Source organism: Phoenix dactylifera, chromosome 9, assembly GCF_009389715.1.
Source record: "Phoenix dactylifera cultivar Barhee BC4 chromosome 9, palm_55x_up_171113_PBpolish2nd_filt_p, whole genome shotgun sequence".
Taxonomy (NCBI): Eukaryota; Viridiplantae; Streptophyta; class Magnoliopsida; order Arecales; family Arecaceae; genus Phoenix; species Phoenix dactylifera.
In genome coordinates, this window is record NC_052400.1 from 20,126,057 (window position 1) to 20,269,020 (window position 142,964).

The 142,964-nt window shown below is 40.9% G+C and overlaps 7 protein-coding genes, 1 long non-coding RNA gene and 1 pseudogene across 22 annotated transcripts; 7 read left to right on the forward strand and 2 right to left on the reverse strand.

The window, feature by feature from the left end:
* The first annotated feature begins 3,290 nt into the window (after positions 1-3,290).
* On the forward strand, positions 3,291-10,589 carry LOC103710219 (ATP-dependent 6-phosphofructokinase 3-like). Of its 3 annotated transcripts, none has more exons than XM_008795864.4 (15): positions 3,291-3,502; positions 3,600-3,827; positions 4,476-4,522; positions 4,642-4,681; positions 4,864-4,926; positions 5,014-5,151; positions 6,098-6,256; positions 6,389-6,442; positions 6,670-6,738; positions 6,848-6,977; positions 8,165-8,205; positions 8,357-8,581; positions 9,054-9,105; positions 9,202-9,356; positions 10,163-10,589. In XM_008795864.4, the coding sequence occupies exons 2-15, from the start codon at positions 3,726-3,728 to the stop codon at positions 10,403-10,405; spliced, it is 1,518 nt and encodes a 505-aa protein (XP_008794086.1). In that variant the 5' UTR covers positions 3,291-3,502; positions 3,600-3,725; the 3' UTR covers positions 10,406-10,589. The 3 variants fall into 3 exon arrangements, with proteins under 3 accessions (XP_008794086.1, XP_008794087.1, XP_008794084.1); XM_008795865.4 differs by having other exon boundaries at positions 3,291-3,479; XM_008795862.3 differs by having other exon boundaries at positions 3,291-3,827.
* Positions 10,590-19,013: 8,424 nt separating this feature from the next.
* On the forward strand, positions 19,014-27,922 carry LOC103710217 (senescence-induced receptor-like serine/threonine-protein kinase). Of its 2 annotated transcripts, XM_039130377.1 has the most exons (13): positions 19,014-19,253; positions 19,695-20,244; positions 20,671-21,149; positions 22,343-22,481; positions 22,561-22,632; positions 23,103-23,174; positions 23,259-23,339; positions 24,827-24,984; positions 25,094-25,350; positions 25,545-25,671; positions 26,454-26,522; positions 26,609-26,798; positions 26,963-27,922. In XM_039130377.1, exons 1-13 carry the CDS (start codon positions 19,184-19,186, stop codon positions 27,390-27,392), a joined length of 2,694 nt encoding a protein of 897 aa, XP_038986305.1. In that variant the 5' UTR covers positions 19,014-19,183; the 3' UTR covers positions 27,393-27,922. The 2 variants fall into 2 exon arrangements, with proteins under 2 accessions (XP_038986305.1, XP_038986306.1); XM_039130378.1 differs by lacking the exon at positions 19,695-20,244 and having other exon boundaries at positions 19,176-19,253.
* A 6,397-nt stretch (positions 27,923-34,319) lies between these two features.
* On the reverse strand, positions 34,320-36,212 carry LOC103710215 (transcription factor RAX2-like). The gene is made up of 3 exons (XM_008795859.4): positions 35,797-36,212; positions 35,278-35,407; positions 34,320-35,176 (listed from the first exon to the last, which is right to left on the reverse strand). Exons 1-3 carry the CDS (start codon positions 35,930-35,932, stop codon positions 34,561-34,563), a joined length of 882 nt encoding a protein of 293 aa, XP_008794081.2. The 5' UTR covers positions 35,933-36,212; the 3' UTR covers positions 34,320-34,560.
* A 5,006-nt stretch (positions 36,213-41,218) lies between these two features.
* LOC103710214 lies at positions 41,219-44,069 on the forward strand. The gene is made up of 3 exons (XR_003386277.2): positions 41,219-42,209; positions 42,326-42,443; positions 42,566-44,069. It is a non-coding gene; the product is annotated as an uncharacterized LOC103710214 (long non-coding RNA).
* A 7,174-nt stretch (positions 44,070-51,243) lies between these two features.
* Positions 51,244-53,245, reverse strand: LOC103710213 (zinc finger CCCH domain-containing protein 2-like). Its single transcript, XM_008795858.4, has one exon. It carries the CDS (start codon positions 52,960-52,962, stop codon positions 51,748-51,750), a length of 1,215 nt encoding a protein of 404 aa, XP_008794080.1. The 5' UTR covers positions 52,963-53,245; the 3' UTR covers positions 51,244-51,747.
* A 6,037-nt stretch (positions 53,246-59,282) lies between these two features.
* LOC103710276 lies at positions 59,283-64,816 on the forward strand (annotated as a pseudogene).
* Positions 64,817-67,906: 3,090 nt separating this feature from the next.
* Positions 67,907-79,590, forward strand: LOC103710212 (U2 small nuclear ribonucleoprotein B''). The gene is made up of 10 exons (XM_008795857.4): positions 67,907-68,314; positions 68,772-68,834; positions 69,777-69,855; positions 70,026-70,100; positions 70,371-70,449; positions 70,609-70,654; positions 71,451-71,557; positions 71,725-71,794; positions 78,885-78,967; positions 79,305-79,590. The coding sequence occupies exons 1-10, from the start codon at positions 67,949-67,951 to the stop codon at positions 79,333-79,335; spliced, it is 999 nt and encodes a 332-aa protein (XP_008794079.1). The 5' UTR covers positions 67,907-67,948; the 3' UTR covers positions 79,336-79,590.
* A 5,856-nt stretch (positions 79,591-85,446) lies between these two features.
* LOC103710274 (K(+) efflux antiporter 6-like) lies at positions 85,447-119,711 on the forward strand. 12 transcript variants are annotated; one of them, XM_039130389.1, is made up of 22 exons: positions 85,450-86,035; positions 86,923-86,966; positions 88,164-88,222; positions 88,363-88,441; positions 88,602-88,663; positions 88,742-88,817; positions 89,003-89,077; positions 89,635-89,706; positions 89,804-89,887; positions 104,038-104,106; positions 105,803-105,880; positions 106,065-106,153; positions 108,744-108,846; positions 108,977-109,030; positions 110,484-110,579; positions 116,352-116,557; positions 116,644-116,721; positions 117,309-117,353; positions 117,618-117,710; positions 117,800-117,812; positions 117,899-119,191; positions 119,318-119,711. In XM_039130389.1, the coding sequence occupies exons 1-16, from the start codon at positions 85,819-85,821 to the stop codon at positions 116,475-116,477; spliced, it is 1,383 nt and encodes a 460-aa protein (XP_038986317.1). In that variant the 5' UTR covers positions 85,450-85,818; the 3' UTR covers positions 116,478-116,557; positions 116,644-116,721; positions 117,309-117,353; positions 117,618-117,710; positions 117,800-117,812; positions 117,899-119,191; positions 119,318-119,711. The 12 variants fall into 12 exon arrangements, with proteins under 12 accessions (XP_038986315.1, XP_038986314.1, XP_038986310.1 ...); XM_039130383.1 differs by having other exon boundaries at positions 116,369-116,557; positions 116,644-116,755; positions 117,307-117,353; XM_039130384.1 differs by having other exon boundaries at positions 85,452-86,035; positions 116,369-116,557.
* An 8,861-nt stretch (positions 119,712-128,572) lies between these two features.
* LOC103709543 (RGG repeats nuclear RNA binding protein A-like) lies at positions 128,573-138,655 on the forward strand. The gene is made up of 6 exons (XM_008794950.4): positions 128,573-128,985; positions 129,188-129,590; positions 129,698-129,845; positions 137,752-137,907; positions 138,031-138,093; positions 138,186-138,655. The coding sequence occupies exons 1-6, from the start codon at positions 128,817-128,819 to the stop codon at positions 138,381-138,383; spliced, it is 1,137 nt and encodes a 378-aa protein (XP_008793172.1). The 5' UTR covers positions 128,573-128,816; the 3' UTR covers positions 138,384-138,655.
* Positions 138,656-142,964: the final 4,309 nt, after the last annotated feature.

The window sequence follows — 142,964 nt, forward strand, 5'->3', positions numbered from 1 at the left end:
CTATTATATATATTTCATGCAACATTGCTTACTATTGTTATATTTATGTTCTAATTTCAAGTCCAGCTTGGCTCAAAGAAAGATAAATCTATAATTATCAAAGACTATAGCCCCGTTCAAGAGAAAACACTTTTGGATGAAAAAAGATATACGGTAAAAATTTCGAAAAACTATTTTAGCTTTTCCTAGAAAGCTAAAAATAGTTTTTTGGAAGAAGCTCCATTTTGAAGCTTTTCGAAAAAGTTGTTTTGAGCTTTGTCGGAAAACTATTTTTTTGACCAAAATATCCATACTAAAATATAACAATTACATACTTTGTTCCTTTTATAAACCTAAAAATCTCCTGAAGCCCTAACAAAGAACTCTAGTCGTGGATCAGACTCCCTTCCGTGCAAGAAAAGGTATTCTTGTTTCCTATTTTTGTATGTACTTGAATCACATTATATCATAATATATTAATATGTTATGTTAAATAATTTAATATCATGTTATATTATGAAAAATTAATTTATGCTAATAATTATAATATTTTATACCTTTATTATTATATTATACATAAACATAATATTATATTACATTATATTATAATACATTAATATGTTATGTTAAATAATTTAATATTATGTTATATAATGAAAAATTAACGTACACTAATAATTATAATATTTTGTACCTTTATTATTGTATTATATTATAAATATAATATTATATTACGTTATATCATAATATATTGATATGTTATGTTAAATAATTTAATATTATATTAAATTATTATGCTATATTATATAATGTTATATTACTATATTATAATAATATTATATTATATTATAGTAATATTATACTATTTCATATATTTATTTATTAATATATGTTATATTTTACTATGCTTTATTATATAATACTATGCAATGTCCTTATGATAATTTTATCATACAAAAGTATTTTCTTATTTTATTTACCAAATACATATTAAAATATCATAATACTTTAGAAATACAGTTATCAAACAGAAAATACTTTTTATACAAGTTTTATTTTTAGCGGTTTTATTTTCAAAAGCTCTACCGCTATCATACTTTTTAAAAGGGAGCACGGCACATGACCAAACGCTACCTCTACATCAATTCTCACGCTTTCATGATGTTGAAAAACAATGCCATATTCTGTAAGTTTGCATCCATGTATTGGCACCATGATTCTTTCCTAAAACGTGCCACTTGTTTGTACACGGCATTGTACGTAAGAAAAAGGTTGGCCGCATATAACGTTGCGACGCGTGTACATGCGTGGTGATGGCTGCATATTGTATTTGAGCAGTGGCGTCGCCAAATAGACGTAACATATGGACAATATTAACCTCATCACCATGGAATCAGCAAAGAAAACAATTATAATTCTATACATTCACTTATTGTACATGCTGCGTAAGTTATTCGAGCAAGTCAACAATATACTACTTTTTATGGAAAATTAGTTTATTTTTTTTTGCAAGCTAACACAATAAGAGTTCTCAATGGCATTGATATTATGTGTAGTTAGTAGAGCGCACATGGCAACTTTAATATGTGTCCAAGCAAAATTTTCTTAAATTACACATAGAGTTTACGTCTATATTATATTTTTTAATTTTATTGAACATATGCATAGTAAATTTATATGTGCCATCTATTTTATTAAAATAAAAAAAAATCATGCATGGATGCCTCTTGTTTTGGCTCATATCTTGCGCACGTTAGTGCTAGTGTCACATTGCGCCTTCTAGGTTGAAAAAGGCTGCAAATAGGTCAATTTGGGGTCATCTCATGCTTCTAATCTATAGCACACGATATTATTTGTTCCCTTGATTCATATCAATTGGATACTAGAGTTTATATCTAATCTAACCCATGGGCTGGTCCTTGATTCCAGACATGAACCTGACCCTTGGTTTTGTTGTTTGACAAATTGACCGGGCGTTCGTTCTAGACGCAGACTAAGTGTCGGTGAATTATTTTGACCCCACCAGCCTCTTGCAAGACGGTCCATTCCATCATCCCACGTGTCGCCGGATTTAGGAACATGCTTCATGCTTTCCTCAAACCACTTCGCCGTCGGCGACTCGGTTTGAACCCCCGGGAGCTCGTGAATCGCACCGCGCGGACCCACAACTCAGACGCGTATGGTGGGGCCTTGAACTCCCATTCCCCAACGAAACCTCCCGGCAATCTAAAAAGCCTTAGCAAATCCCAAAACTGGACGGAATTTATTGGATGGATCCATATCAGGATACACTATCAGATAAGACGAGCCTCGTTTGCACTATCAGATAAGATAAGATTACCTGTTTTTCCACCATTATGGGGCATTTTGGCTTTTGATTCTGTAGATAATTATCATCCAAAACTAGTGCAAATTGCTAATGTACCAACTAATAAATAAATAAATAGGAGAGAGACCTTTCCAAATGGGCGTTCTCGTCTCCGATGAGAAAATATTATGTGTATCAACTCGTAACATTTTACCGCTCTTTCGACTTCCTCTCAACTGCTGTCAAAGCCGAGGGACAGCGCGCACATGGGATGATGACGATGGAAGGCACAATGTGTGCTTATTAAAAATTAGAGGACGATTTCAACTTATCAATTATTCAAGGCAGAAGAATCTGATACCGCTAGTTTCGCAGATCGGGTTATCATTTCCCTCTAGAACATTGTAGAAAAGAGGTTCGCGGTTCACCCTACCGGCCCAACCCTGGGTGCCACACTGCCGCCTCATGCAAGATACCAAAATGCCTTGCCAGTCCGCTAAAATTACCAAAATACCTTGCCAGTCCGTGATCTCCTTTCAAAATTCCAAGCTGGCGGCTTCGTCCTATTTTTACTTGACTTTTGTCTGCGTCCAGACCGTGCGATCGTTGTCTCGCACGTGACATTGAAACACTTTGTTAGTTGGGCGGAAGTTTCACGCGCCCACCGAAGAGCTCCGCCAAAAGAGACGGAACGATGGGAAAAATCCCAGCAAGGAGTTAAGTTTTCTTCTGTTCCTTTAACGGTGCCTGACGCCAGCCATAACTGCCGTTTAAGCGCATCGGCACGATGGCGTCTCCGTAGATTCTTCGAATGATAAGGCCCATTTAGAACATGTCCAATGGCATTAAATGAAAGTCTTTATTTAGGGTACGTGGCTCAATTAAATAGTGACGCGTGGCAAAAGGCGTCCGTGGAGAATATTCCGTTATAACAGCAATACGGTAATTTACTGGAAAGCATAGGATATTTTAGAATGGAAACCTTTTACTCCTACGCTATCGGAGAAAGCCCGTCCCCTCCCTTCGCTGCGTCGAACCATTCCTTTTTCTCGAACTCCCATTTTCTTCCTTCCTTCTCCTCCTACCCCTCCCGGTCGCCATCAAACGAACGTCAAAAACCGGAGTTTCGTGGAGAAGAGAGAAAGAAAGGCGCCGCCGGTTTGGTTCTCTGACTTCTTCTCCTATTAATAAGGTCTCTCCAAGAACCTCTCCAAAGTAACTCCTCTCTTCCCTTGTTCAACGACGAAATCCTTCGCTCTCTTTGCTCTTGTTTTTGATGGAATCCGTGCCTAATCCCACGCCGGTACCTCAGAAGCTCCAAGTGGAATCCAACGGGACCATACCCAAGTCGAACCACCTCTTTGATCTAAGGAATTCTCTTTCTTCCGTCAAGGTCCCGAGCCTGAACGGCGATCTGAAGCTCCAATTTCGGAGGAAGATGGGGTCGGAGAGCAAAACCAATCCGAAAATCGTCCATGGAGAAGCCGGATACGTTCTTGAAGATGTTCCGCACCTCACGGATTATATTCCGGATCTCCCTGTAAGTTTTTTTTAAAATTTTCCCTCTCTCTCTCGTTCTCTTCGTGTTTTTTTTTAAACTTTTGAAATCGAAGAGATCGGTCGGTTTTTTGTTTCGTTGCATGGCTTCTTGATGAAGTTGTTCTTTTTTTTTTTTTGGTATCTGGGGGATTTCTTTAAGATGATGGCTTGGGATTTTTAGCGGGAAGAAAAGGTTTCGGAGTGATTGTTCTTGATATTATCATGGTTCTTCTTCTTTTTTTGGTAAAAAATGGAATTCTTGTTTTCGAACTTTATGGGAAAATACTCGGCTTTCGGAATGGTATTTGAGCTCTGTAGCGTTATTCTTGTGCTTTGATATGTTTCTTACCGTTATATGTGTGGGCCTCTTTGTATCATGGACTGGTTATGAAGTAAAATAGAACTAAATTGGTGATTAGTTGAGCTAAAAGAAATTAAAATTACTCACTGAAATCTTGACTTAAATTGGTTACGGGAGAGATTGTTTTTCTCCTTAATTTAATACTGTCACTCCTGTTTAGAGGATTGAATTGCCTATAGTTGAGCATAATAATTTTCATGGCTTCTCTATAACTCATTTACTGATTCAAGTTTATTTGAAGAAACATTGGCTCATTTTTGTCTTTTATTTCTGTTTAAATTTCTGCAGAGCTATCCCAATCCGCTGCAAGATAATCCAGCATACTCAGTTGTGAAGTATGTCTTTCAATTCGTTTTTGATTCTAGAATTTTCTTAGATATTTATAAATTATAGGTACTATATTTAGTTTTGTCAATAGTATCAGTCACTAAAATATTATATTTTGTCTTGCCAGGCAGTTTTTTGTGAATCGGGATGACACTGTTAAACAGAAGGTAAGTTATTTATGGTTGTTATATAGGTTAAAATTTGATTGTATAGTTATAAATTATGACCTAAAACTGTGGTTCTGGTTCTATGAATTGTAAGGACGCACATGGTGTTTCAAAAATCGAAACTCAAATCAGTGACTTTGCTAATTGAGAATTTACTTATTTACTCATCTTCTGTTCTGTAGATTGTGGTTCATAAGACAAGCCCCAGAGGAACCCATTTTCGACGTTCTGGGCCCCGTCAAAGGGTAGGTTGTGTGCTCCATGTATGCATGAAGTGATGATGAATTCCATCTATATATAAATTGATGGGCAGAATTGTTTTTTTTCCTCAGGTGTATTTCGAGTCAGATGAGGTGCACGCATGCATCGTGACATGTGGAGGCCTGTGCCCTGGGCTTAACACAGTGATAAGAGAAATAGTATGCGGCTTGTCGCACATGTATGGTGTCACCAAAATCCTTGGCATAGAGGTGAGGACTGCACTATTGAAGCTTTTAACCAAAAAATTTTCGATTAGATATAACAATCTGTGCATGAAGGATACATATTTTTCGGCTTTTGGTCTTTACTTATTTATTGGTTCTGTTGACGAAGGTACTCATTATGTTAGGATAGGGACTAACCTGTTTTTAGTTCCTGTCAGCCTCACATGTCATTTGTTTTGGTTTTTATGATGTTATGTGAGAACATCAATAATTGTGTATCATGGTGACATAGGGAAATATATTCAGGTAGTGACATTGTAACATATTATTATATGTCTATGATATCAGGGGTGATAAAAACATGTAGATAAGTTTAAATTGCGCCAGTATTCATGTAAAAAGATCCAACTCCCCCAGACTGTGATAGGGGAATAACTAGTTGGCTTATCAATTTTGAAATGCATATTATGGCTTGTCACATTTATTTATTCTTTTTATGTAGTTTCTCAGTACACTTCTACTTGCTTGATGTTTTAAAATTATATTTTCCCCTATGCATATGTCTATTTTAGGCTACCAAATCCAGTTTCGAGATCATGTAATTGGAAAAATGTGCAGTGCCCAATGTCGCCATGTAATTTACCTGATGAGATTTTTAATTATGTAGGTAGTATGAGCTAAAGGCTCAGAATTGGAGCCTATGAATGGATTAAATGCTATCCCAACACACATTTCATCAATTGGATGTCGCTACTAAAAGTTTGTTGAAAATAAAAACTGATATAGAAATAATAAGGAAACAAGAAGCATTCTCGATGTTCTCATGCTCTTTGAGGCAAGTATCTTAGACTGTTTGGTTCTTTTCAAAGGAACAAAAGCCATCATCTCTCCTATAATTTACATGGGAATTGCAGCTTTCTTTACACTCTCGGTGAATTATATTATAAATTGCTGTTGGATCATCAACTAATTTGGAGAGTGGTATCAATAGGGTGGATACAGAGGTTTCTATGCACGCAATACAATTACCTTGACACCCAAGACTGTCAATGATATTCACAAAAGGGGGGGCACCATCCTTGGCACATCACGAGGGGGTCATGATACTTCAAAGATAGTTGATAGCATTCAGGATCGTGGGATTAATCAGGTAAACATGATAATGTTGTTATGTTTCTTATTCTTGTGTTCTGTGTCATCATGATAAAGGAACCAGCGCTCTTAATAAGACTATAACTAGAATTTCATATGTTGATTCTCTCATCCATAATTTGTTTTTCAGGTCTATATAATTGGAGGAGATGGAACTCAAAAGGGGGCTTCTGTGATTTTTGAGGTAAATTTTAAATTAGAAAGCAGAGAGTACTGCAATTATGTTGCCACACTTAAGATTTTGTCCGTTCAACTTTTTGTGTATAGAAAGAATTACTAGGTTTATGCTTCCCAGACTTTAGTTTCACTTTCTTCAGTTCTTGTTAGAAAGAAATTTTTTGGAAGTTAATTATATTATAATAGTGATGGCTTTGTTAAATTTATCTAATTCTGTAAGATCTCAATTTGCAGGAAATTCAACGAAGAGGCCTTAAAGTTGCTGTTGCTGGCATTCCAAAGACAATAGACAATGACATTGCGGTACTTGGTTTTCCTATTCTTATGCATATCATCTACTGTGTCTGATCTTTGGTTGCAGTCTACTTCTTCAATATTTCATATTTTATATCGTGATTATTCATTGAATCAGGTTATAGATAAGTCGTTTGGTTTTGATACTGCTGTAGAAGAGGCCCAACGGGCAATCAATGCAGCACATGTGGAAGCTGAAAGTGTTGAGAATGGAATAGGTGTTGTGAAGTTAATGGGTCGCTATAGTGGTTAGTCTCTGTTCTTAATAATACGAACCTCGTGTTTTTAGTTTATACAATGGTGGATCATATTTCACAGTCTATTTTAAAGAGCACTTGTTCCAAATGTTGTTGACGTACATCTATATTACGAGTTTAATGTTTGTAGATTTTTGAGAAATGTTTAGCATCTTATATAGATAAGTTTTCTTGGAAAAAACCTGAAAGTTTAGAAGGAAAATGATCAAAACTGACTTGCTTAGGTCCAATATGTTAACTTTTTATCAGCATTGCTGTGGTATAAACAAGTTTCGTGAGATGCCAGATCAATATTGTTCATGTATTACAGGCACATGGATCTATCGTAAGCAGTCACAAGTGTTCTTTGAACAAATGTTGTATATTGTAGAAGTACTTTAGTGGAACTTTATAAATATTTGTCTTTCTGTTATGTTATATCTCTGAAACTTTTCATGAGCTCAGAGTACAATCAACTGCCAACTTTTCTTTCATAAGATGCCTATATGAAATACTTTTGCGGCCATATGTTTTTACCACAAGTTTAAATCCTTTATGCAGTGTCTTTTAAAACCTTCCTTGTGACTTCCATTAAATCTTCCTTAAGTCCCTTCTATTTTAGGTCTTTTCATGAAATTTTCCCCATAGTGAAGTATAATCTAGATTTAATTGTACATATGACTATACTATAGTTTGTGTGGCTGAAACTTTCATTGTTGCAAATCCTATGCTTCATGCATTCAAGTAACTTAGAGTATTAGGATATGAAGCCCATAGTTTTTCAGCACCAGTTTTTGCTAAAGTAATTAAAATATGATTTATGAGCATCTAGCAACTAAAAATGAATGCAGTGAAAATGCTATAACTATGAAAATGGTGAACAAATACTGAAATTTTCATATGTATAATACAGGATCATGTTCATCAAGATATTCTCCATATGTACATGTCCACTTAAAATTTTCATTGTCATATCGAGTATCTTCTCATTCTCAAGTTACATCATTGCCCAACATCTGGCAGTCACTTGTTCTTCATGGAGCCCTAAATTTATAATATCTCTGAGCCTATTTATTTGGAGTTGCTAGAAATAATACCTTGCGGGATTATTTATGTTTGTCTAATGTGATTTAATGTGATTTAACATCTTAAAATGTTCTTCCCTAAAAAAAAAAATCTAACAAGGTTCATTGATGCAGGGTTTATTGCAATGTATGCTACTCTTGCAAGCCGAGATGTGGTAAGTTTGATGTCTCATTCGTTTTGCTTGCTCAAGAGAAGCCAAGTCTTGTTTACTTTGCCAATACTTGAATTAGATGTTTTATCATCATTTTTTCTTCCCAAACAAGAAACTCCGTACTGATGAAGCTACTTCTGCTTCTTTTCCTCAGGACTGTTGCTTGATTCCAGAATCACCCTTCTATTTGGAAGGGAAGGGCGGACTTTTTGAATATATAGAGAAGCGTCTTAAAGAGAATGGTCACATGGTTCTTGTTGTTGCTGAGGGTGCAGGACAAGAGTTTATTGCTGAAAATATGCGGTCCATGGACCATGCAGATGCTTCTGGAAATAAGCAACTCCTTGATGTTGGCTTTTGGTTGTCTCAGAAAATAAAGGTAAATTCTTTGCCTGAATTTTCTCATGAATGGCCAAAATGACATTTTTTGTTTTAACTTTTTAATTCTATCAGGTGAGCTATTCTAGTAATTTAGGACGTGGAACTAGATACCTCGGTGCATTGATATATTAAATAGCTTTTCCCGATAATTAAGTGTATGCTTAGTGTTTCACCATCATCCTTCTGGAAGCACGGGAGTGAAACACTCAGCAGACACTTAAATATCCCAAAAGTTATATTTTTTTGCCCAAGCCATTTTACTATGCACTGACTTTGTCAAAATTCTTTACATCATGAGTAACAATACTTGGTGAATTATCAGCTTACTGCCTGCATGAGATTGGTAATACATATCTTTGTCAGGACATGATAGTCTTTATTTGGAGATCTATGCATTTGTACCTTTCCTTCTGGATTGAAGGGTATATTTTTTTTTTCAAATAATTACCAAATTTTTCTGGATCATGCAGGATCACTTTGCAAGCAGAAAGAAGAAGATGGTGATAAATCTTAAATATATAGGTATTTTGGCAGATGTAATCTTATGTTCATTCTGTGGTGCTGAGCTGGTTCTATATAGATGATAAAATCTGACCTTGTGAGGTGTCCTGATTGCAGATCCGACATACATGATTCGTGCAATTCCAAGCAATGCCTCTGACAATGTTTACTGCACATTGTTGGCACATAGTGCCATCCACGGTGCCATGGCAGGATACACTGGTTTTACCATTGGCCCTGTTAATGGCAGACATGCTTACATACCATTCCATGTAAGTATCACCTTCTGCTCATCCAACCTCATGTGTGCACAGGAAGATTTATCATTCATGCAAGCCATGAAAGTTCAACAATTGACATGCAGTATCCTGTAATGAGGGCTCATTTTCTCACTAAATCTGTGTACTAAAGGTTTTCTGGTGACTACACTGGCATTCATTGAAGATATGCACTCATCTATAGAGATTGATAGTAGATAGGTCCTCACCTTTAATTCCATCAACAAAATTCATGTTAATTGGACATTCTTCGCCATTTCACGGAATTGAAATAAACTTCAACAATTTTCATTATTCACGAAGGATAAAGCTCTTCATATGTGTTTATAGTCATCACACTAGTCTTTGCTCAAGTAAAATATACTAGAAAGCATGCTAGCATCATTGCTGTATGTATCACCCCTTGCCTTTTCATCACTTTTTAGTTAAAGTTTTTTAAACTTTGAACAAAAGTGCAACCAACTTTTTCAATTATTCTGAGCAGCAGGATTAATGCGTTAAAACCCAAAGAAGCCCAAACTTTTCAAATAGGTATCGTAGATCCCCTAGGATCCCCCCCTAGCAATCTCACTTTCTGCAAGAGGGGAGAGACTCAGTGGATAACTATAGCATTCCTCCATCCAGAAAGGCTTCTTATCTCACAAATTGTGGCTCTGTAATTTCCATTACATATGTAAAAGTCATCATAGGTAGGTGGAGCTTGTTAGGCACTAATTTCTTCAGTCACAATAATGCATCAAGTTTTCTGGTGATTAAGATTTACCAAACTGACTATGTCATCTATGTCTTCTATGTTGCAGAGGATCACAGAAACACAGAACAAGGTTGTAATAACTGATAGGATGTGGGCAAGGCTACTCTCTTCAACTAATCAACCAAGTTTTCTGAGCCATAAAGATGTTGAGGATTCCAAAAAGGAAGAAGAAGAACAAACACAATTGTTGGATGGGGAGAATTGCAAAGATGGTCATCATGTTTTTCTGATGAAAAAGGATGGTCATCATGTTAAGGGTGTTGTTGACAATGGCTTGACATATAGTTAATGGTGCTACCTAGATGAAGTTTAAGTTAAAAAATAGGTCTTTTCAATTTTGCTCCCGACTCAGAGTGGATGAGTTGGGCTGTATTTGATCGCCGAGGTCAAACATGTATGGGTTTGCCCCCCTGAATAAGATAAATTCGTTTATTTAATACTATAACAAGTCATGTTCCATGTTGCCACCTCTAGAACATCACTCCATCCATCTATTTTATGCCAATTAGAACCGAGATGATAGTTATTTGGATGATGATATGCTGAGGACAACTAAGAAATATGGTGATGATTATTGTATGCCAATTGGACTAACAGGGATGAACTTGTGATCAGGCTATACTCAACTTTAGAAATATTATGTTTGGCTGGCAGGGGAAGAAATCCCTCACGTCCTCCATTATTTGCCAATCAAAATGGCCACAAATGTATAGGAAGCCAGAAATTCTTATTGGACACATAAGCATCCAGCATTGATGTCCAGAAAAATAGATGATAAATTTGCCACTCTGTTTGCTTTTGAAGCCATCGTTTCTGTTGAAAATGCACTCCCTGAAATTTCATCAGATGTGACAAAGAATGTTGTGATGGCTGCAATGTTAATCGTACTTTGTACAAAATCACACCATTGTGGTTCAGTCGACACATACCTTCACTGAGAATTCCTATTACAAATAAAATATAAAGGACTTCATCAGCATAACTTTCACAATATTACTTTGATGTTAGAAGATCAAAGGATTTAAGACTATTTCTTTGCTTGAAATATTGTTTTGATCCCCTCCTTCAAATTCCTGCAACCTAAATTTGCAATGTGCAGATTAAGTGCAGCAAGAATTACTTCTTCACGGTCTTGGGTATGACGCACGTCTTGTAACCCAATCCAGCAACAGCTATTATTACCCTCTTATCCATTCTTGGTACCTTCAGAAAGAGACACGGAGAAGAGAAAACTTAGGGCAAATGCTCAATAAATCGCATCAGTTGGATGTCTGAAAACAAACAACAGAACAAATCTTTTTTTCTATACATACCCAATAATGAAACACATTTCTGGGATAAGCTACAGTATATGTTAATGAAGTCAAGATTTGGTAGCATGATTTCATAAGTATACCCCTGAAATGATGGAATTACCTACCAGTTAGTTCTTGCCATTTTTTATATGTTCTATGAAATTTGTAATGATTTTTGAGAGTTGTTTTCGTTGGCTAGAGTAGTTGCTCGTGGTAACTCTCTTTTTAGGCTGCTTCATGCTCTTAGGACTCGGAAAGAGGAAGAAAAAACTGTGGGTCAATAAGAAAATGGAGAAATATCTCATATTTTGTTGGAGTTTTTAAAGAAGAGAGATGGAAAAGTATTTTTTTTCATAAGAATAAATTCCTGTATTTCATGAAAAAAGAAACTATGCGGGATATGAGAAAGTCTAATTCTCACTAGATGGGAATCGAAGTTTTTTTCTCCAAAAGTACCTTTAAATTTTTAGAAAGAATGAGGCAAGATCTTTTTTTTTCTTTATATATCACTTTTTTATAGTCAACCAAACATGCAAAAACTATTTTTTCAGATATCATATACCATGACATTAGCTTTCTAGAAAAAATATTTCAATAAAAAAAAATCTTTCTACAAACCAAACGGGCCCGCGTCCAAAGTTTTCGTTCATCTTTTTTGCTTTTCTCTGCAAACACAGTCAGAAACCTAACAAAATTTTATATTGGGTAATCACTTATTCCTCACATAGATTGCTGGATATTCTAGGTTTAGCCAATCAATCACGTAATTAGTTAGCCTCCCTGAGTACATGGTCGAACTTGACGGCCGGCCTCCACGCATGTTGACGATCCTTCATGTCTTTAAGAAGAATAGTGTGAATGCAACTAACCATGTTATAAAGACAGCAAAATAATTACTCATTTCAAATACCAGAGGAAACATCTTCCCAAGTTCCAATGTTTCCCAAGGTTCCAACATGAAGCTTCGGGGTCATAACCCACCTTGTATTTGAGCATCGCTACTTATTATTATACACGTCTTATTATTGAAGCAAGCGATTTTAGAATGGGCCAGTTGACCATTGCTAATCAACTACTGGAGTGACAGGGACAGATAAATTGCATCTGAAGTTGAATTACTTAATTTATAAAACTAAAATAAGGTGGAGTTCTTCAGATTAAATAGTTTATGATAGCAGAGTTTATGATAGCAGAGTTGATTAAATACTTTCTTTCATCTCTTCTCTCTTAGTTGCATCCCTTCTCCTCTCTCTCATCATCCCTTCTCTTCTCCCTTCTCTTGTCTCTTTGGTATCAGAGCCAAGTTGGCGTTCTCAGTTAAATAGCCCCGAACCCAAGAGGGAGGCTACTGGTAGTACCTCGGGTCGGTAATCTGTAGGCAACTATCATTAGTAAGGGTATTAGGCCGAGACATAAGCGCAGGGGAAAAGTCTCGGTAAGCCAACCTTACTAAGGTAGGGAACTGAGCATAGCCAGAATGGCTGGCTAAGCTACTGGTGATAGGAGCATATGAAGGTATAATATTCAGACCTTAAAACTTTTTATTTTATTCTCTTTTCTGTACTTATTAGACTTTAATTTTTAATGTCTTGTAATCTAATCTCATGCTAATTAATATCATAACTGAGCAATGGTCCGTAGGAAGGCCATTTGTACCCGCTAAAAGCCGGGATGGCGAGATAGGGTGTTCAGGCCGCATCCGTGAGGGACTTATAGACCAAAACTCAGATATGGTATGAATCTAGCAAGATTGATAAGATTTAAAAGACAGAGTCCTGTGATAGGATAAATAATTAAAAGTCTAATAATTATAGAAACTAGCATAAGATAAATTCTTTTAAGATCAATAATATTATATATTCATATCTCCTATTCACCATTCTGCTACAATTATGGAACATCCTTCCATACATCAACAAGATAATCATCTTGTAAAAAATGCTCAACTCATTGAATATCCAAAATCAATGGATGAAATTAATAATTGGACAATTCCAAAAGTATTACCCAATGAAATCTATCATATAGGTAGATGGGATTTAATAAAAACAATTGAACAAACGTTCCAAATAGATGGAATACCACAAACCCTTAAATTATTAAGGAAAGAAGATATTGAAAAATATAGAAAAAAGTATCAGTTCCTACATATAGGAATGATTCAAGTAGCTTTTAAACCATTAACTTTACTAGGAAATAATACTAGTTTAATGTCAACCATCAGAGATGGGAGATGTAATCTATTTAAAGACTCCTTAGCAGCGGTGGTAGAAACTAGCCTCTGTCATGGACCAGTGTATTTCAACTGTGTTCCAAACCTTAGTCTATCTTTGACAGACACAAATTTATATGAAGCCTTAAAACTAAATATAATAACATCTGGTTATGACTTTATACCAGGTTCAGAAGTAATAGCAATAAGCTATAGACTTCATTTTAAAGTACTAAACACTCTAGTACCTAAAAACATAGTAGATACCCAAAAGGGTCAAACAACTCTAGTATATACAAATCTAGAAACAACGAGAATAGCCACAAATAGATTAATTTCATGGAATGAAATAAATTTTTCAGAATTATGGTCTATAGAAGAAGAAATTTCAACACCACCAATAGTAAAACAAACCAGAAACCAGATTTACAAAACCAGGGGTGCACACAGTTTACAAAACCAGGGGTGCACACAGATTTACAAAACCAGGGGTGCACACAGATTTACAAAACCACTCATAGCTGGAAAGTAAAAGGTGATATAAAGCTGTCAGTGAACCACTCATTTGTTCACTGTATACATAAAGATGTCGGTGAAGCTATTTCTTCACGGGATGGTTTTATCCTGAGCTTGATGTGACCACAGTCTTTCCTTTATCTGTTTTTGGGACAGATTTGACTGCTCCCTTTTGTCCAGGTCTTCGGGTGAGAATAGTTTGCCATACTTCCTCCATTGGAGTAGGAGTATTCTGAACTTCAAGATCTTCATTTGGATCTTGTGCTTCTCCTGCTAAGCAATCATAAGTATTACTTGTGTTTTCGGGAGTATTTGATGAAGATTGTTGGGAAGAGGCAGACTTCATAGATTTATCATCAAATGCTTCGAAGAATTCCTTCTTGATTTTCTCTAGGCATTTTGCCTTTACTTCTTCTTCAGATATATTAGGATATCTCCTACTTAATTTATGTTTCATGGACATAAATAAGTTATCATCATCAGTACTGGATTGTTGAGTAGATCCAAATACTTTTTTCTCCTTATAAAGATGAATATTTCTTTTGATGGTAGTTATTATGCCATCTAATTTGTCTTTGGGCATTCCTACCCACCATTTGTAAAAAGCATTTCTTTTTAGTACTGGAATATTATTGGAGTCAAATCCAGTAGATAGGGTCCACTTCCAGATCCAGGGGATCCTGTTCTCTATGAAATAGATCATAGGACAAGTAGTAGTGCATATTTGATCATCAGTCATTTTGTTGATGACGGGATGATTGTCCACCCATTCTTCAAAAAGATCTAATAATTCTTTAGGTAGTATTTTTAGATCAGGGCCGAAGAAAGTCCACCATTTGCTGAACCAACCCGGAATGGGTTTGGCTAGAACATCAGGATGTACCTGTAAAAACCAAGAGTGCTTTCTCTTGAAATTTTCATAAAAAAATAAGTTAGTGAAAGCCTCGACGTAGTCCCAGTAGGTCGCCATAATTTCATAACCATACTTGGTTATCATTATTGGCCTGTTGGGATCTAATCCCCATTCTTGTGGCTGCATGATCCTGCAAATAGTACATTTACTATAATTGATATAATTATTTATATTATTATTATGGAAATTGTGATTAATTTCCACAGATTCAGTAAGGAGCAACAATTTCTCCATTATCTGTCTGTCTTTGTCTTGCATCGAAGGATATCCTTGCTCATCAAAATATTTTTGACGAATGCACCATGGGTCTTCCATTTGTTCGATATCACTTGGACTCAGGTACATTATAATAGTCTCGCAATTATTTTGCAAGAATGAGGTGTCAATAGTACTTTCTTGAAGCACCTCTTTCATTGTTGGTTTAGATGATGATGAAGAAGAGAGATTTTCTCTTGCAGCATTTTGCTGTTCAACCTGCTTTTGTTTTTGTTGTCCCAAGTAGGTTGCTAGGTCCACCATCTGTGGTACCTTTTCTGGCTGTTTATGAAACAGAAAATTTGCTGTATTCATGGGAAGTGCATTGGCACTGCGTCCCCTGATTCCTCGAGAAGAATTTCTTCCTCGAGCATATGCTCCTCTAAGAGGAATCATCCCTGTAAAAATTCACGTGTTAAGAAATCTGGAAGAGAATTTTCTTCGGATTTAATGTATTCAATATTAAAATCAAAAACAGACAACTGTGCCTGCCATCCAGCAAAGATTTGCTTAGATACTAAATTTTTAACATCTTTTTCTATGATCTGTTTTGCTGCTGTGCAGTCTATCCTCAACAGGAACTGTTGATTTAACAGATCACTTTGAAATTTTAAAATACATTTAACTATTGAAAGCATTTCTTTCTTAATAGTAGAATACTTCTTTTGAGTTGGATTCCATTTTCCAGAAACAAATCTGACAAGAATTTCTTTGTTATTACCAGGGTCTAATTGCTTTAAAATTCCTCCGAATCCGATATCTGATGCATCGGTTTCGACGATTTTAAACCAATTAGGATTAGCTAATGTTAAGCAGGGTAAACTTTTTACCTTTGACTTAATTTTCTTTACCTGCTTGGTGTGCGAATCACTCCACGGAATCGGACTTTTATTGAGCCTTCCATATAGAATAGCAGTATCTTCTGCTAGATTCTTATAATAATCAGATATATAGTTTAAACTTCCTAGGAATCTTTGAAGTTGCTTATTATCAATTATTTCATCAGGAAATTTTGATGCAAATTCAATACTTCTTTCTATTGGAATTATTTTTCCTTGGGAAATATAATGTCCTAAAAACCTTACTTTGGTTTGGAACAAGTTCATTTTTCTTTGTGATATTACTAAACCATTTTTATGGGCTACCATTTTGAAGTGTTTAAGATGTTTAATATGACTGGCAAAGTTTTGCGAAAATATCAAAACGTCATCTATATATACAATTATATATGGTATGTCATTAAAAATTTCATTCATAATTTTCTGAAATTCAGAAGAGGCATTTTTTAATCCAAAGGGCATTACATTCCATTCATAATGACCAAATGGTACTGTGAAAGCAGTTTTATATCTATCAGATTCTTTGATCTGAATTTGCCAGTATTCTGATTTTAAATCAAATTTTGAAAAGATAATTGCTTCATTCAGTCTTTCTAACAAATCTCTTTTATTTGGTAATGGATATCTTATCCATTTTAACACTTTATTTAAGGGCTTATAATTGATTACTAATCTTGGATTTCCTCTTTCTTTCTCTGCATTTTTATTAACATAAAAAGCAGTACAACTCCAAGGAGAAGAAGATTTTCTTATTAGTCCTCTTTTTAGAAGCATTTCTATCTCAGTTTTACATAATTTTAAATATTCTTGGTTCATCTGAGTTGGCCTAGCCTTAGTAGGAATATTTTGTTCCTTAAATGATTCCTCATAAGGTAAACTGACTTGATGTTTTTTTCTATCCCAAAAGGCATTGGGTAGTTCATTACAGATTTCATTTTTAAACTGATTCTCTATTTCATTAATCTTAATTTGATTATATGGTTTCTTTAAATCTTCTTCTATATTGTATATTGTCATTTCCTTTTTTAAGAAGTTTAGCTGATTTTCCTTTTTTATAAGGATGTCTTTGATTTCATTTATCATTTTGGTATGTGGATCCGTTATAAACAGAAATACTAACGGCTTTCCTTCCTTCTGGGCATAGATTCCAGAATTATCTATTTTTGTTATTGGCATAATATCATTTAGAAAAGGAGTTCCCAAAATTATATCTTGTGTTAAATTTTTAACTAACATAAAAGATGTTTCAATACAAACATCTTAATTACAGATATGTGCTTTAGGTATTTTATACCTGATTGGTAACTTATTTCCTCCAGCTGCAGTTAATGACTGTACTGTCTTTTGAAAATAAGTTGTTGGAATTAATCCTTCCTGGATGCAGTTCAGATCTGCGCCGCTATCTATTAATGCTTTGGCATTTTCTAGTACAAAACTCTTGTTGATTACTAGATTTATTTTTATATACCATTTTTGGTATGTTATCTGGTTTAATATATTTAAATAATCAGGAAGATCATTTGTTTCCTATTTTATATCCTTATCTTTTATAAAGGATGTCTGAGACTCTTCTCTTGCATTTTCTAGGCTAGATATTCTAGTATTAAACCGTTCATTTTCATTTTTTAACATAGATATTTCTATTGGAGTGACAGGGACAGATAAATTGCATCTGAAGTTGAATTACTTAATTTATAAAACTAAAATAAGGTGGAGTTCTTCAGATTAAATAGTTTATGATAGCAGAGTTGGTTTTCTCGAGAAAAAGAAAGAATGAAAACTATTGATCTATGGCAAGCGCACACAAAAACCGACTGCATGCTGTTTGATGCTTGAATTCGCAATTATATGAGCAGATGTCCCCTAGGTAATTTTTAGGTGGTTGTGCTCGAACTTGCTTGATCATTAGAAAGAGATTACTATTGAAGCTCTCGAGTTGCTGGATGTCCGGTAGATAATTATATGAGTGGATGTCCCGTAGATTAGTATTTATTGATGCCTTGCTTATCCGATATAAGACTAAATATATGTTACATGGGCGTTCATATATTTACACTATTTAAGTTCTGATATTCTTGCTAAGCTAAAGATTTCAATCCAATCATAGACATTATGATTTACTTATGATTAATTCAGATGGGTCAATGCTACATTATCCCTAGTCCATATAGAATAGGGATTGAATATGCTTTAATATATACCAGTTATCATAATCTAGAATCTCACCAAAATAAATTAGCTAGAAGTAGTTATTCAGCTTTTTTGGCTTTATGTAGATGTGGGACTAAGGGCTCGTTTGGTTCGCGAGAAGTATTTTTTCTTCTATGAATATGATTCCTACGAAATAGATTTTTACGAAGAGAATGCCTGTAAAAGTACTTTTGACATGTTTGGTTGACCATGGAAAAGTGACAATTTACAGAGTGCTTATGTTTGGTTGACTATTTACTTTTCTGAAAAAGTTATGTGTAATTCCTATTATATTCTTAATAAAAATTAGGTCTTTAATGCTTATAAATATGTAGTGATTCTCGGCTCATGGAGAAGTTGTTTCTCATGAAAAAAAAACTTTCTCATGAAATGTGGAATCATATTCTCATGGAAATATAAGTTTTTCGTCTCTCTCATTTGAAAACTCCAACCAAACGAGAGGCATCTTATTACTTTTTTGTTGACCATACTTTTCTCCGTTCTTTTACTGCGAACCAAACGAGCCCCAAATGTATGCAAATACGGTCCTTACCATTTACTTCTGATGTCAATGTCTTTTTCGAGGGGGAAGCTTCTAGCCTCAAAATCAAAGAAGTAAATCTTCTCCCCGTCCGATAAATGGTTACAGAACGGAAGGCAACTGAATAATTTGTTCACTTTGGGTAAGCAAGATGGAGATGGGACCTGTTCAAATGGAGACTTTCATCTAACGCGGCTTCTCTCGAGAAGCCATAGTCTCCGAAGGACAACTTATCCGTCTAAAACCCGTCGGCACCACAATTATTTAATAGTCTCTCCTTGGGAGCTTGGAACGGAAAAGAAAGCAATGGCCATGATAGGATTCTTCCTCGCGTTGGGTTTGTCGGCAGCAGTCCCGGTTCGCGGCCAGCAACCAGGTACGAATTATAATTGCATGCAGTAGAACTCGTTGTCTCAGGGTGGAAGCTCTTCTTATGATGTTTTAAACGAGTGATTGATTTCAATTGTTAGTGCAGAAATAGACATGGCTCTGCCTAATTTTCGAGTAAAAGGATATGTTTTTCCAGGAATATGTCAATGCTATTGAAAATATTTATAATATCTAGAATCTTTTTTGATAAAATAATCTCTAGCAAAATTAGGGAAAAGTTCATGGTCTTATTTGTTTCATGATAATACCCCTTTCCTCAGAGGTAGGCAGAATCAGAATGTCTTTAGGCATGCTTCTTGCAATCAATCCTGCAGTTTACTCTCATCTCGGTCAACGCTACTGTTTTAAAAGTAGTTGTTTCGTGTAAATGTTATGCAAATATGAACTCCTGAATGCATCATTCACAAAATTGCTTACTTATCTGCAGGTTTTATAAGCATAGACTGTGGGATTGCTGAAAATTTCAGCTACAACAATAGCCTCACGGGGCTTCTATATGTTTCTGACGCCCAATTCGTTGAAACTGGGGAAAATCATAATATTTCTAATGATTTCCAAACAAGTTCGCTTCCAGTGCAGAACTGGAACCTTAGAAGCTTTCCCAATGGGACTCGAAATTGCTACACCTTGAAGAATATTCAGAAGGGTAACAAGTATATGATTAGAGCCGGCTTTATGTATGGAAATTATGATGGCCAAAATCGAGAACCACAATTTGACATATATGCAGGAGTCAATCACTGGGCTACTATGAATATAAACAATGCATCTTCTATCTACGGGACAGAGATTACGGTTGTTGCTTCTGTTAATTTTATATTCGTATGTCTCGTGGATACGGGTTTCGGCCCACCATTCATATCTACTTTGGAATTGAGGCCTCTCGGGAACGATCTCTATAAATCTTTAAACGAGTCAAGTTATTTTCACAATATTCTACGATATGACATGGGATCAACTGCTAATCGGTCTACAAGGTGAGTGGAGCACTTTTCAAGAGAAAATTTGGTTTCCTTTATAAACTCGCATAGCTTTCTTTTTTTGAAAAACAAAAAGAATTACATTTCTCAAGCTTGGAAAAAAGTATGCATCGACAACCAGGTATAAAGAATTTAATCTAGTGCAGTAGTTATTAATTCATTCCTGAGGTAGAATCATTTTAATGAAGATTCTCAATCTATGTTTCTTCTTCCTCTATGAAAGTCTTTTTAGCTCAATTCCTTTTAATTAAACATACACATGCATCGATCAAGGAAGATGCTGAACAAAGGCAACAAATCTAGTGACTAAAACTTTTGCACCTATATATTCTCTTAGATTTTGCTGCAACATATTAGCATGATAAGTTTGAATTGCAGCGTTTTTTACATCATTCATGGTTGGCTATACAAATGTATAATTAGGTATCCAGATGATGTTTATGATCGTATGTGGTTTGCGACGGCTTTCAATCCCGCATGGACTTCGTTAAATTCCTCTGCAAACATCAACCACCAGCCAAATGATGGCTTCGAGGTGCCGTCAATGGTTATGAGGACTGCGGCCGCACCAAAAGACGACGGCTCCAGTCTTCAAATCCTTGGGGCTGCGCAAGATGAAAATTCTCCATCGAAATACCACATTTTTTTGTATTTCGCGGAGATCGAGTTACTGAGAAATCAATCAAGAATATTTGACATCTATTTGAATGGAAATTTGTGGGTTGATGCCTTCTCCCCTCGTTACTTGGAGACAGATAACATATTCACTGAAGAGCCTTTGAGCTTCGAACGTTACAACATTACCATCTCGGAGGCAGCCGAGTCCACCCTTCCTCCGATTCTCAATGCTATAGAAATTTATGAAGTCAAACAATCGGGAATGGAGACAGATGGCGGAGATGGTATGTTGTCACTTTTATTTTTATTTTTTTATTTTATTTATTGACTGATTTTTAATGTCACGCTCCAAATATAACATGAAGCCAATCATAGCAACCTGCATAAAAATTCAACTCACATAAAATATTATAATAAGGGATCCGAAATCTTACATCAACTAAATAAGAATCAAATTGCTGGTACATGGCTTCTAAATGCAAAACTCTCGTATATTCATCAACCAGTATTTCAAAAATCCATAAAAGGAAAGAAAGAACAAGAAAATAAAGAAAATAAAGGAAAAAGAGCTGAAAAAGGGACTTTCTTCTTGGCTTTGGTTTGGTACTAGGTCGCTCACCGACGGCCATGCCTCTGCCATAGGGATTTTTAGAGAGGTCAAGCCGCTCAGTCGTGGGGCTGGTATCAAGAGGTAGCGATGTTGGTGGCTGGAAAAAGAAAGAAAAAAAGATCGAAAAATAGGCACGACACAGGGCATCATAAACAACCGATTTCCAATAAGTTTTTCAGCCGGCGGCAGTGGTTCAAGGCCATGGAAAGAAGAGGAACCAAAAAGGAGGAAGGCTGGGGCTTTACCTCGGCTTCGGCAACATTCCTCGACCTCGATTTCCGACGGCCATAGCGAAAGAGAACCGGCGAAAATAGGGAGAAAGATAGTGGAGGAGGAGAGGTGCTCGTGGTATTTCCTTTTGTTATCTTGATGTTTGATCAATATCAAAGGAGACTTTATATCCTTAATCTTTACTTTGCTGATGACTGGATCATTTTTGGTGCGAGGTTGTCAACCAACTTCACTGCTATTACGGCACTGCAACTTTTTCTAAATAATGTCTTTTTTTTTGGGATACGTGGAGGGGAAACCTTTAAAAGCAAGCCTTATATGCACTATATGAATCTTACAGACTATGTATCATCTTGTAAATGAATCTTCTTTATTTTAATAAACAAATTTGTTATGGTACAAATATAAGAGATTGGTGCCCATTTGGGTTGGAAGCATCAAATTGGATGTGGGAGTGCAAATGAAGCAAGTGAAGCACCATTGATAGAAGATTTCAGCTATAGATGTTAGCCTCAGAGTGGTTTTCTATATGCTTTATTCTTCTCTTATAAATATTGTGGGCTTTAATTCCCCCATTTACTTGAAATAGTATATTATGCTAACACTGGTGTTTTGTCTGCCTTGTTGAAATGCAAGTTGATGCCATCATGGAAGTTAAGGCGTCATATCAAGTGAAGAAAAATTGGATGGGTGATCCCTGTGTTCCAACAAATTTTACTTGGCATGGATTGAATTGCAGCTCCAGTGGTTCTGAACCCCCAAGAATCATCTCTCTGTGAGTGCTCTGATCAATAACTATTATATGAACCAGGTTTTGTCAAATCAACATGGATTTGTATAACAATGTGCTGCAGAAACCTGGCTCATAGTGGATTGACTGGAGAAATAGCTGCTGCTCTTGGAAACCTAGAATCACTCAGAAACTTGTAAGTGCTGCAAACATTAAACAGCAATGCTGTTTTGACCTTGTAGTAATAGATGGTATATATATATGGAGTGGGACAAATGACGGAATGATTAGCCTATGGTTGAACGGCCGCACATTTTTTTTATCCTCCCGAATTTGCTTACTGGATGTGAGTTGGGTTCTGGATAGCAGACCAAGCTCATATTCCACAGGGTTTTATCTGAAAATCCTTCACTGCCCTGCTTTTTTCGTTCTGGTACCTGTTAGTACTTAGGCCATGAAACAGCTTGATAAGCTTGGTTTATCTTTGATGAATGTCTTTGCTATCCACTGCTATCAAGAGCTAAGTTCTTACTCCACTTAGGTTATTATATGATATTTGCAACCTCAGTCCTTTTTTTTTTTCTTCAAAAAGACCTCCCCTCTCAACAGGTTATAGTTTACAAAGTTCTTATGTCTTAATGACACATCAATGACTTTTGATTTCAGGGATTTATCAGGTAATAATTTGTCCGGACCAGTACCTGATGCTCTAGGAGAACTACCTTATTTAGAATTCTTGTGAGTGTGAAATACTAACCTTTCTATGCTGACACTCTACAGAGGAGTCATCTTGAGGTCCAATTTTATTTTGCTTTCTTGCAGAAATTTGTCAAGCAACCAGCTTACAGGATCAATTCCTCGTAGTCTTCAAGAAAGATCTAAAAATGGATCTCTTAAATTAAGGTTCGTTCATTCTCTGATAATACTATCTCTTCCTTATATCAATCTCTTGCTTATATATTCATTCTATGAAGCATACATGAGGATACATGATACAGATATGATTTGATATGGATAAGCCTATACGGAAAATCTTAGAAAAGTAGGATACAATGCCCGTCACCTTTTTGGCCTTCGAGCTCAGGCTTCGATCCAGGTCTCTGGCTTCCTAGATTTTTTGTTTTCAGTTTGAAAAACACAAAAAAATACTTCTCGTCGATGATCACAAGCGGGCAAACCTGCCCTCCGCAACCGCCTGCCTTGCCATGGCCACATACTCCCGGCCGGCCTGCTGCCTCGCTTTCTGCACGTCGCCTCGCCCTCTGCAAGGCTGCCCTGGTTCGTCCCTCCCATCAATGTCGATGGTGGGCAAGAGGTATGGAAGTGGAACGGCCAGCCAAGGCTGAATTCATCGGAGGGGATGTCGTGGATCGCTCGTTTGAGGCTGATTGAGGCGATCTCGAGGAAATGGCGGAAGTTGAAGCCGATGAAAAGAAGGTTCCCGTCCTGCACCTCAACCTCGCTCCAAGGGGTTCGACCTCGTCATTGTCTCCAGTTCCCGTCCTCCACCCCTATCCCCCTGCCGCCCTCTCTGTGGCACCCTCCCCTGTTATAGAGGAGGAAACGAGAGGAAGAGCCTCGCTCTCCTCTTCAGCTATTCCCAGAACCAGCTTCCCCCTTGAAACAAAAAAGAAAAAAGAAAAAAAGAAAAAAAAGGAAGTTCAAGTGAACCGGAGGATGAACCAGCTGGGCTATGGATCTATGGCCTGCATGGTGTATACAATCAAGGTTGGGCCGGGCTCGGGCCGGGCTTCAAAACTACATCCAAGTCCAGCCCGTTTATCAGGCGGGCTTATATGCATTGGCATCATTAAGCTATATATTTCTATCCATGGTGAGAGGATGACTTGATGGTTGTCATCTGGTCTAATAAATGCATTCCCATTCTATTGCTTCTCTATCTTAAGCAAGAGATGAACCGGTTAGGTCGTAATTTTATTGTAAAAAGGTGTATGTAGAGTGCCTCACTGATGGACAGTGGCAGCATCTCTCTCAACTAATGAAAGCTTAGGACCATGGATGAGGGTCAATTTTGTTTGTGTTTTAATAGTAAAAACAATATCCCATATCATGCATATTTGGTCTATGAATCCCACACAATGGACATATATGACCACTAAATGTACACTAACAGTAACTTTTGTAACTTTTTTCTAAAAATTTAGACCATCTTTAGTAAATTCTTAATTGATGAAGGCATCTCTTCAACATAAAAGTTTGTTTGGAATACATAACAAAATCAACACATCCTGCATAATCTCAAACATACCCAATTCAACTTAACTAAGGGTTAATTCCAAACTAGTTGGTGTTGGCTCCATGAATCGTTTCCCAAACATACTTGCAAAATTTGGTTATTGCTAAAATTTCTGACATTCTCCTAATTCTAGTATTGAGAACAACCCAGACCTGTGTTATGCAAGTGATTCATGTGAAAGGCATCGCAAGATTTCAGTTCCAATCATCATAGTTTTATCAGCAGTTCCTGTAGTGCTGCTAGTGGTGGCAATCTCAGCATGGATGATAAGAAGGAAACAGCAAGAGCTCGGTAAGTTTTTCATCTGTGACATTAAACCATGGGTCATTCAGCCATGTTTACATGTATTTAAGCTGTAGCATGTATGCAGTAGGACTAAGTATAATTGTCGTCATTATAGCCACAGTTTCCACTGGAAAACCAGAGAGAGAACTTTGCTCCTCAGGACTTGTCAAAGACAACAATGGACCATTTCAATTGGAGAGTCAGCAATTCATATACAAAGATTTGGTCAGAATAACTAAAAATTTTGAGCGTGCCATCGGCAAGGGAGGGTTTGGGACAGTTTACTATGGCGAGTTAGGAGATGGCACTCAAGTGGCTGTCAAGCTGCGCTCTCAATCATCGATGCAGGGTACAAAGGAGTTCCTGGCTGAGGTAAGAAATTTCATTCTAATTGTTCCTTTGACAAAGGAAATTCCTTTTTAGTTAGATGTCATAGTACGCACAAGTTTTTACAGGAGTGCTTTGGCTATTTTGAAACTCAGATATAGGATGAAGATATAGTATAGAAACAATCAATCTTCTTCAACAAAGTCATATTTGACAAAATCCATGATCTTGGTCTGCAGGCCCAGCTCTTGACAAGGGTTCATCACAGAAATCTAGTATCTTTGGTTGGATACTGTAAGGACGAAAACTCTCTGGCGCTTGTATATGAATACATGGCACAAGGAAGTCTTCAAGAACACCTAGCAGGTTTGGTGACCTCAAAGCTTAATTTTCTGCATCAGGCTCATAAAGGGTTATATTAGATAGAGATAATTATTTCATTATTTCTTTTTTAATACTTCTCCATTGCTTGTTCAACTGCTGAGAACCAGAGCCTTATTGAAGGAAATCTAGGAACTCGATAACGGTTTAATTTTTAGAATGATAAATCTACAAACACTGAAGTTTCTGAACAAGGGAAAGTCAAGATCTAGATGTACTGCCGGAACCTGGCTCTGTTAAACCACATTTCAGTTTTGGCTCGGGTTCGTTCTGATCACAAGAATCTAGAACCTACCAAGACCAGATCAAGTTATCCCATCTTATTTCTTGAACAGAAAATGGTGCAGAGCTACCTGAGCTGAAGTGATAAAAATATGAGGCACTATTGCCACCATGTTAGTGTAACTAGTATCATTCATTCTACACTCATTGATGCTATCATGATGACTTCTTGATCCTTGATTTGTACAGTTATTAAGGTTTTTAACTCTTGCTCATTTTTAAAATTTTCCTTGAGTTGTTGCATTCCACCTCAGCACATGCATCTTTGTTTCAGTAATCTTTTATACTACTTGTCTGATATACCATAAAATTTTCATCTTGGGACATCTCAGTCTTCTAATTGTCTGCTGAAAGGTTTTTGCTCCCACTTGAATGTGGTGCTCACTTAACTTGCCTGCTCTAGTTCATTTAGAGACTCATCATTTATCTTTCCTGAATTATCTGATATAAAATTAATGAACTCTCTCTCTCTCTCCCACACACAGGTAAAACTAGCAAACCTGGGGCCTTGCACTGGATTGAAAGGCTGCGCATTGCACTTGAAGCTGCTCAAGGTTTGCAGAAAGGCAACATCATCTGATATCTTCTTGATTTTACACATTTCTGCATCTTATCGTTAGGTAATAAATCCGAATTGCAGGCTTGGAGTATCTTCATAAAGGATGCAGACCGCCCATAATCCACCGAGATGTGAAGACAACCAACATCCTTCTCAGTCATGGGCGAGAAGCCAAAATAGCAGATTTTGGGTTGTCAAAGGTTTTCCAGAGTGACACCCTCACTCATGTATCTACTGCTATTGTTGGCACTCCAGGATACGTTGATCCAGAGTATGCTTTTGCTTCAATTACATTGGATATATATACATATATATAATATATATGTCCATATTATTGTCAGATCATAATGAGACATTCTACTGCTCTCTTCAATACTTGCATTTTTCTGATGTCGCATCATGGGAGCTAATGTGCATGCATTTTATTTTGTGCAGGTATTATTATACTTACCAGCTGAATGAGAAAAGTGATGTTTTCAGTTTTGGGGTTGTTCTCTTGGAGCTGATCACTGGCCAGGCTGCCTTACCAAAAATCCCAGATAGGGGTCACATAATCCAGTGGGTGCGGCCATGGCTTGCCAGGGGTGACATAGGTAATGTGGTCGACAAAAGGATGGAAGGGCAGTATGACACTAACTCAGTCTGGAAAGCAGCAGAAATAGCAATGCAGTGCACGCTGCCCACCGCGATTCAGAGGCCTACCATGAGCGATGTGGTGATGCAGTTGAAGGACTGCTTATCGCTGGAGCTTGCTTGTGAAAGGACCGAGATCCTATGCATGGATGGCCTAAACATCAGCTATGGTGATTCAGCTGAAGGAGATGCCGAGGTGATGAAAGCAACCCTCGGTCCATCAGCGAGATAGATCTCTTGTTCGGTTTCTCGCATCAAATGAGTTTCTGGCACAAGTCCGCTAATTAGTCTGAGTTCAGCCCACAATTCCTCATTTCTACCTTTCCATGTTTGAACAGAACATATTCACTAGGTTTCGATGATACCACGTTAAAATCACTAATTATTCTAAAAGCTTAAGTTGATAGGATGAGATAAATTTATTTATATATTTTATATGAGGTAGATTTATTTATATATTTTATATTTTCTTATAATAGGCACCATGATGAAATCTTTTTAGGGTTTGATTTAAGAGATCAAGATTTGTAATTTCCTAACCCTTTGCATAGCACACTTGGCGTGCTGCGGAAATTGTTTTTGAGAAAAGAAAATATATTCAGCACCGACCAGAAATTTGGTCAAACCTAAATCTTAGTGGTCACTCCTCACTTGGAAAGGGATTTTTTGAGCAAAAAGCCTAAGTTTGTTGCTTTGTACCGTGACACTTGCCTCCTCTTCTCCTGATGGTTTAATTACTGAGTCTAAATATTGAGATGATGCATACTGAATCTAGCTCTCATACTACATGTCATGAAATGATAGCCTAAAAGTTTAAGCTATTGGATGTGAGGACCAACATAGAGTTGTAAACTCATGCGGCACCCTTTTCATTGACCGACGTGGGATTATGGTAAGTAGCCATCACTTGGCATTTTAACTATTTCATTAAATAAAAAAATATTTCTATATTTAATCTCCATGTCCCAAAAAAATGTGAAACACATGCTAAATAATTTGCTTTGTGCCATAACAATTGCCTCCTCTTCTCCATATGATTTGATTACTAAATTTAGCTCTGATACCACTTGTCATAAAATGATAGCCCGAAAGTTTAAGCTATCGGATGCGAGGACTAATATAGAGTTGTAAACTTATACGGCACCCTTTTCATCAGCCAATGTAGAATTATGGTAAGTAGCCATAGCTTTTTTACTATTTCATTGAATAAAATAATATTTCTATATTTAATCTTCACGTCATCCAGAAAAATGTGAAGCGCATGCTAAATAATTTAGATAAGCATGCAGTCATGCAGTCAAATAAGAGTATAACTTATTTCCCGTCATAATGAGAATAATGCTTTTATTTTATTCTCAGGTAAACTTGTCCAGCGTTTAAGCGGAAAACTTGGGAAGGTTGTCCTTAAATTTCAAGAAAATATAATAACAGAAGGCACTATATTCCTCTGATGAGACGGTCATGCAACAGCTCAAGCCATGAGAAGAATATGAGGTTCCATTGTTGCTGATTTGAGCGTTTTGAAGCATAGCCTATAATTGTATGCAAAAGCCAAAATAATTGTTTTTCAGAAAAATGAAAGAATTTTATGGCAAAATCGGTAGACTATAGACCGTGGATGAAGGGAAGGAGTTTAATTGGCCAACTGAAAGATTAGAGCTCTCTATTTTCCTTTCTTTACTACTTTTTTTTCTCAATTCTTGGCTTAATATAGGAGCGATGTAAAGGTATTCGGGTACCCAACTTGCATAAAAAATCAACTCAGAATGCTAAGTTTGAAATATTTAACGAGCCCCTTGTTCTCCTCCGTATGATATTAAATAACGGTTGTGTCACCGGCTCCTTTGAACTTGCATGCATTTTAATCAAAAGTCCATAGTCGTGACTACCTTGGTATTCTAGTCAAACCCATGACTTAATTTAACCCATGACTACCTCATGACATTTATTTTTATTCAACAATTTAACCCATAACTCAACAGAATTCTAGTCAAACTGTTAATTTTAAATAAAATCTAAATACCCCATCAAAAAAATAAAAAATAGTCAAAATAATCTTAAGTGACATAACAACAAACCAACGATATAAGAAAATATATATATCCTTTTCTTTGTTCAGAAATAGTTTCGACTTTTTACATGAGGTATATGATTTTATTAATGCTATTAATTTAACTGGATGTAAATGTAAGTTTCACAAACTATTAAGTATAGATACTTGGATGTCCTCTAATCCACTGACATCTGTACTTTTCCCATTCATTCAAATCAGGCGCTTTTACTCTCTATTAAGAAATCTATCCTGTGGGCATAGAGGGTTCAAATCAGCCCCCACGAGGCCTGAATTCGTAATCACGCTAGAAAACTTACATATGAATGCAGTCCATAGTTCTTTATTCCGGACAGATTGGCGCTGATCTGTATAAGCTGGGCCCAGTCATTTGGAAGCTAAAGAAATTTATTAACAAATCCATTGACTTTAGAACTGGCTGCGGATTGATAAGATCGATTGAAGTGGATGCCATATTCAAGTAGTCGGCATAGGATGTGGTGGATGATGGTAGAATAAGCTGAGTCTTCTTTGACTCTTGACATATCAAGTGGACTAGAGATTTCATCAAGTAATTATTTTAATTGGATCCTGATTTATTTATTGCATTTTGAGAAGGATTGCACTTGGCAATTCTGCTAAGTCCTTAATGCCCAAGCTAATGAGGCCAGGTCTAACCTTTTGGTGCAAGGACAGATGAATAAATCTAATATCCCTCACCGCCCATCGTGAGGTCATTGATAATGGCTTTAAGGTATAAGGATCTTTTCCAATGTTCAGCCCATGAACTTGTTGGTGTTTTCATTAAAGAAAAGAAGTTTGTTAGTTGTTCAGACATGACTAGTAGCCGTTTGATGATCACTCTTTGTATTGAATAAGTTTCTCCAAGGATAGAAAGGAGGGAATTTATCATCTCCCCAGAAGCGTATAGAGAGTTCATCATATCTAAATGCTCAATTAGGAAACCACATAACTTATATAGAAGTTTAATTAGAGACAACGACATTAATTTTGAATTTAAAGTTGATTTAATACTAGTGAACAGTATCACTGACCTAACAAGCATGCCATTAGAGAAATATTTGCCTATGTCTGAGGTTAATTATTAAGATGCATAACTAAACAAATAGCTTTTGATGTTAGTTTTTCTTGAGTTGTAGACTTGGAGATAAGGACACGCTATTTTTTTCTTTAAATCTTGTGATATCGCCACATTTATTTTGAAAGATTATTATAGCTTCAGACCCTACAGGGAACAACTTGCAAGGCAACTTCTCAAATCCTTTTCTTTTTGGATGATAAACTTCTTAAAACCATTTCAAAGTTGCACTTTCATTTAAAATCCATAGTCCAAGCTTCCAGTTTCTAAAACAACCTGAATAAGGACGGAGAGTAACAAAGGTGACAAGGAATCAGGATGTTCGGCCACTGATATTTGTTCAGTCACCTTTAATTAACGAAAACCGATAAGGATTGACCTATTAAATGCATGCCAAAGCTTATGATCGAGCTTAGTCATGGCCTCCTCGTAGATTACTTCAATGTTATTGGACCCGATATGATGGTGAAATCTTCCAAAGATTGGAAACTTCAAGGAAGCAGGAGATGGAAAACAGGTTTATTCGAAGTATATTATGTATTGGTTCTAGAACAAGGCCCTCTTTAGTCTTGCATGTAGTACTTGTTTCAACAGATCAGATACATGGGCCCCACTAAACTCATTCAAAGGTTCAATGAGATTCGCCCATCAGTTGGTCGTTCGAGCCCTTATGAGAATCTCTCCTTCCATGTACCTTGAATTTCCACGCCAGACACCCAATTGTAAGTATGCATGCATGTTATTGACCTTGAATGGAAATGTGAGGCTCGCATTCCATTGAGGTTTTTCCTCTTTTTTTTTCCTTTTTCTTTTAAGGATCATGATGTTATTATTCAATTGTAAGTATGCATGCATGTTATTGACCTTGAATGGAACTGTGAGACTCGCATTCCATTGTGGTTTTTCTTTCTTTTTTCTTTTTTCTTTTGAGGATCACGATGTTATTATTTATATTATTATTCAACTGTAAGTATGCATGCATGTTATTGATCTTGAATGGAACTGTGAGATTCGATCGCATTCCATTGAGGTTTTTCTTTCTTGTTTCCTTTTTCTTTTTAAGGATCACGATGCTATTATTTATGTTTATTAAATAGATTCACTTTGCCTAATGACAAAAAATAGTATTAAGATGTTTGATCTGCAATTGTTCATCAGCCAATAAATCTGCTTGCCAGCTAACCTGAATTATTGGATCGATTTCATTTTAGAACATGTGGGGGCCTTGAAGATTTTTCTTAATCAGGACCAGTCCTTGCGTGAATGTGCAGGCCTTCTCATCATATATCTTCACCAGTTTCAACCTGTTGAGCACGAGCATGACTTTTCAAGTTTTAGAACATCCAGGGTATCTATTTCGGTCCAATGCTAACTATTTAATACTACATAAATTAGATTGCAATCTTACAAAATAATGTTTCAGGCCTTTGGAAGAGCTAAAGTAAATTATCAGCTCCTTTCAGATGACATCACGCAAATTGTTTATGATGTCCCAATAAAATAGAGTTTGACTTGAGAGTTTTTGGCTTGCGCTTTCAAATAAGATAATTGGAATGGTCCACTTTTCTGCCCTTCAAGAAGTTCTTGAGGTGAATTGAATGTCAGTAAAATAGTTGGAGTATTTGGTTTGGATTCTTGCAAGTGAAGTCCTTGCATCAAAATCATTATAATTTCGTATTTGGTTTGGACTTTGGTAAATTTCATATTTGGTTTGGAATTTTTACCCCATTTTTAGGAAAAGAGAGTAACAAATCAAGCAGTGGAATTACCCAAACCCCAATACTTGCAAAAACACATCCCAAGTTTTAAATTTGGCACTTCCACCTAAGGTTCGCCATTTTGGTATCGGTGCTCATAACGGTGCCACATTAGTATAGTATCGGTATGGTATGGTACGGTACAAAATTTTTTTGGCGTACCGAGTACTGGTACGTACCAAACTGGTATGGTATAATATGCCTATTACCGTCTGGTTCGGATCGATATAGCATACCTTGCCTCCGTCATTTGAAGCTTATATCGTTTTTCTACGATGAGAAACATGCCGACATTGGATTGTGTTAATTCTATAACAATTGATCCCAATACCTTTCCGGGTCCATGAACTTCTATAAATGCTTGAATAGTCCTTAACAATCAAAATCTGGATTCCAGTATTATCGTTACAATACTGTTCCATATTTTACAAGTTTAAACTTTTTTATCTGCAGACCTCATCCGGCATTATGGTGGACTAATCAAGGTGCGACAAAATATGCCTAAGGCCAATTCCAACTTCTGTTAACAGACTGACTCTGTATTAAATTTTCCATTTATTCAATGATGTCGTGGTTACTTGAGGGTTCACAAAAGCCATGACTATTCCTGCCTTGGAATAAGGGATCTTGAACAGGGTGCATGAGAACAAACATGTCAAAATAAGACTTAGGTATCATATGCCCCCCCAGCCTTTGCTTAATGGGTAGCAAAACCTGGTCCCCTTCCTTTCTAAATGCCATAGTCCGGCCACAATAACTTTCAAGTGTAACGTGGCTGCAACCTCCACCACTACTATGTGGTTGATGAGTTGGAGATAAAAATAGAGGAGAAATCATACCCTACACCGTGTGCGCCACGCCAATCACCTCATCTTTCTCCTATGGGCTCCATTCATCGTGCACTTATCTCAGTACTAGAGTATAATTTGCCAAAATGGAGGGCCGGGACGGCTTTGAGTACTGCATCCCGGGGGGTTGGACCACCAAAACAAAGAAGCCTAGCACCTCACATGTGTCCTCGCTTTGGTGATCCCATGCAACTGTGCTCATTGATGGTGTCATGAGTTCTACATGAATTGCTGATCTACTAATTCGACTGTTTTGTGGGTCAGCCCAATCGTTTAAAGATTTCTTTTTTAAAAGAAAGAAAAGAGAAAAGAAAACAGGACATTTTTCACTGTGTCATGGCATTAACTTTCTTACCAAGCTATAATTGAGTTGTCCAAATATGTGATTCACATGCTTAATAGCGCCAATGCAGCAGTGGCCCCAAATCATTTTACTTTGGCTTCAGGCACTAATAAAGATGGTTCACTTTTTTTTTTATATATTAGAACATGCCTTTTCTTGCGTGGATTTGATATGTGATGTTGAAATAAACATTAGCAATCCATTGTGATAGTAATCACTTTGGATACCGTTCCTGAACGTCTGCCAATGAGACACCACCTTGGACTAGTATCATGTACCATTCTGGTAGTTGCATCGTGGCACAAGTTTAAGCACATAGTTTAACTCTGCTTTGAAGTGATTAAACACTTAATTATTACTCAATTACAACCTCAGTATCTCCACTGTTGTGGATATGCTAAGAATATCCTCTGCGTCCCGTATTAAGGATTAGAAACTGGCAAAGAGGAAAAAAAGACTATCAATGATCATAATCTCACTTGTTTATGTGTTTTCTTTCTTTCTTTCTTTTGTTTTTTTTTTTGGAGGGGAAGAGTCAAAGACTGCGAAAGACTGGTGCAGAGAGAAACGGCTCAGAGGCATGACTGAAACTTCTTCAAATTGATTCTCTGACACGTACGAACTTCATGTGACTCGTGCATGAAAAAGAAGGAACACTCCAATATATATCCTTCCCTGAAAAATAAGAGACTTGATAGAATTATAAAGGAAAAACTCTTCTTTATATTTTTTATTATAGATGCCTTCATATCGTGTCTGCTCTAATAAATGCAGAAAAATTTTTACGCCAAGGGAATCTCGTAATATTGCCTTTTTCTTTTTTTTTTTGGCTTCTTAAAGCCTTTGATGCGTACGTTCTTTTCACCTTCCTTTGCTCAGCTTTGAATGGGTCATTCCATCACCCATGCAAGTTTCGTGACCTCTGAGCAGGCTGAACCAAAACAGTTGCTGGGGCACACATCCAGGATTCGTGGCTTTACCTCTCCAAACCAGTCTCATGAACATATATATTACCCCAGTCATCCCTCGTAAAGTAGCAGTTAATTGAAACAAACTATGAAATAGCGTTAGTAACTGCATAAAAAACATTAAGATCCAGCATCCCCTGTTCATCATGTACATCAAGATATGAACGTACTGTCCATATCAGTAGCCAGGTGAAGATTAAAGAAAAAGGAGAGATGGTCCAATCTAGAAACAAAAGCTTCTATTGTTGCTGATGATGTTAATCTCCTGTCTGTTCTCTAATTAATGACTTCTTCTAAGGGTTTGCTACGAGTATGCGACCTGTAGTGGCTTGGTGTCAGAAAGTGATCCACTTGTCGGCCAGTGCAGCTTGATTGGGAGCGCCCTCCCCAGTCTTCTCCTGATAACCGTAATAGTCATTGAAGAATTCGGCGAAGAAGGCATCATCCCCGCCGGGCCCGTCAGCCGAGCAGTACTTGGCATAGTTGTTGCTGCTGTTCTCCATGGTAACCGAGGAGGAAGCCGTGGAGGCATCATCATGCGGTGAAACGGCATGGAGGTTGGCACTCCCTTTGAGACCGGGAGGTCCGACGAGCCCCGCAAGTGGAAAAAATGGTGTCTTGTGGCCAAACATGAAGCTGGGGTTTACCGGAACTGATGCGGGGGAGCCTTCGTTTGAAGGAGCCAAGAAGTCATCACAGGTGTAGGTCTCGGTTTTGATGGTTGGGATGATAAGAGAAGCAGGCGCTGGTGCTGGTGAAGCTGTCTGATGAATGAGATTGGTATTGGTGGTGGTGGTGGTGGTGGTGGCGGAGGAGGAGGAGGAGGAGGAGGTGATGTTGCTGTAGAGGGATGCTTGTGCTGCCATCATCTTCTTCTTTAACTTGGTGTTCCAGTAGTTTTTGACATCATTATCGGTTCTTCCAGGCAATTGGGTTGCTATGACGGACCACCTAATCCAATTGAAGAAAGGGAGTGTTACAGTGCTACTGTGCTACAAGATAAACAACCGTTAAAATTATATATATATACATATAAAAGCTTGACAGTTTACCTGCTTCCTATTTTATTGTAGAGAGTGCAAATGATGTTATCTTCTTCCTCGGTAAAGCCTCCATGTTTGATGTCTGGCCTGAGGTAATTGAGCCATCTCAAGCGACAGCTTTTTCCGCAACGTTTCAACCCTGAAGTGAGATTAAGAAATTAGAAGGCGAGGTCTTTACGATCTATTTGGAAACATATAAGATGAAGATTGTGTGCGCGCCCACCAAGCAATTTGTAGAAACAAGAAGAGAAAGTGTGTCAAAATATCTGAAGGGAAATTAAAACATTCTTATTGGAGTGAAAAATGTGGAAAACGAGAAATGGAATATATTAGAAAAATATCCATGAAAAAACATCAAAATAAAGAAGAAAAAAAAAGTGCTCCTGCAATAGTATGAAAAGGGTACCCTGAAATTTCAATTGCTTTGTACAAGGAAATTTTTTTAACATAAGGGCACTTTAAAATATAAAAATAATAAAAAGGCTTAAAAGCTTGGAGGATTAACAAAAAGAAAAGAAAAGAACGGACCTGCTTTCTGGGGCAAAGCGATCCAGTTGCCACCAGTTCCATGTCTCTCAAGATAGCTCTTGAGAGCCATGTCTTCCTCTGGAGACCATGGCCCCCTCTTCACATTTGTCTTGTCACAGCACGGAGCTCTACCCATCACCAAGGCCGCCTCTAAAAGGAGAGCAGAGAGTAGATAGGAACAGGACGAAAGGGAGGAGAGGTTGGCCTCGTAGGTTGCTTTGAAGAGGAACAAATAAACTGGGGGAGCAAGGCTTTAATAAATAATGGGGAGAAGAGTTTTGGAGAAGCTTTTTGCTGGAGGCTTGGCCGCGTACGACGACCCCAGAACTGTGTATAAAGTGGACAGCCCAGAGGCTGGCTTTTCTATTACTCTGTCTGCTTTCTTTCTCGGGGGAGGGAGGAAAGGAGAGAACCCGGTCAGCGTTGGAAGGACGAGAGTTTGTTCAAAAGCTGAGATCGGAGGATATTGTGAGATCTGGACCGTCCGATCGCTGGGGCCGCTTAGAAGGCTCTCTAATCGGACGGCTGCCATCGGGACATCACATGGGCGTTCGCCCGTTGTGGCTCTGGGAGTGGCATCGCCTGGATACGGATTTCGAGGCTGATCCCCGTTTCAGAACGGACGGCAGCATGGAAAGCTCGAAGCCAACTGAAGAGTCAGGGATTCCCTGTTGCTTCTTCTTCTTCTTCCCCTCTTTCTTTTCTTTCCCCTTTCTTCTTCTTCTTCCCCTCTTTCTTTTCTTTCCCCTTTCTTCTTCTTCTTCTTCTTCTTCTTTTTTTTTTTTTTTTTTACAGTTAATTTATACATAACGAGTACAAATACATCCATTAAAATCGGCAAACAAAAAGTCCTAAAATACACCATATATCTCACCCTTTCCAACTTATAGGGTGCCTTCTAAGTGGCTTGCTGCATATGCCGCCATCCTGTCCGCCGCCCCGTTAGTCTCACGATATGCATGCATAATTTGAAATGTAATATTTTTCCTCATCATTAACCAGATATTATGGAGCAGGGAATGAACTCCTCCATCATTGCTCGGGGCCATTCGGACCCAGCTGATCACCGTGATCAAATCATCCTCTAAGAGGATGTATTTTTGTATTTTTTTCTTCTTTTGCATATGTAAATTTCTCATCATTTTCTCTTCTTCGTCCTGTTCTGAACTAGTCAATTAGTTTAAACTAAATTCCAAATTCGATGGTAAAGGTTTGGGAAATGAGTTCGGATTCTGGACAAGTAAATCCAGTGGTAAAGATATAATAAATGAACATAATTTGTTGGATACCATTGGAGAAGAGGTAAATGGTGAAGGCTTGGATATCATTGGATTATGATTACTTGAATAATTAAAAATTTGAAAAGACATAAATAACCGAATTTTGGTGAAGAGAGGTCGTGAAGTTTTTTATAATACAATGCTCCAACCCTGCAAGATACCTTTAAGGGCTCGTTTGGTTCGCGGGAAGCATTTTCCTTCCTAGGAATATGATTCCTGGAAAACAAATTCCTAGGAAGAGGATGCCTAGGAAAGTACTTTTGGCATGTTTGGTTGACCATGGGAAAGTGACAAATTTCGAAGGTGCTTATGTTTGGTTGGCCATCCACTTTCCTAGGAAAGTTATATATAATTCCTATTATGCCCTTAATAAAAATTAAGTTTTTAATGCCTCTTTAATGCTTCTTTAATGCTGAAAGGACTTTTTGGGAAAAAGTAAAAATGGAGTGATTCCCGCCTCATGGGAAAGTAACTTTCCCATGTTTCTCATGGGAAAGACTTTCCCATGAAATATGGGAATCACATTCCCATGGGAATATAACTTTCCCTTCTCTCTCCTTTGAAAACTCCAACCAAACAAGAGGCATCTCATTACTTTCCCGTTGACCACACTTTCCCCCCTTCTTTTCCCGTGAACCAAACGAGCCCTAAAAGGAATAAAATGTCCAACAATGTCATCACTTTCGCAAATAGCATAGTTGGTTTACAGAGAGATTGTATTAAATCTGCTAATGGTGATATTCAGGTTAGAGGATATTCACCCTTGTTCTTACCAAGAAAAATTAAATTTACTGGTTGCTGTATTGAAAATTAAGTTCTTACTTAGTTATTTGTTAAGAAAGAAGTTAAAATATTGATGGGAAGTTAATGGAGTGAACTCATTAAAACTTTGCAACATAGTAAGTTCGGCACCCACTTATTGCTTCTAAACCTAATTTTTTTTTTATAATTAAGAAAGTTTATTCCATTGATCTCACTATAATAATGAGGGCCAAAACATAATACATCATTTGTCATCTTTGTCTTAATTAAAGGATAACATAACATTGAAGAATTTTAGGATCTAATTACTAATCAAAAAGATAATAAACATTTATAATCAAAATTAAGAATTATTTAAAAAATGATAAAAACTTAATCATATACATAGAACTATATTTTGGAACCCCAAATAAATGGAAAGAATAGATCTATCATTTCTTCAGGGGGGGAGGGGGGGGGGGGGGGGGAATAGTCCTACTCAAAAGTACACTTGTATCGGATTGATTGTTTTAGAATCAAGAGAGTGAAAATGAGAATAATGATGAAAATATGCCAAATAGCACGTAATCCACTATAAATAATACCATTCTAATATCTTTTAGTCGAAGCACATAAAATCATGGAGGCAAATAATGTATACATGGATCCAACTAGAGCTGTTCATGGGTCGGGTTTAGCATAAAAAATATCAAATTTAAATAGGTCTAGCCTGATGCCCAACTAAATATAAAAAGAGTTTAGGCTCGAGACCCGACCCATGATCAGTTTTAGATCCAACACTTGCCCAACCTTAAGCTATTTCTCTTTTTTTTCTCGTTGTTTTTACCGTTCTGCTTGGATCCAACCTTCTCTCTCTCTCTTTCTCTTTTTTGGATACATCCTACTATCCTAGTATGGGTACATCCAAGAAAGTCGGAAAAAAGAAGATAGTGAAGAAGAAGGTGGTGAAGTCTCATAGCTATTACAACTCCTGACATCAAAGTATTGTACAACAAACGATACAACCCAATCAGCAGCCCCATTCGCCTCGCGATACACATGGGTAACCTAGGAGGCCACACAGTCTCTCAACCGATTGCGGATGTCCTTCAATATTGGGTGATCGTCGCCAACCCTAACATAGCCCTTGATCCACTCGATGATAGTCGTTGAATCTCCTTCCAGGTGAACCCACTCCTTCTTCAAGGTAAGTCACGCATAGATAATATCCTTCTAAGCGGCTCTCAGGTTAGCTCCAGGAGCTGAGGTGTCATAGAGCCGACAACCTCCAACAGCAACCAATCTAGAATCAACATCTCTGATCTAAACCTGGCCCCTCCTCTTCTCTCATCATTAGACAACTGCCATCAAAATTAACCTTGAGAAAGCTTGAAGGTGGGGCCTCCAAGAAAACAAAAATTGTTTGAGATGCTCCAAGAGCTAAGCGGGAAGTCTGGATGTCCCTCGCAATTCCAGGTCATCCAAAAATCTGCACATCAAAGAACTCATCAATATGGAGGAACACCCTATTAGCCACCGCCCTTTAGTTCTAACGCCGCCCCTCAAAGATCCTGTAGTTCCTGTCTGGCCAGATATGATAAACAATATAAATAGACCTGACCCCCTATTATCAGTAGAGGGTCTCATCAATAAACATTTTAAGTAATCAAGGAAGGCAGTAACCAGGCTCGAGGACCGCTGGAAGCACCTGTTGGATCCTGCTAGTTGCCAAACCTGGATTGCTCTCAGGCAGCAAAACAAGACATGCTCGATAGACTCCACCATATCCCGACACCCATCATAGGTAGGGTGGAGCCTCACACCCCATCTACTAAAAACCCTCCTAATCTGGAGGCTGCCCCATGCCACCTTCCACAAGAAGGAGGCAACTCAGGGGTGAACACAGAGCTTCCATAACCAGCCGCCACCTATCGACCAAGATGCCTTAGCTATGTAAAGCTCTCCTAGATCAATGACTCTCACCTTAGATCTACAAGTCGTACTCCAGACTCTTCTGTCAGAGCCTCCCCCCTTAGAATTGGCATGGCTAAAATTTTTTCAGCCATCTAGGTCCCAAAGAGCCACATGATCTTCGCAGCATTCCATTTCTACTCCCTAGAGATGAAGAGGTCGCACACCCTAAGGCCAGAGCTCTCCACATCAACCATAGTGGGCCACAACCGAAATGGAAGATCTGACACTCAGGAATCCTTTAGAACATCGATCGACCAGCCATCACCTGATCTGGGAGGTCACCTCCAATGCCCTATTACACATCTCCCACCAAATAAAGGACCTGTGCCAACCTACCTGGAAGTCCAATACCATGGTCACTCTACTTATCCCTTATCAAGGAGCTCCACAGTCCATCCGGTTCAAGCAGGAACCGGGCAACATGTGTGACCACCATAGCCTCCCTTTTCATCAACAAGGAACAAATAAATAGGCCCTCTCTACCCCTAGGTTAGCAAACAACCTTCCAGGCTACAAGGTGAAGACCCCAACTACCACCCTGCACCCTTCATATGAAGTTTCTGAATAGCTACTCCACCTTCACCAACAGGCCCTTCAACGGAATGGTGTGAGATAATAAAAAAAATTGAGGTTGAGCTGAGAACCGATCTCACCAAGGTAACTCTCCCCATCATAGAGCTCTAGCCTACCAATCCCCCATCCTTCGTCTAATCCTCCACCCTCCGTTGGAGACCACACTCCCATCATGGTCGCCATTGCTGAGGATGATGAGGCACGCCAAAGTAGTTCGATGTGATCTATCGGGAAAGAAGGCAACCGCTCGGGTTGTTGGGGATCCTCGAACTAGGCCTAAGATGAACTGGTTGCCCTCGGGTCCACACCCGATCGTCCCGTAGGCCTTCGTTCTACGGAGAGGCTCCTGGCCCACTGGAGGCTCGACCAAAGTTGGCCTCCAACACTGCCTCATCAATGCACCTAGGCACACTGGCCCGGTCCATCACTCCCTTGGCTTGGGCCCAATCCGTTTCGCTCCACGTCCCGGCCCCTAACTCCGACTCGAAATCGAGTTGCCTCGTTGCCTCGCCATTTTTTGCCAAGTCTAGGACAAGATACACCTTATCTAGAGACTGCCAATGAGCCACCTTCATCAACTTTTGCCATCCATCTAAGTCAGGCGGCAAGCCATGAGTACTCGACCTAATGCATGCTAAACTCAGCCTGGACTAGGACGATATTGGTTCAGAGGTTGACTCGGTCGTCTTCCGTAGTCGAGCACCACTTCTGGGACCTCTAGGTTGCCGGATTTTGGTCGTCGCAAACCACGACCCAAACACCAGAAACCTAGCTCGATCCAGCCCCTCATCCACTAATGCTGTCGTCCCTAGGTCTATCCCACCACCATGGAAATCGGGAACACCCTTCCTTGTACATGGTCCTCCACCATCGGCATTGGCAGGGGGAACCGACACTCCTCCTTGTGGCCCATTCTACCACATTGGTAGCAGAACGATATCACGTTTCGTAGACAAAGCTCTGCCAAAACACCCTAGATTGCCTCCGGATTAGAATCCTCGATTTGAGCATATCTAGGGCATTGATTTCCAGCTTCACCCGAGTGTATCCTAGCTTCCGCAGTTACTCGGTGAAGTCATCAAGAGCCAACGATCAACCGGCCGCCGCCGTGATCTCCAAGATCGACGCCCTCTTCTAGTATTTCAACCGCAGGCAGGGCAGCCGGACCTAAACCATCGCGGATCCATCACCAGCTGTCCGGCCACCAACCACGAACCGCCGACCAGGATTGTATCTCGATCACCCTCATTCCTAAACCAGAAGACTCGATGGTCCTCCGCCAGTGAAAACGCCTCCACATCGTAATCGAGCCTTCCCGGAGTTTTGAGATCTTAGGCGACTCACTCAACGGGGATTCTCCGACCTAATCTCCGGGATAATACCGTCGATCTCTTCCTCTAAAATCCGGTGGCTCGTCCAACTGTGTTATCGGGGAGGCCCTGCACAACACCAGCCCACGTCATATTACTCTCTTTTTGCTGTACAGTCTGCCGATCCTTACCGCCGGAGGACTCCTTCATTGGCTGCGTCTTGCGATCACCCATTGTTCCATGCCCACCTGCTGTTCGAGGAAAGCCCGCAGATACCGCACGAAGATTAAAGCACCCTACCAGAACGACGGCTCAAGGAGCGCACAGTTCGGAATCTCTCGCAGGGTTTTGCACCCCACCCACGCCCGCCCTCTTTCTCTCTTCTCTCTCTCTTATTTCTTGACGAGGCAAGAAATACAATAGACACGACGTCGACAAGCGCCGCGCCGGCGGCGACTCCAACGACATCTCCGGGAACGATGCTTTCGGTCGCCTCTTCGCCGCCGTCGAGGCCGGCATCGACGCCTCCCTCCAGGTCTCCTCCTCCTCCTCTTCCCCCTCTTTCAAACCTACGGTTTTCCTTCTTGTGCTCCTAATTTCCCCTGTTTCTTCGTGGGTTGATCGGTAAATTGGTTCGTCTTCCTGTGTCAGAAATCGGAGATGGCGTCGCAGGAAAAGAAAAGGACGGCAGCGGTGGCCGTGAACACCGAGATCCAGCGGACCAACGCCCGGTTGCTCGTGGAAGTCCCAGAGCTGCAGAGACTGGCCGGTTCGTTTTGTTTCTTTCCTCTCCCTGTTCTCTTGCCTTTGTTTTGGATGATTACGTTTTAGGGGTTTGTGAGCAAAGTGTTTGTGTGGCCATTTAGTAAATGGTGATTTGATAAACCCCAGGTGGAATGAAGAAGGCACTGGGTTGGTTTGTCTTGATCGGTCTGGAATGAAGAGAGACGGACAGAAGATGGCGAGGGTGAAATTCCAAAAAGAATAGGATAAAACATGGTTTCTAAGCCAACTCCTAACATTTCATAGTCTCTTAGGGTGCTTGTAGGTTGTAGCACGAAGAACAAAATACAAAATTACCATTGTATGATTGACATTGTTTTGTTGATAATATTATTTGCTACTTTAGAGTATTGAGAAATAGTAATTTGTTTCAACAAAACAACACGTGTAGATCGATCCAAGTTGGGTAGTCTTCACTAGAGTTGGCTGTCAGGTGGATTGGTCTATGTGAATACTCAATTCGTTGTCCAGCTTTGGATGCTGAACTCTTCTGCAGGTACATTGAATAGAATTGTTCGGACAATGGGATGAGGTGTATATCTGAATGAGGTTGAGTTGAATTTAGCTATTTGACCATGTTCCTTGCAAGACTTACAAAGTCAGCAACTCGCTATAGCTATATAGGATCATGAGGTGATCTTCTTCAATTACTTCCTAGATGTATTTGATACAAATTTCATTTTTCACCCTTAAATGCGTCTTGGAGAAGTATCTTACACATTCTCATGTCGTATTTTATCCTTTCTAAAGCTGTTTTTGTTTGGAGGGTGAGCTGGGCTACTTTGAATACTTGTCATGAGTTTTGTCGAATGAGTAACTTTAAGCGTAACTGGAAACAATTAAGCTGTTATAGGTTAAGCATCTCTCCTTTCAATATGCAGTTTAGTCTCTTCGTCTTGGCATCATCAACAACCAGAAGCACTAAGCTTATACCTATCTGTATGGGTTGGCTAAGATCAAGGCATAAAACATCAAAGTTTACGGAAATTTTGCAACTCGTTCGCAACCTGACCAACCCTCTGAGTTGGTGGCAGAATCTTCTTAAAAGGCATCTTTAGACGATGTAAGGACTTACTACAAATCTTAAAAGCCATTTGTCATTTGGGAAGTAGGGGAATCTACCTTCTTGGTCACATAGATTAAGCTAGAGGAATCAGGAAGATGGTTCATTTGAACATGAAAAAAGTCTATATTTTTAAGAAAGAATACAAGATTTGCTGCAAGAAACCACATTCATCTTTGAGGCACAGATTGCAAGCTAAGCCAGTCCCTTCCCCTCAGGGGAAAAAAAATCCCAGCCATGCACCATTGTAAGTTATAAATTGATAATCCTATTTTGTAGACAACTTTCAGACAATGGTCTTTGCATGATCACCCGGGATCGTGAAATATACTATTTTCAAGTGTGGCAATATTGCATCTGTACATGATAATTAGTTAATCAAAACTAGATGTCCATTAAATCCAAAATAATTTATCTATTCTCAGTGTCCCTGGGCAAGTTTCTGTAATAGATATTATGCCATGCCCATATCATAACCCAACCTAAAATTTTAGACAAGTTTCCACTTTCCTAGTAGTGTCAACCAAACTAGAAGTGGGATTTTTGCTTGAAAAAAAAAACACCATTTTTCGCACTTGCTTCCTTATTTAGACTTATTCATGCCTGAGGAACTTCTAGAAATTAACATATTAGACATAACACATGCCGACGGATCATGGTATGGAGAAATCCATGTGCTTGTTCCAACTCTAACATGGCCAAAGCCTTCACAACTATGATTTTCTGTGGAAAGAGAGAGAAAGCAAAAGTAAACTTGCATCATTGCATTTGAGTAGATCTAGTTTAAGGCATAAAAAGGCATTGGAGGACAAAGGCTTCCACTAGGAAATGTTTGTAGTGATAATTTTGCTCGTCGAGACAGCTGGACTGCTTTCTTTTCGTTGGAACAGTCATTGGACCTGTAAGAGTGATCAACGGAATGGATAGCCATACTAACTAATGATTGAGGGTGAGTAGATTTTTGCGATCTTGTTACTCCTTTAATCAGAAAATAGGAGAACAGATGTGGTTTCTTGGGCAAAGTTGCTGCCAAATCCGGCTGAGATGCGAGCATAGCTCAAACGACCCTAAGGCCAGTTGGAGATGAGTTGAGTAGGCTAGTTGAGACGTCGGGCGCTAGTCTCCTCCGCTGGGTGGCTAGTAAGAAGTCCACTTGCCGGTGAGTTTTCTGGTGGGAGATCCTCCGATGCCTAAATCAGAATAACGAAGCAACGATGTGGAAAGGGGAGATCTCAGCAGAGAGGGCTTTCTGTGTATAATAGTGAATGCTTAGTATACGCGTACCTCAAGTCCCTCAGGTTGTCCCCTTAATATAGGAGAGCCAGTCTTGTCGTTATCTAGATCGACGTGACGTGCAATAATGTTAGGCAGCGGTTGGTGGTAGGGGTGCGGTGTGGGGGTCAGTCCACGTGGGCAGTGCGACGCAGGCCTGATGCGGGATGTGGGGCTGCCTATCATGGTTGTCAGTTGTTCGGGCTGTCAACCCTGGTCGACGCGTGCTGATGGTTCTCCTCGGCTGGCGACTCCTCGGTGGAAGCTAAAGTTGTTCACCTCGGTTCATATCCAAGGTCAAGGGGTCGATTTGGCCTGAGGTCGATGTATCTTATATTTTCTCCATCACTTGCCCTTCACTTTTGAGGTCGAACTATATTTCGGTTCAGATGATAGAAGTCAAGCAGTTACCTCGATTGCGGAAAGACCTTCGTCAGGGGCGTTAAGTGCGCGGATCGATTTTCTCGATGTATCCTCGGATCCATGCCATCTCGAGACGTCATGAATGCGGTGATCTGTCGAATCGCCCCCGTCACACATTGGTGACACGTGGCTCGATTTGCTCTAGCAGTTGGACCGGCGAGTTTCCGAGGCCAGCGAGCTGGCCTTTGTACGGAAGCGGTCGAAGAGTACTGCGCTTTGGAGGAGTTTTAAGAAAACTTGGAAACTGTGTTGACGCCTTTGGGAAGGGCTTCGAAGAGTACGCGACCTCATGTTGTTGTCCCTCCCTCCGATTGAAGTTGATGTAGCTAGAGGCTAGACCCTTCCTCTAGCGCCAATCTGTTGCTGTCGAATCCAGACCGAGGTGCGAGTGCGGCTCGGAAGATCCTAAGGTCGGCTGGAGGTGAGCTAAGCAAGCTGGTTGAGGCATCAAGCACTTGTCTCCTCCGCTGGATGGCCTGCAAGAAGTCCATTTGCCAGTAAGTTTCCGGTGGAGGATCCTCTGATGCCTAAGTCAGAATAACGAGACAACAGTGTGGAAGAAAGAGATCTCGGTAGAGGATGGTCTCTATGAGTGATAGTGAGTGCTTATTATGCATATACCTTAAGTCCCCCGGGTTGCCCCTTTATATAGGATAGCCCGTCTTATCGTTACTTGGGCTGTTGTGACGTGCAATAATGCCAGACAATAATCAGTGGTACAGCTATGGCATAGTGTCAATCCTTGTGGGCAGAGTGCGACGTAGACCTGACGTGGAATGTGGGGTTGTCACGACTATGGACTACCAGGGTTGTTGGTTGTTTTGGCTGTCAGCCCTGGTCAACGCGTGCTAATAGTTTTCCTCTGCTGGCAACTCCTCAGTTGGAGCTAAAGTTGTTCACCTCGGTTCATGTTCGAGGTCAGAGGCTCGGTCTGGCCAGAGGTCGAAGTGTTCTATATTCCCCCCATCACGCATGTTTTCTTGTCATTAACATTATTGGGTGGTAGGCGATATTATCTGCTGGTCTTTTAAAAGTTCTAACTTTGATCATTGGGTCCTTTCCGTTGCTTTGTGCTAGTAGCAGATGCCTGCGAATACAAAACCTTAAGGTCTTTTGAACAATCCTACCTGATGCATTAGCTATGCAAGACTCATTTTGCAGGTTGACTCTATCCGCCTGGAGGGTAACTCAGCTACTGCAGTTGGTTGGATTTAGAGGCAAGTTGGGGTAAGAGACGGACACCCTATACTTTAAAAAATTTGGCGAATTGCGAGGGAGCATACCATCTTTCGGGCTAGTCATGTCTATTATGACGGTAACAAGGCTGCGAACTAGATTTCTTCTTTTATAGTGGAGTATTCTAGTGATGTGATATGGGCTACAAATATGTTGCCATCTTTTTGGAGCATCTTATTTTTTAATTTTATTGGATGTATTTGTATTGGACTAATGTGACTCATCCGGCTTATCAAAACAAAAAAATCCTAACTGATGCATTAGGCCTGATGTTAGGTGGGAAGAGGATGATGGCGGTGGCGGTGGTGGCCGTGCATATTTTGGTAGTGGCGATATTGACATGATGGTGATGTTTCAATTTTAGGATGATCCAGGCCTAACTGTATTTCTGATTGCACGAATTGTATTTATTTATATGTTGTTTAGTCGGTTGGAAAGCGATTGCTACGGACATGGGGAAGCCCTTACACTGCGATTGTAATATATATATTTTTTTCCTAGGAAATAATATTATTATAACATTGATTTGGTCCATGTAAGTACTTACTTAGGGATGATAATGTTTTTTGAATCGTTTGATTATTCTAATAGTGATCGGGACATGAAGTATATATATATATTTAATGTAGGATGATAACATTCTTAAATCATTAGATTATTCTCTCATCAACGCTAGTTCTGCACTAATAGACAGAAGACTATTGCAAGCGGGTGGCTTAAACGATTATACCAAGCCATCTCTTTTACTGTATAATCCTTGCAATGCTGAAGTGCAAGGTCAAGAACAGCTAATTGTCAATTAATAGAGAACGCTGGATATGGAGTTTGTTTTTTATTTTGCTGAATTATTCTGAATCTGGAGTTCCAGAAGGAAATCTCGACATCTGTTTAACCCCCAAGGAGAGAGAAAGTCATAAAATTAAAGATTTTTTTCATAAATATCCTCCTAAATATTGAATTTTGCATGAATATCCTTTCAAAATTTATATTTACATGTATACCCTTGTAAAACACTTGTTTTGTCATTCCACCTTTTTTTTTCTTTTTATTTTTGCATATGTACCTATACTATTTAACAACGCTAAAAAAATAAAGGTTTCAAATTAAAATGACTAAAATATTCTTAATGGGCAGACATGCAAATAGATCGTGATTCCAATAGCTGGAGAAGAAGACATAAATAATAGCGCAATTTTAAACTTTTATTTTATTTTTAATTAATATAATATGATTTTTCTTAATACCGTTAGAATAATCGTTGTATTACGGACATTTGTCCAATAATAGAATTTTATGATAGTATACATATAAATATCAATTTTGAAAGAATATTTATGCAAAATTCGATATTTAGAAAGGTATCCATACAAAAAATTCTAGAATTAATGAACCAAGAAAATTAGGAAACAATCCTCTCTACTCCTTTGGCAGTTCCAGGATGAGGACTAAACATCTCTCTCTGTGTGACTTCCCATGCGATCTTGTACATAACTAGCAAAGCATAGCTTGCACAGCTGTGCAAACCAGTACAGTGCTAATCCGAAAAGCGTTGCGTCTTTCAAGTCGTATTCGTTTGTGTTCATCATAGATTTGGTCACCAACCAGGTGCTGTATCTGGTCTATTTCTTTTTCAGGTTCATGTGCCTGCCCTCTCCTTCCGGTCGGCTGAATTGATGGCTGTATCGAAGTATTATATCGGTTAGCTGACGTCAAGCAACTTAAGATCATGGGCTGTGCCAAGATTGCTGCACTCGTCATGTCGTCGATCTAATGGACGGCTCCAGAAGGTCGTCCGGGTTCATGAATTCACGGTTGTTGAGGGGGACCTCTCATGGGTGTACAGTTCGCATCCAACAACCATTTTGGTCAGCACTGTTCGTCGCCATTGTTGCAGAAAAAGAAAGGACTCAAGGCACATGCACGGCGACAGGATTAGCGATGTGGTGATGACTGGGAAATAGAAGTCTTGATAGCCCCCTCCTTGTTCTTGCCACTCTTGCACCTCCATTTCCGAGAGGACCGAAGGACCGAAATAAAGTATCTTTCGAAGATGAGAGAGGGAGAGAGAGAGAGAGAGAGAGAGAGAGAGAGAGAGGAGCTTTGTGAAATAGTTTGTGCTACGGAAGTTTGGTGATATGATTGCATGCACCTAACTAAGTTATCATACATTGGATTTTGGGCTGTAGCCTTTCCATGAACACCTACGGTCCGGGAGATATTAAAGGGCGGGTAAGTACCTAAGAAGGAACAGAACAGAACCTCAGAACCCAGGCCGCTTTTATTATTTAGCTTAGGTCTTTCTTTGATTTCATTAAGGTCAACTTACGAGGGTAATAGGGACATAAGACAATACAAAACCCAAGGTCGTAGGCTGTTAATAATATCTTCCATTCTTGGCGGTGTCCCTACGAATGCCGGGAGACCACACTACATGACACGCCTTTCAACAGCATCCTAGGCTTTGCATTTAATTTTTATTGTTTGTTGCAGTGGTAATCCACAACCCATGTTCTGGTTATACTATTTAGGGATAAGAAATGCTATGAGGTTTCCTATTTTATGATGCACCAGAAAAGTTCTCAGCATAAATTCTAATTCGCCATGGCTGCAATGCATGAACTTAGGAAGCTCCCTGTGTCCCGAAATCATTTTTATTTTTCTAGTCTAAGCTTCATGGACTAGATTTGGGAGACCAAGAAAGAAGCTCTCTCTCTCTCTCTCTATATATATATATATGGCCTGTTGGTATGATGACACCGCCTACTGCGGCTGGTCGCACGTATGATTTCTTTATTCTTTTTGGCCATTTTATAAGAGTCGTATTTTTCTAATCACGTGCCGGCGACTTCCTTGTGTGGAGTGGATAACACCAACATCATGGACGACAATATTGCACATAATAATTCAACATAAAACAAAGATATCCCCATCGCTTTTTTTTTAATTCCCGGGGAGATCTCGTTCGCTCTTCTTCTTCTTCTATGCGACATCTAAATAACTCGTCGTCCGTCGTCACAATGCCCACAAAAATCGTTACAGCAGTTATAACGACCGTTATTTATCTCAAAAAGTTTTTGTTTTCAAATTTTTAATTTTAAAATAATTACTAAAATATTATCTCTTTTTATTTTTATTAAGTAAAATAATATATTTTCACACCATGAGAATTTAAAGAAAATGAAAGTTACAGATTATTTTATTTACAAGTAAGAATAATAATAATAATAATAATAATAATGTTATATTTTTTATATTATTTACTTCAATAGAGGGTTGGAATTGTTATAATGATAGTTACTATAATAGTGATGATATCGTTAATTAAAACCATCGTCTCCTGCGCCTTTTAGAAAAGCCTGAAAAGCCTTCCCCTTCCCAAAAGCTGGAACGGTGCCCTGCGCTCCAACCACAAGAAAAGACGCGACCAAAGCACCTCCCCCTCCTCCTCCTCCTCCTCCTCCTCCTCTTCTCTCTCTTCCGGAACTGTACTCGTACGGAAGCGTCGCTTCATCTCATTATTTATCTGAAATATGTCAGAAAAGCAGCGAAGCGGGGGAGAGAGCTCGGCATGTCAAGGTCTTCTTCTGTGTCTGGTTAAATTGGGCCTCCCGGAGCTGTCGTTTTCCTCTTAATTCCAATTTAGAGTCCGCAACTTCTGCGCCCATTGAAATGTGTGCTTCCATCTGCCCTCGAGTTCATTGGTCCACAGAATCCCGTGGACCCCAATCAGTATAATGGCTTAGAAGAAAAAAATCAAAAAAGAAAATCTTACACGGCGCAGCCGTGGGAGATGTCAAGGCATCCCTAGCACCAGAAAAAATGTCAATTTTGAACGAAGACAAGGGCGGAAAGGGTCCGGCCGGAGATGAGGAAGGCAGAGACCGGCACCGGAAAAGATAAAAACCGAAGGACAGATGGAGGCACCGTGAGGAAGTGGGTGGGCCCACATTGAAGAGAGAGAGAAAGAGAGATGTGGATTTTTCTATTTTAAATCTTTTACAACTGACGTTGACCAATTGGGTTAGCGTTCTTGAGGCCCACATTGGGTTAACATCACGCGTGATGGGCACGTTACAATAGGCACAGGGGATCTGGACGCTCGAACAAAGATAGGTCTCATATCACGGATAAAGTAGATAAAGACGGATACGGGTCGTATCTTTCGCGCGAAAAAAAGCATTCACCTTCCTCCACCATCAGCACGCATCTCAGAACGACCAGTGAAAGATCACCTCCCTCCACGCGAAAGACCCGACCCGTTCCCGATGAAGGCACGCTGTCCCACGGAACCCAAACATGTCTCGATATATTATAAAGCTTGGGTGCAAGTTCTAACGTTGCTTAACACAAACAATGGCACCTCGTCTCTCCCAAGAAAAGGTCGCGAGTTTCCCTTTCGCAAGCCTACCTCAGTCTCAGCCCATTCCAGACTGTATATTTGATTAATTATCCGAACCATATCTTACGACTAATATAGTAGTTTAATCGTCATGCATCAGCATAAGGAAAAGGACATGGTCCTGCCCTTCTACCCAAAATAGACCGGCGTTTGGGTGCGATGCATCCGAGTTGCAGGCCGACCTCTCCCCATCAACCACGGGCAAGATCTTCGAACGATATATATCCATTTAAAAGCAGTAGCTATCATCCGACGTCCTGATCATGACGTTTGAGATAGCCCACTTGGCCATGGATGCATCATTTCACTTCAGTGACAAACCAACCGCATTAAACTCGCAAGCAAAGCATATTACAGCTAAATTAGTGCTACCATACTACCAACAAGCATCCAAGTGAAGACTACTGAAGTTCGAATAGATAGCACAAAGATATATATTACAATGATACCCAGATTGACATAGGATATGAACATAATTACAAATTCAAAGTAGAATCAGACACATCTAATAGATGCACAACACAACCAAAATGGCGATTTAAGGAGACAATAACACGGATATTGTTGGAATAAATCGGAAAAACGGCGTTGCCGTATCCATCTTCGGCAGCTTCTCTGTACAAAAGAAAGCCATCTTGATCCGAAACTTCAATCTTTGCCAACCCCCTTGCTTCACCACCCATGAGCCCCAAAACAGAACCACCCTCTCTTCCCGCTTCCAACCCCACATATATTTACAGAATCGTTACTTAATATGTACTACTTTTTTTTTTTACTTAAATACTGACAATGATCCATAAAGAAATAAGAGCAACCGAATCCAAAAAAACTCCTTGTTCTTTCCTTCACGATTTTTTTTCCCCGTTTTTTTTTTCATCGCCCATCATGAACTTCCCGTTACTTCACCAACTCAGACACCCAACCGACATCCGGCGCCGGCGCGGCCATAGGGGTGGATTCCCCCTGCACCAGAATGCTATCCTTACTAAGCCTCTCGAACATCCGGGCCCTCAGCGCCCTCCCAGACTCCACCCTCTCAACCGGCTCCTCTTCCTCCAGCCACCCAGACCCCCCGCCCACAGCCGCCGTCCTCGTCGGCGTCGAAGGTAAGCTACAGAACCCCGCGCCGAACCCCGCCCCGCCCCTCGGCGACCCGAACCCCGCGCCGCCACCCATTCCATAACCCCAAGAACTCGGAGCGGACTTCACCTTGCTCAGCTGGAACTGCCTCAGCGACGCCAGCAGCTCGTTCATAGGCCAGGACGCCCGCCGCACCGCCTGCACACCTCTTGGAGACATCGGGGGCGACTCCGACGGCGGGGACATCGGCGGAGAGATCAGCGTTGAGGACGGCGAGGACGAGACCAGCGTCGAGGAAGGCGAGGACGATACCAGATTTTTTGAGAAGTAACACTCCACGGTATGCTGCTGGCGGAGCGGGGACCCATCGTAGGAGTCCGTGGCCGACAGAGTCCTCGGAGTTTGCTGCAGCTGCTGGTGCTGCTGCTGCTGCTGGGGAAGCACACGGAGCTGCTCCGGCGTGTGGGCGAAAAAGCAGACGCGACGACGGCAGGCGGTGCCATCCTTGCAAGGCTGGGTGCGATACCTGGCAGGGTGGAGCCAGCACTCGAACACCCCGTGGGCGTACTCGCAGGCGTCGCCACGCTTGCAGTTGCCCTTCCGGAAGTCTGGACAGGCGGTGCCGGAGTAATGAAACTTCCGGGGGTCTCTCCGGCGAGCCTTCTCGCCCGGGTGGGCATAGGGGCACTCCGTCCAGTCGTGGGACCGCCCCCGAGCGCACCGCCGTACCTTGAACTCGTACATCCGGAACTCGTCGCACGAGTAGGCATCCACCGGCGCGTCCGCTGGCTCCGACTCGTCGGTATCCTCCCCTGCCGCATAGATCTCATTGCAGGGAAGGAATCGCTGCAGCGCGGCCAGCGATGGTTCAGCCAGCGTGTACGGGGAGCAGTCCCCGCCGCCGGCCCCGGCGACGCCGCTCATCGGCAGGTTGTACGCCACACCCGCTGCCGGATCGTCGAAAGGGGTCCACGGCGGGACGTGGACCGTGGGATTGTGATGGCTCCTTTCTCCCATCATCATCATCATCATTCCCCTTCCCCGTCCCTTCCCTCTTTCTTTCCCTCTCTCTCCCTCTCTTTCTCTCTCTCTCTTCAGTTCTACACTCTGGTTCGGACATTGGAGGGGCAGGGGATGGAAGGGAGAATATAAGCTAGTGGAATAACCATGGTTAGGTTAGGATGAAGGGTTAGATTAACTGGGGTTAGTAGATATGCGGATAAAAAAAAGTGGCGGCGTTTGGATTGGCAAGGCGGTGGAGAAGTGGAGGCGTACCGTTCCGGGGGCATCGGGTGGGAGGAAGGGAGGCGGGACGGCACGAGATAACGGACGGAGGCAGTTTTGAAGGGGCATGAGGTGGTGGGACACGTGGAAGACGCAGAGCGCGGTGTCAGATATCCGCATGGCGAGGTGGTCCGTGGGAGCGCCAGTTCGAGGACACGTTCTCCCTTTGGCCGCCAGCTTTGGCGGGTGGGAGCCCGGGTCTGCTAAAACTATAAACCCATTTATATCTAAACGGGCTCGAACCCGAACCGAGTCGGCGGTACGCTTGGGTTCGTCCTGGTTGGCCACTGGCCTGTAGGATTTGACCATTATGCCCCGTCCAGGGATGGACATGTTCGATTTTAGTGCGCTTGTCGGCGGTGTCGCGGCACGCCGCAGTGCGAAGAGGGACCAAATATGTCTATGTGGTGGCATTTGGTTTGCCGGCTTAAAGGATTTTTGGAGCAGTTATGATGAACTCTAGCCAATCACACGTGACTTGCCCCTTTATTTAACCTGATCCGGCAGGTTAGGAGATCTGGAATTCGATAATTACTGATGTGATACGGACTGTGGACTGACCCGTCGAAGCTTTTGGTGGCCCTACACACTGACGCCACTTCGCCTAGGCCCGTAGCTTAATAAGTAACAAAACCGAGGATGACCGCTGGAACATTTGTTATTGGCTCGAAGCTTGACTTATCTATTAATCTTATTTCACGATGATGCTTATGAAAAGCAATGAGTAGGCACATAAAAATGCGACGAGTGACGCGAACTCAATGGGACGTAAAGGGATTTGAGGCCAGATATTGCTCCATCTGGACCGTCGCGTTGAAGTCCCACAGACTTTCAAGTGGCGGGGAGACACATCGGTGGCCGTTCCTTTCGGAGGATGCCACGTCGTAGTCAGTGGTGAGTCCCACGACATTGAGTGCCATTCAATTTAAGGTAAGACGCGGCAGCTTTTGGCGGATCACGCCACGAATTTGGGTGACGATTGATGGAAATTTGGAACCCGGAATCCACCCTGCCAAATTACGGTGATAAACGACCTCCACTCTGGACCGGCTGTTTCATCAGTACTGTGGGGGGTATCGATGGTGCCATCAAATCAGGATTCAATTGCCTCCGACTCCATCCTAGTGTTCGTTCTTCATATGAGATGTTAATCGATAAGTAAACAAATCGATACAAAGACTTGCATGTCTAATATCTTCCTCATCGACTTTTTCTTTGTTAGACTGAACGACATGCGTGACTAACTTTTCCTGTTGGTCCCGGGACTTGGTTTGGAAGAACTTTCGAGATCTGTCGTTAAAAGTCGAGCCGGTAGAGGCGCCCAAAGACCAGTAAATGTGTGGCTTACCTCTCGTTCCAACGGCTCGAATCAAGGGGACAACGAAATTAGTCGATCAAACGGCGATCATCCAGCATGGTGAGATGAAGGACAATTTGATAAACTCGTCAGGGACAAAAGGACGCGAGGCCATGCCCCCGGTAGTAGCCAAGCCGTAGCGAGAGCAAACGAGGACCACGTGAAGGGAGCACAGGAGCATCCCCATAGCACATGGGGTGCCATACCCCTTGCCCAACCGCTTCCGCACATATAACGAGAAAACAAAATATATATATATATATATATATATTATATAAAAGAGAATAAAAATCATCAATCCTGCCCGCCAACAAAAATCTAATGGGATGGGCACCTAGAATATCATGTGGGTGGGGTGTGGCTCCTACGTCGTACAAAAAAATAAACAAAATTATAACAAAATTATAAATACCAAAAAAAATTGTTAATATTTTTTTATCAAAATTCCTTTATGTAGGGTCAAAATTCCTCTCTTTTTTAACGATCTTCCTCCTAAGAGTTAATAAAATTTAAAAAATGATATTTGTATAACTTTTTATATTTTACGAAGTTAAAAAAAATTATCCATACTGATAAATATTATATTCTAAAAATTATATATTGATTTATCTAAAAATATATATTAACTTGCTAGATAATTAATTTGTCTAGTGTATATCATTTGGTAATTTACTGTGTAATGATAGAAAATATGTTCTGAAAATTATGTATTAATTTGTCTAAAAATGTGTATTAGATATTTATTGGTCTATATCAAATAAGCTTTCAACATGTATCAGAAAGCTGATCGGACATACAGTGTGTATTAGTAAATATGAGGTGTTAAAAATTGTATATTAATTTATTTAGAAATATATATTGAATTATTAGATTACTAATTTATTAAATATATCTTATCGTTTGTATAAATTTTATATTTTAAAAATTATGTATCAATTTATTTAGATATATATTAATTTATTAAACAATTAATATGCTTGCCATTTATTATTGTGATGACAAAATATATAATTTAAAAATTAAAAAAATACTATATATGATTTTTTTTAATTATAAGACTCCTGATGATGAAGAAATTTTTTGTTTTTATTTTATTTAAAATGGGCGCAAAAGAAGACACGGAAAAAAAAATCATCTTTTGTTTTTTATTTTTTGTTGTCGTTTTGTTATCTTGTGCTCGGCCGATATGACTTTTGTTCGCCGTCCCCGGCCCCAAGCTATGAATGCAGGACGTACGGACTAATTACACGTGGCGCTCGTATCACGAGATCCGCAGCGGGCTCAGTTCTGGCGGTACACGTGGCCCGCAATCTTGTCGCCTCTCAATGACACGCCCGCAGATACGTGACACCTCAGGCCCGCAGATGCCACCACGTGTTTGAAAGCCATGCGCTCGTACCTCTGGATTCCCGTGAACCTGACGCAGGTTTTATTATACCCATTATATTATATATTACTATAAATATTTCTCGCTTTCAGGAGGCAGCTGTTGTTTTTTTTTTTGTTTTTACACCGGTGACCGTGCGAATCGCCTGTAAAAATATAAAAATGACACGGCTCCTCCAAATAAATTCTTGGAAGCAGCGAGCTAAATAGAATGCCATTCAGTTCTTTCTATAGATATATATAATCTAATAAAAAATATACTCATCCAAAAAATATGCACATCTGATTTTTAATTCAACCAATTACCATAACTGAATCTTTCTCAAAAAAAAAATACGATCTGCACCCAAAATATATCTCGCATAGTTAATACTCTTTTATGTAGCTTTAAGTTTGGCACTAACGACAGACGAATCAAAAATTTGCTGACTTTCAGCAGCCTCTGGTCTTCTAGTTTCTAATGACAAACCGTATACTACTACTGTTCTCTCTCTCATCAATGCTGCCATCAAAGTTAATCTGAAAAAAAACTACAGATTAGAGCTCCAAGAGACAAAAAATAGGCTATGGGAGGAACATTTTAGCTAGTCAAAGTAAGTCTTCTTTGCTGTTTTCCTTGCTTTTTTTCTTTTTTTTTTTCTGCTGCAACGGACAATTCATATACGCATACATAAAAAAATATATAAATCAAAGAAGTAAATACCGTGAATTGTTTCCATTGTTTCGCCTAAGCTGAGGCCAAATGCTGTCAGCTTGTTCCCATCCGTAGGAACCGGTCAAATCCGACGGTCCATCCGATCGGCTGGTTAGAAATAAATGGGGTTACAGAGATGGGGGTCCGTGGGTTGGGCCCGGCGAAAACTCAAAAGAAGGGGTGAGAGGCTGGTTAGGATGACAGGGGTGACCGCACCCGAACGGCACGTCATCCGGAGGACCCCGTCGGCTTAGCTGCTTGCCGGGGAGGCATGAGCAGTGTTACTTTCGAGCATAGTGTAGCAGCTGCTGGCTTCAATAAATGCCTTCTAGAGTCTTCTGCTACCGAATGCGTTACTTTCCACCGCTATAGTTCTTGAAATAGTTTATTTTTTTAATGTGAAAAAGAAAAAAAAAAAAGAAGGTGAGAAAAACCCCATCCGCATAGCAACATCCACTGGCCTCTCTGTTGGAGAATATTTGATACGGACAGATAAATTTTATTCATATCTTCTTCATCCGTGGAAGTATCCTACGTGTGAGTACGTCACATCAGCACCACCTAAGTATCCGGCAAACTAAATAGCGACCCTATCGAACAAATTGGTTAAGGATTTTTATCGAATTAGTTTATTAATTAGGTATCTCCCATTCGAAATAATTGAAACCAATTTTGCTTAAACAGGTTTGCTGGTAGTGGTTGCCAGAGCTTCGATATCTCAGTTCTAAAGTAGAGCTGCAAGTGACTTAGGTCGGCCTGAGCCATGTGCGACGAGGGCTACATGGTAGCTCGATTATACTCGAAGGTGATTAGGCCACCGTGATCAACTGAATTCAAGGTGGCTCCAGCAATGTGAGAAAGGGACATCTTCTGCTTTAGAATATTTGAGTAATGATAAGAAATAGAGTGATCTTTCAAGTTAAGCATATGTCTAGAGAGGCTAATGAGATCACGAATTAGGTGGCTTCTTATGTGGCCTGCTACTCTGGAGGCACCTTATGGGCTAGAGAGCAGAATTGCCCAGACTACTTCAAAATTTATTATTTTTTAGTTTTATTAAATGTATTCTGATGTATAAAATATCTTGAAAAAAAATCTCGTCGATATAATAGTTTTTGGCGGGTACGAATACTGCCATAATTCCTAGCCCCTTATCTATTTTTAAAGAAAACACAATAGATCAAAAAATTTAGTAAATCTAAACTTAATTTTCTATTAAATGAATCAAAAATTTAAATTCAAATATGATTCGGATCATTTTATTAAATATATAATTTAACTCGATCTACAGCGGTTGAACGTGTTAAAGTATTGCCATCCCCCGGCAAACCACTTTAGCGTGGGAAGCAAAGCCGGAAGGGCTTGGCTTCACATTAAAAGCAGCGCCGTCTCCGCCCTACGCTGTTTGGGTGGTACGGTAGGCTCAAAGGTGATTGGATCGACTACAATGTGGTATGGACTACGTCTCCGTAAACCAGAACAGGAGGCGAAAGAGCAATAATGGAACGGTCCTTCTCTCGGTTTGTCGATTTCCAGCCATCGTGATCAAAATGTGCCGATCCGACTTGGAAATAGGAGCAGATAGTTCTTGATCTGTTTTGAGGATGGTGACCTCGGAGCTATCCATGTATGAGTCATGTAGTATCACCAAAATCAGTCAGATTTTATAAACTACGAGCCTAAAATTAAAATATAAAAAAAATAAAACATACTTTAAAAAGCTCTGGGCAGCTATCGATGGTATTGATGGTCGCTGCAGCAATATCCTACAAAAATATATATATATATAAATGAAATAGGTTTTTTTTTTCTTCTTTTTTCTCTTCCTGATGCTAGTATGCTCGAGTTAATAATATTAATGGGTCAACTCATTATAGAGCTCCCTAACTACACAAATACTCGCTATAATAAATGGTTAAAACAATAGAGCCCAAAATAATTATACGATCATAAATTAATTATAGGCTTTTTAAATTTTAGTTTAGATGTTAATTTAGTCAGCATTACCTAATAAATCAACTTAAATTAGTTCATAATCAATTGAAAGTCTTATCTTTGAGAAATTTCCACAATGCCGACAAAATCCTGTAGTGAGCTAGCCGTACGAGAGCGCCTCGAGAGTTTTCCAACGTTTGCCTCGTTCCATTTCTCATGCATACCCAAAGCAAACAAGGTTTTTTTTTTAAAAAAAAAGGAAAGAAAAGAAGAAAAATAAAACATAGACAGGGAGAAAGGAAAAGAATGGCCGGGTCTTTCCCTCTTCAAATCCTCGCCGCGATTCTCCAGGCTATAGACCACCATCAGGAGAGCTTGTTCAATTAGTCTATCATTCTGAACCTTTGTATTTTTCAAGCAAATATTGCATAGAAAAACAAGCATAGCCAGGGGAATAATTTTCATATGTGATGTCTGTTACTAGACAAATTATCTAAATTTTTAAGATATGATGGAAATGTTGATTTCATTGGCCATCTAATGATATCATTGGCATTAGCAAAATTACTTTTTTCAAAGAATTGATCTTTTCTAAATTCACATGAAGGAAATTTTGTGTGAAACTTCATGTATGTTTTTGGTTGGGAAAGCCTAAATTTTTGAGCTAGTATGTCCACGGATACGTTGTCCGTGGACATGTTCAAGGAGTTGGATGATAGGGATAAGTCTTCCAGTGTGGTTAGATGTGCAAAGCGAGTTTCGAATATGACATGCGCTAGGGAATTAGAAGGATGATCCAAGCAAGAGCAACGTTTCCATTAAATCCTTAATTAACACGGTTTACCAGCAACGGCCAAAGAAGCTTAAGGTGAACAACGTTTGATTCACTAATACCAAAAGCTTAGGTCTTGCTTGACCCCTTCTCATTCTTTTTTTTATCAAAAAAAGTTGGGTGAGGAGTTTAGAGGAAATTTGTCCAGCTTGCTTGATAAGGTGATGAGTCTAACTACTCTTGATGTTCATGAGAACTCACTCAGTGGTCTCCTACCAGCAAGAATTTGGAAGTTTTCCTTCAAGGGTGTCATAAGTCATAACAACAGGACATGGAAAGCTTTCGAGCTTGACTTATTTGGATCTTCCTTCTAATTGCTTAGAGGGTGGCACATTAATTCGAAGCTCCCTCGAACAGACGATGAGTACCTCTATTTCCGGCATAGTTTCTAGGGCAGGGAAACTTCTCCTATTTGGATCCATCCAACGCGTATACCCTGCCTCACTGGTTTTGGAATTTATCTTCGGCTGTGAGGATCCGAACGGTATACAGGCGTGTATTTAGTTCTATATCAATTATTTATTGAAAAATATTTGGATACTTATGTAAGATTAAAAAACTAAGAAATTAAAAAATTATCTTTCAGCGAACTTTTTTGATGAGGTCCTGATTTTGGAATTATCTTTGGCAAATTCTGTGAATCTCTCTAATGACCAGGTCAGTGGTAGGTTTCTAGTATCTTTGGGATTCAAGAGGATTAGATGCATGAACTTTGAGGTCACCAACTTTAGTTAGCAGGATGCACTCACGATTTATAATAAGCTTGTAGACGTGATTTTAGTGGCTCATTGATCAGAATATTCTCGATCATCGCTAACGAATATAACGGCAAACCCGAATTCTTGGACATGGGCTTTTGAAGATCTTCATCTGGGGATGCTTTTAGGTCTGTGTCACATGAAATTTTATTTACTCCTAAATCTCCCCACTTGAAGGTAGGTTCAACATCGAACCAGATAAATATTGCTTTTTAATTCGTTTAATATATATTTTTATTTTGGAAAAATCATACCGCAGTCATCAATTTGGACGTCTAATATCTAAAAAATCTTGCGTTTTATTATAATTTACTATATGGTTGTTAAATAATTGCAATCTTTCTAATAAATATTTGGTTGATATAATGATATCTCAAATTTCTTTCTTTCTTTGATCATACTCTCTGTCATCATCTCAAAATCTAATTTAATAATTTACTAGAATATGGAAGAAAATTCTAAAATATGGAGTTGTCACTAGGAGAGTATAGACCTTTCTATTAAAATCTAATTGGATGATGGTATCTTCCTTCCGAAATTTAGAATTTCAAAGCCCACCATGTATCCTGCAAGGAGGCAGGATACGAACTAAGTTTCTACTTTATAGAGACCTAAATTGGATGCCTCTGTATCTCCTCATCTCTTTCCATCCTTTTCCCTTGTAAAATCTAACACACCATTAGCTGCTATGCTGCGATACAGCGAGTGCTTAGTAGCAATACTCATATAATTTTTTTCCCCTAAAAACCAAGAACGTTTCCAACCAAAGAAGATTCCAAAGAGAGTCAGGATTGGATTTTGGGGAATCGAGGCATTTTCATTCTCTTCGAAATCGAAATGAAAATGAAACTTCTCCTAGCTAAATGGTTGCATTATGAGTCATTTATTTTCATTTTCATTCCAAAGCCCAACTTCTTTCAATAGAATATGCCCTAAATTTTTTTGTCCACAAGCATTTGTATAGTTTCAATCACTACTACTTGAATAAAAGGGATGGAGATTAGATTATGGTTGGAGCCGGCTTCAAAAAAATGAGATGGATATAAAATAGGAAAGTGAAATGGCCCCTCCCAATCATAAATAAATAAATAAAATAGTGCTCCTAGAAGGTTGGATGGTTCCGCAATGATCAAGCCTGACCAATCAACCTGGCTTGCTTTAACCTCCACTTAAATTAGAGATATTTTCTCCATGCAGCCTCCTTTCAAAATTTTACGTCTTTTTTCGGAAAAATTATTGTATGCACCGCATGCTGTGGCCATTCTAGTGTGCACCATCAATCATCGAAATATATTACTATGGGCTAACCAGTGACTCGAACCGCCCTACTTGACTCGAACCGCATCACGCGGGGCCCACCTCGAACCCGATGGAATATCCACGCCCGACCAATCATCCTGAGATTTCTTAATCCTAATCAATCCCCCACTTGCGCCAGCGACTCCAAAATTTAGCCCATTCTCTGCTCGTTTCAATTCGTTAACATCCCTACACCAACTCCATCTATTCCTCTGTTTTCTATTCTAGCTGGCCCCTAATTTGTGCGCCGATTAAATTACTGTAAATAACCATCTATTCCGCTATAAATACCCTCTTCTCGTGCACTCCCAAAACACAGGCCAAGACCACCTCTTTGTTGTTGGATTTTCTCCGCGTTTCTTGTTCCCCGTTCTTTTCCCTAGTCTTCAAAAGTTCCAACAGGAGAAGATGATTTCCATTGAGCAGCCTCAGATTAGTAAGCTCCATTTTTGATAAATTTGGTTATTGATATGTTCTTTATTGCATGTAAAGTCCGCATAGTTTGATGCTTTTGGTGTTCATACTCTTTGGCTCAGAGGTGGAAGTGGAAGAGAAGAAGGTTGCTGCTGATAGTTTCATGGTGCCCGAGACCAATTCCTTTGGCCACACTTTCAGGTACATCCTGCATGCATTCCGTAAGGACTTCTGGTTGAAGATTTGCCTGGCCCACTGCTCGACACGGCTGTGATTACTTGGCTTTTATTAGACATTTTTTTTCGAACACTCGCCAACCTGAAAGGGCCAAATTTTTGCCTCCATGCGTCTAGGACTTGAAGTCTCGGAGCCCTTTCGAACATATCTAAAATGAATAAAAAATAATGCAGGGACTATGATGTGGAATCTGAGAGGAAGAAGACTGTCCAGGAGTTCTATCGCACGAACCACATTCATCAAACCTACGATTTCGTACGTGCACCGTTGTAATTTGTTCAGCGAAGACCGGGGAGTGTGGTTTGGCTTGAGAGCTAATGAAAGCGTGACGTTGCGGTGCAGGTGAAGAGGATGAGGGAAGAGTACGACAAGGTGAATAGGGTGGAGATGAGCATCTGGGAATGCATAGAACTGCTCGATGAGTTTATTGATGACAGTGATCCTGACCTCGGTGAGCCCCAGATCGAACACTTGCTGCAGACTGCAGAAGCAATCAGGAAGGACTATCCTGATGAGGATTGGCTGCACTTAACTGGCTTAATTCATGGTATGATCACAAAAACATATGCCCAAGCCTGTAACAAAATTTTAAAAAACCAGCTAAAACTTTTGGGTTCGATGAATTGTTGCTCGCTTGACCATCCAAAGTATTTTTATCCAAAGCAGTTCGTTCTTGTTAGCAAGTTTCATCCATTCACAACATCATTATACTAGTTGGTAGACAATTTCAGAATGTCCTCCTGAAATCAGAGGATGAATGGATGCCTTTGATTTATTTAGTGCACCTTGGCTTCTGAAGTTTATAACGGGAATTACATCTGATTAAATGCTTCTCTTGCCGGATTGCAGATCTCGGAAAGGTTCTTCTCCATCCTAGCTTTGGACAACTTCCCCAGTGGGCTGTTGTGGGTAAGCATCACCTTCCCGTCTCCGTTCTGTTTCTCAGTTGCATGCTTTCTCGCTTCTAATTACGAAGATGCGTCTTTTAGGTGACACGTTCCCTGTGGGCTGCGCTTTTGATGAATGTAATGTTCACCACAAGGTATCGTTCATAGTAAACTAATTACACCATGATTCTCAGATGTGATTCGAAGATATTATCTAGCTTATGTCATTCTAAAAGTCTGCCATGATTAATCGTAGCAGTTTTTCAAAGAAAACCCAGACTGCAACAATCCTAAATACAACACCAAACTTGGAGTTGGAGTTTACACTGAATGTTGCGGACTTGACAACGTATTGATGTCTTGGGGACATGATGACTATATGTACTTGGTATATATGTCATTGTAAAAATCATCGAATGATTCAAAATGCTCTGTTTATCAAGGGATGTTAGTTTGATTCTCTTTTGAACTCAGGTGGCCAAAGAGAATAAAACCACTTTGCCTTCAGCTGCCTTGTTCATCATCCGCTACCATTCCTTCTATCGTGAGTTCATGAACTGATGACTTCTTTGCATCAAATTTCCTCTTATTATACTTGGAGTATGTCTCTCCTACTATTCGAACTCAAAACGCCATGCTTCATGTTTGTTTCAGCGTTGCACACGCATGGAGCCTATCAGTACCTCATGAACGATGAGGACAAAGAAAATCTGAAGTGGCTACATATATTTAAGTAAGATCTCCTAAGATCCATCTTTTTTATTTTTAAGGCGAAAAATCTACTGCTGGAATGATGCTGCATTAAGTTTCAGATAATAACCATGTCCGTGAAAATTCAGATGCGAGTAGAGCACTGACAACCTGTTCTTTCCCACTATGTGCAGCAAATATGACCTTTACAGCAAGAGTAGAGTTAGAGTAGATGCAGAGAAAGTGAAGCCCTACTACTTATCACTCATTAAAAAGGTTGGCATCTCCATCCTAGACTCCCTCAATATGAGGACCCTTGCAGGCATGTATTTAGTTCCACATCAATTATTCGCTGGATAGATCTTGGGTACTTATACATAATTAAAGAACCCAAATAATACCTTCCATCTGGCCATTTTGGATAAGATCCTATATTGTTACAAATGGTATCGGAGCGAATCAGACCCATAGCCTATGTGGACTAGGAAACACTGCAGCACGGATCCATTGGAGCAGACCACGAGCTGATCGTAGTGTTTATAATTAGATTTGAATAGATTTGAACCCTTAGCCTGACGAGCACATCAGGGCTTGAATGGAGAAAGTATATGAGGACTCGTGCGGACGTATATTTAGTCCCATATCAGTTATTCGCTGGATAGATCTTGGGTACTTATAAAGGATCAAGCAATCCAAATAATAGCTTCCGACTAGTCATTTTAGGTGATGTCCTAGGTTGTTGCACTCAACCTCGGCTGAGGCCTTTTTTATTTTTTTGAGGGGATTACTGCCTCAAATTTCATTGATCCATTAAATTAGAGGACAAATAACAGGAAAAAAAAGAAAGAATGAAAGAGAGAAGGGGAGAGGATTTGTAGGTCTCATGGCGAGTCGAACACCTCCCATGTTCATCTACATAGCCACTCCAAGACGGTAAAAAATAAAGGATACATCAACCAAGATAAAAATTCGGAGCAGAAGCCTTGACCGAGGCTCTTATTTCCCTCTTTTATCAAAAAAAGGTGGATGCTTTCTTTCAAGTCCTATTTTCTCTCCTCTAATAAAGCGATTGGATGTTTGCTGCAGTACTTCCCTGCGAAGTTGAGATGGTGAGGTATTTGAACGATGATTTATTCCAATGGTCCTCTCTCAGGCGAAGGATTCATTACATGGTCAATCTTCAAGCAGCTGATGTGAGAAGTGGCCATGTTGACTATCAAATCTAATATTGTATTGCTTTCATCTATATTGTAAAGTTATCTTGTTCAATAATGCAACCCATTTGTTCCTTCCAAAATGAATCGATGCAATCCATTTATGTTATAACAAAAAAGAGTTTATCATTGAGTTTGCCTCATGCTCGATTGCTTCCACTAAATTCACATTCTTTTGATAGCACTGAGTGAAAAATTATGGAAGATTTTATATCATGCTCAGATCATCATTGGTCTCAACACAACGAACCAAATTTAATCGAGGCATATGTAGAAACATACTGTCATAGCAGAGCACATATGAAACATGTTGAGCTCGAGATTGAAGGATATGATAAGTAGCATGGAAGAAGGCAGCTGGGTGTTGAAATAATATTAGAATTGTAGTTCTAGGAGTATTGAAGGGGATCATTTGAAGTCAGCTTCAAATCATCATTCAAAATTCTGCAACTCTACCAATCAGCATCAATAAGGGAGATTTTTGTTGGCATCATAACATTAGATGACAATTAATGCACGTGGCTCCGGTTATCTACGGATCGTTAGCCCTCCACGGCAAATCAGCTCGGCAATTAATGCACGTGGCCTTACCTCCGACATCAAGGCATTAATTCACCTGATCGCGCACCAACTCAAGCAACGTGCTAAGTCGTACAGCGACCTCGCCCCATCACATCACAGGTAATCCAACCCCCCTATAAGAATGGGACCCCTCCTTTTCAGAGGGGGTGGGACTCAGAAAAAGGCCCAGCATAATATATCTTCCTCCTCTCCCCTTCTCCAAAATTAAGCCCCTCTCTGACTTAAGTATCGGAGGGCCGGCGCCGGAAACTCCGACCACCGGTTTTTTTTTGCAGGCCCTCCACGGAGGACGCCGCTCGCCGACGGATCGCCACTCGCCAGTGTTCGCCAGAGCTCCTCCTCCTCAGCCGACGGCCGCCCCTGGGTCCAATTTCCAGCAACAATAACATTAGATGATAATGACCATGGAGCTTGAACATTTAAGAGAACTCAACCAGCGTTGATGAATGATGACATTTCTTTTTTCCTCGAGGTCAAAAATAATGACATATTTGTGACAGCTTGACAGCCGTACTCTCCTTTGATCCAAATACCAAGTCAGAGGAGATCTTTCTTGCAACAAACCCCCGGAAAGCATATCCTAACCTATTGACTTCGCTTTCGAGTAAACTTCCAAGGAGCCCCCTTTTTTTTTTTCTTACATCAACATGAGTGCAACCGAGTCAAAAAAAAAACATGACGTGGCATCCACTACCAGAAACCATTCACTACCAGATAAAACTAAGAAACTTTGAGCAGCTCCTTCCCATACATCCAAGTTCAGTGTAAACCTATCGGAATATGAATAAATAGATCAAGAAGTTGATTTGAGGTATCAACCATTATGGGCAGTCCATTTCAAATGGTACAAACTTGTTTTGCTTCGTCAACGGGTAGTATTGAGTTACAAATTTATTTGATGTATTAAAATTGTACAATGAAGTTAGCAGAGAGCGAGCTTCTTTATTCTTCTTACATAGAAATAGTCATTAGCCTGAAATGCAAACTACAAAGCCAAGTCGGACGAAGAACAGATTAGATTCGTGCTAGAGCAAGGAAGTAGCTCGGAGACAGAAGTCAGGCATCACGGTCATCAGATGGATAAAGGCATGTATATTACCTTACCAGTCCTGCTTTCAGGTTTAGGTAGGAGTCTGGTCCTTCAAAGCTTCCCGTTTGGCTGTATTCGTTTCTAACTCAAAGGAAAGATCAATTATTTTATTGTGAGGAAAAAAACTTCTTTTAATGCATGTGAAACATGTTATAGTTAATAATTTATGATGGGCAGTTACTTTGGTAAGAGTTGTCTTGAGCTCCATACTGGTCCATATGGCGGAAGTGGAGTGGAATCGACTTTGTGATCAAAGGCCTTAACTCTAAACTGGTGATGGCTGGGGATTCTTGCATTTTTGATATTTTTTGCGCCCGATGCAGAGCTGAGGGCTGCATGGGAAGACATTACTTATGCAAAACTTACCTTGGGAGTGGAGCATATTCATTTAGGGCTCGTTTGGTTCGCGGGAAGAATTTTTCCTCCTAGGAATATGATTCCTGAGAAACAAATTCTTAGGAAAAGAATGCCTAGGAAAGTACTTTTGGCATGTTTGGTTGACTATGGGAAAATGGCAAATTTCCAAAGTGCTTATGTTTGGTTGGCCATCCACTTTTCTAGGAAAGTTATGTATAATTCCTATTATACCCTTAATAAAAATTAGGTTTTTAATGTCTCTTTAATGCTTCTTTAATGCTGAAGGGACTTTTTGGGAAAAAGTAAAAATGGAGTAATTTCTGCCTCATGGGAAAGTAACCTTCCCATGTTTTTCATGGGAAAGACTTTCCCATGAAATGTGGGAATCATATTCTCATGAAAATTCAACTTTTCCTTCTCTCTCTTTTGAAAACTCCAACCAAACAAGAGGCATCTCATTACTTTTCCGTTAACCACACTTTTCCCCCTTCTTTTCCCGCGAACCAAACGAGCCCTTAGAAGGAGACTCTACTATAGTTATTGGATAAATCCTGGGTCAAGCTTGAGAAGGATGTGGGCATCCATTGCTGCAGAACATACTCAGATTGATGAGAGATTGCACAACATTCCGAGCAGCTCATATGTAAAGAAAGATAAATAGAGCACCTGATTGGGTTGCATCTTTTATTGCGCGGCATTCCAACGGCTTTCTCTGAAATAGCTACGAGGCCGTTCCTCCACCCAAAACTATCTATTTTATCACAGACGAAAAATTAAAACCTTCTTTATAGAGAGCTCCCAACCTGGAATTACGATTGAATTAAGGACTCATATATAATTTTCAATATACAGTGAAGCCCGCCCGATTCGCGGATAATTTGTTTATCCCATGAGGGACGCGTAGGTAATATTTTCTCCACAAATTCCACTATAAATTCAAACGGCTCGGAAAGGAGTGCCCGTGCGTTCTTTGTCGGCAAAGAAAGCGGCCACGCGAAGTCCATGATCCACGCGGCAGCCCAGCCCTACCCCCCGCGGCCCTACTACGACACCAAGCCCTCCCTCCCGCCGCCCCAGCCCAATCCCTTCTCCCCCTCGCCGGCGGCCGCTGCGATGCACCCACCTCCGGCCACCGTCGTCATCGAGTCCACCGCCTTCCCCCAGCCCTACTACCTCCACCCCCACCACCCCCCTGCCCCGCCGCCGGCCGTGCCTGTGATCCACCCCAACCCCGAGCAGCAGAAGATCAACACTCTCTTCGTCTCCGGTCTCCCCGACGATGTCAAGCCTCGAGAGATCCACAACCTCTTCCGCCGCCGCCACGGCTTCGATTCTTGCCAGCTCAAGTACACCGGCCGCGGTGACCAGGTTTCCTCTCTTCCTGCTAGGGTTCTTGTTTTGGTGTTTCTAGGGTTCTTGATTTCTTGATCGTAATTTTCTTTGCCTGCCATTATCAGTTGGACGTTATTTTAGGGTTAGGGATAAATCGCTCTGAATGGTCTATCAGTTGAATGGTTCGGATAGTTGTGGGAGACTGAAAATTTGATTCTTTCATGGAGTTGATGTTGATGGGAATTGTGGGAGTTGTTATGCTTGAACTTTTGTTTGATTTCTTGGTCTTGTGTTTCTTAGCTGTCCATTTTATTGTTTCGACTAGATCCATTTGATAGCTGGTTGGCTGTTGATGGTCGGGACTGCCTTGCGTTTTTGGGATTTGGTGAAAAATCGCTTGATGTTGTTGATAAAGGAAACAGAAGACATCTCATGCACGTGTTTATGTTATCATATGATCTGTTACCATTTTTTGATCGTTCCTTCATTGCAGGTTGTTGCCTTCGCCACGTTTTTTAATCATCAATCAGCAATGTCAGCAATGGGCGCATTAAACGTGAGACACAGCACGACGATGATGTTTGCTTTTTATCGTCTATGATTTATAGTTCTTTTGAAACTTTCTTTGTTATATGCGTTCATTTTATTTCGACTGCTACACCTGTTTTGTGATATTGGTAGCATTGGCAGTGAGGATTTTGTTAATCATGTTGTCTCATTATAATTATCACCATATGAGTAACATATGAATTGTTCGGCACAATTTGTTTGGTTTTATTTATCATAGATAACATGCCATAATTATCAGTTTCGGCAAAAAGGAAGCCCAGCTATTATTAATTGTTAATAAGTTTTATCCCTAACCGCTGTTTTATGAAGTTCTGTTCTATAAATATTTTGTGATTTGTTGTTATCATTGATACTATAAATGCATGACATGGTGTAGATAAAAGTTTTTTTCCCCTATTTACTATTTTCTTTGATGTATATTGCATGTATCCAGGAGAGTGCCAACTAGTGCAGTTGGTAAAGTCATTGGGGTTGGGTAACCTAGGCCAGGCTTCTTCCTGGCCTAGTTCTCAAAAGAAACATTGCATGTACTCAGTACAAAAGTAAAATTGTAGATAAACTGAGCTTTAATGACAGGGATTCTGGGTGGTTGAACTGCATTTCTTATTCTGAGCTAAAATTCTATTTGATTGTTACCCTTACTGGAAGTTATCAGAACATGTGGCCTCTAGCATTTAGTTTGTATACTGTACATCTTCCTCTTTCATTATACTGCTGTTGCATAATCAATTATATTGAAGCAATATTAGTGGTGTATGCTTGCTAATACTACCAAACTGAAGGCATTTACTGAAAAGTTGTTCATCACAATGTTTAAAAATATAAAATTGTAATATCTTCACGCCTGTGAATAAACTTCAAATTTACCTTTTACATAACTGCATCTTCCCAGTTCCACATGTTGATTCTTTATGTTATTCCCAATCAGGGAGTGGTTTTTGATCCTGAGACGGGAGCTACTCTGCATATAGAGCTGGCAAGATCAAATTCTCGGAAGCGTCCACGGGGTATGGTAGCATATTTTATGCATAATGGTTGAACTTGAAATTTAATTCTTGTTTTTGGTTTTTGATTTCTATAATATATGCATACCTCTTTATTCAGCTAGATAAGATAGCTTTTGGAAAATACGATATCATGAATGTGAGTCAGATAATGTGTTCTTTTGTCCATACAGGGGGTGGAGCCTATGCAGTGATCGATAAACGAGTTAAAGTAACAGATGATGACCAAGATTTATGGAGTAACGATGGTAATAAAGCATCCAGCATAAGGCATCATGCAGAAAATAATTACTTTGATTTAATGGTTATATTTAATTTTTCCGGGGAAAACTCTCTTTCATATGAATAATTCTCTGTCCTTTCCCGCCTATGATTGTTAACTTAGTTCATATCCATTCGGCTGCACTCGCATGACTTTAACTGAGAATTGCAGTCTGGATTTCACTAAAAGGGCACCATCACCAGGATTTGCTTCTACAGCTCACCTGCACATTTTCTTGGTACATTTGCACACTCAGGTGACGGTGGATCTGATGAACCATTGGGCACAGAAAATGATAATTCCAGCAACAAGGGTGCTTTAACTGCTGCACAGAGGTTCAAATGCACTTCATCATGCACAGAATTATTTAATTAGAATACTGTTACTTGACATCCTGGTTTTCTAATAATATCATGTCAAATATCAGAAGCTTGTGTTTTAGATGTTTATTTTCTCTTATTAGTTCAATTTCTTATGTGTCTTGTTGTAATCAGTGGTGGGATCGCGGGCAAGCCGGATAATGATCAAGCTGCTTCAAATGTAAGTTGTGATCAAGTGATTTTTAATCTTTCTCTAGGAACCTTGTAAATTGGAACTGGCATGAATATTGTAGGATATACATAATTCATTATTCATTAATGATCTTCTTTTCAAATTTCATTCGGAGTGTGAATCTGAAAGATAATAATGAGAGGATAAGGCCTTTAGTTGAAGGTTATTGGGTTTGATTCCTAGTAGACTGCTTAACTATCTAGTCCTTAAGAGTTAAGAAAGTGTCTTTTAGTAATTTTTGTGCTAATATCCATTCATCTTTGTGTTAATAGTCCGTACATATTTCTATTTTGTTTTTTCTGTCCTCTATATCTCTCTTGTTTTTAAAGTCTTTATTCCGATATCAAGCCCCGGAAGGAGTGCACTAATTTTTTGATTGCTTTACCAGTAGTGTCTTAGAATAGTTTTATGAATGCTATTTTAACTAGAACAAGAGCTAAAAAATTCTCATGGCAATTATCATTTTTAAATTGAGCTTTATAAAATATTATGACCTTTAATATTGATTGGTTTGTTAAGTTAATGTGAGTTCTTCTTGACTCAAACCAACTTAAGGTGCTGTTTGGTATCAGTTCCATTTCTGAATTTCCGATTTTAAACACTGAAAATTGGAATATGAAGCTAAAAACACATTTGGTATGACCCTTTCAGTATATAAGTGTGGAAGTAATTTTTTGTGTTGTTCTGGCCATCCTATCAATGCTTCTTTCCTGTCACTTGATGATATGTATGTATCTAATTCTGCATGTATAACTTGATATTTATGTATCCCACTCTGTTACAGGAGCCAGAAAAGCAAACACCAGGGGATATTCCACCTTGTTCTACATTATTTATTGCAAATTTGGGTCCTACTTGCACTGAAGAAGAACTAAAGCAAGTTCTGTCTGAGTAAGATTGGCATTTTTCTCTTGACTTTGATAAATGCTGGCCAAAGTTTGGTTCCCTGATTATGACTTAATTTTGCTTCATTGGCCAAAGTTTTAGTTTGCTTTGCGGACACAATCTTCATTGGCCATTTGGATTGGAACTTAACAAATTTTGGTTATTGTATCTAGATACCCTGGCTTTCTTACACTTAAGATGCGAGGGAGAGGTGGAATGCCTGTTGCTTTTGCTGATTTTGCGGTATGCACTGTTCATGCTAATCACTTTCTTTAACTTGTGAAATGTACTGTTCTTTTGAAACTCAGTGATTTTTTGTCAGAATGAGCTATGTCTTGCGGTTTACATATCTACAAGCTTTTCTTCTAAAATTTAGGACAGCTAAAAATTAAGGCTAGAATAGGACACTGGGTTGCAAGTGGACAAGTATTGCAGTTACACTGTAGAGAAGCAAGTACATTGTCTCCATCTTGTATACATAAGAATTGCTGAGCAAGATCACAGATGACGTGGAATCGCATGATGCTAAGCAATAGGTTAGATTTGCCTATTCTTCTTACTAGGTTTTATTTACTCTTTTTTTCCTCTTTTTTTTGGAGGGAGGGAGAGGTGGTTTCAAACTTAGCATAGGTGATTGTGTCCAAGTTTGGTAAATTCTGTTCTAATCATAATGGGAGACATAAGGAAGGAAAATTAATTGTTTAATTAGGACTAGCTTTTTGATTGATGAAAGCTCCAACATTATAATATGGCATGCTATAGAGGCTTAAATATCATTGAAGATCTTATTCTCTTATTGATAGTTGTTCCTCTTTTGGGTTCGAGGGAGCACATTCTGAATTCAAGAACTTCGTATTCCTAGAGAGAGAACTATAATGGTCTTGCTTTTCCTTTGCATTTTGTGGAGTTGTGAAATCTGAATTTAGTATTCCTGATGTAGACCCTGTTCTGTACCTTAATTGAAAGCATGATATAGTATCCAAACTTAATGGGGAAAACATGTAAGGAGCATTTTATATGCTCTCTTCATTGCAGTGGAGAAGTTCACCAACAAGATGCTTTATGCCATCAAGTTCCTTAATCACCAAATCCTTAGCCCGCTTTCATTATTTCATTATAAGCATGCTAGGTATCTCTTTAACTAGCTTGAATAATTTTTCCCTTTGACTTATTTATTTATGTAATCGGTCCCCATCCTATTTAACTTTGATTATGTGTGTGAATGTTTTTTTATTCGTCTAACACATACCAAATTATTCAGCAGTCCACTCGATTAACTTCTAGGTTATTAACCTCATAACTTGCTAAAAAGCGGAGATAAGGACTCCCCTTTCTTCTTTTTTAGAACTGAGATCAGAGGAAACCCGGTCGAAACTGGGGTGAGGGCAGGACTTGAACCCAAATCCCAACCTGGTCACTTTACTACGCTAGTTGGCACCCTCAAAAATCTTCTGTAATATTAAAGCACTTAAATAGCTTGATGTAACTATTTGATTAATCTAATCACAGTAGGTAGATCATCTCAAATGGTAGGCTGCAAAAATGACAGGCAATGTTGGATCAACTCAGTAATATGGTGACACTGTCTACAATGAAGATCTTATCAGAAAGGTTGGAAGTCATGTTTCCCATCATCCCAATGTTGCAACAGCTGAAATTTGTTCTAATTTAAAGATTACTTTGCTAGCCTCCTTTTTGGAAAGGGAAAGAGCCTTCAGAATTCATTTATGTAAATGAATCAGAAAAAGATATATGATTGAACCAACAACAGGTCAGGACAAGACTGACCTAAGTCAATGGGTAGAGAGAGATAACAGATTAGGGAGAAGAGAAGAGAGGGGGGAGGGGGGGAGGGGGGCAAGGAAATGATTGGCATTCTCCCTGCCCTTATGCTTGAGAACATAGATCCACATCAAGACAAATGACCAGGTTGAGCGTCATACCACCAATACTGTTCTCTCGTTGGCATTGAATATTCTTGAGTTACTTTCCATCCATACATTCCATAGCAGAGCAGCCCCGACAATATCCTGGACCAACCTATCTTTTTGTTTGACAATTTGTTCTCTCCAAATATTCCAGCAGCCGTGATTCTCAAGGTCCCACTTCTGGATGTCCCATTACCCGAACAGGTCTTTCCAGATATGGTTGGTGAAATGGTATTTGGAAGATAGATGATCCACTCATCCCAGATGCCACAAAGAATATATAAGCGATCAATGGGGATGTTCCTCCTAAGGACCATATCCCTGCTCGTCCGAGATGTGCACAAGAAATTTCTGTTCATTCGGGGAACCTCTGTGCGTCATGATACACCACCATGCCTGATTATGACATAGGAAGACTTGGAGGAGAAGAGGACGTCTCTACTCCATCTCCAAGTAAGTTGGTCAGTTTGTCCTCCTACCTAAGCATCTCCTACAAGGCCACATAATTGACAAGCATTGGCAACCGTATTCCCCAAAGGAGGGCATTGCAATCAAACCTGTGACATTCATTCACCCAGGCTTCTTGATAAGAGTACTGGAGGGAGGGGGAAAAGGGAAGCAAGAGTGCACTCACTGGCCCTTATATCAGGCCAAGATCTGAATATCCTTTCCTCTTCCAATTTTGAAACTTCAGCTAAAGAAGAAGATATTCCTGACTTTGCTTATGCTTATCCAGAACTGATACCCTCTTGTAACATGTACAAATAGAAGATTCAAATCCGTCTGATCTTGCATGTACATGGAAATAAGAAGCTCCTTCCACAAACCACCTTGATTGGACCCGATCTTCCACTACCATTTAGAAAGGAAAGCGTGGTTTAGGTTTCTAATATCAATAACTCCAAGGTTACCATCTTCTCTACTTTCTAGACAAGGTTTTAAAAAATGATTTTATAACCATCAGCTATTATAAGCCATTATAACAGTTTCGGTGGCCCCGTTACATTACAATAAAAAGAAAAAGGAGTGCGGGGTGGGGGGTTGGGGGAGGATAACAGCTGTTATTACTGTTAGAACGATTCGGTGGGGGTCCATTATAATGGCATAACATGTTAAAACCCTGCTTTTAGATATCGTCTTCTAGTTGATTAAGTAGGGCCTCTTTTGCAATTCCACCCCTTGAGAAGAAGGCCTCTGAATGTATTCCATCTTGTCCGCCACCCACCATGGCAACCAACAGAAGTTCATCCAATAATTAGGAAGGGAGGATTGCATTTTGAGAAGAGTTAGTTTTCCTCCCAGTGACAAAAACTTACCTTTACACCTTGATAACTTACATCTCTTTATAATTGGATGCCAATCATTCCTTGAGGGGGCAAAAGCTGATAGAGATTTCAAGGTAATGAATGGGGAATTGGCTGATCTTACAACCTGTCTGCCAATTCAAAGGCTTTTTCCAGTCTGATGTCCAGAGGTATTAGCTCAGACTCGTAGAATTTTAGTTTAAGGTCGGAACAGAGAAAGAAAACATTAAAGATGATCTTGGGAGCCAGCTTTTATGAGTGCTCAGTCTTGTAGAGGAGAATGGTGTTGGTGTATTGCAGACAGTTTATCTAGCCTCCTTGATATGCTTGTGAACTCCAGTTATTATAGTTTTTTGTTTTAAGTTATTTTTCTATGGTAAATTGTGAAGTTTAAGAATCTAATTTGAATATTCAAGGACTATGTTGATTTTTTTTTTAGTCATGTGGACTTATGTAAAAGAGGCCATGTTCATTGCTATAGGTAGTATGTACTCTCAAAGAAATTAAAAAAAAAAGAGATGTTTTTTTTCCTTGAATGTGAGTGATTGCATTATTTGTTGGATTTTTTTTTGCATAAACACCCTCCTAAATATCGAATTTTGCATGAATACCCTTCCAAAATTGATATTTATATGTATACTCTCGTAAAACACTTGTTTTGCTATTTTATCCTTTTTATCCTTGTTTTTGCATATGTACCCACGCCATTAAAAAATTAACGGTTTCAAATTAAAATGACTAAAATACCCTTAATGGGTAGATGTGCAAAAAGAAATGAAATATAAGACGATTGCGATGGGGGATAAAAAAGTAATTTCAAAATTTTATTTTATTTTTAATTAAAATAAATATGGTTTTTATTAACGGTGTTAGGAGAACCGATATATTAGGGGCATTTGTGCAAAAATAGTGTTTTATGAGGGTATAGAAATAAATATAAATTTTAAGAGTGTATTCATGCAAATTTGAATTTTTAGAAGGGTATTCATGCAAAAAATCCTATTTGAAAACTTGTTTTCAGGTAAACCCAAATCAAGTTTCAATTACGACAATGTTGATGGTTTCGGTATGAGTCCTTGAATTCGGTCAAAATCAGGAAGAATGAAAAATTAAAGTAAAGAAATAATAAAAAAAATAAAGGAAGCCAAGAACATGTTACAAATTTTTGAAGTATTTTAATATCTTTGGGCAATGGCAGAGAGAGGGTTTGGCTTGAGGAGGGAACCATATATGGGTGTGTGTGTGTGTGTGTGTGTGTATCTATATATGTATATGTATGCATATATATGGATATATATTCTATTTCTATAAATAGGTTTTTTTTATTAGTACTTAGTCATATATGTATAATAAATATCATTTTTTTCAGCAAAAACTATACATCAAAATTTTTAAACATAGATTGACTAACACAACATCTATAGGTTCAGTTGCATTACTTCTTGGGTATTAATTGTCAACTTCACAATGACGAACAAGATCAGAAGAAGAAAGTTTCAAATGTAAAGCATTTATATATAGAGAAGGTATAGCGGGAATGCTAACAAAAACAAGAAGGGATTATGAAGATAAAAACACACAAAAACAAAAGATTTGTAAAATTCTCTTACTATATATAATGGAAACTCTTTGTGCATCCACTGTTAGTTAGTCGTGTGTTTTAATGGTCTCATGTGATGGCACATGAGGAAAGAGAAGTGGGGTGATTAGAGAAAGTTTCAATAAAATAGAACTCCACAACAAATTTAACGTACCTCTCATGAAATCCCATAAGAGGAAAAGGTAGATTGGGGGACATTTGCTCGATGTCTTAGTATTTTCTAAAGTTTAAAATTATTAAAAAGAACTAAAAATACCAAGAGAAGGTCCACAATGCTAAGGTTGCTCCATTATGACCTGGATGTCATAGGTTTGAATAATAGAAATGGCTTCTCCACACATCGGAGTAAATCTGCATACATCAAATCCTCCCCAGACCTCCTAGTGGCAGGAGTCTCATGCACTGGGACACCCCCCTCCCAACTAAAAAACCATGAAAAAAGAAAAAAAAAATCATTTTGCACATCAATTTAGAGTGTGATATACTGTTCAAGCTAGTTATAATACATAATTATATAATTATATGACAGTAAAATGTGCAAATATAACTCTAGATACAAATATGAGGATGGCATGATAATTGTGATCATATCAAGCACTAAGTCCTAATCATAATTTATAGTAATATAAAATTTAAAAAATAAGATCATAATTTATCTCTTGTCTAACTATTAATGAGATTTGAGTTCAAATAGCACAACTTTGTCCTAAATATTATGAATATACTCTTGGGTTTCTTCTTTCCCCTCAAAAAAATCTTTCAAAAAGGTCTGCAGCTTTCTTGCTGCTTGAAAAGGAATCCTGCAACTGTTCTGCTGATTGCTTCTGATGTTCCCCATAAATAGTAAAATAACTGTGTTTGATCTTAAGAAAATGCTTCTTGAAGGTTTGATTTATCACTCGCGATTAGGTATAGTAGCAATAATCACCAATTAATTACAAAAAAACTGATTTTTTAATCATATACTTCCGAATAACAACCAAATGTATGTACAAATTATGATCACTCTTTTTGCTTTTTTTCTAAGTTTCTCTCTTTTCTTAGGGATCTTTTCCTAATCTGCTTATACATTTAGATAGTTAGGAATGCTTATGTAGATACGCTAATCGGTATCACATGGTAGATAATTGGCAAAATTTGGAAGGTTAAAATTACTTGAGTACTTCACATAAATGAAAAATGCTTCTATGTGAGTCGGAACTCCTCTTAACCCAGAACTTTACAAATTATAACAAAATTATGCAAGTTAACTGTTTACACTTAAGGAAATAAAAGGAAGTGTCTGGTAATGACACTAAAAGGTCAAATAATGACTATGCAATCAGGAGTCTATACCATTATTGGCATTAGGAATGATTAAAAAAGTTATCACATTTCTGGTGAGATGGTTGATTTCATAGAGATGTAAACATAGTAAGTCCTTAATGTCAGTGTACTTTAGGGCCTCATATTTAGAACCTTTTTTGTTGCTGCTCTTTGGATAAGCATCACTATTATGTAATTTATGACACCAAAGGTTTTGGGAGATAGAGGTTATCTGAGTGTCAGTCCATCCCTATCAGTTGAGTACATCAACTTACAAATGACCCATCACTTGAGCGGCAATCCTGTTTTCTCCTCATATATTCCTTCTCCTAGCCTGTTGCACTTTGTGATATTTCCTTCTATGTGAGCAACTGCTGTGCATGTGGGATTCTAGATGATCTTCTGATCAGCTGCCAGTCCTTATAAGTCTTTTATAATATCTTGATTGGCATTTGGGTGTGCATGGAAACTTGCCTGCATTTTTTGGTACTTAATAGTCTTGTCCTCGTGTAGCTTATATCTGGGTTGTTCCTTTTTTAGGAAAAACTCATCTGGAAGTAAGATTCTGGGAGAAATGTTGGTCTATGCTGATCTTAGAAATTGCTCCTCCAAAGCCTTACATTGACCTTGTATGCAGCATATTACTTTTTATCATGGAAAATGTTCCTTCATGCTATTATTTTTTTTTCTGAAAAATCATGAAGTTTTGAATGCATTTATCATGTCATATTACACGTACTTGGACATGCTTGCTTCCATGGTGATTAGCTTCTTTACGGCTTGGAGACAACTTTTAGACTTCCTTTTAGACAACCAACCAATAAAGAACGATTATCATGTACATTTGACCACTTACATATGGATAATTATGCTATTCACCAGCATAATTCTTTTCTGCTGGATAGCTAATAACCCTGCACTATTGGGTGTTCAGTAATGCAGAAATACCTGTTAAATGTCAGATAACTTTCATGGATGAAGTCTATCACCTTTGAGTATAATAATATTAGTATTGCTTTGCAAGACAAGTTCACACCAGGGTATAGAAAGTCAAGTATGATGTATGAATTACTTGAAGCTTTGGGCCCTTGAGAAACTGATTTTGTAATATTTGCTACTCTTGCTGCTTGCTACTTGTGTCAGCATTTCCACTTCATGATACTCTTTTGACTGAGTGAGAACCTGAGTTTGTGCAGGATGTGGAATCCTCAACTGCAGCCATGAATAGTCTTCAAGACTCTTTGCTGGCATCTTCTGATCGTGGTGGCACGCATGTGGAGTATCCTACCATATATGCAAAACAAGTTCTTTTTGTTGTTCAAAAGGAAAAAAAAATCATATTGGCCTACAGGCTTGCTGATCTCCTTTATTTGCATATCTTTAGATTAGTGAGTGGCTGGAATAATATTCACTGCAATCCATGTGGTTGCATGCACCAGTTGAGCCTTCTTCAGTCATCCAACAGTTTTGTGTGAACCCATTGGATGGCATCTGAACGAGCATTGGCTTTCAGTAGCTGCTCGTTTCCTGATCAGTTGAATAATTTTGCATATTAGAGCACGTTATTTCTATTTTTTTAATTTGTCAAACATTTTTCTTGACTCCATTTTTATCAGATACGCGAGGTCCAAAATGAGGAAAAGCTAGCTTTGCCAAAGGGCCATGCTACAAATCCTGCATTCCCAAATTTGGACATTAGTTTAGATCAAGTGATCCTTAAAGTGTGGACGTGGATTATTCTCATGGATATATTTTATGCTTAACATTGGCTTGCTACATTGAGAGATCATCCTGTCTGATTTTGCTTATCTGTCGTAACCATTCAATACTTTGCTACGCTTCTTTGTGTAAAATAAGCAGTTTTCAGTAATTATTCAACGGTCATTATGGTTTATTATTCAACTGTGATTGTCCGCTTGTCAGGTATCAACTTTTGAACGTCCGCCTACGTTTCCAAATTTATTATTTTATAGATTTTAAGTGGTATGGGCGGAACTAGGTTTCTTGGAATTGGCTTATTGCTTATATTGGCAACCTGTTGGGGGACTGTGTAGCTTTTGAGGTTATCTATGTTTACCCAAAGGCAAATGAGGCTCTTGATTGGGTTGTCTCATGTATTGTACAATATTTTAGTGCTTGAATTTGTAATATAGCTATGAGTCCTATCCTCTTTGTAACTTTTTAGACTTTTTTGTGGATGTATTTTAAGCCGGTACGATGTATCCAACTTAAAAAAAAAAAGGTTTGATTGGTTTATAACATTTTTTAATGCTCTTTTTCAAGCGGTGGCAATCTGTCATCATCTCAATTATCCACTTGCACCCCAAAATGAGGATGTGCTGGCTGTCAATGGTCCAGCTTACCTACTCCGTTGCAGCCACCAGTGTACAAATCAGTGCCTTGCCAGGGACTGCGCAGGACTTTTGGTGAAATGCCGGCCATGTTCTCGCAAAATTCACACTATTTATCACTCGGTGTTCAGGCATCTTCTTGGTCGTCATCATCAGGATGATGTTCGGCGAACTTACCATCAACACTTCAGTTTTAGTTAGTATTAGACTGCTTGTCAGGGCACTTTTTTTATCTTTGATGTGCTAAGAGAAATGTGTACTTGACAACCATGGGGAATATCCTTTAGTTACTCATTTTTGGTTTTTTTTTTTTTTTTTTGTTAAGACAAATGTATCATACATTATAAATATAAATACAGTCAAAAAATATTAAAAGATAACAAGTCTCAAAATTCATCAGGCCGATCTCTCTGCGGCCCCATTAACCTCCCTACATATATGCTTTATCTGTAAGGTCATGCCACCATGGACCAGTTACTCGTTCCTGTTCAATGTGTACTTGAGAACCATGGGGATATCCCTTAGGAATATGCTTATTCTAGTGTTTTTTTGTCCTTTGCCGAAATGCTTCCGCTCCTTATTGCTTCTTAGATTTACTAGTTATGTCGATGCCACCGACGTGAGAAAGCGTAGGTTTACCAAATAGAGAACAGTGGGAGAAAGAACACTAGAAAAATGACCGGTGGCCTGTAAATATCAAACAGGTTAGGTTTATTAAAACATCTTACTTTTGTATCTTGTGGATGAGTATCAGAGTGGGGATGTGCGTTATCAATAGCACAAATAGTTATCAATTGGGATTCTAATTAGTATTTGATTTTTTTAAAGAAAAGGTAAGGGGGTTAACCCATTCAATGTAAGTGGGATTGGAACATAGGTCACCCATTACATTGGAGTTTATTCATTAATATGAATTTTTATTATCACTGGAGTTTATTTATTGGACCGACTTGGCATTGGTCAAGCGTTAATCTAGGGATCAGCACGTTAACACAAGATTCACTCGTACAATATATGAAATAGACAGTACATGTGTCCCATGTTTTGCGAATTGTGAAACCCACATGCCAGCCATTGATCACATAAAATGGTTCTTTTTTTCTTTTTTTTTTGCTAAAGAAAAGGGGTAGGGGGGAGGAAGGGACAAGCCCACCCCCGCGTAGCAGCCCCCAACTGGGCCCCCGCCCCGCCAGGAGAATGTTCGATGCGGGCAGAAATGGCCGTGTGTTGGGCACCCCGACTGGTTTTATTCATACCCTCCCCACCCGTGGGCCCGGCTCAGCTACTCCTCTGAGCTCTGGCTCGAGCCCCACGTGTGAGTACGTCACACCCGGCACCACCCCGGCTACTAGCGGTTCAAGAGCGGTCCTACACCCCAAGTCCAAGCAGTGGCCAAAGTAGTAAGCTCCGGTCCACAATTTAATCATCGCCGCAGCGATTCGAACTTGAATTGCTGCCCAGTACCACTAGGCTACCACCTTGGTGGCCATAAAATGGTTCTTAGCGATTCACATTTTTATCTCTTATGATTCGTGCTCATTGACTAGAGGTGGTCCTTATTTATTGTAAGTACTTCATTTCTTCGTAATATCATTCGATGCTCCACGTGGGGTCATATTAACGACACTAATATTAATAATGGAAGGTTCTACTTTATTTAGGGTCCTTTATTTATGATACCAATCTTGGTAGGTAGTTTTGCTTGACCATCATTATAGTTCATTGGTTGCTATGCATTAAAAATTTAGCTATTGAAACATTTTATTTCTTATAATTTATTATATTGCTACATTATATTTTAAGAATAGTTGGAAAAAAAGGAGAAAAAACTATACCATGCACATTGCTTGGCTTACATGCTAGTTAGACACTATAGTACAATGGCTTTACCAATTATATGAGTTAACATTTGCTCATGCTTCACATTAAGTCAGGCATCTAATTTTTTGATGGAATGTGGAGGAAGTAAGGTATTTCCCCAGCTCAATTTAATTAATTTGAAGTAAGTATATGTACAAAAGGAAAGAAGATTTGAAGAGATACAAGGGAAGAAAAAAAGGAAATTAAGGTGAAGCTTTAGAGGAGATGCAACTCCAAATTTGACGGTGTCCTTCAATTATTTGCTCCGGCCCAAGTGTTCCCAAAGATGAAAAGAGCGGAGTATCTTTTGGAGGACAGAAAAAATAGATGCCTGTTGGTGAAGGAAGATTCTTTTGTTCCGCTCGGGCCAAACATGCCAAAACATAGATATTAGCAACTAATCCCATGCTCTTTTTAAGGTTGGTTGAATATACCTTTTTCTCCAAGATGTCCATAAAGAGCGACGATTAGGTGGCCATCCTCTAACATTTAGACAAGAATTCAAAGTAGTCCAGATAATCCTGGTGAATAGGCAACTAATGAAAAGATGAGAAATAGATTCTATATTGCAACCACAAAGAGGACAACCTATACTCACAGCCTGTATGAAGTTTGCTCTTCCAAGTAAGCCAAAGAAATACCTTTACCTTCTATGGCATACTGCCTTCCAAATGACCTTATAATAAGGGCAAACAAGCCCACCGTTGTTGAGAAATCTATAGCAAGAGTCAACCATGAAAGAGCCATGTTGTGTGAGCTTCCAGACAGGAGCATCAGCAATTCTTGATGGTTTGATTGTGGAAAGGAGATCTAATATAGTCTGCAATTGAGATATTTGAACCTGGGACAATGGGCCACGAGAAGAGATTTTCTACCGAAGCATTCTCCAACACCACTGTGAAGTAACGGACATGTTCTCTTTCACTGCACAGGAATATAGATCATCAAAAAGATAGGTAAGAGAAGTGGTACCAACCCAGAAATCTGATATATGGCTGTCATCTCCCAATCTGAAGGACGTGCAATTCCAGAAGGTTGAGAGATCCTTGCAGATATCCTTCCAAATAGGAGATAGATTAACGAGACTTTTACGGACCCTCACGCCAAACTTTCTTCTAGAATAATAACAACTACTGATCTGGTTCCTCCAAGTAGTTCCTGTACCTGCCATTAATTTTCATGCCCATTTAGCTAACAAAGCTTGGTTCGTGTTTCTGATGTTCTTTATGCCAAGTCCCCCCTCCTGTTTGGATCTGTAGACTCTATCCCAGCTCATAAGGCAGTTAAATCCATTCACACTTTCCTTTCCCTTTCCAAAGAAATGCTCTCCTCATCTAGTCAATTCTATTGGCAACCCATTGGTAGCTTGTAGATGGACATGAGATAAAGATGGTAGGGCTGTGAGGACGACATTGATAATAGTAACTCTACCACCCCATGAGAGGAGCTTTCCTTTCCAAGTAGCAAGTCTAGCTCTCATCTTTACAAGCAGTGGTAACCAACAATGCTTCAACAGTTTTCTATCATGGAGTGGTAGGCCAAGATAAGTGATCATGGCAGAGAGCCAGACTTACAATTCAACATGGCGGCAGAGAAAGATATTTCATCATTTGTCATGTTAATACAAAGAATCATGATCTTGTGGAAATTAATTTTAAGCCCCGATCGATGCTTTCTCAAAAGCCAGAAGAATCGCCTTTGCAGTCAATAAGCTGTCTCGCATCCCACCACAAAAGAGTAATGTATCATCTGCAAAGTAAAGGCTCTTGATACCGTTGAAAATAGGATTGCTTCCAATACCTTCAATAAGGCTTAAGAAACTTGCATGCTTGAATTTAAATTCTGCACAACATATCAGCTACCAGCATGAAAAGAGAAGGAGAAAGTGGGTCACCTTGTCGTAGCCCTTGTTTGCATTTGATCCACTTTCTTGTATGTCCATTCACCAAAATAGCAACCGAGGCAAAAGAAAAAAGAGAGCAAATCTATGAGATCTATCTGGCCGGGAAGTGTCTTGCTTTCAACAATTCAAAAAAAAAAAAAAAACTCCCAGTTGACTTTGTCACAAGTCTTCTCAAAATCAAGCTTACAAAATATGCCCTTTATGCCTCGATCTCTTGCAATAAGCTAATATTTCATGAGCAAATAAGAAATTCTCGATGATAGAACGACCTTTGATGAAGGCCGATTGGGCCTCATCCACTAAGTGGGGAAGAAAACAAGCCAGTCTATTTTTCAGAACTTTCGAGATGATTTTGTGGAGGCTATTTAGAAGGCTTATCAGGTCTCAAATCTCTAGCTGCGAGTGTGCCGTCCTTTGGAACAAGGGTGATAAAGGCATAGTTGAGTCTCTCCATGTCTAAATCCCCACTGTAGAACTTTTCCAAAAGAGCCAGCAAATCATCATGAAGGAAATTCAAGTATTTTTGAAAGAAAGAGAAGGCAAAACCATCCGTCCAGGTGCCTTAGAGCCGCCTAAGGGGAACACCGCTCTGAAATCCTCTCCAAGCATGCTGAGATTACGTGAGTTTGTACCATATGGTTTCCTCCAATTCACTGCAATGGAAGAAGAAGATGAGAAGCCAAAGAGGTCCTCGTAGAATCGTGCAATTTGCTGAAAATATCCTTTTGACAAGTTAGCTCTACGCTCTCATCCGCAAGTGAAGCAATATAGTTTCTTCTCTCTTTATTCTTGAGGCGACCTTGTGGAACTACACTTCTCCGTACCTTGAAGGATAAAGGGAGACTTAGACGGACAATGATTACTTAGAATTAATTAATCTTAAAATTTAGCAGTACAAAGCATTGCTCGCAGAATGATTGCTGCTAATTATTAATTATACTTCAAATTTAGTGGAACTCCTTTCCATTTAACCCCATCAGTTCCATGAATTTTAGCAAGCTTCTTCGTGAATCCTAAATTATCCTTCTACTCTTGTTCTCAGCTAAGGATGGAAACACGATTCTTTGTCCTTCATTAAATATGTAATGGTAGATAAAAATACTTCTGAAATATCTATTTATGCACATGAATTAATTTTTCAAGTTACACCAGTCCCTTTTAATCATTTGGTTCAGTGGTCAAGAAACCTTTACTTGTGCTGCATAGCATTAATCTTCTAGATAACATTTTCTCGGAAGTAAACAATAAGAAATCTTTTGTTAATTAATTTTCGAGTAATACAGACTGAGCCTCAAACAATTTAAAGCTGCAAACGAAGAAAAGGGCATAACATCGAATGGCTTCTGCGTGCTCTTTACTTGTATTGAGCTATTCTCAACTCCAAGACGGCATCTCTGCCGCACGAACTCCCAAAACGATGGGCCGGTTTCTGTCGTCGTCCGGGAGTACCAACCACCCACAAGAAGTATCTCATCTTGGACAAAAATACCCTTCCTTTTAGTATCCCTCGCGTCAGGGAGCGCAATTTTTAATATCCCATCTCACTGCTGCAATCCCTGGCATCCGATTCTCATCGGACGGTTGATTTTTCTGGGAACCGGTTAAATCGAACCCACCCTCGCGGGCACTTGCCAAAAAAACCACCCTCGCGGGCGAATGCCGCCCATCTGTCACCTCTCCGGTGGCATCTCGCCGATGGCGACGTCGTCCAACTGTCCGATCTCAAGCGTCGGCAAATAGGGATCGTCCGATCCTTCCCACGCCTCGGCTCCCATCCGTCTCGGCTCGTGGACCTTCCGTCAAAATTAGAAGGCCCTCCTATGTGGCAGTTCGCTTGATCTCATCTACGGTCTCATCAAGTAGCCGGGGTGGTTACCAGACCCCGCTGACTGCCTGACTCTACTCCCCTTCCCCGGCATTATAAATTCCTTCCCCTCTCCCGCTGCTCCTTGAGACTTCTTTTTCCCTTGGTTCTCCACCGCCCGTGCGTCCGCGGATCTCGGCCTCTTTCCGGCGATGAGGAGCGGCGCTTCTCCTCACGCCAGCGGGCTTCTCTTCTTGGTGTCTGTCTTCGTCTTTGCTGTCCTCTCCTCTCCGGTCCTCGAGGGCGGCGCAGAGGCGAGCAATGCGACGGAGGTCTCGAGTAGAGGATCGGGGAACGATGGCAGCTTCGCGGACATCATCGATCGGGCTCTCCAGAAGGAGTTCTCGGAGAGCGAGCAGAGCGGTGGAGGTTCGTAGATCCAGGCTTCCTTCCCCTTGCTTCCCCCCCGCCCCCCCCCCCGCGCGCGCTGGTCTTATGCTCCCCATTCTACGACTTCTTGAATACTCAAATGTGATGCGGGAGGAAGAGGATTAGGGTTTAGAAGCGAGAGCTCTTGTTTGTTAAGTGAGTGTCGAGGTTGCTGCTTCTTGAATTAGTGTCGAGGTCGCTGTTTCTTGAATTAGATGAGCTTGCTGTTTCTCTAATTAGATTCGAGGTTTCTGTTTCTTGAATTAGATTCTAGGTTGCTGTTTCTTGAATTAGATTCGAGGTTGCTGTTTCTTGAATTAGGCTCGAGGTTGGTGTTTCTTGAATTAGGTTCTAGGTTGCTGTTTCTTGAATTAGCTTTGAGGTTTCTGGATCTTGAATTAGGGTTGAACTGGCGAACTGATCCGGTGACCGATCTTGGACTACGGTATTTCTGTATCTCCTCCTTGTTTCCTGCGACGATTTCTTGGAACTGATTATCAACATTTGAAATTTTTCCGGAGAAATATGGAGATCTTTTTTAAGAAATTGTGTTAATTTGCTTTTGGTTTTGGTTTTGCTTCTTTTTTTTTGATGCCGACATGGTTATTGACATCTTAGTCTTGGGAGTTATTCAGATGGCACATAAATCGTCAAATACAACTTGAGTATGTCTAGCTGCTTGGTCTTATGGTTCTCGTTTTAATCTTGCTTAGTAACGCTCTTTCTTACCCGTAATTGTTTCTGCTCTTAAATAAGCAGATCATTCTACATGGATGTTCTCTTATGCACTGGACAGTCAGGAATTTCTTCTGATTAAACATCCAAGAAAGATTTTTTTGAGTCTTTATAAAGCTGGATCGATATTATGTTTGTGCTCTATTTTGCAGAAACCGATGCGGGTGGCTTTAACAACAGTGTTGCTGAGAAACAGGTTTCTTTTAATGCACAATGGATTTTCTTTTTTTTGGAAAACTTTAAATATTTAGTTATCATATATTAGTTGGATGTAATGATGATGTTTCCTGCAATGTTTAGTATCCAGTCTTCTATCTGAAGATGTCTCAGGTATGAAATCCACGGATTAACTTGTTTTTTATTTGTTTGTCCGCTTCCACTCGTTGTAGATGTTGCATTTCATCATTTCCATTGAACCTGTCTTTTTATTTCCAATCTTTGTTACTAATTTGTGAACGGCAGTCTAAGAAATGACTTGAGGGTTGATGCAGGTGCTGAATCTAGCTGGGTCATGCAATTACTAGTAGGATATTGTAGTTTGTTGATAATCTCTCATGACGGTGGTATTGGAATTTATATCTTTTGGCCTTTATTTAAATACATGACTTAACAGATATGGAACCTATTATGTGCTCATATTGGAAGAGGATTGGTTAGGGAATAAAGCAATCTGTACTGTGGTTTTAAATAATGGACAGTAGACAATAATGATGCTGTTGAAGCAGTATAGTTAGCCTTTTTTATGTTGTAAGTATATATAACCATGTGTAAGTTGTTCGTATTGTATATGCTTTACAGCCATTATAAATGTTCTATATAATGGCCTTTTTAGCATTGAAATCTTTTTAATAAATCATTGTTGTATAAACTGCTTTATAGCTTTAAATTGATTATACCTTAGCTTGCGTACCATTTTCCATTTAATCAAACTTGTTCCTATTCATTCGATTCCTAGTTCTTGTTGCTGTCCTTATAATTTTAAATTTTCCATGTTGCTGCGTGTGATGTTCATTCATAAGTAAGTTGCATTAATACCAATGGGTCAATTGTTTCTTCTGAGGGCCTATAACTTACCTTTTCTGATGTCTTTCCTGAAATAACTTTAAACTGTATGCCTTGTAAATTTCTTTTCCTGCATAATGCTGCTTATTTGAAGCACTAGTCTTCCTATTTTGGTACACATGTCTTCCTATTTTGGTCACTAATATTGCCAAGAAGAATGCTGTAGAACATTAATGTATCATAAATCATGCTAGTCTTCCTAGGTTGTTCATTATTTTCCTTGAAAGTAAACTCAATTTCTGTGAGTATTGATCATTTAAAATTATGATTGTATTCTAATGACAAATTAATGAGCTTATTTTTCTTTCTGTTGTTACTTTTTATTTACCAGGCAGTTCTGGAAACGGTAGCTAGAGTTACAACTAAGAAAAATGAAACCAAAGAGGAAAAGTATATGCTTCTATCATGTGAAATTTACTTTGATACTTCTTGTGGAACTCTTTTATATGTTGTAATCTATTGGTTGGATACTTAGGGATACGGTAGTCAACAAAATCTCAAGTTCTCAGTTCTTTATATTTCCTTTCCAGATCTTTTCAGTTTCATGATGTTTTTAATCTGGATAATGAGAACCGAGCAGAGGATATTCCTACCTTAATAGATCGCAGGGTATGGTTTTTATAATTTTGTGTTGAACTTATAAGGCTTGTCTTAGATGTTAAAAATGAATATGTGTCGCTGCACTATCAATTCGAATTTGTTTATTTTGACTACTGTCTTGTAGAATGCTCTTATTTGCCACACAAAAAACTAACTTTGGTCTTTCCAGGATAATGTTTTCATTATATCAAACCCCAAGTCAAAGTATCCTGTTCTACAGTTAGATCTGAGGTATGCCTGCTAACTCGTGAGATAATAATCAAGATCACTACAACTTGTTTTTCTGATGTTAATGGAAAACTTTTGCAGGTTGATATCTGATCTTGTGGTGGTCATTGTATCTGCTACTTGTGGTGGTATTGCCTTTGCCTGTGCTGGACAACCGGTAGGTTTGGAAAAAGATAGTTTATCTTTCTTTAAATAGCTTTACACATTGATTTTTGAAACAAAAAATGGTACATATATTTCCTGGGCATTTCATTATGTTTGTGTACTTCAAAATTTATATGTTCAATAAGATCAATCTTACTGTTGATAAGTCATTATTAACAAATTCAAGAATCATTGCAGGTGATTACTGGATACTTACTTGCAGGATCTGTCATCGGACCTGGAGGTTTAAGCTTCATCAGTGAAATGGTGCAAGTAAGGTGCTTGTGCTTTTACGAAATTGTAACTGTTGCTATTATCTTTGCGTCATTTTTGTTATTCATGCAAATTGTTTAAGCGCCCTCTTGTTTACTGTTTTTATCCTTTATAGTCTTGTCTTGAGTAGTACCTTAAAGCATGTATAGAAACAACAAAACAAGCTAGAATGTTTTAGTTTTTGAAATACATGTCTTGGTGATTGTCTTGCTGAAGTAAGCTTGGCGGTGATTGCTGGCAACAAAAGCATTAAAACAAGTTTGATTATGCATTTTCATGTATACCTCTCTCAAGTGGTCTGTTACATTGTTATTTCCTAGTGGTAGATGTGTTTTTAAGTGTGAAGAGAGAAAAAAACTTGCTGTAGTAGATGATGTTTATAATGTCTCATATAAATGGTGGAAGAGCTGCTTTTTTTATATGTTTTTATTTATCTGTAAATTGTTCATTTTTGTTGTATTAATGAGTTGCATGTGATGTATTATTATTTTTTTCCAGGTGCACACTATTTACAACTCACTGCATTGTTTTTCTTTCACTGATACTCTTGCTTGTAGGTTGAAACAGTAGCTCAGTTCGGTGTTATTTTTCTTCTTTTTGCATTGGGGCTTGAGTTCTCTACAACAAAGGTATCCTGCAGGAAAGATCTTCATTCTCCTTCTCCATGCAGATAGTTTGGCAGTTTGCACAACTAGATTCTAATGGTAGATGTCATTGCATTTACAGCTTCGGGTTGTTCGAGCTGTTGCTGTTCTTGGAGGCTTGCTTCAAATTGTACTGTTTATGTGTTTGTGCGGTGTAGCTGCATCAGTATGTTTCTGGTGTCTTATATATAGTTTTTTGTGTATGTTTGATATGATTTGCTAAACTCAACATTGGGCACATGCGGTAACATGTAAATTTGTTATTTGTGCTCTTTTTCTCTTTTTTTTTTAAATAATGTGTCTGTGTTACCTTATACAGTCAGATACATGCATGTGTGTTTTGCTTAGGGGTGAACCTTATGGTTATCCATAATGGCATTATGCTGTTACAAAAAGACAATTTACTCCAGTAGTTTCTCCCTTGCTCCCAAGTTTTCATGGCACCACCACCAAAGTTGACCTTAGTGGAGGCTTTAGGGTAACGCTGGCTCCTCCATTGGCCTTACCAATTTTTAAGATTGAATTAGGACATAATGACAACTTTTGTTCTCCCCAAAAGTAACCCATTGAATTATTGCTTGAATTTGTGATAAGGCTGCTGGGCAGCATTGCAAAGGTCTGTAATCTCAGCAGGCGGTTGGGGTTCTTGGGGTAGTGCTTAAGGGAGTATGAGTTGCGACCTATCCGCTATTATTTTGACTATCATCTCTCCAGAAAAAAAGGGTCCATTTTGGCATCTCCAGAACCTTGTCTCAGACAACTATTTTGTTAGTCCTTGGTTTATAATGGAGTTGGGTTGAAATTTAGCATGTACATTTGCACTTCTTTTAGAGATTTGATTTATTTAGCTTTTAAGCACATTTCGAGTGTTTCATGCAGATGTCCCACCTTGTAGTTCAGTAACTTGCCATTTAGTGCACTACATGTGAATATTTCATGCTTAGCTTTTAATGGTTCCATAAGTTTGAGCCTTGGTCAAGTACTAGTAGCTTATTAGGTTATTGCATGACCCAGATCATCTTTGAAGCACTCATGATGAACCGATGTAACCATGTGTGGCTGAGCACAGTTTTATCATTTCCATTACAATAGTGGATCCATATATTCATAAACTAATAATGATTTCTGTCAATAGAAATGAGGGCTTGTTCACTTTTGTCTGTTTAGGCCCCATTTGGCATAGCTTTTGGTGGGCCAGAAAGCATTTTTTGACCCTTCAAAAGTACTTTTGGATGGAATAGGGGTGTTTGGTAAAAAAATTGAAAAGCTATTTTAGCTTTGCCAGAAAGGTAAAACAGCTTCTTGGGAGAAGATCCAAAATAGAGCTTTTTCGGAAAAGTACTTTTAGCATTCGTCGGAAAGTTATATTGATTTATAATTTTTTCTCTTTGGACCAAAACACCCATGATGAAATATTATAATTACAGAAAATGTTCCTATATATTAGAGAAATCTGCAGGAGTTCCAACAAACAAAACAAGGAACGACCTTGGCTTTTCTGTGATCAAGGTATTCCTTTTTCCAAAAATTAGTTCCTAAAAATATTATATTAATAAAATATTAATATATAATGATAATAATGATAATATTTTATATCTTTATTATTGTATTATTCTATAAATATAATATTATATTACATTATATCATAATACATTGATATGTTATGTTATATAATATCAAATTATGTTGTATTGTTATACTATTGTTGCTGGAAATTGGACCCGGGGGCGGTCGTCGATTGAGGAGGGGGAGCGGTCGGTGGACACAGGAGAGTGGCGGTCCGTCGGCGAGCGGCGTCCTCCGTCGGGATGCCTGCAGAAAAGCCGGTGGCCGGGTTTTCCGGCGCCGGCCCTCCGATGCTTAAGTCAGAGGGAGAAACTGTGTTTAAAAGAGAAAGGAGAGAAGTTTTTCAGAGTTTCGTCTGTCCCCTCCCCCCTTGAGAAGTGAGGGCCCCCTTTTATAGGGAGGTCGGATTACCTGTGATGTGATAGGACGAGACCGTCGTACGACTCGGCACGTTGCTTGGACTGGCACACGATCAGGTAAATCATTGCATTGATGTCGGAGGTGAGGCCGTCGTACGACTTGAGCTGGCGCGCGATCGGGTGAATCATTGCATTGATGTCGGAGGTGAGGCCGGGGTCAGAGACTTGTCACGGCCGACAGGACCCTGCTAAGCTGGTTTGTCATGGAGAGCTGAGGATCCATAGATAATAGGAGCCATGCGCATTAATTGTTGAGTGAGCCGGAGATGCGCATTAATTGTTGAGTGAACCGTGGGTTTGCGGAGATCATGCGTAATAAATGCTGGGGCAGTGGCAGGATATGGCCCTCGGCCGGACCTCGGAAGGGTACGGCTGTGGTAGGTGGGCGACAAGGACGGACCTCCGAGGTCGGGAACTCTCCAGGTCGGACGTTCTGAGGTCGGACGTTCCGAGGTCGGGCGCCGACCTTGGTCGTCCAAGGTCGGCAGCCATGCGGTCTTCTAGCGGCGAGGTTACTATGTTCTGGGGGGAAAACCGCATTTTCCAACACTACCCCTCGACTTCCGAGTTCGAGCTGCTTGCGAGCTCGGACGCGGGAAATAGAAGTTGTTATTATGGTTATTGAGGCCGAGGGGGATCACGTCTGCATCTTTACGTGTCTTGAAGCTTTTATAACAGAGACTGCGCCCTTTGGCCCTTCGAGGTCGCTTTACATGGCGAACTTATGACGGGGTCTGCGTCCTTACGCATCCCGAAGCAGCTACGACGGAGATTGCGCCCTTTGGATCTCCGAGATCACTTCGTACGGCGAACTCATGATGGGGTCCCTGGGCCCGATGGGGCGGCGTCTCGATCTCGTGGTTGAGGCCCCCTTCTTAAATAGGTACGTCGTTTCGCGCTTCGAAGTGGACACGTGGTATGATCCGAGGTCGGACGCTTTTGATCTCGTATTGGCGGAATAGCGATCTGGGGAGGCCGTGGTTATATCGGCGCTCCACGCGTCCCTGGGGCTTATTAAATGAAGGGAGCGGGGGTGACGTTCGCTCGTCTTTTGAGGCGGTCCGGTTTTGCGAACCCATGATGAGGCCGTGAGATCCGATGGGACGGCGCTTCGATTTTGTACCCGACATATTGATCTGGAATGAATGCGGTGCTTCGGCTTCCGAGGCCGACACGTGGCGCAATCTAAACGGGGGGTAGAAACCGAACCCGCCGATCTGGGCCGTCAGGGGGGTCTATATAAACCCCACAAATCCGCCCTAAGAGGAGTCTTATTTGGTTGCCTTTCATTTTCGCCGCTTCCACCTTCATTCTACTTCTCAACAAAACCTCGCCGACGGTACCCGGAGCGATTTTCGGCGACTCCTTCGTAGGTTTCCACCCTGTGTTAGCTAGGGGGTTCCTCTTCCTCCTTTTTCTTGCTTCTTTTATCTTTGGTTTGCTTCATTTTTCTGCAAAATGGGTCTCGGTCCAGATGAAGTGGGGTCGAGTTTGTCGGGGGAGGAGTTGGAGTTAATCCGCTCCCGGTTCTTCTTCCAGCCCGGGTTTCGTCTCGAAACTGCGGGGCCGGAAGATAGGGCGACGCGGCCGCCCCCAGGTCGGATCGCGATTCACCGCGAGACGCTCTGGGCCGGTCTGCGGTTCCCCCTACACGAGTTCGTGAACAACTTGCTGGTGGAGTATCAACTCGTCCCAGCACAGCTTGCTCCGAACTCGTGGAGGACCATAGTCGGATTCTTATCCCTGTGTCTCGCACATGGGATTCCGACGTTGGTGAGTGTTTTCCGCCGGTGTTTTCTGTTAAAGAAAAATCCGGCGGATGCGGGGTGGCTATACTTCGCCTTTCGGGGCGGTATGTCACTCTTCCAGGGTGCCCCTTCCTCTATTCATGAGTGGAAGGGGAAATTTTTCTTTCTTGCGTCCGAGGTGCCGTGGGGGTTTAACCCGAGGTGGGGGCACCCTCGGCTGAAAGCTCTCAACAGGCTCTCCGAGCCCTCGGAGAGAGAGCTGAGGGCCTTGGACGCCCTGCGGGGCCTCGGGAAGGGGTTCAACCTGACCGAGTTCCTAAGAGAGGACGCCTTGGCGAGCGTTGGCTTGAGTTCGGCGCGCCCCGAGGGTAAGAGTAGTCGCATTGTTTTGTCTTTGCTTTACCTGTTTTCTTTTCTTTCCAATGTTGGTCTGACACTTTGGAAAATTTTTTGTTTCAGACAATCCTCACATGCCGACCAGCAACACATCCCTCTTCTCCCGGTTGAAGAGGCGGGAGGCCGAGGCCGGGGGGGCTGTTCCCCAGCCTCGGAAGAAGTCGAAGTCGGCCGGCGCTTCTACGTCGGCCAGGATGGGAGGCCCGGAGGCGGGGGCCTCCGCAGCTGACCAGGGGCGGACACGGGCCGCCGGTGACGCAGGCTGGGCGGCCCCACTCTGTCCTGCCCCCGTCGCCCAGCGGGGGGGGCCGACTGTGATCCGCTTGCGGCGTTCGGGGCCTGAGCCGAGCAGAGGCCCCGAAGTCAGAGGCCCCGAGGTCCCTAGCTCGGACGAGCCGAGCTCTTCAAGGGTCCAGAGGGAGGAGTCGGCCGAGCCGGGGTCCCCACTCCTCGAGGGGAGCTCGGCCATCCATGATGCCGATGTCGCACGTGCCGTGTTTCGGCGTGCGATGCTTCCAGCGGACCGGGCCGAGTTCCGGAACTTGCTGCTGGAAGAAATTGTCGACGGTACCTACCGCAATACCGCTCGGGTAAGCTACTTTCCCAATTTTCCTTAGGCTACTGGCGAACATGTTATATGTTTTTCAACTCGTAATCGTTTTACCCTTTTTCTCTTGCAGCACATCCACGAAGTCGACACCCTGGTATTCATTGCCCAAGGGTGTCAAGAAGAGACTCGGCAGCTCAGCCGGCAATTAGAGCCGGCTAAGAAGAGAATTGCCGAGTTGGAGGCGGCGCTGGCCGAGGCCGAGGCGCGGAGGGAGGCGACAGAGGCCGGGCGACTGGCAATGGTCGAGGAAGAAAGGGCTGCCCATTTCCTGGCCAAGTCAGCCCTGCGCGCTTCGGAGGCGCGCCTGGGGGAGGCTCAGTCCGAGGTCGCGGGCCTCAAGTACGAGGGCGGGGTCTTGCGCCTCAAGATCGAGCAACTAGAGGCACGGGAAAGGAGGGCGCTCGAGCGAGCCGAACATGCCGTGGACTCCTTCAAGGAATCGGAGGAATTTCGCGACATGCTGGAGGAGGAAACCGTTGATGGGTTCCTCCGGGGCTTCGAGAACTTCCGGAGGCAGATGGCCCGGTTCTGCCCCCAGCTCGATCTTTCAACGGTTCGTCCGAGGTTGAGGTTGGGCTATGACTCCGACTCCGACGACGTTCCCGCCGCCCTGGTGTCCGAGGGGGATTCGGCCGAGCTAGATGCAGCCGGGCTGGCGGTGGCGGAGCCCCTCCCTCATGAAATCAACGAGGGCGTTTCCGTGGTGCCTGCCGAGGCCCCTGCCGCAGACCCCGAGCCCGCGTCCGCCGAAGACCCTCAGGTCATCGCCATAGATGACCTCGAGGGTAACGCCGACGCGACCGCCGCCCCTTAGGACTTAGATTTATTTCTTCTTTTTATTGTAATCGAGGTCGGCCTTCAAATTTTTGAATGGTCGACCTCCAACTCTGTACTTAGGCTCTTGGCACTTCATTAATGAAAAGATTCTTTTCGCCATTCCGCGTTTACTTTTCTCTTTATCTTCTTTAGTTGTAAACGAGGCCGGTACTTGTTGTTTTATCGACCCTCAACTTTGTATCCTAGCTTTCGGGCTGCTTGATAGAGGCGTGTCTTTTGGCTATGTTTTGCTTTTCTGAGTTTTGATTACGCTAACTAGGGGGAGCTCCGAGCTTAGATTCTAGGAAACTTTTCTAAGTCCTGTAGCTCGGACTTGAAGATCGCAGAGGTCGCCGTGTTTGGTTCTTAGATTTTTGAGGCACCGGGCTCAGGCCTCAGACCTCCGAGCGGGGCCGTGTTAGACTTGCATAGGCCACTATCTGGGGATTTAGCCAAGCTTTCGAGCTCGGGTTTTGGAGCGTAGGTCTATAAAGAGGTTAGTGCTGTCCCCCGAAGGGGAGCATGAGCCAATAATCAAATCGTCGCCAGGGCTTTCATAGTTATCGCCCTCGGACCCTGCCGAGGTTTCGGCGAGCGGAGTCGGAACCTGTAGAGAATACCTCGGCCTTTTTGAGCTCGATCAGTACGCCCGCGGTCGAGGTCATCTTCATAGGTCGACGTTGGAGTCTCTGTGTATGGGGGCCGAATTAGGCCCTTATGCATGAGGGTTTACATGAGTTGTCGTGGAGGTTATTGGTAGACAGAGCATGCATGAGGTCAGTGGAAGATTAGTCTTAGACCGACTTGTAGGAGCAATCCGACTTCGGCCGGAATAAGGTCCCAATTTCGATCGGAATTTCGCTGGCAATACGTAGATAAATATAACAAGGCGAGCATCAAGTGGGATGTACCTTTTGCATTTCCGAAATTGCGCACCTTGTAGCGGAGTGGGTTGCCTTGTTTCCTCGCCGACTTTCGGAGTCATTTTTTGACTTTCGGAGAGCTTGGGCTTCTTATGAACCCGATGGCGCCCGCCGAGGTTGAGGGGGTTTGGGGATGCTCCATCAATCTGCGACACTTCCCGAGGTCGAGAGAGTTTGGGACTCTACGGTCGACCCTCGGGGCATCCCGACCTTAGTCGAGGAATCGTGTGCCAGGTCGACGTGTCTGGGGACGCTCTATCGACCCGCAACGCTTTCCGAGGTCGAGGGAGTTTGGGACTCTACGGTCGAACCTTGGGGCGTTCCGACCTTAGTCGAGGAATCTTGCGCCAGGTCGATGGGTCTGGGAACGCTCTATCGACCTGTGACGCTTTTCGAGGTCGAGGGAGTTTGGGACTCTACGGTCGAACCTCGGGGCATCCCGACCTTAGTCGAGGAATCGTGCGCCAGGTCGATGGGTCTGGGAACGCTCTATCGACCTGCGACGCTTCCCGAGGTCGAGGGAGTTTGGGACTCTACGGTCGAACCTCGGGGCATCCCGACCTTAGTCGAGGAATCGTGCGCCAGGTCGATGGGTCTGAAAACGCTCTATCGACCTGCGATGCTTTCCGAGGTCGAGGGAGTTTGGGACTCTACGGTCGAACCTCGGGGCATCCCGACCTTAGTCGAGGAATCTGAGGATCACAAACGACCCGACATTAGAAGAGATAATCATAATCATTGAAAAGAGACGAATCATTATAAAGAGGAGACTGAGTCCATGTTCCTGATTGCCTAGAACCCCTTGGGGTTTCATTGGTAATACATCCGTAGATTCTCGGAGTTTCAGCTTTGCGGAATCGGAGTCCCTTCGAGAGATTTCAACTTGTATGCTCCGGGTTGTTGTACTCGGGCGATCTGATATGGCCCTTTCCAGTTTGGGGCGAGCTTTTCCTGCTCGGTTGGCTGAGAAGCCTCGGCTCTCCTGAGGACGAGGTCCCCCACTTTGAAGAGTTTGGGCTTGACTCTGGAGTTGTAGTATTGGGCCATTTTTTGCTGGTACCTTGCCATGCGGACCCGGGCGACCTCTCGTATCTCTTCAACGAGATCTAGATTATTCCTGAGTCGAGAAGAGTTAAAGTCGGGGTCGTAATGCTCCACCCTTGGAGAAGGGAGTCCGATTTCCAGCGGGATGACAGCCTCTGTGCCATATGCCAGGTTGAAGGGGGTCTCTCCTGTGGATAATCGGAACGTAGTCCGGTATGCCCAGAGGACGTTGTACAAGTCCTCGACCCACTGTCTTTTGGATCGATCAAGCCTAGCCTTGAGTCCCTGCAAAATGGTACGGTTAGTTACCTCAGTTTTCCCGTTTGTCTGGGGATGGGCGACCGAAGTGAAGCGGTGGTCGATGCCGAGCTCGGAGCAAAATTCTCTGAAGTGGACGTTGTCGAACTGCCAGCCATTGTCGGATATAAATATACGGGGAAGTCCGAATCTGCAGATTATGGACTTCCATATAAAGTCCCGCATCTTTTGCTCGGTAATCCGGGCCACAGGTTCAGCTTCAACCCATTTGGTGAAGTAGTCGATGGAAACGACCAAAAGTTTTCTTTGCCCGGTGGCCAGAGGAAAGGGCCCCAAAATATCGATCCCCCACTGGGCAAACGGCCAGGGGGCGATAATTAAAGTTAGCGGGGCCGAAGGTCGGCGTTGGATGTTGGCGTTCCGTTGGCACCGGTCACACTTCCGCACAAAGTCCGTCGCATCCTTCTGGAGCGTGGGCCAGAAATATCCTTGCCGCAGGATCTTATGGGCTAGCGCCCGACCTCCCAGGTGATTTCCGCAAATTCCTTCATGGACCTCTTGGAGGGCATAGTCCGCCTCCGAGGAGCGGAGACATCTGAGGAGAGGGGAGGTGAACGATCGACGATAGAGCCTGTTTTCATATAGGACATACCGGGAAGCTTGACGCCTGATCCGGCGGACCTCTATCTCGTCACGAGGGAGGGTTCCGTCCTGGAGATAGCGGACGAACCCGTCGATCCAGCTTAACTCGAAGTCGATGCACATGGTTGGTTCAGGTTCCTCCGTGCTGGGTGTCCGAAGATACTCGAGCGTTGTCTCCTTGGAAAGCTCGCTCATGCGGGAGGTCGCCAGTTTAGACAATTGGTCCACCCTCAGATTCTCCACTCTGGGAATGTGCTGGATGCTGAAAGAGCCTAAGGCGGACGTGAGTTCCCGCACTTTTTGGAGATATTTCCGCATCGATGGCTCTTTTGCTTCAAAGTCTCTCTGGACCTGGCTTACTATCAGCTGGGAGTCACTGAAGGCCTTCAGATCTTCCACCTTCAGTTCCTTCGCCAATTTGAGCCCAGCAATGAGCGCCTCATACTCTGCCTCGTTGTTTGAGGCCGGGAACTCGAGGCGTAGGGCTTGCTCGGCCACCACTCCATCCGGGCTGGTGAGGATGAGTCCAGCTCCGCTACCCCCTGAAGTCGAGGACCCGTCTGAATATAGGACCCATGGCAGCCTCGGGGTTCCCTCCATAGATGCAGACGGTAGCTCGGGGTCGTCTGGCAAGGTACATTCCACGAGGAAGTCGGCGAGTATTTGAGCTTTAATGGCCGGCCTGGGCCGATATTCGAGGTCGAACTCCCCGAGTTCGACCGCCCACTTGGCAATCCTCCCCGCACGACCTGACCTCTGCAATATCTGCTTCATAGGCTGGTCGGTCAGTATGACTATTGTATGTGCTTGAAAATAAGGCCGGAGTCTCCGAGCAGAGATGATAAGGGCAAAAATTGTCTTCTCAAGTTTAGAATATCGGGTCTCAGCATCTCTGAGGACCCGGCTGATGTAGTAGACCGGCTTTTGGAGCTTGTCCTCTTCCCGGACCAGGACTGAGCTTACTGCGATCGGGGAGACGGCCAGGTATAAGTAAAGAACTTCGTCTCGCTGAGACTTGGTGAGTAGCGGGGGAGAGGCCAGAAGGCGCCTGAGCTCTTCAAAGGCCTGCTGGCATTCTTCCGACCACAGGAAGTCCTTTGGCCGCTTAAGGATCTTGAAGAATGGGAGGCAGCGCTCAGCCGATCGGGAGACAAATCTCCCCAAGGCGGCAACCCGTCCGGTAAGCCGCTGCACTTCTTTGACTGTCCTTGGAGGCGTCATCTCTTGCAGCGCTCGGATTTTCTCGGGGTTGGCTTCAAGTCCACGCTGGGTCACTATGAAACCCAGGAATTTGCCTGAGGTAACTCCGAACGCGCACTTTGCTGGGTTGAGCTTCATTTGGTACCTCCTGAGCTTGGAGAATGTTTCGTTGAGGTCAGCTACATGGTGCTCCGCCGCTCGGCTCTTCACCAGCATGTCATCCACATAGACTTCCATATTTCGGCCGATCTGGTCCTCAAAAATTTGGCTGACCAGCCTCTGATATGTGGCTCCAGCGTTCTTCAGCCCAAAAGGCATCACCTTGTAACAATAGGTGCCCTTGTCGGTGATGAAGGCCGTCTTCTCCTCGTCTTCTGGCGCCATTCGGATTTGATTGTATCCCGAGAAGGCGTCCATGAAGGTCAGCAATTGATGTCCTGAGGTGGAATCGACGAGCTGGTCGATGCTTGGAAGGGGGAAACTATCCTTCGGGCAGGCCTTGTTCAGGTCAGTGTAGTCCACGCACATGCGCCATTTTCCGTTGGCCTTCTTTACGAGGACTATGTTGGCGAGCCAGTCTGGGTAGGAAACCTCCCGAATGAAACCAGCCTCAAGGAGTTTATCCACTTCCTCGGCTGCGGCTCGTTGTCGTTCCGGGACAGAGCCCCTCTTTTTCTGTTTTACAGGTCTGCTGGTCGGCTTCACCTGGAGTCGGTGGACCATGACCTCAGGGTCAATTCCTGGTACGTCGGCGGGCGACCAGGCAAAGTCATCAGCATTTTCTCGCAGGAAGCTGATGAGGTGATCCCTCTCGCGGATGCCAAGGCCGGAGCCGACCTGCACAGTTAGCTCGGAAAAATTTTCTCGTAAAGAAACTTGAACGAGAAGCTCACCGGGCTCTACTTGCTTCTTCCAGAGGTCGTCCCTTGCATCCAGGGTTTCTACGGGTAGCGAGGGGCCCGTTGCATGAGTTGGCGCCTCAGTTGGTTGCTTCACTCTGCGGGTCGCCATGTAGCATTGCTTGGCAACCAGCTGATCCCCGCGGACCTAGCCTACTCCTTGGCCGGTGGGGAATCGCATGAGTAGGTGGCGGGTTGAGACCACGGCTCGGAAAGCATTTAGCCTTGGCCGCCCAAGGATAGCGTTGTAGGCTGAGGGTAGACGGACCACAAGAAAGTCCGTCCTCACAGTGCTTTCCTGGGGAGCGAGGCCGACTGTAACAAGAAAGCTGACCTCGCCCTCGACTGGGACCGAGTCTCCGGTAAACCCGACCAGTGGGGTATTAATTTTCCGGAGCTGTCCTTCTGGTAACCCCATTTTTTGGTAGGCATGGTAGTACAAAACGTTGGCTGAACTTTCATTGTCAACTAGGACACGTTTTACATCAAATTTATTTACAATCATGGAGATGACCACAGCGTCATCGTGGGGGGTCTCAACCCCTTTCAAGTCTACGTCCGAGAACGAAATGACTTCAGCGGTACGCGGGCGCTTCAGGGAGGTTCCTTCTTGGGCTGATCTTCCTGCTGAGGCTCCTCCGATTACATTGATGGTGCCGGCGATAGGCCTGTTGTCATCCGGATTTTCGGACGGTGGGGCATTTTCTACTGGCCTTCTTTCCTCACGTCGGTTCCTTACGAACCGATTGAGTACTCCGCGGCGAATAAGCGCCTCTATCTCATCCCGGAGCTGAAAGCAATTCTCCGTGTCGTGCCCGCGGTCTCGGTGGAAGCGGCAGTACTTCCTGGGATTGCGGGGAACTCCTGTATCCCGCATAGGAGGCGGAGGTCGGAAGAAGTCCCGACCTTCGATTTCCATCAGAATTTCGGCCCGGGGAGCATTGATAGGGGTGTAATTCTCGTACCTCCCCGGGTATGTCCGAGGCCGCGGTGGGGACCTTGGCTGAGGCGGGGTCCTCCGTTGAGGCTGTCCTCGCTGTCGAGGCGGGCTTCTTAGTCGGGGGAGGTTCTTCTCTCGGCGGGGGATCGGTTTCTTTGGCGGCCGCGCTCCTCGCGGCGTTTCTTCTGCTTCCTTGAGGCTGGTTCAATCACACCCCGCCTGGAGGCGATAGCCTCCTCGGCCTTAGCGTACTTCCGAGCTCGGGCCAGCATCTCGGTGAAGTTGGCCGGGAAGCTCTTTTCGATAGAGAAGAGGAATCGATAAGAGCGAGCCCCAGTCTTTAGAGCCGACATGGCTATTGACTGGTCCAGCTCGCGGACTTCCCACGTGGCGGCGGTAAAGCGGTTCAGATACTCCTTGAGGGATTCCCCCTCCTTCTGCTTGATATCCAGGAGGGAGTCCGACGTCCGTCGCTGGCTTCGGCTGGCAGCAAAATTGGTAGCAAACTGCCTGCCGAGTTGCTCAAAGGAAGATACCGTGCTCGGCTTTAGCCCAGAAAACCAAAGCCGAGCTGTCCCTCGAAGAGTCGCCGGGAAGGCCTTACAAAGTACGGCCTCTGAGGATCCTTGCAGGGCCATGAGAGCTCGGTAGCTCTCCAAATGGTCGAGGGGGTCGGTGACTCCGCTGTAGGGCTCCACTTGAGGCATCTTGAACCTCGTGGGGACCGGCTCATCCTCGATCTGGCGGGAGAAGGGGGACTTGGTGGTAAATTCAAAATCTCCCTCCTGTCTTGCCTTCTTGCTGTGGAGCGCTTCGATCTGGCGCTCCAAGTGCTCGACTTTTCTGTCGAGCTCCCCAACCCGAGGAATCGTCACCGTGGTTTGCTCCGGCTCACGGCGGTCTGGGGCTGACTCGGCTTCAGAGGGTTGGGGTCTTCTGTTGAGACCTTCCCCCGGCAGCTCTCTCTGGGGGGAGGCCCGCCCTTCGTTGTTGGCCCTGGAGGAGCCATGAAGATTCTGGCTTTGGAGAATCGGGCCGTTGGGAGGAAACTCCGGCAAGATCTGGGCCTGTGGGGGGAGCGTTGGTAAGGCCTCCTCGCGCCGCAGACCTTGGACGGCAGCGGTCAGGGCCTGGACTTGCTGCACCAGGGCATTGAATTGCTCCGGCTGGACTTGAGGAACCGGGTCAGCCGGAGTAGGCGAATTCTGAACGGAGTGTCCAGGACTCTGTGGGGGACGCCGGAAAATGTTAGAGGCTCCCTTACTTCTCAACTTCATGATCGCGACTCGGGCCCTTCCTCTAGCGCCAACTGTTGCTGGAAATTGAACCCGGGGGCGGTCGTCGATTGAGGAGGGGGAGCGGTCGGTGGACATAGGAGAGTGGCGGTCCGTCAGCGAGCGGCGTCCTCCGTCGGGATGCCTGCAGAAAAGCCGGTGGCCGGGTTTTCCGGCGCCGGCCCTCCGATGCTTAAGTCAGAGGGAGAAACTGTGTTTAAAAGAGAAAGGAGAGAAGTTTTTCAGAGTTTCGTCTATCCCCTCCCCCCTTGAGAAGCGAGGGCCCTCTTTTATAGGGAGGTCGGATTACCTGTGATGTGATAGGACGAGACCGTCGTACGACTCGGCATGTTGCTTGGACTGGCACACGATCAGGTAAATCATTGCATTGATGTCGGAGGTGAGGCCGTCGTACGACTTGAGCTGGCACGCGATCGGGTGAATCATTGCATTGATGTCGGAGGTGAGGCCGGGGTCAGAGACTTGTCACGGCCGACAGGACCCTGCTAAGCTGGTTTGTCGTGGAGAGCTGAGGATCCGTAGATAATAGGAGCCATGCGCATTAATTGTTGAGTGAGCCGGAGATGCGCATTAATTGTTGAGTGAACCGTGGGTTTGCGGAGATCATGCGTAATAAATGCTGGGGCAGTGGCAGGATATGGCCCTCGGCCGGACCTCGGAAGGGTACGGCTGTGGTAGGTGGGCGACAAGGACGGACCTCCGAGGTCGGAAACTCTCCAGGTCGGACGTTCCGAGGTCGGGCGTTCCGAGGTCGGGCGCCGACCTTGGTCGTCCAAGGTCGGCAGCCATGCGGTCTTCTAGCGGCGAGGTTACTATGTTCTGGGGGGAAAACCGCATTCCCCAACAACTATAATATACAATATTATATTAATATATTATAATAATATTATATTACATTACAGTAATTTTATACTATATCATATATTTATGTATTAATACATATTATATTTTATTATACTCTGTTGTATAATACTATACAATGTCCTTTATGGTCATTTTGTCATACCAAAAGTACTTTCTCAGTTTGTTTACCAAACATATATTAAAGTTCCACAGCACTTTAGAAATGTAGTTACCAAATAGCAAATAGCTTTTTATAGAAGCTCTACTTCAAAAAGCTCTATTTTCAAAAACTCTACTGCCAGCAGCTTTGCCAAATGGGGCCTTAGTATTGTTGACATCTCATGCCTAGGATATAAAGATTAGTACCATAGGCTTTGTGAGTTAAATTTAACACATCTATTTGTAAACTAACAATGATTACTATCAATAGAAATAAGGGCTTGTTCACGTTGTCCGCTTAGTATTGTTGACATCTCTTGCCTAGGATATAAAAATTAGTACCATAGGCTTTATGAGTTAAATTTAGCGCATCTTTTCAAATCTTTGGAATATGCAGCATTCCAGCTCGTTGCACATGCATCTTGTTATACATGTTGTGTATATATGCATTGAAAACATGCTCACCCATTGTTATCCCCTTTATTTTTCTTACGAGCATTCACTATTACTCAAAATGTGCGAATAATGACAAATTAAGCATGTTTTCCTCTATTGCAGTTATGTGGGGGCAAGACTTCTGAGGGGGTGTTTGTTGGCGTGTTCTTGTCTATGTCTTCAACAGCTGTGGTATTTTTCTAAATTTGGTTAGAATTTCATGATAAAGATGAGTTGGGCATTTATTTGCATTGATTTATCACCATAATCATTATTTAAGAGAGAACATGAATTTTGGTTGTGTGCGTGTGCACTATTATGAAGATGAATCAAACATTTCTTTCTTTGATATATGAACATAGTCAATATTTAAATAATAATATGGATTTTCTTTTTTAAGAAGTAAGATGGGGGGAAGTTCGACTTAAATCAAGGTGAAGGTGGGACTCGAACCTAGGTCAATGGTACCCAAACCCTAGTGACTTCATCAACTGAACTAGTTGGAGCCCTCATTATGATGAATAAATGTAGTATGATGGTTGTGCATATGCACATTTATGTAAATTATATATATATATATATATATATATATATATATATATATATATATATATATATATATATATATATATATATGCGTATATAATGATGATTCTTCCCATACTTTGCTGGATCAACATTCCTGAAGAAACTATGATCATGGCCAACAAGAGTTAACCAATTTTTTAGTTGCTTTTATGGTAGAGGCACACTTACACTTTTGTTGAGGGTCGGATTTGTGCCTTGTGGTAGGTGGGCTTTGCATGCCCTTGAAACTTCTAAATACGAGAAGGTTATGATGAAAAAATGCAACTGTAGCCCTACTCAATTTCCAAAATATGAGTATGGAAGTCCTAAAGTTTCTTGCAGGCTTATGTGCACAGGTACAAACAAAGTTGTCGACATGAATCTTTTGTGCAACCGAATCTTATCCAACAGTATGTATGTGGAAATCTCAAAGAGTCTGTCAAACCGATATTGAGGTTTGTTTGGCTGGCAACTAGTTTGGTACGGTATGGGTCTATCCTGTAATATGCTGCAGGGCGTACTGAAACATTGAGAGAGAGGGAAGAGGGAGAAGGAGAGGGAGGAAGAGAGAGACGGAGGGGGAGAAAGGGAGGGGAAGAGAGGGTGAGAGAGGGAGGGGAGGGGCTTATCACGCATCGATCGACATTGAAGAGGAGCGAGATGAGCGACTGAGTAGCGACGATGCACACTGTGGAGCTTCGAAGCTCCGATCATGGCAGAAGAGAAGGGGGGGGGGGAGAGCTTGAGAGAGTTTTAAGGGATCGAACTGTCCTGACCACCCCAAGTCTTTGGGTTTTGGACTGCCCAGTTTGGTGTACTTTGCTCTAGAGACTACGCCCCTTGATTTCTTGCCTGGGCTTTACCTTTATGTAGGCTTCAGCCTGTTTCAGCTTGGTTACTTGGTTTAGGGTGGGCTTTCTTATGATATAGGACTTGGAGATGTTCGATAGTCTTCTACGCTAATATATCTCTTCTTCGCGGAACCTTGGAGGGTTGCTTCCTGTTTCGTGAGCCTAAGCTATCTAATTAAGGAGGTAAGCTCCCTTCATTCCAATTAACTTTCTAGGCTTGATTGTAGGCTCCTTTCTTGTTAGAGATGCCTTTTCAAAAAGTCTCGCACCTGTTTAGAGGGTTAACACCATGCTTTGACCATACATTTTACTCAATATGATGGATCATACCTTGAATCCACAGAGTTGTCTCGTATATGTGTAACATGGATTTTTGTTTGGTTGATCATTTGTTAGGGACTACCTCTCAGTCCTGAAGCACCCGTCATTCAGAAACTCTAATGGAACGTATATGTGTGATTGATGAACAGGTTTTGAAGTTCTTAATGGAGAGAAATGGTATTATTGCCCTTCATGGTCAAGTCACAGTTGGCACCCTCATACTCCAGGTAATATGTTTTCCACAACTGAGTCCTTTGTGTTTCACACTTAGGTGCAAGGCCCATGATATTTTAAGTTATGGATACACTGTTACAAATTAAATTCAAACGGTCATGGGATAGATATCTCTTTGAAATTGTTGACACATTAGAACTATATATCTTGTCTTTGAATGAAATTTCTACACTGTAGGATTGTGCTGTTGGCTTGCTCTTTGCACTACTTCCAGTTTTGGGTGGCACATCTGGTGTTCTTCAAGGAGTTATTTCAATGACCAAGTTGTGAGTGAAGCATCCTTGTTTACATCTTTTTTTAATTGCTTAAGTGATTCTTTTAGAAGATTCTTTATGATACTATTGTCTATAATATACTGAGCACCTTCACCAGCACATTCATCTTTCTGAATCCTGAAGTTGACATCTCTTAATCTTATTATATTGATTTTTAGAGCTTGAATGGTTGGGTGAGATTCATCTTAATTCATCTTAAAATGTGTGTGGTATAGTCAGCCATTACTATCTATTTTGCATTGTCCTTGTTATGATGATTACTTCGCATTTAATTATAGCAGAAATGGTAGCCTTATTACATAGGTTTGTGGTTGTTGGGAGCTTTATGTACTTTCATGGGATAAACTTGTTTATTTGTTAATTTCTTTGATGAGATTCTTTATCCAAAGCTTATTATTTCTTGCGAGACAAATAATTTTGTTTAAGATTAAAACTTATCAATTTCTTAAGAATTCAAAAGTTCAGTAGGTTTATAATAACAATGGCATGATTCATCATTGTTACTTTTTCATGAATTATTTTGAATGTGTATCCATTCCCAGTTTCTAATAGAAGAAGAAACCCCAATGTCATACTTGCAGCTGGCTGTAGAAATATCGCAGAGTTGACATGGATCCTCATTTAGTTACAAACAAGGTTTGAAGTACTGCAATATAGGATCCTGCTGGTCCCATGTTGGTATGTTACTGCAGTACAGTTTATCCAAGGTTTGAAATATCACGGTGCGGTATGCTAGGGTATGCCCTTAATACGACTTGGTGCGGGTTGTATCGTAGTGCAGTACAGTTGGTTTTTCAAACCTTGCTTACAAACCTATTGGTATTCTGCCCCTTTTGTGCCCATAAATATATATGGATACTTTGAAACCGGTGATCTCATCTTGCTAGGCTTGTAACGAAGCTTTGAAAATAATTTCTTTTGTATCATCACCACCGCTAGTTTCAATAGAATTAAACATGGTTATCAAATCTCCTTGGTCGTTCTGGGCATTCACCTCTTTGAAGGCCTAGGCAAAGTGCCTATGCAGAGAGGTAAGTACTAAATTTTAGAATTCCTGTAAATTAACAAAATTGTACATTTGCATATGTAGTCATGTATTCTTATTAAAAAGCACACCAAAGAATGTCATATTAGTATATAGTAAAGTTGCTAACTATTTAAGCAGTGTAATGATGAAATCTTTGATTCAAGTACTCGGTGTTGCTTATTAATTTTTCTACTAAGTGATTTAAAGCACTTAAAGCTTCTTAGGGACATTACATGCTCAAGCGACAATTAGTATCTAAAGCTGTGTTTGGTTTTGGAATAAGGTAATTGTGTAAATGGATTAATTTACTCTGATCCTTCTTTACTCTGGAATAAATTACTCTACCATGTAGGCTCATTCCAGTTTAAGTGCAAAAAGTTGCTTTACTTCTTGAAATGCCTAGTTTATGGCCAATCAAGACAAAACAATTCTTTATCTACAGCAAACCGAGCAGCCAAAAGAAGAGGTTGAAAACGAAGTACCAAATCCTACAACGAGGATGATATGCCTGTTCTCCACGCAAAAGAAGTGGTTTATTATGGGACGTATAAATCCTCATTTGGCAAGCATTACTATTTACGCTACCATTGATGTTCTCTCTTAAATAACCCTAGCTTAGACAACATCAAATACAGATTCTTGTTCATAATTTGCCATTCTTTCTGATAACTGGTTGTCAACCTAATGTCTCCCCTCCACCCTTTTTATCAGGGCATGGAATTGGGAGTAATGCAAGGATATTCAATAGATTTCTTCCTAAAAATCATCTGCAATCGCTAACCTGTTCGGATAACATGTGGCTTGGAGCAGAGAGTCCTCCTAAAACTCTTCTGCCTGCAGTTCTAATTACTTCTTTGCTATCTTTCCATATTTGAGTGATGATGAAGATTGCTTCTGAAATTTAGTACCGATATCCTAGCAACCTTGAAAAGGTATTCTTGGGGTGCTCATGCCATATTATTCACTCAATTTTGCTCGCTAACCTTTTTACTGTTGGAACCCTTGTGTGAATTCGAGCTGTTGCTGTTAAATTTGACAATTGTAGGAACTCTTAACTGTATCTTAAATGATAAGTGTGGACTCTTATTTATCCAATCGGATTCAGGGACATATCTATTGTGCTTGATAGAAGTGGGTTATAGTTATGGTCTGTACTAGTGGCACATATTTTTTACCACAATAAATGCAAGAACTAGTAAGATTTTGCACTTTGTAGGTCCATTAGGAACTTCAACTCATGTGAAAGGATGGCATGTCAAGAACTTCTAAAATGGTAGATTCGAACAAGTAAATTGAAAGCTGCCACTGCCCATTGGGCATGTCTGGTGAACTTTTTTTTAGTAATCGAGGTATCTAATACAACTTCAAAGTATTTATAGTCAGTGTTGTAGGTTAGAAATGCACAACATGGTTTCACTAGAAATGCATCTTCAAATTTTTTATGGAGCTAAATAGATATTTAATTGGTCAATCTCTTTCTGTTTCGCTAGATTCTGCAAGTGCTTTAGCTAGAGATTTGTGTTGATAGCTACAACTGTGGAAACCTTTCCCCAGGTTGATTTTGCTATTAACGTTCCTGGCTGTTCTATCCATACTATCACGAACTTGTGTGCCTTGGTTTCTCAATCTGATGATTAGTCTTTCATCCCAGTCCCAGGTATATTGACTGCTGGGCAGTTTTTATGATACGCAAATTTTTCTGTGCAGTAATCTTGTTAAATATGTCTTCTTTTGCACACGAGTTTCATGTTGCATTTAATGTTCTGACTAGCATGTTATTTGTGCAGACCAAGGAACTCTATCAGTTGGCATCTGTTGCATTCTGTTTACTTGTAGCATGGGTTTGTATCTGGTGACTTCCAGTATTTGGCTTCCTCTATACCTTTCTGCCTGTACCTTGAATAGTTTAAGTTGTATTGTATACATTTCATGTTACATTGTCAATAGTTTTATAGAGAATTAGTACTTAAAATTAAGATGTTTCTCAATAAAATTATAGTTTTCTTCTAAAATCTAATACATTTCATAGTGCCAAAACCTAATTAATTGATTGTAGCTTTTGTAATTTAGAATTTAGTTGTGTTATTTTTTGGTTTTTCCCCAACTTTGCTTTAAAGGTAGTGTGGCTCAGGACATGATACCAGAGTTTGCTTTTCAAGAATCAGTTATGGCACTTTCAGGTTCCGTAACCCATCATATCTTTCTACATATTCCCTGCTGCCTTGTTGTGTTCTACAATCTTCAAAACGAAATTTCTTTCCTTTGCTTTTTCTTTTTTCTTGTTTCTGTAATTTTTTTAAAAAAATTTGAATACAGAGCCAAAAACTTCAAGCACTGGCTCTATCTGGAAATGTTGATACACCCTTCTAAACCAATATTTTCTGGGGTCTTACACTAATAGTCGTTTATCTTTTTTATCGTCCATAATATTTGTGATTCTTGAGGACAGACCTTGAATTTGAGCAAATAGTTTTGTCTGTATATGAAATAAAGTTGTTGAATGCCTTGAAAGTTCTCTTTACCTGCTGGGTGGCAGTTGGAGCAATATGCTATCTATGGTTGAGTAAATGATGTGGCTGGACTTGGACTTTAAAATATATTGGGAGCCAACATCTTTATTGTGTCATATCATTAGAGTGAAAGACTTAAAGAACTGATTTGGCTATTCTAACATGTTTGTGAACTAGGATATACGGTGATCTCGCAATAAAACATTTAGCTGATTTAGGTTTTCTAACTTCTCCTAAAAGCACCTTTTGAGTTTTTCTTCTTGTATAAGCCCTTTTCAGATGATATTACTAGACACTTTTTTTTAAGGAACTACTTTTTCGCACAAAAGCACTTTTGAAGCAGGACCAAAATGTCCTTAAAACTCTTATATACTTGAGAACGAAATGGATTATCACTCTAGAGTGTGGTTTGAATAAGAACCTTAAAATGATTTTATAGAAAAGTTTCTCTCCATCTGCAAGGGTGACAAAGGATTGATATATTATGTATGGTAAACAAATTATATGATTAGAATTTATGACCGTATGTCTCTCTCTTTTTTTTTTTGATGATATGAGCATATATTTCTCAGCCTTACTCATCAGGATATCTGTTTTCTTTTTTTTCCCTCAGGTATCAAATTAGATATGAACTTTAAACTCTTGTAGTTTTTGATTTTTGAACTTGATTAGGCAATTTTTTTACATACTGGGAATATTTCTTATGTAATCTGTATAGCATCCAGCTAAACAAATTCATAATGCTCTTACCATAATAACTTTTATCTGGAATCTTTCTTCTCAGTGTAGTGACAAGTTGGGCCTGAGTCTTGAATTGGGTTCATTCGCTGCTGGTGTGATGATATCAACAACTGATCTTTCACATCATACCCTTGAACAAGTTAGACTGTTTTCTATTATAAACATCGTTGATATTCCTGATGATAATACTGATTTATTTCTTATATTGTTGTACATTTTGTTCATCTGAACCTTGTGTAGGTTAGCTGTTAATAGGCATAATTACCAGGAAAAAACAAGATATTTAGGTATTGGTATGCTTGAACTGAGACTTTGTTTTGCTGTTAGTTACATCTTTGACCAAACTGCCAGAGTAGGATGGTACGAGCAGTACCAATGTTACCATACTGTTCTGGCAGAAAATGGCACCAGTATACAGTGTCGGTACAAGATGCAGGCTAGTACCATGTGTCGGTACCCAGTATTGTACTGTTTTGACAAAAAATCGATACGAGGACTGATACTGGTTTTTAAAACCTTGTCTTTGAAATTTGTCACGGCAACTTATCAACAGGAACATTAACTGCTTGATACTTTCTCTTGATATATCTGAACTAGGATCCACTTGAAAATAAAACATTAGACGGAAGCTTTATAGGCAGTAGTGAAACGAATGCCCACTAAGTATGTCTACCAAGCGACATATTGTATTGTTCTTGCTTGATCTTCTGTCTTATATTTTTGATATATAATTGTTTGCACCTGCATCTATCTGCACAGGCTCCTTAGATGTTGGGCGTGCAGAATGTTCTTCCCTCTGATGTTCTAAAGCCACTTCCATTTATTCTAGAAGCTTCAGCTTCTGGCTTGTCAGCTGAATCCTTTAATAACGCTCACATCTCCAGCACTTTCAGTTAGCACTGTCAGTTTCTGTTGATTTTCCTCCATGGTTTCTCAACATTGATCAGTGCAAACATTTGGTTTTGAACATAAGCTGGATCTTGGAAACAAAGAGTGATATTGCCTCTTATATTGGTCAAATATCTCAAAAGTCATCTAATACCTCGGTTTTATTTATGATGATTGGGCTCAAACTTTGTTTGGATCCATTTTCTCTGGTGAAAACCATTTGTCCAATCTAGATCTCATGATCTTACGGCTCTAGTTTTTACTTGAGCAGGATGAAGACGTGATAAAGTAGAAGCGCCTGTTTCAAAAATGAAACCAATAGATACATGTTTCAAAGAAAATATTAATGACTTCATGAAAATTAATAATTCTTTAAAATTCGTTTTCAAACTTCATTCTAGTGATTAATATATTCTAGTATTTCTGATTATCTTATACAGCTTCTACAAATCTATAATGTATGAAGTACTGTATTGTAAACTTCTCTGTCTAGGATACTTGGCAATATTACTTTGAAAAGACTGTATTTTGATGTCCGTGTGTCGTTGTCTAGAATGTTACTTTCGTTTTTTTTGTACTTCCAAAATGCATCAATTTTGTGTTATCACATCCAACTTATTGTGCAACATAATTAGCAAATTAGCAGGGCAAAAGCAAATGGCTTTGCTTACTTTTCACTATTCAAGGGAAGAAAAATAAAAGAAAAAAAAATTGGCAACAATGTAACATATTATCAAACTATCGATTCTTCAGTTAAAAGCTATAGTCATCATAAGTTAACATTTACAAAAAAAAAATCCAATAGAAAAAGACGAGATTTTTAGAAGTCAAAAAAGAATCCAAGCAAAAACAAAGAAAATAAGATGGTATCTTCTTAATGCTTGCATTGAAAAAATTTGGGGGCTTAAGATTTCATAAGCGTAGCCTGCGAGGCCACCTTATTTACTTATCTATAACATTATGCATAAGGAAAGGTGAATAGTGAACATGTACAGTTGGGATTACTGATGTTACACTTGCATAAAAGTTTCTGTGCAAACATCTATGAAATAACATTATCCTTTATTCAAGGCCCAACATTAGGTGAATGTTAGAACGATCTTGCTAGGAAAACTAGGATAGGAAATTGGAAGGCAAAAGGAAAAAAAGACAAAGCATAGGGTTTTGCCTGTTCAGAAAGGAATGTATCTAGGAGGGAGAGGGGGTGGGGAGCAAGGTTTGTTGTATTGGTGTATATACTGTACATAGCATACCATAGTGGTACTGAACCAAAACTCAGTGTGGGGAGCATACTGAGTCTCAATATGCCAAACTGACTGACCCCCATACTGGGTGCATTGACATTATACCAGCATATTATTAGTATGGGGTACAATACCGAGATTGCGAACCTTGGGGTAGAAAAGAGAGAGAGAGAAGCAAGAGTTTGGACCCAATTGTCAATTGTAGTTTAGGTGACAGTGGTGAAGATTTTGATGGCTGCAAGCTTTGTTGGCAAAGGTGTGGTGTGGAAGGAGCAAAGGTGTGGCGTGGAAGGACAAAGGGCAGGAAAGGAGGCAGAGGAGGAGAGTGTAGAATCTTTTTTCCAACAACACTTATGTGTGCACTGGGGGAGGGGGTGGAGTATTAGGGGAGGTGAATTTGGATGAGTAGGTTGGGAAATTTTTTTTCTTCTTCTTCTTTTTTTCTTTTTTTGGGGAGTTTTGTGGAGTCTTTTGGTTTTTTTTTTTTTGGTTGGGGGGGGGGGGGGGGGGGGGGGGGGGAAGGGGGGAGGAGGGGTGTTGGTGTGGAGGTGAGAATTTCTACAGTGATGAAAATTGAAGTGAAGAGTTGGCGACAACCTCCTACGATGGATATGGTTGTTTAGGTTGCAACAATAATGTGGTCAGAAATGTATGGGTAACAATCATTGGAAAAGTTGTGGATGAGTAGAAGGTTGAGATGATTGTGATGCCAAAGTTATGGAGGCGACGGGGAGGGCATATGGCACCTTTAAGTTGGTGTTCCAATTGGAATGTGGGAAGGAGATGAATTCTGTAGGAATAGATGGTTCTGTCAGATACTGATATTGGAGGGAGCCAAGGATGAGGCTGGCAACAAGAAAAAATTTCCTCTTAGACGTATATTGGATGCAGGTAGGGTAATGTGAATAGCAGGGAGTAGGAAGATGTAGGTGGAGAGTAAGCAATGAAGAAAGATGGGTACCTGAATTGAAAGACATGATGGATAAATTAAGGTGTCTGTACATGTATGGAAGTTTAGGATGTAGTGAGAGCAATGTGAAATAGCAATGCCACTTAAAAAGTTTAAAGTGGGGAACTGGCTATCGGGACAATGGGGTATTAAGGAGGCAACAAGAAGGGCATGTGGCCATACCCGTCGGTGACCAATACGATACGACATAGTGAACCGGTCATCTAACCGGCACACCATTTTCTTTTTTATTTTTTATTTTTTTTGTTTTTAGTTACTATTTTAATAAATGTGGTTGTTTAAACTCAAGATTTTGATATTGAAATACAATTAATGCAGCCACTTGTGAACCATTGGCTACTATCTTATTTAGTGTTTGTTTAATTACTCTTTTACCGGCAAATACAATTTAGGCATTAGGTTTGGCAACAATGGCATCTCCCGACATACCAAAATTGGCTGTTACTCCATCAATTGTAGGAGATGTAAGGATTGATGCATAGAATAACTTTTTATTTGAATGCTGATTATATGAAGCAGAAGATATTTTAGCCATTTGCATCAAACTCAAACTTTTTGCATGTGCGCTCCTCTAGAAGCTCACACGATAATGATAGGTAGAGATTGATTAGTAGTATAATCAATCAAATGGGTGATTTTCTCACCTATTACGGATCCCATGCTGCCTCCTAAGAACTGAAAATCCATAACTCCAATTGCTATGGGAACACTATTTAATTGATCTATGCCTGTTTGAATAGCTTCAGTTAAGCTTGTCTTTCTTTGATAAGAATTAGTATGATCTCTATGGGGTTACTCCTCTAAATGAAATTTAATGGGTCCATAGAGACCATATCTTCATCCATAGGATCCCAAGTTCTTGGATCAATCAAAAGTTTGATTTTATCTGAACTATTCATTTTCAAATGATATCCACAGTGTTCACAAATATGCCTTTCAGACCTATATATAATTGAATGCATGAGTGCATATAGTTGAATATACCTACAATATAACAAATGGACTTAAAGTACAAAATATGTACAGGCTTCAAGGATTTTGTGGAGTGTCTGTCTATTGCAGATGCTGGGATCGTGATCAGAGTCCAGACCTAGGATATTACTCCAACTTTTTAGGCAATCTACCACATATCCCTGCATCCCCCTAATCTGCGCTTGCTGGTTAGTCACCTTGATATTGATCCTCTATCTGATATGGAATAGGCCATCCAAATTTCGCAATAGAGCAAAATCTGTCCTATAAGCTGTCTGGGGCTGTGGAAGGTAGTAGCCACTCAAATATGATGCCTCAAATGAAGAATATTCATGCAGGTCATAGCCTGGCTATGTGAAACACAATTTGGATATCGATACATCTAGGGACCCTACTTCATGTAAGGTCATTTGCAGTAGTAGGGCCATGTCTTGAATGATCTCGAGGAGTACATCTTCTATATGCAATTGTATTCTTGCGAGTTCTACCAAATCATGCACTTTGCCTGTGTGGCATGATTGAACCACTTCTTATTGGTGAATTGAATACCACGAGGTTGTCATATTCATGCATGCCATGTTTGTTGCCACCTTTCTGGCCATCAAATGCATCATCGCTCGAGCTATCATTTTCATCATCATTGGGCAACCAATCATTTGAGAGCTTGTTGGTCTCGGAATCAAAATGTGCAGACTCCTCATGCCCTCCCTACAGTGGAATTGTAATACCCTTTCTTTCTCTGATTTGAGGAGCAGCTTACACTAGATGCCTCTACTTGGCTTTGTTGGGTGGCTCAACTGGACCACTACCTTGAGTGCCTCTACCTGCCTGACTATAGGATTGGAGGTTCAGCCTTAGCATCCTCGGGACTTGAACTAAGAGATCTGTCCCATTTGTGAAATTCAACTATCTGTGAAAGGTAATATTTCTATGTTTGCAGGTTAATTGAGAAAAAAATATTGCATGCACCATATCAATCCTGTAGCATGGTGTATCATGTTTTCAATGTGTTGCTGATATCTACGCCTGCTAGACATTGGAAGGAAGTTTTCAAAAGGGTGGGTTTGCTTCTTTTTTTTTTTGTTGTTGTATTAGGTAGTCTAGAAAGGGATAAAAATTGGAAATATTTAGATATGGCTTGACCAAGAAATATAAAATAGAATGTCGATGCACAAGCACATGCATAAAAGGCATTTTCTGGGGCACATTATTTTGCACCTTACTTTGTGTGTCAGTTCTGTGCTGACAAATAATGGTCACATCACCCTGAAGTTTGGCTGCCACGTCTGGTTTTATCATGGTAGTGTTGTATCATGACTACATTTCTCAGATAATAGTGAAAACATAGTTGTCATACATCTGCCTGAGCTTGATAAAGCATAAAAGGATCAAATATCTTCTGCTAAAGAACCTCTCCACATGTTGATGGCATGGTAAGAAGGGAGAACTTGTGGATTACTTGTCGACTTCTTTGCCAACTGTAAATAGGTTTAAGTGATGCACCACTGGCTCCATGTTCCTATGATGCTGTCCTTGTTTGGTTAAAAAGCAGACATCTTTGATCACAATTTTGACTTCTCATGACTGCTGGACTTTATTGGTTAAGTATACACATTAGCCTCTTTTATGTTGTAGAGCAAATGCAATAAAAAAAAATGATGTGCTGCAATTTGACTCTTTCAGGGCTATTAAGAATAGTTCATTACTAAAGCTCATTTTATATGATGTTTTCATTTGCTTTTTTCTCATTACATTTGTTTCTTAACATATCTTATTTATATTAATGAAGCAAAAGACCTTCATATATAATAATTCATTATATGTTCTCTTATTTCAGGTTTGTTCTTTCTGCAGATCGAACCCATTCGTAACTTCTTTGCTGCTCTTTTTCTTGCTAGCATTGGAATGCTTATTCATGTCCATTTCCTCTGGAACCATGTGGATATTTTATTGGCAGCTGTAATTTTGGTGATCATTATAAAGACCATAGTGGTTACAGCGGTTGTCAGGGGATTTGGCTACAGTAACAAGATATCAGTTCTTGTAAGACTGCCTGTCCTGGTTGTTATATTTACACTATGACTTGTTCAATATTTATTTTTAACCTTATCTCACTGTCACTTTTGTAGGTTGGCATGTCTCTGGCACAGATAGGAGAATTTTCTTTTGTTCTTCTAAGTCGTGCTTCAAATCTTCATCTAGTTGAGGTTATTACATCAATTTTTAATTCTTTCTTAGTAAAGCTAATGTGTCTGTACCTATATTACTGTAAAAGAGACTAGACTATACTGTGATTCACCAATGCTGCCACTCATTACAAGGAATGTTATCTGGACAGTCCATGCAGAATAAATGAATCAACACATTCCCCAGTCCCCACATTTCCTAATCAGTTATGGCCCCCTTTTGCTATGGGGCTTAGAGCCCAGCACTCTCTTATGGGTCCCACTGATCAAGCTTCAAGCATTCACGTGTTGTGGCAAATTAGTATAATGGAGCTAGTTGCTGCAATATGTTATGCCGGTCGATTGAGTCCATTCAACTTCATGAACTTGTTTATATTCTGCAATAATTTCTCTGTTGAATCTTGTATGATATTCATGGATCAGATACAGAATAGTGCTTGTTTTCTGGTAAAATTAGTGCTTATGTTTCTAGTGTCTTGTTCAACTGGTCCATGTATATATGAAATTGATTGATTTTTACGGGGTAAACTGCAACTGCTGCTAATCTCATGGCTCAAGTGTCTTGTTCAACTAGACCATCTAACCAGAAGTTTGATTGCTTTTCACAGGGTAAACTATACCTGTTACTGCTGGGGACAACTGCTCTTAGTTTGGTAACGCTTGTTGCCCTTTATTTAACCTATTTGAAACATGTTACATGGTTAAACTTTGAGTAGGTGTAGTGACTACTGCTAGTAGCATGTTTGATGGTCTAGTGAAGGCTTTCTTCTTCTTCTTCTTCTTTTTTTTTTAACCATCACTTGAGACTGTTCATCTTGTATGAGGTGAATATGTCTGAAGTAGAACAACTATCTTCTTCTTTTTTGACACAGGATATTTCAGATCCTCGTGTTCTTCACTATGAGATAATTTTGCAGGTAACCACTCCATTGCTGTTCAAATTAATCCCTGCAGTCATCCATCTTGGTGTTCTGATGCGATGGTTCTCACCTGACAGCAGTCAAATGGAGGTAATGTTTCATGTTCTTGAAATCACTAGTTGTGGTGCATGCTTATGCAAATTGATCGTGCGTAGTGTATTAATTAGTTATATTTCCAGATGGCATATAAAGGTGAGCTCCTTCGTGCAGAGAGTGCTAATAAACGCGTTAACATGATGGTCCAAGGCTCTCATGATTCATGAAAATGAAAATTTCAGGAAGTACATGATGCGAATTAGAAATAGCAGATACAGCTACAAGCTTCTTGTTACTTACACGATTCAGGCAACCAAAGGAGATCTGACTGAAACCATGTTTTGTTAAAAAAAGTTTTAAAAGGGAAAAAGAATTACATTTTGTCTTTGTTCCATGATCCAGACAAGCAGGAGTTGCTGAAAGGGGGAATTAGAGGCCAAGGAAAAGATTGATTCCATGGAATTTTGGCACATGATTTCTTTGAAGCTTGGTCCTTGATCACGTTGCATTGCTTCAACTCACATGCAGATTTTGTGTGAAGTACTTTGTGATGTATCTTGATTGATTGACTGTTCGAACTTGGAATTCCCATTGTAGTCTCTGAACAAATTGTAGAATGTCAATTGATCAAGGTTATTTGTGGGTGGCTCATTCATCTGGCTTTGCTGATCATGCTTTCCATAAAATCAGTTACTTCAGCAACTTGTGGAGGTTCTCTCTGTTCTCTTGATTGGTAGCAGCTGGTGAAACAGCATCCTTGAAGAGCCCCGTGAACCAGTCTTTCAGATCGGGTGCAATCACCTGAAGAAGTTGCGAATTTTTCTTTCGACTATTAGCATATTTTTTTGGCACCTCCTTCGCCTTTGGCAGTGACAATAAATCCAGGGAAAGTTTTAAAATGATGAGACCTTGGAATGCTTGTGAGGCAAGTTTTTATCAGCTTTCGTTCACCTCTTGGCATTTCTATTTTGGCCACAACTTCAGCCTTTGACAGTGATACTTAACCCGGGGATGCCTCGACCTTGGAATGGTCGTGGGACAGGTATTATTGGGAATTTGTATGGTACATCAACATAACCGAGGAGCTACCAGAATTTAGTTGATGACGAGGCTGTTCATATTTTTCTTGCTTTCGAGTCCAGCTCCTTTCAATTTCAATGAGTTGTAATCAGGAGATTCATGACTCTGGGAGGTTAGGAGTTGAGCGTTGTGACACCCTCTGGAAAAAGATCATGGCGATGCAGGTGACTCAACACCGCCAGCCTCCTGCCTCCGGCCACTGGCATGTGTATTTGTGAATCCTTATTTCTTCTATACAAGATTCGGTGGGAGGATTATCTACTTCTCTACCAGAGAATATAGCTGAATACATCCAGATAGATGGTTTTTGAATAATTGAATGCGTAGTAGCGTAGGTGTATTACATCAAGGATTTTTTGCTTAATGCTTGAACCAGATGCTATAAAAGAGACATCCATTTGGAGACCTCGTGATTATTTGGAGGAAAGTGGTTTGCACGGATATTTTTTTGTTAGGTAAGGAGACCTCGTGATTATCTAATGATAAAGTGCTACCTCTGTATTCTCATTGAATGACTTATTGTTATCGTGCTTATGGTTACATCATCCCTGTGATAATTTTAACGTCAGCTTTTCTTTCAGAATGTACTTGTTTTGCCACCAAACGTGGTAATATGTTCTCATCGCCTCTTAGTGTGGGTAGTTCAAACGCTAACTAGCGGCTACGTTGCAGACTCCATCCTCGAACATCACATCGGAAAGAAGAGAGAACATCAGGGAGGGCGCCGGAGATTGATGATTATATTTCCAGAATGGTATGGGCGTATCAATATGTTGATTTCTCCATGCAATTATAGGTGGTCCCTTGCGACGTTGGAGACGTGGATTTGGAATCCACAAGGTTGGTAGTATCGACCATTATGGCTAGATCCGTGCGCGGACACCTCATCTTGACAGTTGACAGGTACATTTCATAAAGGACAGTGGTTGGCATGTCCGAATCCTTCAAATCTTATTAAATTAATTTGGTATAGAATTATCTATGTTTTAAATGAGATAACGGAAGAAACACGGAAGTGTCTTGGTTTGTCCGTTAGAGGTCAATCAAAATTAGTGGTCCCAAGGTTACGCATGCCCAACGATTCAGTGGACATGGGAGCCCACGCTAAAAACTGTGTTGATCGCCCCCCCCCCCCCCAAAAAAAAAAAAGCCCTCATCTTCTTTTTTTTTTTAAATTTCCCCCGCCCTCATCTTTTTTTTTAATTATTTTTCTAAAATTTTATACAATGATAGCTCACATCATCCACGTATGAGTACATTTAATTTTATACAATGGTAGCTCACACCATCCATGTATGAGTACATCCATAAGAATCAGAAAGAAGAAGTCAACTCGACTTAGGGGAAAGCAAATTTAGAACTTTTCCAACAGAACTCTTCTGAATAGTGCGCAGCAAAAGAGGCAACCCAGTCGGCAGCACTATTTATCTTTCGATAAACATGAGTGGCCCGGAACTCTCTCCTTCATATCTTTTATCCTCTCTGCCGATGATAAGTCAAAACATTCAAATAAGTAGGATGCGATGGTCTGCTTGTCACTTAACCAAATTCATTTCATATTTCTTTACCCCTGGAGAGCGATCTCAAGATAGCAGGGGTAGTGCTACTCGATTTGGATTCTTGCAAACCTACAGCATAACGACCAACAAAATCCTTGACCAACATTCTCCTGGCAAGGTCTCCAAGACCACGCATGTTCCAGCATATCAGCGACATAAGAAAAATTAAGCAGCCATCAACATATAAGAACACCAGATGAGACACAGGAAGGTGTTCTGCATCAACACAGGAAAAGCCAAAGCACAAGAAGAGCCAATCTAATTTTTGTGCATTCAACAGTAGGTGCATACGCGGAATACAAGGGAGACGGAGAGGCACAAATAAAAACCAGGTAATAGAACATTGGACAACAACAGGGGAAGCACAACAGAAGCGATCCTAACAAGCATAGAAGAGAACAAAATCACTCCGGGATTGCCTTGTATCAAAAGAGAGGAGAACATAATTACTCCGGGACTGCCTTGTATCAAACTCATCAAGCTACAGAAGAAGCACTCTCTTTCTCCAGAGATAGTAAGAGTTTTGCAAACCTATCTGACCTCATTTTCAAAAATCAGCACACCACACTTGCGGGCCCAATCCACAATGCATTCAAGAGGGAGAGAGTGGAGAATCAAGCCTCGGTCTTTTGATCCATTTTCTATTTCTACATTAGACTCAGCTGGGGTAGCAGCAATGGCACTCACAATCAGAATCTGACAAAACCATATTCTTTCTCCTAAGCTGACATTAATTTGGAAGTTGCTAGTTTGACGGAGCGAAGAGCCTTCTCTCTCAGCTTCCTTCTAGAACCCAATGATCACCCGAGGGACGGTAAGGCCGTAGAAGAGTCCATGTCTCGTGCAATCTGGCATCAAGTCACCAATATTTTTAGGCTGAACACGAGAAGAAGTATCAGGGATCTTTTCAGCCCAGCCCTAGTTCACATAATCCTGGGTCAGCCTAACTCTCACAACTCACAGGGGAGACAACAGGGCCATTTAGCTCCTCCAAGCGCGTCCGCTATAATGCTCCACGAGGCTGCAGGAAGCGCTGACGACCTTGGGGTTGGGCCTGCAGGCCAGCTCTATAGAAGGGCTCAGCGGATCCAAAGGCCCACTTCCGCTATAATGCTCCACGACCTCGGGGTTGGGCCTGCAGGCCAGCTTTGCAGAAGAGTCCAGCAGATCTACAGGCAGATGGACCAAGGGGGAATGCAGTGGGCCACACAACAAATCACTGTTGCTCGGGCGTGAGAGGAGGACCTCTTGCTCGGGCGAATAGGTCTAGGAGAAGCACTAGGGGTTTGAAAAGAACCCATCATTGCGAGAAAGGCACGATGGTGATTTGAGGTCAAAAACATCAGATCACTGTTGAAGAGGTCGATCAGGGGGGATAACCGTCGAACTGCGAGCGAAGAGGCCCTCACCTCCGATTGTACAGAGACAGGGCAGGACATTAATGGCGTTTGGCTTGGGTTCACCAGCTCCGTGTTAAACTTGCTGAGACATGAGAGCCACCGATAGAAGTGACGATTCCACTCATTCCTTACTGACGATAGAATCCGACGGGCCAGATACAGCCAGTGCCAATCCCCTAGCCCTCTGAAGGTGGTGAGCTCCGCCGAGCCTGAAACAGCAACAAAAACAGTTGAAGATCTCCGGTGATGCAGAGAGATAGGTGCAGGAGGTGTTGGAGAGGTGGAGTCAGTTGCATTCTCTGCGGCATCAGCACTCGCCTCCCTAGGTTTAGGGAGGGGCCCAGGAGATGTTACGTACCGAGAGGAACTGGTTTCGATCTGAGGCCTATCACCGGATAAATCATCCCTTTAGATCAGGTTGTCTCCATAAGAACTAGGTTTTTCCTAATAACCGTATTCTTGCCTTCACCTGGGATGACTAGGGATATCTGGGGTACCCGCAGTGCTGTTTCAGCGCCCAGATTTGCCATTGTTTCTTGGGTGCCCCCACCCCTTGGTTATCTCAAGATGAATTTTGATGGCAGTGTGGCGAAGGATGAGAAGTCAGAAGGGGTTGGATTTGTTATCAGAGACCATTTTGGGAGTTTGATTACAACGGGTGGCCGGGGCACGACAGGTCTCACTGTTGCTGGAGCAGAGCTGTGGGCAGCCTGGGCCGGCATATTCTATGTGAGGTAGGTGCTCGGGGCCGAGCGGGTGCACCTTGAGGGGGACTATTTTATTGTTATAGTTTGGATCCGGGGTGCGGATAAGTACGTAGATAGTTACCTAATTATTTGGGAGACCCACAGGTTGGCTATGGAGATGGATAAGTTTCATGCATTACACATTTTTCGAGAGGCGAACAGAGCAGCAGACTGGGTCGCCTCTTATGTTGCACAACATTCCAGGGAGTTCCGCTTCCTATTTGTATTTTTTGTTTTCTTTTGACTTGGCAGGATGTACTCACGTTAGAGCCATATGAATTGCCGTTTTTATCCCAAAAAAAAAAAAAAAAAGAAAGAAAGAAATTCATGTTATTGGGCTGGGAAAAGGATCTCTACGGATCCCACATGAGTTGAACCAACTCGGCCCAAATTTGACCTCCCGCTGCAGATTCGTCTTCGAACAATGCCAAATTCCAGCTTCTGATGTTAAAAGGTCAGCTAAAACTAATAATTCGGAAGAATCTCAACCGCACGATTTCGACCGTGCGGTCAGTAAGGGACAAGCCCGACGATTGACGAGGAAACCCATCCTTCCGCCTCCCCTCATCACCAATCAAACGGCTAATTTGGCATGGCATTCTCGTAAATTATCTCTTGTAAAGCATACAATAGGTCATTTCACATTAAAGTATATTAAACTAATGGGTAGTTCTAAATACACCCCCCCGATTGCTCAGGACACCCCCCAAAAACCAAAAAAAAAATACCCAAACTAACCTTTAGTGTAATTACCATATTGCCCTTGAAATTTTCTCAGTACACCCCCCTTCCTCCTCCTCCATCTCCTCCTCCGTTTCGTTTTGAAAAGGAAAAAAAAAACCACCCCTCAAACCCCCCTTAAACCCCTCGATCCATTTACATCGTTTAGGCGATCTTTGAAGGAGATTTAAGCCCCATTCGAAGCATGGACAAGCAACTAGTGATTTGGGACGAAGAATCGGCCGCAAAGGTACATGTTCCACCTTGTTTCGAAAGTTTTTTTTTTTCACGGTTCGTGCTCCGTTCGGCACTGGATCGCCGAACAAAAGGCTTCTGTTCGGCTGCATAGTGCCGAACAGAAGCCTTCTGTTCGGCAACGCTCTACCGAACAGAAGGCTTCTGTTCGGCTGCACAGTGCCGAACATAAGGCTTCTGTCCGGCACACTGCAGCCGAACAGAAGGCTTCTGTTCGGCACTCTGCAGCCGAACAGAAGCCTTCTCGTGCCAAATCGCGTGCCGTGCTGAATTTTGTGCCGAACAGATCCTCTGATTCATTAATTCTTGATGATAAATTATTTTATATGTAGGGCTATGCTACAACCGAATCTAGTATAATTGGATCAGAATTTGTACTGGATTACACAAGCGAATTTACAACTTACGAGGTATTATAATATATTGTGCAATTTTGTATTAGTTTAGCGAGCTATTTTTACAACTGTGTACTTACATAAATTGTTTAATGTATAGATCTTCAAGAGTAGAGAGGACTTGTGTAATTGGTGTCGTGAAGCTGGGAGGCGAAATGGTTTTGTTGTTGTAATCAAATCATCCGATGCAGGTACCATTTCTAAGAAACCCAGAATTACGTTAGGTTGTGAGAGGGGTGGGACGTACCGAACCACAAAAGAAAAGCGAATAAAGACTGCCTGTGGGACAAAGAAGTGTGGATGCCCTTTTGCATTAAGAGGAAAGAAATTGGATACTGCCTGTGGGACATGTCGGGACGTGCCGTGCCGAGATGTGCCGATACGGGACATGTCGGGACGTGCCGTGCCGAGATGTGCCGATACGGGATGTGCCGTGCCGAGATGTGCCGACACGGGATGTGCCGTGCCGAGATGTGCCGATACGGGACATGTTCTGCCATTGTTACATATTTTCTATCATTTGATATTATTTGCAGATTTTTCGTACTAGAGCCCAGTCACATACGCCCATTATCTATATTGATGCTATTCCTTCTGCCTTGAGACCATACATCCAGCATATCAAGGATGTAAAAGCTGATGGGAATTGCGGATTTAGGGCAATAGCTGACTTACTGGGATTTGGAGAAGATGACTGGGTGCGTGTTAGGAAGGATTTATTGCAAGAGTTGCAATGTCATTCGGACCACTATCGCACATTATATGGTGTGGAAGGGACGATTGCTGAGATCACTCATGCATTATCATATTATGATGATTGTCCACCATATAACAGATGGATGACTATGCCGGACATGGGTCATCTTATAGCATCCTGCTATAATGTTGTCCTATACCATCTCTCGTTGCAACAATGTCTGACCTTCCTACCTCTCCGTTCTGTGCCAGTACCTCTTCTATCCCGCAAAGATATCGCTATCGGATTCGTAAATGGAAATCATTTTGTTGAGGTACTACGTTCACAACACTTGCGAATATTTAATTTTGCTTATTTATAATTTTGTAGCTATTAATATTTTCTTATTTCTAATTTTGAAGGTGTTCTTGTTGCCGGGACATCCCGTTCCGCCAGTAGCGACCAACTGGCGAAAATATCATCTTCCTTGTGCTACCGGATGGGAAAATTCATATGAAGCACGGATTCAACAGTTCAAAGAGAGCATCTCACCTAATGTTATAATTAGCGAGACAGTAGAGTTAGATTGATTATTTATATATGTACAATTTTTGAAAGTTGTAAATTTTTTGGGGCTCTTAGAGTCATGTACTGTGAAACTCCATCATCAGCTGGGAATACATATGACGACTGTTGTTTCCGTTGAGATTTCAGATGTAAACAGAAACATACTTAAGAGCTGGTGGGAGCAAACAAATCAAACAGGGGAACTAATAGACCTTTCTGATGTACAAGAACTTAACGGTGACAAGCTTGAGCAGATGATTAACACATTTGTTGGAAAAGAGGGCTCTGTGATGTTCTTGGTTAAGAGGTTAATCGGCTGCCCTCTCCTTGCAAGGCCAGGTCTTGCCACTGGCACCCTCTTAGGCTTTGCTGCCTTTTTTGGAGGGGAACTTTGTCCAGGGTCAGCTTTGATTGGAACAACATTTGGAGGTACCTCAGGGGGAGGTGGAGGCAGAACATCAGTCGTATCAGATTCAGGGTCAAACCCCCCACGGGACTCCATCTCCTTAGGGGGAGGTGGAGGCAAGACAGTAGAGTTAGATTGATTGTTTATATATGTACAATTTTTGAAACTCCATCATCAATATAAATCAAAAAATATCTGTCTTCGCATTGTTAGATTGATTGTTATGTGCACTGTTATATTTATGTAAAATAGAACGGGCCAGGCTTTACAAAGATTACACGTAAATGTACCAAAAATATATATTTTTCATTAATATCAAAGGCTTTACAAAGATTACAAAGGCTCCATCATCAATCCCTATGACGCCATCGTCGACGCGTGTACTGCTGTACGTCCGAATGAGAGGGTCCTGGATCCAAATGAGAGGGTGCTGTACTCGGGCCAGGCTCATCACCCAGAAGTACCTGATGCATCTGAGAAATAGCATCATATAGGTGCCCGGCACCTAGTGACGTAGCCTCTGAGGGACCCATCCGTACAATGTCGGTACTGATACCGAGTGCAGCTGCATTACGCCGCCGGTGCATGTCAGCATCATCATGACCTCCCCTAGCTCCAGAATGAGTACTCGAGCGCAGATGAGGAGGCTGAACTGCAACGTGCGTGATACGGAGATACCACTCCATGTATCCCGGTACGCTGTCTGATGGCCGGGTAACTGGGTGGCTCCTGCTCGCCTGGCTCAGCACGTGGTCCTCCCACCGCTCCCAAAGCTGATCCATATAGGAGTAATGTATCCGGTACGAGCCTGCTGTGGAACCTCTGTTGGCTCGCGTAGGGGCTAGTGGCGCTCGAGGGATGGTCTGAATACGACCAAACTGTCTAAGAACCCTTTCTGGATGATAGGGTTCTACGATATCAAGGCACTTGATGGAGCCACTAAAAAATGCGACGGGTATATATGGGCGATCTCCCCGAAGCCGATGATGGGGATCCCAAATAACCTGTAAAACAAAAGGTCCATTTCAGTTTTATACTATATCGCATATTAAATGTACTGACAAACACAAGCAAATGGTAATATGATACGTACCTCATCGATGCTCAAAAGGTCCAATGACTCACGTAGAACCACTAAATGGTCCATCGTGGTACGGGATGGAGTACCGGGCATCCAGCGGTGCACGCGGGGACTGGCATCAGTATACTCGAGCGACGGGTGAGGACTGAGTGCTGGAAAATGCTCATAAATCCATGCCTGCAGAAGCGTCATATAACCACTGATCTGTCTCACTGATGACCTCGACGCAATCCCCAACTGCCGATACAAATATGCTAAGGCAGTTGTACCCCAGGCATATGTGCTCACCCTATCCAGATCCCGCAGTAAACACAGATACGCTATAGGCACCCTGGTCCCACTCTTATCAGCAAAGAGTGTGCAGCCTAACAAAAATAACAAATAGGCTCGTGCTGCACACTCTATCCTCTGCTGCCTGTCTCTATCAGATACAGAGTGAAACTGAGTCCTCAGCCACTCCATCCTCACAGACTGACCGCGCGATGACAGTACCTCCTGACGCGCGTCTCCAGCTGACACCCCCAACAACTCCACAAGTAGCTCCTCAGCATCCCGATCACTCATCCTCTCAGGAGAAACTGATACTGAGGAACCTGCGACAGGAATCCCTAAAATGGCGGATACATCATCCAACGTGATAGTGATCTCGCCAAATGGTATATGGAAGGTGTTCGTCTCGGGCTGCCATCTCTCTACGAAGCCCGAAATCAGAATCTTATCGATGAATCGATAAGAGCACTGTACTAACTCTACGAGGCCCGACTGCCTCAATAGTGCTCTGAACCTGGTATTTGGTTGGTTTGAAGACCACCACTTCCATTCACCAACCTTGGCAGTATGGTTCATGCACTTTAGTGGAGCTCGTTCCTGTAATATAAATGTATAATTACTACTACTTTATAAAACATCAATAAACAAAATATAATGCTATAACAAATAAACAATACCTGTTGCCTCCAGATGGAAGCTGCTATATGCGTCCTGAAACTGATCAGGACGGACTCATCCTCTGGACCTCCTGGACATGGTCCAACGGACTCATCGTCTTCGCCCCTAGCGGGCATATCATCATGCTCTGACTCAGGAGAGTCCGATGGCATATGAGCAGGCTCGGGAGAAGCAATCCTAGCACGACGTCTCCTAGCTGACGCCGTAGGTCTAACTCCGGCGGGACGGGGATCCATGTCTGAAAATATAGAAATTCAATGTTAGGCTATATCAAAGAAAATAATTCAATTGCATACATAAATGTTCGGCACAAAATTCAGCACGGCACGCACCAGAACCCTTCTGTTCGGCTGCACAGTGCCGAACAGAAGGCTTCTGTTCGGCTTCACAGAGCCGGACAGAACCATTCTGTTCGGCACCGTGCAGCCGAACAGAAGGCTTCTGTTCGGCACCGTGCAGCCGAACAGAAGGCTTCTGTTCGGTTGAGTGTTGCCGAACAGAGGGCTTCTGTTCGGCACTGTTCAGCCGAACAGAACCCTTCTGTTCGGCGATCCAGTGCCGAACGGAGCACTGGAGGCGGGGGGGCGGGGAGCTACCTCGACGTGGTCGTGGAGGCGCCGGCGAGGTGCTCGTTGCTCGGGAGATGGCTGGGGAGGTGGTTCCGGGAGAATGCCGGCGACGAGAGGGAGAAGGGGAGAATGCCGGCGACGAGAGGGAGAAGGGGGAACGGGGGGGTTTTGGGCGAGGGAGAAGGGGGAGACGGAGGGGGTTTGGCCGCCGGCGAGGTGCTTGAGGTTCTTGAGGCGAAGTTTTTTGGGGGGAAGGGAGAAGCCGGCTGGAGTGGAGTTTTGGAGGGGAAGAGCGGGGTTGGGGGGGGTTTGGGGGGTGTAGAGAGCAATTTAGGTGAGGGGGTGGGGAGGGTGAAGGGTAATTTAGGATTTTTCAATTTTTTAGGGGTGTCCTTAGCAAATGGGGGGGTGTAGAGAGTATTTAATTTTTTTTTAATTTTTGGGGGGTGTCCTGAGCAATCGGGGGGGTGTATTTAGAACTATAAGTTCGAGGCAGGTGCCTGCCCGATATTAGGCCGTCGGTATCGGCTAGGGTTCTTCACTTCTTCTCGTGCTCTCGCACGCTCCTGCCCGCCGCCCCAAAAACCCTAGCTCTGTCCAATCCAATCCGAAGGGAGCTTCTTCGCGTCGATCCTAGGATTTGATGGCGATCGATTCATCCAGAATCATCATCTTCTCCCTCCGTTGATCCCTGCGTTGGGTTTCTGCGATCCCCTCCGATCCCGCCTGTAACCCCCCCCCCCTCCCAACCTTCGGACATGGCCTCCGCGAACCCTTTCGATCTCCTAGGAGACGACGACAACGACGATCCTTCTCAGCTGATCGCCGTCCAGCTGCAGAAGATCGCCACCAAGAAGCCCGCCCCCGCCGCTGCCCCTCCGGCGGCCGCCAAGCTTCCGTCCAAGCCGATTCCTCCTGTCCAAGCCGGTGGGTTCTATATGTCGTTCGAACGTTTCTGTGTCATTCTTTGTCAATGGGTTCTTCTGTGACAGTTTCCTAGTTTTTGTCGCTCGGAGCTATTTTTTAAATTAAATCTGGGATTTTTATTCTGGATTTTTTTGTTAAACCTTGCCGAGTTTTATATTCACGGTTACTTTCTGTTTTCCTTTTGGCGTGTTTGGATTTACAGTGAGGGAGGCGAGGAGCAATGCACCACCAGCACGAGGTGGTGCCGGTCGAGGTGGACCCGGGCGTGGTAGGGGTGGGCGTGGAGGTAGGGTTGGACCAAATAGAGAATTTGGTGATGGGAATGCCGATGGATTTACTGGGACTTATGGCAGCGGCAGCATTGGCGAGGGGGGGGATGCTGGCAAAGCTTTTGAGAGGGAGCGTGGAGGTCATGCCTCACAAAGGCAGCCATACCGTGGTGGTCGGCGCGGCGGATATGGCAACGAAGAGGCTGGGGTTGACTCTGGACGACCTCTACGGAGGGTTTATGAGCGACGCAGCGGAACTGGCCGCGGTTATGAGATGAAACGGGAAGGTGCAGGGCGTGCGAATTGGGGAACTTCGACTGATGATGCGCTTGCACAGTTAAGATGCATCTTTCATGGGATAATGTTGTTTTTATGGGTTTTATTTAGATATGCCTTTTTCTTTATGGAGTTACACTCACTGCTATAAATGTTTGACGGAATAGGGTGACAGAGGGTAGTGTGAACACTGATGAGAAGGTTGTAAGCCCTGAGAAGCAGCCAGAGCAGGAAGATGCACCATCCTCTGAGGCAAATAAGGATAACAAGGAGGGTGAAGTAAACGAGGCAGATGAAAAAGAGCCAGAAGAGGAGGTATGCCTGTCACCACTTTTATATCCGTTTCTTTATTTACTAGTGGATTATATGTTGGATGATTGGGCCCCAAAAACTCCTTTGGCAATGCAGCAAAGCATTTCTTTCTTTACATCCTATGGAAGCATTCACATGCCCAGTAATGTCATTAGTCTAGTTTGTTTCTTTGTCGGTGTATGGTATTTTTCTGACTCGAGTTTGTACCTAGCTGCAAATATGCTAGAACATCAACTTTGAGAGTCATCTCAAAGTTGTAACAACAACAAAAAAAGAAGTTAAAATGAAGTTAGTGTTCTTGTTGTTCAACAAAATGCATTTTGCATTGTCGAAATCAAGGTTCACCGTCTTGGAACTGAATCCTCTACCAGTGCCACACTAGCATAGTGTCGGTACGGTACGATATGAGTATCGGTATCAAATCGATACGGTATGGTATGCTCCGTACTTTCTTGTTTGGGCTGGTTTGGCGTACCATGGTTGAAATTGATCTTGTTTCAATGGTCTCAATGGTCTCCAATTTTTATGTATTATTTGGAGATCATACTTGAAGAATCATGCATTGGTCCAATCATAACTTAAGTAGGATTTGAGTATGCGCTACATAATTTATGATCATCCTTCCAACTAAAACTAGCCTCACAAGCTAAAAGTGAAGGTAAAGAAAAGAGGAAAATAGGAGGAAGATACAATAGCATTAAATTGAAAACAATGAGCTGGCACATAAATCTCCATAGCAACTTTGATTATGTTTTCTCATGAATCATTTTATATATTAAAGAATTCAGGTAATTTACACTTGTATTTCTACCCAGGCAGCATGCCATTGACTAAGTGCATCACTGCAAACTTCACCTCTTTTTACCTCTCTTATTTCAGATATATAAGAGAAGACTATTTTTTGCTTTTTGACATGTTCTCCTAACTATAGTAACTAGATAGTTTTTATTAAGATTCACCAAAGCAGTACTAGAGGTCGTATTAGCTAGCGACCGGTTCGATGCGGTATCGATACGTACCATACCAATCCTAGGTGCACCGAACCATGGGGGAGGGGGGAGGAGAGGGAGGGAGAGAAGGAGAGGGAGGGAGAGGGGCTTATGGCGAGTGGGAAGAGGAGGTGTGGGAGGACAAGAGAGAGGGGCGGTGAGGGAGGGAGATAGAGAGAAAAAAAAGAGGAGGGCTATAAAGAGGGGAAGAGAGCTAAAGAGGGGCTTACCTTGCCAGTGGTATCAATCAAAGGTCTCAATTTCTAGCCCCAACCATCGATTGGAGGTGGAGATGATGGTGTGGGCTAGGGGTTCAAATGAGCCAAGTAGCTTGCGAGCTATCCAAGCTCAACTTGACTTGACTCGGCTATTACTGAGCTCAAGTTGAGCTCGAGTAGCAAAATACTTGGCTTGAAGGTTTGCAAACCTAGTCAAGTGTATATATATATATATTTAATAATATTATATTATATTTATAATATATATTATTATTTTAATATTTTAAAAATACCATATTTGTTTTTTTTAATTTGACCGAATATCTAAATTTTAATCATATTTTGTAATTATGATTAAGGCTCAAATTTGAGCTCGAACTCAAGCTCGAGTATAGCTCAGTTGATATTCGAGTCGAGTCGAGTCAAGTCGATCTCGAGTATTACGTTTTTTTGACTGAATCGAGTTCGAGTTTGGATATTAAAACTTGATCAATCTCAAGTCGAGTTTTGAGACTGAATATTTTGAATTGAGTCAAGCCTCTAGCTACTTAACTCGACTTGATTGCACCCTGTGTGAGGGTTTCTATGGCATCAATTCAGAATGATGATGCCATCTTCAGCATTGCTGAAGGACTATTGTGTTAGCATCGAAGAAGGGGACGAGAGCAAGTGCAGTCAAAGCGGCCGAAGAAAGGACGAAGAAGTTTTTATAAGCTAAACCAACCCAAATAGCCGAACTATCCTGATGTCGTGTAGATTTGGTGTGGTACAAGACAAACTACCTAGATTTGGATCGCTTTGGAAATGTTGGTTCTCGTAGTTAGGGATATGATATGACATAGGAAGGAATGTATATTAAAACTTTGGGTCAGTCATCACCTACACTATGTTGGAGAGGGTTCCACAGAACAAGTGTTCTTGGAAATGCAGTTAGTAAGATGGAATTATATTAATAAAGAGTAACTAGATAATCATTTAGATGATTCGGATGTTTATATTGGTTAGAGGTGAAAGATCTTTGTTTTCTTTTGTACTTAGCCATTTTTTGTACTTTTTAAAAGAAAATTTAAATTATCTTGTTTGTTATTTGCCAAAATTTTTATAGGTGGCTAATAGCATGATCCTTATTAGATATCAGTTTTGTATCATCAACAAAAAAAGGGTTGAGGAATATTTATTGTGGCATAGCAACAAGACTTATATGACATAAGGTAGTCTTTTGTTGCAATAATGGAGGGTGCTTTGATTAATTTCTGTTATGCAGCTCTATGCTAACATGCATTTGACCCTATTGATTGCTCTACTTTTACATTTTACCTGCTTTTTCTTGCTCCTTTGGCTTCCACTGTTGCCCATCCATCAACTCTCAGATGAACAATCTCTGAAAACAGTGTTACTTAAAGCAACCCAAATTTCATCTCTGATGAAACTTTCTTGTCCATTGAGTCCTTCAAGAATAGGGTGACCTATTCTTTTCTAAGATCATATATTCTCTATTAATTGTTACGCTCATGTGCTCCCTTGATTTTAGCCATCATCATTACTAGACCAATTTTTAACTGGGTAATTCTATTACTTGCATAATTTTGAATTTTGCATTTCTAAAAGAACTCCTAGTGAAATGCATCATTTGGTTCTAATTATTATAGTACTTGTGCCTCATAGCCACTTTAGTTCCGGTACATTTTCTTTGAAAAAACCTGACTAGTTTACTCTAAATCCCTCTAAAATGATGTCCTAGTTTTTCACTACAAAGCCTACTTTCAACTCCTGTCCTAGAGAGGCTCCAGATTTGTCCATCAGGTTTGGAACATAGAATAAATCAAAAGATTAAACTCATGGCATACGAAGGGGTTGTGGATCTGAGCTGTTTCTAAATTTTTCCAGTGATCATAGTGCAAGCCACTGCCTCCCATATTTTTCTTCTGGCTCTTTCACGCGGAGGATCGCTGCTTCTTAATAAATTTGGAAACATGTCAATGGATCAACTGGACAACTACTTCTCATGTGTGGATTGTTCTTATGGGAAGTATCTGTTTGAGCTTATCTCATGAGATTGCTTTCATCTTATTTTGTACCTCATCTATTTTGGCACTTCAACTTCTTATGCAAGACTCATACCAACTTTTCACTTGTCACGCACCCATTGTTCATAGAACTAAGTCCATACTCTTTATTTTGCTTATGGGTATCTTTTTAGATCTTGTCTCATGAGATTTCGTTCATCCTATTTCATGCTTCATTTATCTTGTTACTTCAAATCCTTATGCAAGGGTTATATCAACTTTTCACTTGTTACACACCCATTGTTCATAGAACTAAATCCATACTCTTTATTTTGCTTAAGGTTGTGCAGTTTGATTGAGGTATCTTTTTCATTCTTGTCTCATAAGATTGCCTTCGTCTTATTGAATACTTCATTTATCTTGACGCTTCAACTTCTTAAGCAGCGCTTATATCAACTTTTCACTTGTTACACACCTATTGTTCATAGAACAAAGTCCATGTTTGCTTATGGTTGTTAAGTTTGATAGGTAATGGGATTACCTGGTGCATTGATGTATACTCATTACTTCATATAAAAACTACTTCCATGTAACTTGAGATGTGCTAGTTTAATACTTTACATTAATCTAAAACTTTTTTTAAGCTTGTCTTGAGGCAATGGTTTGTCTAAGTTTTCTTATAATTATTTTAAATTTCTCTTTAGGACTTGTGTACGGAATCCCAACTCTTTAAGCAAGCTTTCCAAGGTTCCAAGTGTGCAATGCAATTCTTTAGGAAATGAATGCTCTTCATATCCTCTTCTCCTTGTCCGCTCATGTAAATTAATGGCTTCAATATACAAATCAACAATGTGGGAATCCCTTCATCTTGTTATAATATCACTTTGTGCAAAAAAACTCCTCTTGAAATGAGTGAATGGGTATGTAGCCGGCTTTTTAGAATCAGTAGTTTATTGGGATGGGGGGTTGGTTTTTGCAGATCAACTAACTTTATGTTGTGAGGGTGCCAACTAGTTTAGTTGGTGAAATCACCAGAGATTGGGGACCAGTCATTGAGTCCTGCCCTCACCTTGATTTTGGTCAGGTCCTCTTGTTCTAGTTTTCAGAAAACTAGTTTTATGTTGTACCAAATGTGAGAAAATTTTTACTATTGTCTTTGTCACCTTGAACAAAAGTATTTCCCTCTATACTATTGTTGTTTGCAAGAAGGACCTTAGGAATTGTATTAAATTATTCTTTTGGTATAACTTCTCATTATGTCTTAGGAGAGAAAACATTATGCCTTTTCTTTTCCCCTTTATTCAATGCTTAGTATCTTGTATCGGGAGGTCACGTGGGAGGAGATTCATTAGGTTCAAAGTGGAGAACTGAAACTCTTGAAAGTTTTTTTGGGTAAGCAAACACCTGGGAAGTGGGGTTGAGAGTGAGTGTTTTCTGAAGTGGATGCGACACTGTAACAAAATAGTGCTTCTTTGAATATTTGATATATCATCATTGATTAAGTTTTTGTTGAGTGAATGCTATACTTACTATGTCCTTCTGCCATAAGCAACAACTATTCTTAACTGTTTCATTATAAGTAAATGTACCACCATGATTTGCCATCTTGCCTTTGAGAGAATCAATTGGCCAGCTGGTTCATAAGCTTGGACGTGCTGCTTTGGTTCCATTGCAAGCATATATTAAAAACTTTCTAAAGCTCTCTATACTTGTTGCTGGTGAGAAGGGCCTTGAATATTGCATCTAGCATTTTGTTTTTCCAAATAACTTTTTATTTCTTTAGGGGCTGGGTTTTTATCTGTACCGTATATAGCCAATCTAGTCTTTTATGATGTGAAACCGGAGGTGCATGCATGCAGTTGATTTTAAACAGTCCAATGGGCCCTGATTGAGCAACCGCTAACCCCTTATTTTGGGTTCTCATTGGATTGTAACTGGCCATTTTAATCCCGTTGTGGTGGTTTCAGCAAAAATTGACTGAGACTGATCATATTTGCCATTGCTATTCTATATATGGCTTTTGTGTCATCTTGGGATCATTTTGTCATTTTCTAAGTACATGTGAAAAATTAGTGTATATTTTGGGTTATATTTGTTTCTTTATGAATTTTGATGCATGTAGTGGCATTCCTCGTCAATGCAAGCTACACATTCGTAGTAAATTTTTGGACTCACCAAGTCTTGGCAATAATTTGCTAATTATTATGAGTAATCTAAATAACCTGTATTTATCATCCTAAATTCAGAAAGATACAAGTTAATGGAGGAAGAAACCTATTTTAATAGCAATTGCAAGTAAATTAAAAATCCAAAATAGAAGAAAAGTAAACCTTGATTCTACATATAATTGCTTTTCTACAATAGATGGTGTGGAATGGAAATGAATTGTTTCTATTCAAGATTTGGACATTTTATTGTTAACAGGGCCCCTATGCTTTCTAGTACCCATGAAGTTTTTTCTTAAGATTAAGCATATAGACTCGTTTGGAAACTTTGGGAACATTAAAAGAAATTGGGTGTGTCAAAAAAATTGAGCTCGAATTAAGTTTTAAGCTTGGATCATTGAGTTAGATGAGCTATATATAAATGCAGTCATATTTAGACTTTCTTTGAATGTAATTCATTTGATGGTAATCATAAAAAGTTCATAACCTTTTTTAAAGAAAAATCTTTTTACTCTGGATTGTTACACGTGTGTTAGATAACTAGTTAGCTATCAAGCGATTGGATAGTGCAGTCATACTTCAATTCTTCACCATATTCATTAGCTTTTAATATATATTTTTAAAAAGTACAGCCTTTTTAGCCGAAAAAACTGAATGGTACATCCAGTAAATCCAAACAACATACGCAAAATGTTTTAGTGTATGTTTCGTGGCATGCTTTAATTTTTCTATCATTGTCCTAATATTCATTGATATTTTGTTCAAAACTTTAGAACTCAAAGTAAAACTGTCAATACTGCCTCGACTGTCAAGACCAAAAATGGATGGACCCAGATGATATAGAATCACGTTTCTATCTGTTGGCATACACTTAATAGTAGCTATGTTATGGCCAATCCAAAGGGTCTTGCATAGTGCTGAGTCAAGTGCAATTGCAGGCACTCCATTTCACCTGGCCTACATATACTTTTTGTTGTGGCAACATCAAGGAATTGGCACGCTCTTCATATCACGCACAATTCAGAAAACTGCCATACATCTCGGTGTCATGTATCATATGTAGAATATCTTATGATGTAGCTTTCAGATCTGGTGATCAAACACATATTGGAACCTCTAGCGTATGCAAAAACCAAATCAAGACCATGAAAATGCTGAAGTCATGAAAATGGAATCAACAGGTCCTACTGAAAGCATAAGTGAATTTTTGTGCCTTGGGTGCAATCCATATCTTCTATTACTTTGCGGCCGATCCAAAGGGGCTTGCATGGCATGAGCCAACAGCATATGCAAGCGCTCCATTTCACCCGGCCTAAATATACTTGTGGTAGCATCAAAGAATTGGCATGTTTTTCATGTTTTGTGCAATACAACAAGCTGCCATACATTATCAATTTTATATTATGTATATAATATGCTGATGTAGTTTCAGATCTGGTGATCAAACATGCATTGGTAGCTCTTGTTTAGCCTTGTCATTGAATTTTTCTGTTCATTTCTTGACTTAGTTGTTACATTTCTGTACTTCTAGATCCTATTCAAGATTTTTTTTTCAAGTATATATATTTTTAAGGCATTTTAGTTCTTCTAGATTCTATTCAACAGTTTAGATTTCTTTTTCTCAACTTATCTTTAATTGAATTAGGTAGCGCATGTAAATTCCATTTTTCCCTGCTTTTGTGTATTTTTTATCATATGTGCATGCATTCGTAAGTTTCATATATATGACCCCACTGCAGAATTATGATGTTATGATATTAATTATGTCCAGTCCATTTAAGTTGTGCTCTAGACAGTTTACTTCCGTGGCTAGGAGTCATTTATGGGGATGAACCAAAAATGATTTTTGGCCTACTTCCGCTACCTTTTATTACGACAAGTAGATGCTCCTTTGTGCTGCTAGAAAAGTGGCAGCAGGTTCCAGTCTTGACCTCTTCTTTCATTCACAATGCTTTCTCGACCATAGTCCAGAAACAAGGTATCCTTTATTTTTTATTCTGTGTAGAGAAGTTGGTAGGAAAACTGATAGAACCTTTTGCATATATGAAAATCACATGTACATTCCAGAATGAAATTATGACACTTGGAAATTGTTTGCTTGGCAGGCTTACTTAATAGGTTTACTCAAGACCTAAAATAAATGAATTATGGAAGGAAATTATCTAGTTCTTGTATTGGAAAATCTAATTGGTCTTAAAATCTGAAAAATGAGTATTATTGAAATCAGGTTTCACCCTTTTTTTTTTTGTAGCACTCTGGTCTCCATGAAACATTGCGTTTATGTTTATTGCATGACTGGAACAGACTGTTGAAATACCCCTCAGAAAACCACGAGAAGCAAATGAATTCAATTGTTGCTCATTGAAATCATTTTGCACTTATTGTATATGTTTAGTTTAAATTCATTCAATTTCACTTACATCTTACCATTTTGCACGTATGTAGTTCTCTTGGGGACTTTTTTTTCCCATTTGTTTCCAACATTGGTTCGTCTGCACATGCTATATTCACTGGCTGAACTGGTTGGATAGGAGATGACCCTAGAGGAGTATGAGAAGATAAAGGAGGAGAAACGAAAAGCACTGCTTGCATTGAAGCCTGAAGAGAGGAAGGTTGAGCTTGACAAGGCCTTTGAGTCCATGCAGCAGCTTTCTTTGAAGAAAGGAGAGGATGTCTTTATTAAATTGGTAAGAAAGCTGATGCTTTTATTAAATTGTAGTCATTTTGCCCTTGCATATTCCATCCTATTGATGTGTCCAGTTTCTCATAGTTATAACTAGGTGTTCTAACATAAAATATGATCGAGATAGGGTACTGACAAGGATTCAAGTAAAAAGAGGGAGAATGCTGATCGAGGAGAACGAGCCAGAAAGGTAATATGTTTGACTATTGTAGTTGTCCTTTGCTTGGAATAATTTCCTGACTGTGTATAATTATGATTGTCGGGGTTCCTTGTCTATGTTAGTTTTTCAGCATCAATGAGTTTTTGAAGCCTGCTGAAGGAGAAAGATATTACAGTCCTGCTGGCCGTGGTCGCGGTCGCGGCAGGGGACGAGGTGATCGCAGAACATTTGGGGATGGTTTTGGCAGGGGAGGCACAGTCACTGCTGCTGCCCTTTCAATTGAGGATCCTGGACAATTCCCCACACTTGGCGGGATATAGTGTGCTTGCAATCCACTTGCACTCGGTTTTTATCTGCCACTGTTTTAATTTAATCTTTTTTCAAATTTAGAGAGTTGATGTCTGGATTCAGTATGAATAATCTTTTGAGTATCAAAAAGAACGCTTTTTTAAATCTCAGTTGCCTAATGTACTCCTTAGCATTATTACGTTTCCTGCAGCAAGTGCTTAACTTTGGTTAGAAATTTTCGTGCTTATGTTCCATAATTCAAAACCTATAGGACTGAAGTGTGTTGTTTTTTTTTTTTTTTTTCCGAAATGCCTTGTGCTGCTATCTTGCCGTATCCTGGCACTTGCAGACGGGTGATGTCCTTGTATCTGTTATACTGGATGCTGGGATGGTCCCATCTTGATATGTGGAATCGTGCTTTGTCTCGATATCTTACTGTGACTTCAATTCTTGGTTATGGGCCAACATTGGGCTACTTGAGCATCCATTTTCAATGTTGTAGTAAATTCAGTTTGCTGGGTTGGTGCAAATCTTCCGTTTCAGCTTTAGTCATCTACCACAGTTTGTGTATCATAAAAAATTAATGAAAACAAGGGATTTTTATAGCTCTGATTTTAGTCTTATTATTTAGTATTTTATTCAAGGGATTGGAATAAAGCAAGGAGAAGGTACTTTTTTCCTCTTCCGAATTGGATCCAGAGAGGGAGCTGATTGGCATCTAGTTTGTATTTCCGTCACAGGCATTGGTTTTTTTGTTCGAGATTTGGGATGAAGATGCAGCCAGCTCTTACAGCAGTTGTCTTTTAGAAATGGTTATCTAGCCTGGCAAGAAGAAAGCATCCTACTGGGGAAATTGTTTGTTAAATTGCAGTTGATGCATGTAGGCTTTTGGATTTTTCCTTGATGTTTTCGCATGATATGGAGAATGCCACTCCTCTTCCAGGCCCAGTTCCTCTAACCATCTGTGCTATCCTCAATAATCCCCTTTGAGAAGATGTTGCAGGGTTGGCAGACAAAGTTCAGGTGGGACTGGAAGCCACATCCCAAGTCTTGAACAAATTGCAATCATGGGAGGAGTTGAGGAAAATGATGGAGTCACCAAGGGATGTGGAGTTCAATTGGTTGACAGCAACCTAGATTAAGAAGTCATGCAGAACTGCTTTGTGTTGTATGTCCTCCAAAACCGCTCCTTTGAATGCTCGTACCTACTTTCACAGTTATTGCAGCCTTGCATCCATGTTATGGCACGGCCAGTGAGAATGGCGCCCGAAGTCCTTTCAGTTATGTTTTTTTTTTTTTTTTTGGGGGGGGGGGGGGGGGGGGGGGGGACAATCGGCTTACATATTCGACGAGCGTGAATACGGTCAACAAAATCAAAAAAACATAAGACTATATAAAACTTCTGGTAGCGATTCGTGGTCTACTTAGACAAAGCCGATGAGCCATAAAGAAGGCAACCCAGTCGGCAGCACCGTTCGCCTTTCTGTATACATGTATGGCCTGGTGGGAGCTGCACTCTCCCAAAAGTCTGCAGATATCACGGACCATCAGTCTCTCCTCAGTGGCACGTCTCCGTCGCCGGATCCATGCGATCACCGAAGCCAAGTCTCTCTCAAGTAGGATGCGAACCGCCCCCAATACCTGTCGGGCATAGGACAACCCCTCCTAGGCAACTCTAAGCTCTGCGCACGCAACAGACGTGTCGTAGATCTGCCTTCCTCCTGTCACCACAAGTCTAGCAGCGTGGTCTTTGATGATGAATCCCGCATCTCCGCAACTCCCATCTTCGCCCACATTGCCATCGAAGTTCATCTTGAGGAAGCCAGAGGGTAAGGGCACTTAGAAAACGCGTACAATCCTGAACACTGCAAGAGTAGAATGGGAGCCCTAGATGTCCCTGGTCAATCCAACAGGTGAAGGCTCAGTAGTCATTGACCTCTGTCGCGTGAAATAGTGCTCTGGCCGCCGCCACCCTCGGATAAGAGCGGCCATCCTCAAATACCCAGGCATTCCAGTCCAACCAACAATGGTAAGCTAGGTAGACAGCACATGTCTCCCTCTCCTCAAGCTTGGGTCTCCGCACTGACGCATCCAAGAAGCATAGGAACTCCTCAATGGTCGTCCACCCCCTCCACTGGTTGGCCGTGGTACACTCCCAAATTTGCCCGGCCCGCGAGCACTCAATAAGAGCATAGTAAATGGACTCCTCTGTCTCCAGGCACACCACACAAGCTGTTCGAATCCTCACCCTCCACTGCACCATCACTTCTCTGGTCAGCAAGCATCTCCAGGTCACCTTCCAGAGGAACAAGGCAATGCAGGGGTGAACGTGCATGCTTCAAATCCATCCTCCATCAATCTATCGTGTCAGAGGCCGCTCAACTATCTCAGATATGCTCCGGGCACGCACCGCCGACCTCCCAATCGTGCTCCAAACTTGTTAGTGTTAAAGCATAGGGCGGGGTTTTTTGTTGGGAGCTTATTCCTACGCTGAATGCTATAAGTTTCGGAGTAAACACAGAAAAATCGCTGGGTGGACCCTTCAATGGCTCATTGTCCTACTCCACCCTACCGGATTCTCTTGGCCCTGGAATCCCTAGTAAGGGATTTATATGACTCACGCACTGAGCATGAATTTGCAGTCCAAAAGCTTAAGCTATTAGGTATAGAACTGTTCAGACCTTTGAACTCATACAGCACCTCCTATCTCATCGACATGGGTCTATGACAAGCAGCTTGAAATATTAAGGCTCTGTAATGAAGGTAGAGGAAGGTGAAGGTCGGCCTCAATGGCCATCTATATATTGAGTATTTGCCTTTCTTTTCAAACTTAATAATGTGTATAACAAACAATATAAAATTCTTCGAGGATCCGCCCGTCACAGAAGAAGGCAACGGTATGAATCGTGAGACAACAACTAATAATGAAAACTTTATAATCTAAACATTATTAGATTAGCTCATGTTTTTTTTTTCAGTTTTTGAGAAATGATTAATCCATGAACCTATGATCAGATTAAGAAAATGCAATCGAGTGCTCGTAGATACCAAACTTTAGTAAATAAAAAAATTTTGCCGCACAGAGCAGGGTTGGAGATTCTCTTGGACATGATTAGTGTTGCTTGCTCCGCGCTTCATAATACATTGGAAAAAGCTGAGATTTGTTATGCAAGTGTTCTAAAGTTATCAATTGGCCACTTTCTTGCAAGTTCTCTACGCCATCATGGCAAGTGGTACCAATAAACCACTATCTGTTAGAAGTAATTTAGCCAATTGTGATTGGTTCCTCCATTCATTCAACATTTTCTCATGATTTAAATCTTTGACCCAATGAAGGAGGCATAGCACACATGGTTAGAAACTATAACTTACAATCATTATATTGGTTGTCACGGCATTTATAGTTAGTCAGAAAAAAAAACGAAAGAAAAATCTCAAAAGTTCAAATAGGAATCATAATAATAAAGCAGGAACAATTACAATGAAGAACAAGAATCATTAAACTGTCACATTATACAACTTTTAAGCTTGACATCTACCTTTTCCATTCTTTGCTGCACCGCTTTACATCCCTAATTCCAGCTTTTTTTATATACCATGAGACTAGCTTTCAAAATTTATCTATAAATTATAAAGCATCACAATCCATTATATATATATATATATATATATATATATAAAGAAATTTGATAGCCATCACAAACAAGATAGGAGCTGTCTTGGAGCAGGATATCAGAAGTGATTTTGTTCTAATGGTCTATACCTTCCCTCACTGCTTGGATTAGGAAGAAACTTAGGAGTTCAACTCAATGAGGCGGCTCTCTCACTGATCACCGTTATTCAAAAAAAAAAAAAAAATCATCAAGCAGTTTGCAAATTAAATAAGATAATTTAACAATGTTTGATATGAAGTCCAGCTATGAAGAGAAATCTTTGGCTGCTTTTGATTCAGGAACAAAAATTGGAATAAAAATAGTTATTCCTTTTGAAATATTTATTCCACTAGTTATTTTTGTTTGGCTAAATATTCCGAAATAACTCTTGATTGATCAAAGTGCTTTTGTTTATGAAGAAACAAAAGATGTGGGATTAAAAGAGGGTCTTACTCTAGGACTATTCGAACTCTTTATTTTGGTAGAAAATAGGATTACAGAGTTCTCAAGTAAGTACAGTCACTCCTATCGGCAAGCATAAGTCAGTCCTCGAAACTCCATGGCCAAGCATCATTCCAAATCCTAGCAGTCAGATGATCTACTGCATATATAGCAAGCCAATCAGTACAATTGTTTCCCTACATTAGTAGGGTTGCGACTTAGGTTGGCTGGGTCTGCTCAGGGGCGAAACCTGATCTAACCCACCCACTAATCTCTCAGCTCTAACACAACCCAACCCAACCCAACCTAGTCTCAAGTTGAGATTTTTTTTTTAACCCAACTCAATCAAAAGCTATTTTAAGCTAAATTCCAGTTGCATAGGGTTAGCTAGGTAAGGTTGAGTTAGATTGTGCCATGTAATTTGAGTTAACCGGTTTTCATAGAAATTTTAAGATAAGAAAAAGTTTTGGATTTTTTGTTGCTTTAATATTGTTAATTCGAATTCTCAATCATTCGTGA

Bases quoted from the DNA above. Each gene is read 5' to 3' on its own strand.
- LOC103710213 (XM_008795858.4), bottom strand. From the start codon at position 52,962: ATGATGATGATGATGATGGGAGAAAGGAGCCATCACAATCCCACGGTC.
- LOC103710215 (XM_008795859.4), bottom strand. From the start codon at position 35,932: ATGGGTAGAGCTCCGTGCTGTGACAAGACAAATGTGAAGAGGGGGCCA. The intron at 35,408-35,796 runs GTCCGTTCTTTT...ATCTCACTTCAG, and splicing joins CGCTTTGCCCCAGAAAGCAG to GGTTGAAACGTTGCGGAAAA. The intron at 35,177-35,277 runs GTAAACTGTCAA...CAATTGGATTAG, and splicing joins TACAATAAAATAGGAAGCAG to GTGGTCCGTCATAGCAACCC.
- LOC103709543 (XM_008794950.4), top strand. From the start codon at position 128,817: ATGGCCTCCGCGAACCCTTTCGATCTCCTAGGAGACGACGACAACGAC. The intron at 128,986-129,187 runs GTGGGTTCTATA...TTGGATTTACAG, and splicing joins GATTCCTCCTGTCCAAGCCG to TGAGGGAGGCGAGGAGCAAT. The intron at 129,591-129,697 runs GTTAAGATGCAT...TTGACGGAATAG, and splicing joins ACTGATGATGCGCTTGCACA to GGTGACAGAGGGTAGTGTGA.
- LOC103710217 (XM_039130377.1), top strand. From the start codon at position 19,184: ATGGCCATGATAGGATTCTTCCTCGCGTTGGGTTTGTCGGCAGCAGTC. The intron at 22,482-22,560 runs GTGAGTGCTCTG...AATGTGCTGCAG, and splicing joins CCCCCAAGAATCATCTCTCT to AAACCTGGCTCATAGTGGAT. The intron at 23,175-23,258 runs GTGAGTGTGAAA...GCTTTCTTGCAG, and splicing joins CTACCTTATTTAGAATTCTT to AAATTTGTCAAGCAACCAGC.
- LOC103710219 (XM_008795862.3), top strand. From the start codon at position 3,564: ATGGAATCCGTGCCTAATCCCACGCCGGTACCTCAGAAGCTCCAAGTG. The intron at 6,978-8,164 runs GTTAGTCTCTGT...TCATTGATGCAG, and splicing joins GTTAATGGGTCGCTATAGTG to GGTTTATTGCAATGTATGCT. The intron at 9,357-10,162 runs GTAAGTATCACC...TCTATGTTGCAG, and splicing joins ATGCTTACATACCATTCCAT to AGGATCACAGAAACACAGAA.
- LOC103710212 (XM_008795857.4), top strand. From the start codon at position 67,949: ATGATCCACGCGGCAGCCCAGCCCTACCCCCCGCGGCCCTACTACGAC. The intron at 70,655-71,450 runs GTAAGTTGTGAT...ACTCTGTTACAG, and splicing joins ATGATCAAGCTGCTTCAAAT to GAGCCAGAAAAGCAAACACC. The intron at 71,795-78,884 runs GTATGCACTGTT...GAGTTTGTGCAG, and splicing joins TTGCTTTTGCTGATTTTGCG to GATGTGGAATCCTCAACTGC.
- LOC103710274 (XM_039130379.1), top strand. From the start codon at position 85,819: ATGAGGAGCGGCGCTTCTCCTCACGCCAGCGGGCTTCTCTTCTTGGTG. The intron at 86,036-86,922 runs GTTCGTAGATCC...TCTATTTTGCAG, and splicing joins GAGCGAGCAGAGCGGTGGAG to AAACCGATGCGGGTGGCTTT. The intron at 88,818-89,002 runs GTAGGTTTGGAA...GAATCATTGCAG, and splicing joins TTGCCTGTGCTGGACAACCG to GTGATTACTGGATACTTACT.